General features: G+C 39.6%; 2 protein-coding genes and 1 long non-coding RNA gene across 6 annotated transcripts; 2 read left to right on the forward strand and 1 right to left on the reverse strand.

The window, feature by feature from the left end:
• The first annotated feature begins 847 nt into the window (after window positions 1-847).
• On the forward strand, window positions 848-2772 carry FIBIN (fin bud initiation factor homolog). The gene has a single exon (XM_084774737.1). It carries the CDS (start codon window positions 1251-1253, stop codon window positions 1902-1904), a length of 654 nt encoding a protein of 217 aa, XP_084630863.1. The 5' UTR covers window positions 848-1250; the 3' UTR covers window positions 1905-2772.
• A 38978-nt stretch (window positions 2773-41750) lies between these two features.
• On the forward strand, window positions 41751-88593 carry BBOX1 (gamma-butyrobetaine hydroxylase 1). Of its 4 annotated transcripts, none has more exons than XM_084774736.1 (8): window positions 41751-42141; window positions 48715-48971; window positions 50122-50236; window positions 64708-64906; window positions 76612-76717; window positions 81650-81846; window positions 84478-84644; window positions 88060-88593. In XM_084774736.1, the coding sequence occupies exons 2-8, from the start codon at window positions 48753-48755 to the stop codon at window positions 88218-88220; spliced, it is 1164 nt and encodes a 387-aa protein (XP_084630862.1). In that variant the 5' UTR covers window positions 41751-42141; window positions 48715-48752; the 3' UTR covers window positions 88221-88593. The 4 variants fall into 4 exon arrangements, with proteins under 4 accessions (XP_084630862.1, XP_084630861.1, XP_084630859.1 ...); XM_084774735.1 differs by having other exon boundaries at window positions 41752-42141; window positions 48718-48971; XM_084774733.1 differs by lacking the exon at window positions 41751-42141 and adding an exon at window positions 42154-42297 and having other exon boundaries at window positions 48718-48971.
• Window positions 50249-59030, reverse strand: LOC311593451. Its single transcript, XR_014777713.1, has 3 exons — window positions 56381-59030; window positions 52543-52621; window positions 50249-52450 (listed from the first exon to the last, which is right to left on the reverse strand). It is a non-coding gene; the product is annotated as an uncharacterized lncRNA (long non-coding RNA).
• Window positions 88594-144179: the final 55586 nt, after the last annotated feature.

Below are 144179 nucleotides of genomic sequence, written 5' to 3' on the forward strand. Positions count from 1 at the left end.
GCTGCACAAATGCTTGCGTTGCTTTTCAAACCAGCTGTAGTAATGCTATTATTTGTGAATTAATTGTAATAAAAGAATTTTCTTTTTTTAAACTTAGTCTTAAAGTTTACTTTAATTCTCCCTGCACTTAAAAGCTCTAGGAAAGCAATACTTTGTTTCTAAAGTCTTGTTCATTATTGTATTCTCAATACCAAAAACAGAGCCTTAATTGCTCCGTGTACCTTAATTGCTGAATATAATCTAACTATGAGACAGTAACAATTTGTGTAACGTTCTGCCTGTGGATAACTTTGCCAGCCTTGTAAGTATCTGAAAGGAGGCCCCAGCAGTCAAGTGCTAGATAAAAAGACTCAGTAAGGCTCACTGGGACTTTGTCTAATAGACTGCATAGAGGTTTCAGTTGTCCTCTTGTTAATTAAACTGGAAACTTTTAAAATGTTTATTAGCAACTACTTACTATGAATATAGAAAAATCACTTTTCTGTATTCGTGTTGTTTGCAAAGTATTGATTTTTTCCAAGCAAAACTGCTGTTTTCAATACTTCGAATTTTGTGTTAATAAAAGTTTTGAAACTGAGTAAAAATATATCTCACCTGGTATTTAAATGTTTGAAGTGTTATTTGTTCTCCGAAGCAATTATCTCTTGCCTAAATATGTTAATAGCAATTGGATTTTACATTTATATTCATCCTCTAACACCCACATTCAAGCTAAGTCCTATTGTACATGGTCTATTCCAATCTTGGAAAAGATACCCTGTACCTTTAATAAAGGACCTGGTGAGAGCTTTCTTTCCAAACTTGTTCCCTGGCTCCCAAGTGACGAAATGAGCTGTAATTTGAGAGCCCTGCAGTCCTCCGGATATCTTTAGCCAAAGGGAGAGAAAGCTTTCTGTATTCCCACCCAGTCCAGGGGTTGAAATAGTGTCAGAACACAAGAACAGCTTCCCTTAGCTACTAGCTCCATCTCCCTGGAGCCAGAGGGGAACCGCGAAGGTGGCAGTATAGCCAGCGCTCGGAGCAAGTCTGTGGGACGGGCGGTCCTGCTGGAGAGAGGAGCTGGGCAGAGGAGCGTGGTGCACACCGCTGCTGCGCTGAGCCACATGAAGCCTGCAGGGGACCCAAGATCAGAGAGCAGCAAAGGCGCTGCGCCTGAGGAGGGCGCCTTCACCCGGAGCCGCTGACTCCCAAAGGGACACCAATCCTTGTTCCTGGACTAAAAAAAAAAGCGCTTCTTCCGAATATCCAGAATGGTGTTCCAGAAGTTGATCTGGATAGGCTTCCTCTGCCACCTGTGTCGAGGCTACTTTGATGGTCCCCTGTACCCAGAAATGTCTAACGGGACTCTGCATCATTACTTCGTGCCTGATGGAGACTATGAGGAGAATGATGACCCCGAGAAATGTCAGCTGCTCTTCAGGGTGAGTGATCGCCGGCGCTGCTCCCAGGGGGATGGGGGCCAAGCCAGTAGCTTGCTTAGCCTCACCCTTCGAGAGGAGTTCACGGTACTGGGCCGCCAGGTGGAGGATGCTGGGCGCGTCCTGGAGGGCATCAGCAAAAGCATCTCCTACGACCTGGATGGAGAAGAGAGCTATGGCAAGTACCTGAGGCGGGAATCCCACCAGATCGGGGATGCCTACTCCAACTCTGACAAGTCCCTCACTGAGCTGGAAAGCAAGTTCAAGCAAGGCCAGGAACAGGATAGCCGGCAGGAAAGCAGGCTCAATGAGGACTTCCTGGGAATGCTGGTCCACACCAGATCCTTGCTGAAGGAAACGCTGGACATCTCTGTGGGGCTCAGAGACAAATATGAACTGCTGGCACTCACCATCAGAAGCCATGGGACCAGGCTAGGTCGACTGAAAAGCGACTATCTGGAGGGTGGGGGACAGAGGACGGGCTAAAATTTCCATTGTAACTGCTTTATTTCATACAGATTTGCACTTTCAGAACACATCTGAAGTCATCTTTTACAAGGAAAGAAAACTTTTAAAGGTTGAGCTATTCTGATTTTGGTTTAGTTTTTGTGCATTATTTATGTTATTATTAAGGCTTTTCACCTGTAAAAAAAGTAATTTTGAAGTAATCTTAAAGGTATTTTCTAAGGGGCTTTATAGCTAGCTCTACAGAATCACTTCTTTCAGCCCCATCTAAATCCTGTATTTTGTGTGGAAAGACTGATTAAACTTCCTCACCCTGAATATTGTGTGGACATTGGGCGGCGGGGGGTGGGGGTGGGGTGGTCAATGGTGGGGCATGGGCCTCTCATCAGCCTTCTCTTTGGTCTCTGAAGGCTCAGGCGTCTGCTTTTCAGATGAGGTCCCAGGCTTGTTGCATGCCCGCCAGCTAAGGAAGTTGCTTGATTGTTATTTTTGCTCTTATTTATTTACCACATTCGAAGTTGTTTCCGTCTTGTTGTAAGATTGTTGTTAAGAACTGGCACGCAAATCACCAGCGGTACGATGTTCAAGGTTGCCCCGTGGGTCTGTGTAAGTGGAGGATGCAACACATAAGAGGGCAAAACTTTGGTGCAGTTGCCCACTCGTGATGTGGTTTGGTTGTGTCTTCACTGCACCATCAAAGGAACAGATTCCTTCAACACACCCCTCAAATATCTACGATTTAGGTTGCCAGTGTATTCTTTCTTTTTAGGGCCAGGGAGTAGTGCTTTTATTTGCTTACTGGAGACTTGTATTGCAAGAGGAGGGGTCTAATTCTAGTAACGCCTTACCTAAGTTTTATTATTCAGCCAATAAATATGTTTACATATAATACTGGCTTATTTTCTAATTCTCATCCATAACTTTCATATTCCAAAGAAGGACCAGTGCAAAGGAGAGAGAGTTGAAGTCAGTTTACCAGAGTACATGATAAAATAAGAAAGGGATGGTGGTGTATTTTGAGTAATCTTCCCCTCCCTGCTCAAGCACAGCATCCCAGTAAGGGGAGTGGGAGCTAGCCTGTACCAGAATTGTACATTTGATTTATCCTCTTCTGCTGGAAAATCTTAAATTTCTTCAATTATTCATAGACTCTATTGGAAGTGTATAAGAAAGGTCCACAGCTCCCATGCTCTCATCCTAGAGAGGCAGCATTGCATACATTCTGTGTTAGTGATGCTTAACAATTTGAAAGCTACTTCTGTGCTCTTAAAATAAATGAATTAAAATGTGAAAATGTATTTTATTTCAATTCTTCCCTAGGCCAATACCCACCACCACTTAAATATACTTTTTTTTTCCACATACATCTGCACACTGTACATGAGAGTTCAGATTCTTCTTCTGTTCTTGGAGAACCTTTTTGCCCTCTATGCAAGGAAAATGTCAGTATATATCTGCTGAATAGATTTGTATCAGGGAAAAGTTAAATGGTTACTTTAAAGGGCTTCCTTTTTTTATTCTACAAAGAATGAGTAAAAATTGATCAGAACAAGTATGATATTTTGGTACATAAATGTATGCAAAGTCACATGAATTCCTGCCTCAAAATGATATCACTCCAAAGCACTCAGCTACAGCATACAGACAGACAAAGTGGCATTTCCTTGATTTTACCAGTTGTAATAGGATATTGGAATGTGTTCAGGTTGGAAAATTGTTTTCCGTAGGCAGGCCATTTCAATCATTTGGTAATGCCTAAGTACCAGATTATGTTAAAAGGGACTGAGTAGAATTGAGCATGGTGGTGCACACCTTTAGTGTGCACTTTGGAGGCACAGGCAAGTGGATCTCTATGAGTTCGCAGCAACTCTGGTCTACAAGTGAGTTCCTAGTCATAGAGAACCCTGTCTCTCAAAGAAACAAAAGAAACAAGCAAACAAACAAAACAAAACAAAAAAGGACTCTCTAGGCACAGAGGAGTGCTGCATGGCTTTAGAGGAGTTCACATGGGGCAGGAAGAGGCATGGTGACACATCAGCGACAGATCTGAAAAACTGAAATAGTCTATGGACAGGCTTCTTTTTGTGATAATATTCTTTATTCCAATAAACCCAAAATGTTCTATTTATGGCCAGATAAACAGGATAAACAGCCTTTGGTCCCCAGAGTCTTGTGGAGTTGATTCCAGACCGCAAATGGGAATGTCCAGGTAAGAAAAGATGGTTAGAACAGACCTGGACCAATAGTCCAGAAGATGACATCACTTGGCACTGTCTAACCTTCTTATGGCAGGGAGCCAGGCTCATGGAGACCTTTCCTCCCCAATTTGTCATTAGACATTACACTCGGTTACTCACATAATGATGAAATATTCACCGAAAGCAACAAATTTTTATTTCTTAAACAATGAAATGTTTTGAGGATCTGAAATAAATCATATACTCTCGTCCCTGAAAATCTACTTACAAGCACATCCATACAACTTAGGAGTTTTTATTTGTTTGTAATCAGCATTTGTTGACCACTTGTTCTGTGCCAGGTACTGAGCTAGGCTGTAGGTAATTCTTGGAAATTAGAAAACCTTGGGACTTCATCTATGAATCAAACATCTTTTGGAGTGTTATTTAAAACCTCAGCACTCGGGAGGCAGAGGTAGGTGGATCACTGTGAGTTCCAGGCCAGCCTGATCTATAGAGTGAGTTCCAGGACAGCCAATGATACACAGAGAAACCCTGTCTCAAAAAACAAAAACAAAAACAAACAAACAAAAAAAAACCAAATAAAATAAAATGGAAAGCAATCACATTGTTATTGTAGCTAATATTAGACACAGAAAAAAAGTAGCTAACATATTTGAAAAGTCAATATTATTGAGGGCCAACACTAAGAAGTAAGTTATTTCTTTTCATTGTAACAACAAACTAAGTGAGGAATTTTATACAATTAAACAATTAAGTTACAATTAAACATTCATGTTGCAATGTTGTAGCACCTGAGAAAATCCATTTAAAGTGGATGGATTCATTTTGGAAACGGTTTTTAGAAGTGTCATCCTATGAACCTCACGCTCTGTTGATTCTGGGTAGTTAGTGAGGCACAGTGCAATGGCTGGAAGGGCATGGTTAAGCAAGGCTTCTCTCCTCATGGTGGCCACAAACCTGAAAGAAAGAGCACAAGAAAGGGGGATGGGAGCTGTGTATAAAATAAAACCCCATGATCACATACCCAAAGGCCACCTTCCTTTAATTAGACCACATCAAAGTTTTCATCATGATACAAGTTTCCTTCGTGCTCTGAGTCCTCACAATATATAAAGCTATCAAACACTTACTCTATTAGTGAAGGCAGATTCCTTAGGGTCCAGGCACTTCCACAGTCTACCCTGATGACTCTTACGTTACAGATGAATCTTTTAACAAGAGAAGCTTTGGTGGCTAATTCAAATCTAAACCATAACAGGAAAGTCTATACTTTATGAAAAGATGTAATATATTTCAAACACTCAATCAGTACCTGAGGTTGTTAATGTCATTTTAGCTACTATCAACATTTTATGACTGAGGCTTAGAAATCCTAGGTACTTCCCCCAAATTAAAACTGTGTAATTTTATATAATTGGGTATGTTGTTGCCTTTCATTGATGATTATGCAATTGGATATGTGATCAAGTACATGATCTTCTAAACATCTGCTCCAAATGCTGTCCTTAACAGTGCAAATAGCTGAGGCTATTGGGATGTCACAAGATGCTTGGCTGCTCTGTGTACAGAATCACTCATTGATAGTTTTACTGTGAGATATTCTGTCCAATACCAAGTCTCGCTCTCCCAGTCTGACCACTTCAACAGTCCCATATACTATTTTGAAGCATTTTGTAGCTATTTATGTATCTGTGCTCTCATAATGAAAGAAAATAGCTCTTTAGCTTCTGCCATGACAAAACCATGCAGACAGAAGTAATCCTGACCATGAGAAGCCATAGGGCACTCTGTGTGGCAGTACCAAGAAACTGTCCAACAACCTACAGGCTGCACACTGTCTTTTAAACTCTTTTTTACAACCCACTAAGGAAACAGGCACAACACTTTATGATAGATGCTTCAAAACTCAGATTTTAAACTATTTCAATGCTATGAAGACATCCATAAAATCCATTAGCAATATGAAATCACTCTACATGAATAAATGGACAAATTTCCTTGGGAAATTTTCAGAAACTAAGTATTAAAACCATCATTATATGAAATGCTACTTTGGTAAAATATAGAAACTATAAATATGCTTTACAGATGTTTTAATATAATATAGAAAACAAATAGAGGAGTTAAAGTCTTCATTCTAAATAGCATACAGAAATGTATGAGACTAATTCACAAAAAACAGAGAACTGGATTCTGTAAATTATTTTAGTAGTTTTGACATTGGCCTAATCTTTGGGAAATACTATGTCTAAAATCAGACTGTTGGCCTGGAGAGATGGCTCAGAGGTTGAGCTCACTGTCTCCTCCTCCAAAGGTCCTGAGTTCAATTCCCAGCAACCACATGGTGGCTCACAACCATCTGTAATGAGATCTTGTGCCCTCTTCTGGCCGTAGTTGTACATTAAGGCAGAGCACTGTATACATAATAAATAAATAAATCTTTTTTTAAAAGACAAGAAACATATTTTAAAAAATAAAATCAGATTTTTAAAAATATTATCAAGTATTCTTTGTGTACCACAGTGGAAAGTAACCAAGTTACAAATAGCATAGACACATGAGGAAAATGATCTTTAAAGATTTACCATGTAACAACATAGGGATTGATAAGGGCACCAGAGCATAAATCAGAATTATTTGTAAATATAAAGCACAGTGAATAAAACAAGGATTTGTTATAACTACATATTCAAGTGGTGTGTGGCTTTTATTATTGTGGTGAATGTTTCTTTCATCTTTTATTATTTTTCTGATTACAAAAAATCACATATTTTCAAGTTAAAAAACAAACAAACATTAAGATGACAAAACCATTCATGCATACATTATTTGCACTTTGCTTCATGTCTTTTCAGTGCTTTTGGTACACAGGTACGAAGCTTCAACTCTACTGACTAATGTTGCTGTAAGGTACTCTGCACAATAGTAAAGAAGAAAAGTAATCATCAATATACCTTAGCTACATATGACACACAGCAGTGACCTGTCTGAAGATACACTGGTACACAGTGGCACAAATGTCGTGAGAGGAGCCAACAACTTTTTATTGGTGAGTGACTATAGGGGGAGTGAAGCAAGCCAGCAACTGAGTCCATGTTACAGACAGCACCCGCTCTACCCAGCAGTGGTTAGAAACAGATGCTGAGAGTCACAGCCAAACATTGGGCGATGTGTGGGGAGTCCTATGGAAAAATGGAGGGAAGGAGAAAAGACCCTGGAGGTGACAAGAGCTCCACAAGAAGACCAACAAAACCAACTAGCCAGGGCCCAGAGGGGCTTGCTGAAACTGAAGCACCAACCAAGGACCATGCATGGACTGAACCTAAGTCCTCTACACAGACGTAGCCAATGGGCACCTCAGGCTTCATGTGGGTCCTCTAGTAAGGGGATCAGGGGCTGTCTCTGACATGGACTCTGATGCCAGCTTTTTGATTACTCCCTCTGGTGTGACTGCCTTGCCAGGCCACAGGGGAAGAGGACAGGCACAGTCCTGTTGTGACCTGATGAGCTGAGGTAGATGGTAATGGGGGGTGTCCCCTTTTCTGAGAAATAAGGGGAGAGGAGAGGGGGGATAGAGTGAGAAAAGGTGGTACTGGGAGGAGAGGAGGGATGGAGCTATGACCAGGATGTGAAGTGAATAAAAAAACAGAAAAATTTTAAAAAAGAAAGCAAAAGGAAGTCAAGAGTGGAGGCAACCTGTCTGTCACCACAAAACTAGAGTAGGAGGAGAGTAGTTATGCGATCCCTCTGGCCTCATTGACTAGCCCGTCAGCCAAAATGGGGATCTCCAGGTTAGATGAGAGACCTTAATTAAAAAATAAGGTGGAGAGCAACTGGGAAAGATAGCCAATCTCAACTTCTGACCTCCCTCGGCATACACACTCATGCATGCGTGTGCACATGCACAGGCACACATACAAACATGCATATACCATACACATACATAAAATAATTAGATACATAAATTAACATTTAAATAAATATATGAGAAAAACTCAAACCCAAATTTTATCAAATATGTTTTTATTGCTTTTTGTTGTTGTTATTGGTTTTCCTGTTTGTTGTTTGTTTGTTTGCTTGTTTGTTTTATAGTGAGTGAGATGTAAATTTCTTGCTTCTGGAAGAGTCACTGTGATTCTTTGCTTAGAAGCAGGTTAGACTGTATTAAATATTACATTCTTCAAGCACTTGCACATGTATTCCCACATTGTGATCATAGCATATTTTCATAATTGTGTGACTGGTGAGGACACTTTATGGGTTTCCCTTACTGGTAGCTGGGATCCCAACATGACTTTTAACGTTGCATTGCTTTGGACTCAGCACAGGCATGGAGTACTCTGTTTTGACTACATTTCACATTTGCTTTGATGGCTTACATCTCTTACCATCAGCTTTTTTGAAATATTTCTTTGAAAAATGAAAGCTATTTTGTATGTCAACAGTCTACTGTTTATGGAAAGGAAGCTGACGGCTATGAATAACAAGGTGAAGTCTCCTTGCTCCAGGGCTGGCAGTTGGCTTGCATTTCCCAGTTGTGAAAATCTCATCCCGAAAGCAGTTAAAGAAATGTTTGTCCATGTGTCTTTTCTCACTTTAACATTTTCCCAGTGTTCCCCCCAAGATCAAGCAACTTTCAAAAATGTAGGCTTTGCTCTCCACCAATGGCAGCCACTGAGATTTTCCTTAAGATTCTATGACAGTTTCCATCAGGACGAGCATAAACTACAAGTTGTCCTCCCCCAAAATTGTATTTTTCCTAACCAACAAATGTCACTTTGGCCCTGCCTCAGTTCATTCTCCCCTTATCCCTCCCAGGTTTTTTTGTATTTGTTTCCTCCAACCTTGTGTTAGTGATTCAATCACCCTTAGAATCACAGGAAGTAAGGGCAGAGTTCACATTGCACCTTTATGACATGTTAGCTGGGAAATCTAAGCAAACTAAGAAACTGCTGGGAGCCTCTTCTTCTTCCACTACTGACTGCACACTTTTTTTAGGTTCATGTGAGGATTTGATAAGGCTGTTTATGGGAAGCATTTACAATAATACCAAGCAAAGTTGACACTATTTTCATGCAGTGTTACAATGTGTATAGATCACCAAGAGAAACCTGTTTAAAGCACAGTCACACTGTGTGTTCTTTGATTAAAATGAAAACATTTTCTAATCATTTCAGACATTCTATGTGTTTCCTGTGAATCTGTCTTTAACTTCTCATTTTAAGAAAGCTTCTCAGAAGCCAACGCTATTTTTATGCCCAAACACATGACAGAAGTTCTCATACATGTGTTTATACCACAAACATTCCCACTGCACTTGGCTCCAGAGAATTAATATACAATAGGACATAATAGTTGAAATGCTTGCTTGCCCTCCACTTCCAGATGCCTTTGCTTTATGCCTTGAGCAAGGTGACACACATAGAAGAAGTTCAGCACACCAGAAAATGAACAGTTAAAAGAAGGAAATCCACAAGCTTGGCAATAATGAAAACAAAGAGGCAAGAATAAGAATCAGAATTTCCTGGCTCATCCTAGAAAAGATCAGTTTTTAACCCCTCAAACCTGAAGGCCAGATTTCAACTGAGGTGACAGTCTCCAACTGCTGCCAGTATGGAAAGCATTATGGTGACAACATGGACCCCCTTATGCAACTTCAGACTATAATGGTTGAATTTGCTGTACCTCACAGTGTGACAGGCTCTGTGACCTGCAGGCCTGACTTGTCCAGGAGTTGAGTGAACCAGTGCTGCTTTATTTCGGCTCTAATGACAGTGGTCTTCGCTGAGAAGACCTGGACCAGTGAATCCCTGTTTCAGCTCTGATGTCAGTGGTTTCCAGTAAGAGCCTGGAGGCACTAGCAGGAAGTTTTGCAGACTTCTTGCGTTAGAAGGCAGCCCAGCAGTTCTGTAAACTGGTTGCTTCTATTTGCACACCTTTTATCTGGGCTACGAGGAAAGAGGCCATGGTCTAGCTAAACCAGGGCTAGGGACAAACATGGTCTCTCTAACATAAGCCCAGAACATGTTTGATCTAGTATTTTGCTTAATACAAGGGCATGCAATCTGGCCCAGTGAAAGATGATATGTGTGTATATTTAACTACAAATACAAGGAATGGAGAAGTATATTTCTTCTCTAAATTAAAGGCATCTTGGTCACTTGAAACACTTTCAAAGTAGCACAATTTTTAACTGTTTGGCTGAAACAAAAACTCATTCAGACTTAGAAATTGGCAAAGGCTATACTATTATAAATGCTTATTCCATAATCACATTTTCCACAAACCCTCTAATTTCCAAGAGTTTCACCACAGAAAAAGAATCACAGTACCAAATCTGAACAGACAGCCCACAGTAGTGACACAACATTAACAGGCTGCCAGCATTTAGAGGGTTTTCCCATTTCCTCTGCAAAAAAAAAAAAATCCTACCGTTACAAAAACACTCAATACCACTTTTGCCTTTAAATTGTTGAGAAGATATTATTTATGAAAGAAGCTACTAATCCATTTCCATAGTCTCTCAACAAACATTTAGTAGTCACCCAGTACTATTAAATCATTTTGCTACATTCATATGATGATCACAATTAATAAGGATAAAATAGCCATTTTATGCTGCTTACTATTTGCCAGGAGTGCGATTCTAAGCATGCCACCCACGTTACACACAAGCAATCCACAAAGCAGTTCTTTCCAAGAGTTGCTTATATACCGTTCTGCTAGCCATGTAGATGACCAAAGCCTGGCCAACCCTTTCATACTCTCTGATCTGCAGGCAAGCTGCCTCATCACTAGCCAGTAGCCTCTGCTGATCTGGCCTGCCCTGCCTCCTAACAGAAACAGCTTTGCAAAAATGACCAGTACATCTTCCAATTAGAATTCAGCAGTAGTACATGGTTTTCCTCAGTAGTCCCAGAGGCTAAATAAAACAAATGTTGGATTAAAATGACAATGAAATAAGAAAGAGTTTTCAGTACTGAGTCAGTCAACCTAGGGGTGGAACGGAACATGAGCATGTGTTTATCCGTCAGAGGCCAAAATAGTAATACAAGCATATGTCTGAAGATAGAAGAGAGGTTGAGGAGGGAGAAGAAAGAAAGAAAAAAATGTGTTATTTACATTCCTTACTAGGAAGTCAGAAATAATAACAAATAGAGAATCTGAGGCCTAAGGGGTGAAGAAACTCGCCCTATAAAAATTACTCCTAGTAGGAAGAAGAATGACACACAGTCACAGAGTCAGACAGCAAGCACACCCTGACTGGGTAGCACATCTTGCCAGCCAACTACACCACAGTAGTTCCTCAGCTTAGAAAACAATTTTCTCTGGGCTAGTAGACTCACTCACTCATTAGAAAGTTCAGCTCATAAGGGGATGTTTTACACTTTTACTATAAAAGTGTTTTCATTGACACATGCAAATACAAAAATTAAATCTATCTATGAGATATGGCATGATTTTTATACACATGTACATAATTTAACTTTTAAATCATATGAAACATATCTAAATCCTTGAATATATATTCTTTCGCATGGTAAAAAAAAAACCATTTAGAATACTACTTCTAGCTTTTTGAAGTGTGCACCATCTGATTCTTTTCTCTACACACCTGCCTGTGCCCGCAGAACTTCTCACCCCTGTGGAACTCTCACTCAGCAATCACTGGTCAGCCTTGGCCCATCCATCATTCCATCTCTACTCATAACCACCACTAATTCCTATGGAATCAGTTTTCTCTGAGTGTGAGTGAACCACGTGGAACTAGTCATTCTGTTTTCGGCTTCTTTTACTTTATGCATTGGTCTTCTCTTTCTTCTGTGCCGAGGCAAATAATAAGACAGGTCTAACTCTTGTATTACTGAGTAATATTCTATGATGTGTGTTGCCCACTTCATCTTTACCATTTCTTAATGATGAACACTTAAAAAAATGTCCCCATTTCTTATCTATTGTGAACAATGTTGCAAAAAGCATTTAAACTGAGATGACTTTCCAATATTTGGAATTCACTTTCTTTGGGTTCATGGCAGTAGTGAAGTTGCCAGATCACAGGGGACTTCTGTGTTTTTAAAGAGGTGCCATTCTTGGCTAAGATCAAAAATTCAAGTGACACCACATGCTGGCAAGGATGTGGAGAGAAAGGAACACTCCTTCATTGCTGGTGGGAATGCAAACTAGTACAGCCACTTTGGAAATCTATCTGGCACTATATCAGAAAATTGGGAATAGGGCTTCCTCAAGACTCAGCTATTCCACTCCATGGAATAGACCCAGAAGATGCTCCAGCACACAACAAGAAGTTTTGCTCAACCTTGATCATAGCAGCCTTATTCATAATAGCCAGACCCTGGAAACAGCCTAAGTGTCCCTCAGTAGAAGAATGGACTAAGAAACTGTGGTACATTTACACTATGGAATACTGCTCAGCTATTAAAAACAAGGAATTCCCAAAATTTGTGGACAAATAGATTGAGCTAGAAATGATCGGAATGAGTGAGTTAACCCAGAAGCAGAAAGACTCAAATGGTATATACTCACTTATATCTGGATACTAGCCCAAGGGGCACGTCCCTAGAAAGTCTTCGCTTACCAGGAAAGTGGGACAGAGGGGAAGACTTCCTTTTGGTACTCTAGGTGAGAGAAGCAAGGGAGAATGGGGAAATAGAAGGATCCAGAGGGTCCTAGAAACCTACAAGTAGATCATTATGATGGGCAGATCTGGGGCCAGGAGTCCTGCTCAAACTATGGCACTAGTCAAGGACAATATGTGCAGTAAACTTCAAACCCCTACCCAGATCTACCCAATGGACAGGACATTCTTCACGGGTGAGTCGAGAATGGGATCTGACTTTCACACAAACTCTGGTGCCCCATATTTGACCATGTCCCCTGGATGGGGAGGCCCAATGACACTCAGAGGAAGGATAGCAGGCTACCAAGAAGAGACTTGATACCCTATGAGCAGGGGGAAGAGGTCCCCCTCAGTCACAGTCATAGGGGAAGGGAGTAAGGGGGAAATGGGAGGGAGGGAAGAATGGGAAGCTGCAAGGGATGGGATAACAATTAAGATGTAATATGAATAAATTAATAAACTATATTAAAAAAAGAAAAAATCTAAAAAAAAGAGGTGTCATTCTTTTTTCCATGTGACCATATACATTTAAATTATGACAATCAGTGTGCCAGAATTTCCCTTTCCCACATCTTGTTGCTAACCTTTTGATACTAGGCATTCCTCCTGGGATGAGGTAATATCCAATAGCAACTATGATTAGCACATCACATATCATTGGTGATCTTAGGTGTGTCTCTGGTTTTGTCATTTGAGTATCTTCTTATGAAAAATATCTTTTTAAGCCTACTGGTTACTCATCAGGCTATATGTGTTTCTTTCCATTTGAGTTTTCTGTTGTTGTCCCTTATGTATTTTGGCTATAAATCCATTTTCAGATACACAATACGTAACTGCTTTCTCCCACGATGTGGCTGTCATCTTCATTCTGTTGCATGGTGGATATAAACATGTTTTTGTTTTTATCCCAAGAGTAAGATGTGAAATTGCCTTGTGTGAAGGCCTGTGATGTTTATCTGCTGGAAACAGACTTGTGTGAGGGTGCATGATGTTTGTCCACTAGAGTGGGAACTGCTTCATGGTCTTTGCTAGTTGAAAAACATCCTGGTATGAACTCTGAGAGCAGATAAGTAGGAGCCCCCAAATCAGAGTCTTCACTTTGAATACTGTGCATCTCTTTGCATCCCTTTATGTTGCTGGGCTGATCATCACTCCCACTTGGAGACTCTCCTCTTAGAAAGAACTATGCTCCAAAGAATGCTTTGAGATTCTGGATGCTGCAGTTGCTGTTTCCTGAGTTGGTAGTTTGACAGGTCTGCTAGAATCCTGACAGTGAAGAGTGGAATCTCCCCCAAGGAACTGGGTCTAAAAAAGTATATTTCCACTGTCCCAGTTAACCATCTTTCTCTCCTATCTAGGGTGAGTGGGTTGCAAGGCAGGTAGAGTCACTAAAGAACCCCAAATAAATAGGTTTTGAATAGATCAAAGCATATACTGTTGTTTCTTTGTTCTTTATTTTTATGAAACCTCACTTATTTTCATTTTTTCCCCAAGATTTGGATGTCTTGCCAAAAAGAAAGTAAAAGCAAACATATAAAAATATATTTACACATTCCAATGTCTGTAAACATTTGTCTTTGTTTGTTTCTAGTAATTTCCTAGTTTTGTGTCTTATATAAGAAGCCTTTAATTCATTTTGAAAGCTTTTTAATTTTATTTTTATACAACTTTGGAAAAAAACAGGATCTGTCTGTATTATTTGGACATAAGTATTTAATGTTCACAGAAGCATTTACTGAAAAGACAGTCCTGTCCCCAGGGACTCTGTTTAAGCCATTGTGAAAAGCTACTTGGCTGTAGGTGCATGGGTTTCCATCTATACTCTGTATTCTATTATATTGGTGAGTATGCTGATTCTGTTTCTGTTTTAATTTCCTCAGTGTTCACTCACTTGAGATTTCTTTGCCTGTTTCATGGTTTTATATTAATTTTAGGATGGCTATTTTCCCAATACTGCGAACAATATCATTGGTTCTTAAAGGTCATAAAGTTACCTTTTTTGGAACCTGTGAATTGCTTTGAGCAACACAGCCATTTCAACAACATTAATTTCTCAAAGCTATAACTATAGGATGTCATTGTGTGTGTGTGTCCTTAACTTTTCCTTTGTTTAATTGTTAACTGTAATCCTTCTTTATATATCTCTCACCACTCAGGGACCCTCAGCTCTCATATATTCCTTTCCCATAGGAACTTGATCAAATACATGGTCTCTCCTTCCCTGGGTATGAAAAGCCTGCTTATTCCAGGTTTGTTGTTGTTGTTGTTGTTTAAACAATAAGTCAGCTCTCCAACCTTAGCTTATTGTCAGGAAGACAGGCCTTGCAGATAGGCTAATTCCTGAGAGCAGCATCTGTTCTGTGCTTACACCAATGTCCAGTATCCTTAGAGGGCCATATTTTGGGTTCCTTTACATAAGTCAGCAATGATGGCCCCCACTCTGCAGGGTCTATGGTAAAATAAATATAATAGTGTATGTAACATCCATACCATCCTGTTTTGAGCCATTTGAACGTATATATGGATGAACTAACTCATAGTTGGGCAATTTGTCTAAAGCCAATAATAAGTAAATTTTGTAGTATGGATAGAAAACCCAGAAAAGACCCTGTGTGTCAGATGGATAAAGAAACACTGAATGGGAAAGACCCAAATAAGAACCCAATGCTGTCACCACTGGTGAGCTTTGCTTTGTAAATAGTTTACCACCCACCTAATGATCTCTGAGATTTAAACCCAGTGTTCTACTTGGAAAGGAGTTCTGACCATGTGTAAATTTGAAAGCCCAAATACTGCTTTATTTTGGGAAAGGAAGAAGTGGTACTATGTATCGTTTTTTCCTTCTACAAAAACAGCTGAATAGACTTTCCTAATTTACTCCCTAAAGCTTCATGTTTGAGTTGAACTCAGTCCTGGAAGCTCTGCCTGGTGAGGAGGGTCTGAGAAACTCATTAAAGGCAAGTGAGAGCTCTGGAATGGAAATGCACAGAGACCATGGAAATTCCATTGGCTTTTTGTCCCAGGTGATCCATCTTTCAATAACACGAAGATGAGAGCAAGTGAACTGCCCCAAGGTTGACAGCTAAATTATTACAGCTTTAACTCGGGAGGCAGAGGCAGGCGGATCGCTGTGAGTTCGAGGCCAGCCTGGTCTACAAACTGAGTCCAGGACAGCCAAGGCTACACAGAGAGACCCTGTCTCAAAAAACCAAAAAAAACAAAACAAAACAAAACATAGTGGAGAGCAGGGATGGGGACTCAGACTGCTTGCCTTGAATCATGATTCCTCTCTTGACTTTCTGGTTTGTGTCCTGGGAGCAAAGCTGCCAAGGCCTCAGTTTCCTACTCTATATAATCATCAGTGCATATGATCTTGAGGACCAAATGATAAAATCTAGCTTTATATGTGACACAATGTGTAACAAACATATCTACCACATTAATACATCATTAATAAATGATAAACACCTAAAGTCCCCAGTTCCTTCCCTCTCCTTTCCTTGCTTAGTCTCTACTTCTCTTCCTCTCTTCCTCCTGGGCACTTAGAAGAAAAGGGGAAACCATATTATTTACCCACTTCCTAAAGGTGGAAATGATTATTCAAGAGGAAGAAGCACATGATGAAAAAAGGATAGAGCAAAACATGAAAGACAATGGTAAGCAACCTGAGAAATTGCCAAGCATCCTGAATTGCATTGGTAAATCACCAATAACAAGAATTTTCTATCCCAAATTGTGAGTAGTCCAAATCTGTGAAAAACCTGGTCTCAAATATATAAAAGACAAGAGTAGGTCTATTGAGAATCTTAAAATGAGGATAAAATTTCTTCCCAAAGATAATAAACATATATCAAGAATGAAGAAAATAAAATCTATGGAAGATTGATATTATGAGGTGTTGATTAACATGCTGAAACATACGAAGGGCCAGGCATCTTTGTAAAAATTCAAATATCTAATATAGTTAACAGATCTAGTGCACCACCATCTAGATTAAAACTGACAACTTCTATAAATGAGTTGATCTCATCTCTTTGGCATCAACAAATAAACAAAAAACCCTTGTCTTCCCATTGATTAGGACTTTCTGTACATTTTAGTAAGACAATTAAAGGGATGTACGTAGTCAATTTAGACTAAATGGTAGTTTCTCATGATGCAGACAAAACAAGTGGTCGACTGGTACTTTCATTTTTCACTTGGTGGTTTTGACATGAACAAACATAATCATTACTGTGTGCTGACTAGTCACCACTGTAAACCCAGCTGATGGCATAGGAAATTTAACTGGTATTAAAATAAAAATGTTGTAGACACATATGTTCATCACAAAAGACAATTGCTTCATAAAAAAGAGCTCTAAATTATAAATTATCAATTTTAGCATATATTTCCGTTATGTCTCATTATAATTCAGGTTCAGCTATCCTATCAAAGCTGCCTATCATCCTTAAAACCTCGTGTGCTCAATACATCATAGCATGGGGTCAAATTATGTCACCAGACTAGGACTACATCATTTTAAGGAAAGAGAAGTTCTGCATAGTCACAAATCCAGCCATGTTCAAGAGATTGCATTGCCCTAAAAGGAACTTTATGTTTTGCATTTTAAATTTACCTGGCCAAAGTGTATACCACTTTGTTAACATGTTTTAAAGGAGCAATACTGGACAATGAAAGTTTAAGTTTCTGACTTTGCAAACCCTACATGCTTCCAAGCGTATTCTATCTCACCTTCCCAAGGATACTGCCCACAATGATATAGTACATGACAACGTTAGCAAAAGATATTTGATTATACCAAACAGAATCTTAAGCTCTTAATCATAGCAGCATGAGAAAGAGCTCTAAAAAGTATTAACACTACTTTCCAGGAGTCTGGGTGAACAAAGTATTTGTTTTCTTCATGTATTCTTTTTTATCAAAACATGTCAGCTATGAATGCACTTTTTAAAAAGATTTATTTATTTATTATTATGTATACAGTGCTCTGCCTGCATGCACACCTGCAGACCAGAAAAGAACACCAGATCACAGTATAGATGGTTGTGAGGCACCATGTGGTTGCTGGGAATTGAACTCAGGACCTCTGGAAGAGAAGTCAGTACTCTTAACCTCTGAGCCATCTCTCCAGACCCACTTCATGCATTCTTGATCTTTACTGCTATTGTCAGTCTTTAAAAGAAGTCATTTTATATGTTTATTGTATGCAATGCTATGTCACATAACATTTTCATATAAATATATATGGTACACTGAGCATGTCCCTACAATACCCCTGCCATCGTTTCTCTTATCCCTTCTCTGTAATTTTGTTCCCCTAGATAGATTTTTTTACTATTATGTCATATATTTATACATTATTTGTACATAAAACATAGGGGAAACATATGGAAGAAAATGTACTACGTTTCTCTTCCTAAGACTGTATAAAATTTCCTAATATGACTGTCTACAGTTGCATCTATTTTCTGTAAACCACATAACTGCATCATTCTTCATAGCTGAAAACTCTTATGTGGATATATGCCACATTTACTTATCTCCCCCTTTGCTGGAGATCTAGGTTTCATACATTGAGTGAAATTTTCTCTGTGATGTGTCAACTTGAAATCCTTTTGCTAGCCAGGAGTGATACAGCTTAGTCACATGGTAGAGCTATCTTGAGGGTTTTTACTTTCTTAATCACTGTCAATCTTACTGGACAAGAGAAAAACCTCACTGTCATTTTATTTGACAGTTCTCTGATGGCTAGGAAGTTTGAATATTTGTTTTACTTGCTTATTGGTCATTTGTGTTTTATCTTTTGAGATTTGTCTGTTCATTTCATTAGCTCAATTATTGAATAGGTTATTTAATTTTTTGTATATGTGTATGGGTATTATTCATGTTTATTTATTAATTCTCTCTCAGATATATTGCTAAGAAAATTTTTCCCATTCTATAAGCTGTCACTACATTCATTCAGCTTTTCCTTCTGCTCTGCAGATGCTTTCTGCTTTCTTGTCACATTTGTCAACTGTTGTTATTATTTCCTGAGTAACTGAAGTCTTATTCAGAAAACCCCTTTCGATAACCTCATCTTGATATATTTTTCTTATTTTTGCTCTAATCTATGATGAACTAAATACAGGCACTAATTGCTTCATCCATAAAAAGATGTCATGCAATTTCTTTCCTAGAATCTATAGTATCTGTGACTTGTTCAACCAATGGGAAAGTGATACTGGGTCGATTCTGAGTGCTACTTTAAAAGGCCAAAAAATTTCTGCTTTTACTTCATGGATGCTTCCAGTAAGGTGTGAGGCATGTTGGTTTGGACTACTATATAGAAAAGCTCACACACAGATAGACTCTGGAAAGGTAGAAGCCATGGTGGACATGCCAGAGCTGACACATCTACCCAAACATTGGCATGTGAGTGACCTTAGTCCTCACAATGAAGAGTAGGCAGATCGGCCAGCCCAAAGAGCTGGAAGAACTTTAAGTCATAACTGTTTTAAGATGCAAAGTACAGTTGTTCCTATTATGTGGCCGACCTCCCATGATCTTTCTCTCATATAATCCTGCTCTATCTTCCTTATAGTTTTCATGGTCTGAAATTCCTTAGTTTTTTTCCTATGTTGCTCAATAGGATAAAAACTTTTGACAGCAGGGATCTTACTGATGCTATTTCCTGCTGGCATGCCTTGCCTGGAGTAATGTCTGACACAAATAATCAGAAGGGCTGAGTGGAACAGAGATAGCAAGTCAAAAGCAGATGTTGCTATACTGCTTGTCATGAATAAGTTCTCCAAGAGAGTTTAGGGATGATCCTGCTTCTGTGGGTAAATGCTGCCTGTGCCATGTCTAGGGAAGATGGGAAGAAAGTGTGCCTTCTAATTCCTAATCCACTGACTCTTCTTGTACAAATGACATCATCATTTTATATTTTATGTAGATAGAAAGTATAATTTGTTTCAAAACAAAATTACTTACTTACTTAAATAGTTACCTGAATGCAGCATCTCCCAAATTTCTCAAAAAAAAAAAAATTCTTAGGAAAGGAGAAATAGAAGCAAATCAATGCTCCTGCCAAAGCCCTATACCAGAGAGATAATTCTTCATCTCAATCCGAAGAAGTAACACTTGTAAAATAGAAAAGTTTTGATATAGTATTTTGTATTTCCTATGCACCGAAACCATTAAAGTTACTACAGGAATAAGCCACTTAGGGAGAAACAGGGTGGGGTAGGGAATTATTTTCCTGCCTCAGGCAAATGTTTTCTTACTGGAAAATAGTAAAGTAGATTATCACTAGGCACTAGGCACATTGTATAGGATCATGGGAGTCACTCGTTGAGCAATTGAGCCTCTCTTCAAGCCAAGGTGTGGTGATGAGAAAACGAAGACCAGGAAGAGGAAAGAGTGAAAATGGGAACAGCGGCTCATAGAGACAATGGCCCTTGTGTATGTGGTGTGCAATGTGGTGTGTGTGTGTGTGTGTGTGTGTGTGTGTGTGTGTGTGTGTCTGTGTGTGTGTATTTATGTGTGTGTGAATGCATATGTGACATATGTGTGACTGTCAAAGAATAAATTAATTTTAAGAAAGAAAATGTTCCTTCTACTAATTTAAGAAATATTCAAGAAGCATTCTTTTTGCTGTGCTGTGGCACCACAGCACAGGGGGTGATGCCTAGCCCTATTCCTCACAGAGCTTATGGTTCATCTAGAGAAGGAGATACCTATAAAGTACATTGTAAATGACCTGAAAGCCCTCTACAAACGCCCTGACTCACAAAGCTTCCTTTTAGCATGGTTAAAGTGAGCTCTTAAAACAATGCATATAAAATCTTAGTACCTATTCTTTGCACACTATATGTCTAATAGGTTAAAATTTCCCAATCCCTTGGCATTGTAGCTAAGAGAAAAAATAACACCCAATATGTCCTGGATTTCAAAGGATGGCAGGGCACGTACTATCTGCTTACCCTCTTACATTTCTTGTGCCCACATAAACAAACTCAATGCCCAAGTTGATGCCTCTTCAAGCTTGGTTACCAAATAAGAGCACAGCTTTCTAACACAGACTTCTCTTGAGTGGCCAGGACAATGACTCATCCTTTGCCACCCCATGGAGAGTAACACAATGCTTAATAAAATATCAAAAAGTGCCAAACAATCTTAAAACTCTAGACTGGCGTGAGGACACTGCCCACACACTTTTCACGTGTAAAACACAAGATCTCCATATTCAAGTGTCCCTGCCATTAAATGGATTCTGAAACACTTGCTTCCTTCAGAAAATGCTCACACAAGAGAGTAAAAATAAATGGAAATACTCAAAAGAGAACAAAATGTAAGACAGACATGCCCATGTTGTAAGGCCCCGAAATCCAGTTTTCTTTACAAGACTCTTCTCTGAGATTCCTCTCAGGAGTTACATCTTAAATAGATTTTGAACAACGCAGGCAATGAATGTCAAAGCAGACTTTGCTGCTAAAGAAAATCTGCCAGGTAAATATTAAGAAGGCTGCCAGTTTTCTGTTTTCTTTGGTGGCCCCAATAAAGTTCCAAGTTCTGACCCTCAGTGTAGCAGCCCCCGGAAACTAGACAATAGCAGTTTTAGAGATAGATTAAACTTGAGGTGAGGATATATGCTACGAAGAGTGTGTTATGTTTACCAAAAAAAGGATGAGGCTATTAATTGTTCATTTTCTCCTAATAAAAAGTGATGTTGAAAGAGGAAGGTACCTTGGTTGGCAGACCCATGACAGGTAAAGACCTGTATCTTTGCAACTTAACTCTTAGGGCTGGGATACTCAGTACTATTCACACCCTCCTCTGTGGGATAAGGACTATGCTTCTGCTGGGGTGGGGGTAGGGGTAGTATGTGCTGACCTGTACGTTAGTGCACTCCCTCTCCTAGTTTGTGTCTTACTTGTTATGATGACCAACATCCCTTTTACGTCGTTTATTTTTTCTTTAGTTAAGATAATACCTTCCCCCATCTTACTAACCAGGAAAACATTCTGTTTTTCTTGAAATTTTGTCTCTTTCTGATCTCTCTAATCTGAAGTGATCACTAATAGTTAAATTATTGACCTTTTCAAATTTTTATTTTTTTTATATAATTTAAAGTTTTATAAATAGTATAAGTGTAATAGATGTTAGATGTAAGATGTGTAGATAGCTTAGTTTCCTCTATTTCAAGCCTTGCCATCCTTGCCTTAGTTACCACCATATTTTCCCTGACAAAACCAAAAGCTAGTCAAAGGAAGAAAGACTTATTTGGCTAATGGTATAACAGAGTCAGACCATTGCTGTAAGGAGGTCATGGCAGACTGACTATCCAAGGAGACCTGGAAGCAGAGAGAAAACTATGCTGCAACCAATATTCTCCTTTCCTTGTTTACAACAGGATCCCAGCCCATTGAATATTGCCTCACAAATTCAAAGTGGGCCTTCAGCCCACAGTTAATTCTCTCTGGAAACTCCACTACAGACATCCCAGAGATGTGTCGTTTAGGTGGTTCCAAGTCCAGGCAAGTTGTCAGTGAAGGTTGTATTCATTATTTTCCCAGTCCTGTGATACAGCCGCATTACCAGAAGTGACTTATGGAAAAGGGAGATATCCATAATGATAACATAAGCATAGCTGCAGATGTCGGGGACAGGAAGCTAAGAGATCATATTTGCAAATAGAAGTGTAGCAGAATATGAACTAGTTCTCATGAGAAGTTATGATTTCTCAAAGCAAATCCTAACTGTATATAACCTGTATAGACTTTGGGCCTGGCTAATTATAGTGGGTGATGTTTTTATTTATTTGCCAAGGTTTTTTAATTTAAAAAATCTATTTTAATTAAAAAAAAGTTTTCAATGCACACCTACAGTGACATACTTGCTTCAACAAGGTTGTGCTTTCCTGTAACCTCCCCAGATAGTACCACCAGCAAGTGACCTTGTGTTCATGTATGGAAGGCTATGCGGGACAGTCTCATCCAGAGCATCCCAAATATTATACCGTGACACATCACTACTACCTTTTGATCCACTTTTAGCCCCTGAAGTCCCACCATTAAAGCAAATTATGCAGCACAGTCAAGAGAGTGCTTACTGTTTACTGAGATTTCCATATCTAAGTAGATTGTAAGCAGCTAGAATAGATTTCATCATCTCTCCCCAACTAGTATTTTATATATAAAGATGCTTGAAAACTGTGTAACTGAACTACGAGGCACTAAACATTTAGCATCTATACTTGGGTTGAATTTAATTCACCTACATTTTTAAAAAAGATTTATTTATTTATTTATTTATTTATTTATTTACCATATATACAGTGTTCTGCTGCATGCTGGAAGAGGACACCAGATCACATTATAGATGGTTGTGAACCACCATGTGGTTGCTGGGACTTGAACTCAGGACCTTTGGAAGAGCAGCCACTGCTCTTAACCATTGAGCCACCTCTCCAGCCCCTCTAATTCACCTAAATTAACCAGAACTTTCTTCTATTCACATAAATCTACAAAATTTTACCACCATTCAGAGAATTGCACTCTCAAAATAAAATTCTGGATTATTGACAAGTAAGATTTCAACAACTCGTTATTTAAATACATCCTAGCAAAACCATGTGTCACATCGTATTACTAGACTTCTTGGCAGGTTTCTTCTGCAAGTGAAATACTCAAAACCAAGTGCTTGGGTTTGTAGGTGGTAAGTCATCAGGAAGGGGCTGGAACAGGACTGTGGTTTTGTTTCCAGCCACTGTGCTAACCACAGCCAGCCAATCAGGAGCCCCATTAGTTTCCAGAGTAAAATGGAGGAATACTTGCTACATAACAACTGCAGACAACGCTGTGAGGTAGCATCGCTTCTTCTGGGGATCAAGGGGGAAAATTGTTTTGTTTTTCTTGCTTTGTCTCTGGGTTCTACTGTACCCCTTTAATCCTACAATAGGTGAATTCTGTTTGCCAGGTGTTGCAGACTGTTAAACAGAACTAGACACTACAACCTGTGCTTCTGGGCAATTCTTCCTCTTGCTGAAGCTACCAAGTAAGGTGATCCTTAAATATGTAAGGTGGACTCTGATTTTAAACAGTAGCCGATATTTATGTGGCTTAAAAGGTTAACAAAATAAGACTACAGGCTTTGTCAAGCAGTAAACCTATTGGGGAGACACAGCACTGAAACCAGGAGTTAGTGCTAAAGCATAGTAAGTCTGAATTTAATCGCCATGGCCCCAAACATCTACGGACCTAACCTCCATCACAAAGACAAGGCCATCTCAGAAGCTTTGTTTGGTTTTTCTTTGTTTTTATATATAGACAAAGTTTGTCCCACTCTGCCTCTGGGGAACACTCAAACCTGGATCAGGTAGTGCTTCCGATGGTGTTGCCATTCGGAGAAATGGGCTGTCCATCATTGTACAAATATCAGAGTGTACTCTAGCACAGACTAAAGCACTGCAGCAAAGGCCAGTGTCGGGCAGCACCCACTTCCTGAATTACAGACAGCACTTTTCTGCCTCCTCGCATGGTAAAGTGCAGAAGAGATGTTTTGTTTTCATTTTTTAAGGGCAATGCGTACCCCCAAACAGTCCCACTTCCTAAGACCATTACACTGATGGCCAAGTTTCATCACATGAATTGTGGGCAATACAAATACAAGAGTGTACTGGTAGCAATAGAACAAGAATCTCAGAAAAGAAATGACGTGGTGTGTGCTGAGCCATGCTAGAACCTTATCCAGGCCAAATACCACTTTACATGCCAGAAATCATGTGATATACTAAAAAAAAGGCACTAGAAATTAATGATCTACACAGAACAAGGTAAAATTAGACTTCCAGATGTTCTAAAAATAAATTAATTTGATACAAACTGGATGCCTGATGAAGATTCTAGTGGAGAAATCAGGTAACTTTATTCTGACCTTAGGGCAAAAATGGATTGTTTTTAACTTTATAGTGATTTAATATAGTTTGTCTCATTTCAGGAGAAAAAATGGCTTTGCTATATATACATATATATATGCATATACATAATATTGTCATAAATACGTTATAAGGCTATAATTTTTAGTATATTGTACATTTTGGCTATAAGAACATTAAAAATTGCCAAAAAGCTATTCAATGTGAAATTTACTCATGTCTTCATCATCCAGTAATACATGCTTATGAAATATATGGATTTTAAAAAAGCAGGGTTATATTTGTTGTTTATTTTTGGGATTGTATTTAACTACATTTCTCCCTTCCATTTTCTCCTTCCAAATCCTCCCATATACCCATTTCCACTCTCCTTCAAATCCATGGCCTCCTTTTTCATCAGCTGCAATGGACAAAAAGTGCTGCTGCACCCAGAGAAGCGCTGGAGAATTAAAACTCACAGGCATCCATCAAAGGAAAGACAGTGAACCTCTCCTCCTCCCCCTGGGATGCTGGGAATGGATGTAGCTTACCTCCTGGTGACTCTTTTGCTGTCTAATGATCCAGGTTCCACCCGCATATTGCAGAATTTATGTTTTACTGGCCCCAGACCCCTTTTCCCTAAAACCTTGAATATTGTTTCCAGGCCACAAAACCTCATCCTTTTAAGAGATGTCATTTGTGCTTTACACACATGACCTTTCGTGTTATCTTAGGCCCAGGATAACTCCCAACTCCCGCTGGAATTATGTTTACCTCAGTCATTCCTCCAAGACCCTTATCTTGAGCATGGCTCCAAAGTCAACATAAACCCATCTTAGGCATGAGGTCACATGCACTTAGTAAGAGCTTCAGTGCAAACATACCTTAATCTTTGTTGTACTCATGGGGGTGAGTTACTTGGTATCTGAAAAACTTTTTTTTAGAACTGTGCTATGTTTAAGTATGGCAAAAAATATATGAGCTGATGCCAAACTCCAAGAAGGCGTAGCCCAGCACAAGTTACCTAAATCAGGCTGAACTGTTTTTCATCCTTCCCTCACTGGGATAATTTTTCCCTGCTGGCTGTATAGCCTGCAGAGACCTCCCACAATCAACTGGTATCTCAAAAGTTTACCAAAATCTTCCAGAAGAATGCCACCAACTTGAGACTAAGAGTTCCAACACAGGACCCCATTGGGGTATTTCACCGTCAGATCATAATATCCCAAGCAAATCAGTGTGAAGTTCCTCCTGATTATGTTGACATCCATGGTTGCCCATCAAACACATGCATCATCCACACGAAGGTAACTATTCTTCGACTGGGAACCATAGAAAACGGACATGTGATTGTGCTCTATATGTATTCATTAGGATGAAGAAAAGGAAACAACAAATTGTAGGAGCATTACAAATCAGTGAGTTTTAGATGTTACCCAACATCGTTTCTGGGCTTTACTTCCCAAAATAGAGCACTTTTATTTAATTTCTATTTTGATTTGACAGTTATAAAAAGCAAAGGTTATTCAAACAAAGGAGTTTCTGAAACAGAGTGTCGTTAGGTTATTAGAGAACTGTGGCAAATACTCCATAGCCAAGCATGTTTATACTATAATGGCTCCATAGACTTATATAGATGTGGTCTTGTGGGGGAAGTGTGTTACTGGGGTGGCCTTTGAGGTTTCATTAGCCTGTGGCAGGCCCAGGCTCTCTCCCTCTCTCTCTCTCTCTCTGTCTCTGTCGCTGTCTCTGTCTCTGTCTCTGTCTCTCTCTCTCTTTCTGTCTCTCTCTCTCTCTCTCTCTCTCTCTCTCTCTCTCTCTCTCTCTCTCTCTCTCTCTCTCTCTCTCTCTCCTCTCTCCCTCCCTCTTCTTACCCCCTTTCCTTTTTCCTCACCCTCACTCCCCACCCCTACTTGCAGATTAGGGTGTATCACTCAGCTACTGCTTTAGCACCACAGCTGTCTACAGCATCATGCTCTCCACCATGATGATGATAGACTAGGCCTCTGAAACTGTAGGCAACTCTGTAAGCAAGACTCTAGTTAAATGCTTTCTTTTATGAGAATATTCTTGGTCATGGTGTCTTTTCACAGCAGTATAACAGTTAGAACAGTGACAAAGACAAATAGCTATTGAATATCTGCTTGAAGTGTTACAGAAAAACACTTATTTATTCACAATAAGAATAGATGATAGTTATTGAGATTTTCAATTCTAAGAAGAATATATGGAAACTGGAACATTTAAACTGCCTAGGAAAAAAACTAAAAAAATAAACTGCCTAGGAAGCAACAAAACATGAATTACTCTTTTATGAACAGTTTTCTTCTCTATTATGGTAACTTTATCTCAGAGTCAATACTACTATTTCCAATGCCAACCAAAATGGAGATGTCCTGGGTTAAGTGGAAAATTTGCACTGGGAAGTCTACAATCCTGATATCTAACCCAATTTTGGCTCACCACAGCACAAATGGCAGACAGATGAATTAATGATACAAAAGATTAAGACTGCCTTGGTTTAATCTTTGTAGATTTAAACTTATTCCTGGGTTCCCACCTGTTTAAAACAATTTAAGGGTACCCATTTTTTGACCAAAGGTAGGCCACTCACATTACTCCCTTCAGACACAAGTTTATTAGTACTATGACTGGTCTTTACTAGAAAATTCCAGCTGGCTACATACTACATAATACTGATCTAATCTGAAACTTTTCTTATCTACTTCAAGTTCACTCTTGTTATCTAGTGCTAATATGGTTTGTTGTTATTGTTGTTTTTAAGGCAGAACAACAGTGGGCCAGAACATGTCTGAAGCTCATTTAAAAGTAGATCTGGCATTTCTAATTACACATCAGTAAGCTTTTATACACCCCACAACTATAATTTTCAATATCTATAAACAGGAAGTTAGGGTACCAGAAGGGCCTGGGAGTAGTGTGTTCAGTCATCTGGAAGATGCTGTGACTTTTCCCCTGCTTCCAGTGAGATGGAGGAAGATACCTTTAACTCAAACACAGCAAAGACTCCCAGTGACCACTTGCAGGCCTCTGAGTAGTCTGTACTAGCATGACACCTCCATGTTATTCCATAGTCCTACCCATACTTAGGGAGTCTAGGTGCTCATCTCCCTTCTGTGACTACTAAAGCCAGAGAGAGCAAGCAGCAATGGTGAAGCTAGGCAAAGATGTTAGATTGTCCCACGTAAAGTGAAAATGAAAAGGATAGTTAAACAGGAAATACCTTGTTCTAGAAACATCCAGACATATGAACATCAAGACACTGTGAGACAGATAAGCAAGACTACAAGCTGAAAGGATACAAGAACATAAGCAAGGAAGAATTTCATATTAGAGAATCTGGAAATAACAAAATATGACAGAGTCCCATTGCATCCCCCAACAGGAATAGCCTGTGAATGTTAGTCATAGCGTGACATTGGCAAGTCAGTCTTAGTCTTTATGCAGAGGTTACCAAAAGCCATGTGTAGAATGGCTATGATCTGCTAAGTTAAAGATGATGTCCTAACATGTCTACTTTCATAATAGGAAAAAAAAAAACAAGGAAAGGATAAGAACGAGCCATGTCTCTCTATGTTCCAAAGCCCTGCGTCAAACCTAAAGATAGATGTAGGAGAATGGGATGTGAGCGGTAAACTCAGAACATGACTTTGAAACATGAAAGTACATGGCTTGAACTCTGTGCCCGACTTTATGGATATGTCTAATATTTCTAAGTTGGTGGCTAAATGCCAATATATTGTTGATAAATACGTTATCCCTTCCCTTCAACCTTGAGTTCCTCCATCAAGAAAAGAAAGCTTCTTGCCTATTCATCTTGGGCCTGGCCGTATGATTATTTTGACACGTTGGATGTCAGGCCTAATGTCGTCAAGGGCTTAAAAGTACTTGTCGGGTTGTCTAGCCCTCTGGCAGTCCTGCTTTTTACCGTGAGAGAGATATGATTCTTCCAACAGCACAAGGAAGTTGGAAGTTATGTGGAGTGAACGTAAACCCAATACACAAACTTCAGCCATGCCCAACTGGATTCTAACCAACTGCTTCACTTGTAACAAAGGCATAGGCAGATACAAACTCATACAGTCATTCTGTCCTACTTGTAAGCATTAGACTATTTACCTTTATTTATCTTTTCATTTTTGTAACTTAAAGAGTGCTACAATGAGCATATTTTCATATGCCATTAAGTACATAAGACATTATTTCTATAAGCTTAAAAGTAGAATTTCTGGACCAATGTCACTGCCCACTAAAACATTGCCATATACTACTTGGACAGTTAATGACTTTTGTCAGCTAGGGATTCTCAGAAAATAGATTAAACATTTTTGAGTGTATCTCTTCTGAAAGAGATTAATATTTGAACCAGTACAGCTAGGAAAGCTTCACCCTTGCCAGTGTATACTGGCATCCTCCAATGTGTTGGGAGCTCAATAGAGGAAAATGTAAGACAGGAGTGAGTCATATTTTACTTCTTGAGCTGGGCATCTGCTATCTCCCACAATCAGACATTAAAGCTTCTGTTGCTTGGAATTTGAGCCTCCAGACAGAGTAGCTACCTCACCTTAAAGCACCACCAATGTCCCAGAACTGTCATCTTTGACTATAGACTGAACTATACTACAAGTTTTCCCTGGCTATGCAGTTACAAACATTGATTGTAAGACTGCTCAGCCACTATGTTTTAGAACCAGTTCCCATGACAAATTCCTCAAGCATCATCTCTGCATCCTATTGGCTCTCTTGTGGAACAGTGACTAATACACAGCCTAGGTTCCCTGGGAATACCTTAGAGCTGCTTATATCATGGCTATTTGCATTCCTTAACTTCTCCACAAAGAGCTCATTTCTCTTTGTCCTTTGAGATATAACCCTAACAAACTTAAAGTTTGCCAAATGGGTATAAAAGAGAAGTTCATTGTTTTAATATCAACAGTTAAAAAATAGTAAAGTAACAAACTGTAGTCAGATAGGAGAAATATGCTCTAATGCTTGAAAACATAGTAAGATGACTGTAGTTTACATGATATATTTTATGTATGACCATGTATATGTGTTCCTTGTGCTTCTTTGGCTCTTCTTAATTTGTTTGCTCATACCTACTCGAATTTGTTTGTTTTTTATCTTGTTTTCCTTCAGTACTATTCTTTAGATTCCCATATGTCTTCTAAGGAGAGAGAAAAAGGGTATGGTTCCAAGTGGAAAGTAAGGTTAAGAAGTTATCAGAGGAGCAGGGAAGGTGAAATCAGAATATATTATATGAAAAGAATTCAATAGAAGAAAAATAGAAAGAAAAAAGAACTATAAAAGACAAATCAAATGCCACCTTTACAAAACAATTACAAAAGTTTGCTGAGAAACACTCACACACACACACAGAGACACACACACACACATATGTATATTGTGTCAAATTTTTAAATGGGAAGGAATGCCTCACTATTGAAATACACTGGAATTGTAAATGCAAGAATGCATATAGTGGTCTAATTTCTTACATACAAACCTGTAGAAGGATGTGTGTATCTGCATGGGAGAACATCTTTATATAGCTCCTTTCCACATTAAAAGTCTGGAAATACATCTCCTAAGCTATTACAATGATTTTTCTCTGAAAAATTAAAGCCATAATGAGGAGGAGAACTTTATTTACTTTTTACTTCTGTTATTTAAATTTTTATGATCGTGTAATAGATTCATATTAGAAGACGTGAAACAGATACAAAGCGTTTAGGTATAAAACAAAGATGTTCACTATCCCAAATTATGCAACCACATATCCCTCTTAATGTCTTTCACTTTGTTTCATCAAAAATAATAAATAGATGTGATGTTTTTATTTTTGTGCATGAACAGCACTTTCCACCACTGCTATCTAGTTTAGTAATATCAAATACTGTAAGTTAAAATTTTTTTTAAAATTCAATATCATTTTAATAAGGCAGATGGTGATGGTGCCTCTTACTTATTAAAGAGAAAATAAATGAAAGAAAATTTACCACCAAGTATATCTATCACTGGGTTCATAAAAGTAGCCATGCAATGTCAGTGTTCATTAAAACAAATGCTTTCCAGGTTTCCATTGGCATTTCATGAGGTTCGGTTCTTAGTCTCAATATCTATCGCTATCAATTTGTCAGAGACATTAATAGGCCAATGTAAGTCCACTTAAGTAAGTTATTTTAGAGAACAAACAATCTTCCCATTGGGATACTTTCTTATCTCCAGTTTCTCCCCAATGAAAGTCACTATTAAACTTAACTCTACTTTTGCAAGGCAAGTATAGATCTGGATGAAACATCTGTGAGTGGCTTTTCATTATCCATACAGAATGATTGCCCAAATTTGAAAAAAAAATGAAGACTATTTTTTTAGAAACTTAGATGTGGCTAGACAAATAATGAGCTCACAAATCAGCCTTTTTCAGACTCTTTATATAAAGTGTGCCAGTATTTGTTCCCATTGCTTATGTCATGAGGTAAGGAGTGAGTTACTCCATTTGTGCCAAAAGTTCTGGGCACTTACTAGAAAGACGATCATGAGAGAAAAAGGAGAAGGTTATGAAGCCCTTTAAAACTAAGAGCAAATAAAAAAGAATTGTAAATCTATCTGGAAATGGAAAGAATGTGAGATTTAGGATCTAGCTCCAAATTAGCAAAAGGCATTAGTATGCTTTCACGAAGACACTGTGTGTAATGGGCCTTGTTTGCAGGATTCCACTGGAGGACACATTTTGTTGTTGTCATAGTCTACAACTTATCATTAAATCCTAACTATAAGCTAAGTCCAATTTTTGTTGACCTATTGAACCTTTGAACCTTTGGTTAAAGGTACTCATGAAACCCGTGAATTGTGAGATGATCCTATAGAACCCAGGCCAATGTTCCAGAGCAGACTAAGAAACTCCTTAGAAGATCACAAGATGTGCCATGTCCTATAATTCACAAATTGCTTTTTTTTTCTGCCCTCATTTTAGCACTCTTAGTTCCCAGGGCCAGCAAATGTTTATTGCATGTCTTCCTGATAGTCCAAATTCTGCACACTGACTTCTAAAAATGCTGGGACTGCTGAGGTCAGCTGCTGGGGAGAAGGCATGTCTGCCACAACTGCAGTCAATTTTACAGAGAACAGCTAGTTTTGTGGTCAGCAGGTGCTAAAAAGAATGCGGTAGTTTTCATATCTAAAATTAAACCTGTATGTCACCAGATCTTGGAGAGAGTAAAGGGAAGAATAAAGAGGTGGTATGAGACAACTCATGGAAAGAAGAGTTAATAAGAAAAGCTTCTGTCATTCAAGAATGTTTCATCCCCCACCCCATATATTTCTTGAATTCGTGGGTAGACGTTGGTGTCTCCTTTTTGTGTTCTACTAGATCTTAAATGATGTGATTTTTGTCCACCTTAATCTCTCCCCTTTCGCCTGCTTGTCAGGCTGGCCTCTGCCCATTTTTTGTGTTGTTCTACTCTGGAACATTCTCACTCTCTCTCTAACCCTGATGTTCTTTCTGTCTGGAATGTTTCTCGGCTTCCAAAGACAAAGTCCTTCTCCTTACTTATTTAGGTTAGCGTTTTCTTCATATAGATTAATTTTAAAAACCAGCTTGTTCCATTCTAGTGCTTTATTATTTATATAGCTTCTTCTAATAGAAACTATTCACCTATATGTTTACTTTTTTCTCATTGTTAATGATTATCTTTATATATTTATTTGTTGATTGGTGCCTAGGCTAGTTCCACCGGTTTGTCTCTTTTGTATACCACTGCAATGTACATGAGTACACAGTGTCTCTGTAGTATGCTGGTGTGGATTCCTGATAGACTCCTTCAGGCAGGTGCCCAAAGGTGTCATAGTTGGATCAAACAGTAGTAGGTTTTTGTTTGTTTTGTGTTGTGTTGTGTTGTTGTTTTGAACATCAATATTTGTTTCCATAGTAGCCACACTATTCTACCTTCTCAATAGCAGTATATAAAGATTTTTCTTTCTCTACATACTCACCAGCATTTGCTTTCTTGATTATAGTCATTGGAACCAGGATAATATGGACTATCAATGCAGTTTTAATTTTCATTTTTCTGATGCGTATGGTTATCAAAGAGTTTTCTTGTCTTTATTGTATACTTGCATTTCTTCTTTTGAAAACTGATCTTACTCACATATTAATTTGATTATCCAAGTTTTCAACGTATATTTTTCGAACTCTCTATATATTCAATGACTCATTAAGAGTGAATTTAACTAGCAGTTATCATTCTGATTTTTGAAGGTAACTTCGCCAATAGAGAGGGTAAGTAACAAAAGATCTTTGGCAGGGTGAGAGAGGTCAAAGGTTACCAAGAGAAAGTCCCTAAGCTCATGAATGAAACAACTTGTTCAGTAATGTTTCCTTGGTAAGTTTACCAAAATCAAGTTCTGTCTATGTGAAAAAACAGAAAAATGTCAGTCTCCTAGAGTTGATGACATTTACTCAGACAGTCTTACAATATATAATTCGAAATACATAAAGTAGAGAGTAGTTTATTACATTGCAATAAGAATTCTAATACACAAATGACAATTACTCAGAGTAAAATGGTGAGTTCATTCTTTTCCCTAAAAAAAAGTTATGAAGTCAGATTTGGATTCAATAATAGTTCATCCAAAGCAACTGCCATGTGGGTATGTGCCGTAAGAATAATATGTCCACCTGTACTGCCAGGTTCCTGCACGAGTGCAGGAGAAACGCTGTCATATTCCTTCAACTCCTTTTTTGTTGCCAATGTTTTTTCATATCCGAACTGAGCCTTTCCTTAGATATATTAATATTCCATGACAAAGTGGTTCTTACTAATTCAGCCAGGTAACAGTGGCCTCTAGAGTAGGAGAAACTTTTTTGGCTACTCAGCCATTATTCCATTTTTTTCTATAATTAAATTATCTAATAAATTATCGGTACATTTTAAAATAATATGTGATTTTTATTAATTGTTTGATACTTTCATATGGGGTGTATTGATTATATTTAACCACCAAACTCCTCCCACGTCCACCTTCTCCTCCCTACCAACCCCTACTTTATGTTCTCTTGTTATTAGAAGAGACTGCCTCATAGCACACAACCTTTTACAACCTTTCTGACCCCTCTTCCATGATGCTGTTTGAGCCTTAGATGTAGGAGTTGTGCTAGAGATGTATTAATTGAGGTGGGCACTCCATGGTAAGTTGGTGACTTCACTTTGACCAGTCATACTTTCAAATTATCAAAGCATCTTATTTTTAGGGTAAATCTTACTATATATCACTGTATCCTATGTTTACTATTGCTATCTATGACTTAACACCTTTTAAATCTGTCCACAGATATGTGATTAGTAAGAGTTCTCAGACACTTGACCATTTAAAAATATTTCAGTTTTCCTCTTTCTAAAAACACAAGGAAGAGAGAGTCTTAATCTCCTTGGAGAAAAAAGAAAAGCATGCTTAACTAAGGATGGATCTGTGACAGGTCCCTTGAAAGTATGACTTTGTAAATTTTGAGCATAATTGTCCATGCTTGCTTCCTAGGCACTGCAACGAATGCTGAGGATTTTGTTGATCTTGGGTATCACACAGGTTCCCCAGGCTTCCGGTGATGGGAATGAGGCTTCTATGAGCAACGCCCTTACTGTGGTAATGCCCTGAGCTGTTTCAGTTTAATGCTATCACCACACCCCAACCTACTCTAACTAATATTAAAAATAGAAATGTCTGGATTGTCCCCTGATGACATCTGCTTTTATGCTAGCTTTCAAGGCTCTCATGCTCATCATTTATAAGATCAGATCACTGAATCAGAAAGTGTCTTAAGTTTCTCCAAGTCACAAATTATGCTTGGGAACTTGCTGACGATTTTCCCCTGACTCTGTCTTCAAAATGATGTTCATATTTACAGATCTGCTTTTCCATTCAAGCATCTACACAAATGAGTTTTCAATACATTTATTTTCTCATCATAGTCTGTGCTTTTTCAAAGCTCCCTGGGAGAAATGACCAGCTTTTGCTAACAAAGTGAGGCTCACAGAGCAGCTCCCCCTGGGTGTCAGGTAAAATATCAAGGATGAAGAAGCTGCTCATATAGGCTGTAAAAGCAGCAATGAAACACATAGTTCAGGAGGGCAAGCAGCCTTTGAGAGCTAGATACCTGACCCTGTAAACTACTGAGAAAACAGAAATGCTTAGATAACGTGGATAAATCACCAAATGGTGGGATATGTTCGAGAGATGCGGAAACTACACTTGGAAACTGTTCCTCACCAAGGAAGTCCAGTGGAACTGGACAAATTTCTGAGAGCACTAGTGAATCTTTTGCACCTCCAAGTTTTGTACATGCTCATATTCAAAACTCAAGACATTTCTCACTGAGGACAACATATGGAATAACTAAATCTCAAGTTTTAATTCAGAGCCATTTTTCTGTTACTATCCTGGGATACAAAATACAGCTGAGAACAAAGACAGAGCATAAAAACAAACTTTCCTTCTCTGGGCTCAGATAACAGTCACATAGCCAGATGGAATTTTACCAGGCCTTCTAAAATGAGTAACATGGTGTGAGTGCTATTCCCTTGGGGACTTCATGAAAATGACATGTCTACCCCTAGAGTTCGCTAAGAAAAAGCCCTGGTTTAAAGACTAATGCAGAAAATTGCAGACATCTAAGAACAGTGTAAACTGAAAAACGTGAATCTTCCCCAAAGATGATAATAAAAAATGAAATTAAAATTTACTGAATGCCTATGATTCATCCTTTCAGCAACATTTATTGGTTGTAAACAAAATGCCAAGAATTGTGTTAGATGCTTTCCGACGAACTGTCTCCTCTATTCAAGCATGATGTGAAGTACAGATCCATTTGTAGGTTGAAAATGAGCCTAGAGTCAGACAATTAACAGAGCCTTTACTACAAGAGGTACTTAAGAGTGTGCTGTGTGCTAGTACTTTCTATACACTGGGGCAGGCCATTAGATGCCCAGGATTGGAGTACTGATTAGCGTCATTATACCACATGGACAAAAGCTTACAACTGTAAGCATTAATGTTCTGGAGTCAATTTTTACATGCTTGAGAAAGCTGATTCTATGCCAATCTTCCCAGAGTCCCATTTAGTAACACTGCATTAGGAGACTGAAATAGGTCAGCCTAGCTTCATTTTGACCTTTGACCACAATCAACACTGAACACTACAGTCAAAGGGATGTTTTCTTTTGTGTCTGTTTTCCAAGAGACTCTAGTTAAGCATTTATTAGCATGGCATTGCTTATAAAACTTGACTACGTAATAAGTTCTGCCCTCTAAACTTGAAAAGTACCTTCATTATAACCTAGAAGGCAGAGCTTCAATTTATTTTCAGATTCCTTTTTCTTCCGGGCCAAAATGTTTCAGGGTAGTGAAGGAACAATTCTCTAGGTTCCAGTCCCCAAGGTGCAGCTCAAAGCCCTAGATTCTTCCACATTTTCACACATTCCAATTTTCTTTTTTTTCTTTTTTTTTATAATTGAGAATACTTTTTATTTTTTTTTTGAGTTATTGAATTTTATTTTATTTTATTAATTTATTCTTGTTACATCTCAATGGTTATCCCATCCCTTGTATCCTCCCATTCTTCCCTCCCTCCCATTTTCCCCTTATTCCCCTCCCCTATGACTGTTCCTGAGGGGGATTGCCTCCCTCTGTATATGCTCATAGGGTATCAAGTCTCATTATACACTAGGAAGTTCAGGGGAGCCCTTAAGATTACCTAGACTAGAGGAGTGGTGTATACTCTGGTTCAAGTCCTTTGGTCCCATAGATAAACCAGCCTTTGGGTCATGGTATGATGAAGACCTGCTGAAGCATAAGGCCCAGGGTGCTGGTCACTAGTGCCTGACATAAGAACGGTGCCAGACGTAGGACTTCCAAGGCCCCTGGTCCACTGGCAGCTGATACAGACAAACATTATTTTAAGCATCAAATTGTCTATGTTAACCATAGTGTTAATACATTTCATTTATTAGCAGCTTGCTGGGTTGTTTTAGCTTTGTTTTGGTTTATTTGTTTTTGTTTTTTACTAAATTCTTGAAGTTTAAAGGACTAAAATTTCAGAACTTGCTTATTAATTTTAATTCTCAAGATAACTGCTAGTAGTTATTTTGCACAATGTAATTATTATTAGAAAGGCTCCAGGGTGATGACAGTAAGGGTTACATCTCTGAGGGGAAAGGTTTCCCCAGTGCAAGGCCAAGAGCTCTGCTCTAGACCAGGAGGGGAAGGTTTCCCCCAAAGTATTACAGCCCTGGCTGGCAGTCAGGAGTCAAGGAATACCACAAAGTCACACTACACAAACTTCACACAAGAAATTTATGTGGAGGGAATAATCTAGGAAGGTGGCCTCCTCTCCCCTGGCTAGAGGAAGCAGAGAATATGAAGAAGGTAAGGTTTATATAGGGGTTTCCTTGGGGTGGGGGGGGCAGTTAGGGGAGGGAGGGAAGGAGTCAGTGACTTCCAGGGTGGAGATTCCCATGGTGGTGATTGGTGGGATTTCAAAGCTTGGGCTTGGGCTTTCTACTTTGTAGTGTGGGGTCTGGGTCTAGCCATTAGGGCAGTATTCTGTGAGTGGAACCTGGAGCCTGGAGGTTTTTAGGAGTATGAGAGGCTTACACTTGTCATTTGTTAGAAGTGCCCCTTCCATTGTCTCAGCAGAATCCTGTGGCAAATTCTGGATGGGCCTTGTTCTTTGCTCATGTCACCATGGCTACTGAGAGCATCCCCTGTATTTTCCTGGTAGACGCCTGTGGACAACGTGGCAACAGTATCACTCTGGCGCAATGGCTGCTTTTATATGTTTGTGTTCATCCTTTAGATCGTGACCATTGGGCTCAGTTTCTCTTTCTGAACTTCACAGCACGAATAAAAGGCATACATGAAATAGAGCTAGATACTTAAATGAGTTAATGCAGAAAGAACCAAGCCCTAGTAACATATATGCTTTTTATTCCCCCAAAGTACTAAATTATTTGTTTTAGTTAAGGTGTTGGTTAGAATACAAATAGTATGTGGGTGGGTGGGTGGTGGTGGTGGTGGTGGTGTTTTGTATGTATTGTTTTCATATATATATATATATATATATATATATATATATATATAGTGAAATTGTTAAGTTAAACTATCCACTACCTCCCATGTTTAATTTTTATTTACTTTTTATTTGAGAACACTTTTTTCGTAATTGATTTTTATTATAATTTATTCACATTACATCCCGATTGCTATCCCCTGTTCTCTTATCTTCCTGTTCCCACTGTCCTTCCCCCTTCTGCCCCATTCCCCTCCCCAGACCGCCAACAGGGGGCCTTCCTCCCTCACCTTCTGTCCACAGTCCATGAGGTCTCATCAACTGATGCACCAACCAAGGACAATGCAAGCAGAGAACCTAGACCCCCCCCCCCCCGTTGAGATGTAGATAATGGGCAGCTAAATCTCCTTGTGGAGAGGATTAGGGAGGGGAACTGCCTTGGACCCTCTGACATGCACTCCAGTGCCCACAATTTGATCACTATCCCTTGGCAGGGCAGCCTTGCAGACACAGAGGAAGAAGATGCAGGCTATCCCAATGAGAAAACTTTAAATAACAAAAACAAACAAACAAACAAACAGAATACTTTTTGTTTTTACTTATGAGACCACTTAAGATCTACTCAGATTTAACTAAAAATGATCATAATGAATGAGTTCACCCAGGAGCAGAAAGAGTCAAATGGCATATACTCACTTATAACTGGACAATAGCCCAAGGGGCATGTCCCATGAAAGTCTTCACTTACCAGGAAAGTGGGTCAGAGGGGATGACATCCTATTGGTACTCTAGGTAAGAGAAGCATGGGAGAATGGGGAAATAAAAGGATCCAGAGGGTCCTAGATACCTACAAGAGGAACATTATGATGGGCAGATCTGGGCCCAGGGGTCCTGCTCAAACTATGGCACCAACCAAAGACAATATGTGCAGTAAACTTTGACCCCCTACCCAGATCTACCCAATGGACAGGACAGTCTCCACAGTTGAGTGGAGAGTGGGGACTGACTTTCACACGAACTCTGGTGTCCCATATTTGACCATATCTCCTTGATGGGGAGGCTTGGTGGCACTCAGAGGAAGGATAGCAGGCTACCAAGAAGAGACTTGATACCCTATGAGCATATACAGGGGGAGAAGGTCTACCTCAGTCACAGACATAGGGGAAAGGCATAGGTGGAAAGCGGGAGGGAGGGAGGAATGGGAGGATACAAGGGATGGGATAACAATTGAGATGTAATATAAATACATTAATAAAATATTTTTTAAAATATCTACTCTCTTAGCTATCTTCAAGTAGATAGCACTTTATTAACTATTACCTACGAGATAGATCTCCTGCATTCACTTGTGTCTCCTACATATAACTGCCTCTGGTAGAGTCCGTACTACAAACTCCATCTACTGGCAACCATCATTCTTTGATCTTGGTTCTGATAGTGGCTATTTTAGGCCCCATATATAGTGAGATTATGCACATTTTCTGGGCCTGGCTGACAACATTTAACACAAAGTTCTACAAACTCATTCACACAGATCTCCTTTTATAGTATTCTATGGTGCGTGTGGCACATTTTCTTAATGCAGGCATCTGTTGGTGGACATTTAGATAGATTATTTTAGCCATTGTGAACAGTGCTGCCATGCTATTTGTCCTGATAAATTTTATATATAAACACAGAAAATAGGCAGCAAAAAGCAAGAATATACAATTGGGAGTGTATATCCAACTAAAAAATTTCTGCACAGTCAAAGAAACAATTTTTTTTAAATCAAGAGATGACAAATGGAATAGGATAAAATATTTGTAAGACAGTTCTGGATAGGTTTTATTGTCAACTTGACACAACCTAAAGTCACTTGAGAAGAGAGTCTCAGCTGAATAACTGCTTTATTGTGTTGGCCTCTTTCTTAATTGTCCCTGTAACTTTTCTGTCAACTTCACACAAGCTAGTCATCTGGAGAGAATAATCTCAATTGAGAAAGTGCTCTCATCAGATTAGTCTCTAGACAAGTCTGAGTTTTCTTAACTGATATTGATATGGGAGTATTCAGCCACTCTGTGAGGTGCGACCTCTGGCCAGGTCACCCTGGGTTGTATAAGACAGCAGGCTGCACAAGTCATAAAAGCAAGCTAATAAAACAGTGTTCTCTAGTGCTCTCTGTTCAGTGTCTGCCTGCAGGTGCCTGCCTACTTGACTTCTGGCTTTGGTTTCCTTCAGTAACTAACTGTTGTTACCTGTAAGTATAAGGTGAAATAAACCTTTTCCTCTCCAAGTTGCTTTCAATTTGTTTTACCACAATAATAGAAAGCAAACTAGGATACCATGCGTTTAAAAGATTGCCCTGATGGGTGAGTGACATGCAAAGGCCCAGCCCAACATGGCTTGGTGCCATCTCAAAGCATCTGGGCCTGGGCTATGTAAAAGTTAGTTAACCCTGAGCTAAAAAATGAGCCAGTAGGCAGCATTCCTCAGTGGTTTCTACCTGAGTTCTTGTTTTCACTTCCCTCAGTGATGAGCTTCTCCTGGAAGTATACACTGAAATAAACCAAGTTGCCTTTGGTCATGGTATTTATCACCACCACCACCACCACCACCACCACCACCACCACCACCACAACAACAACAACAAAAACACTAGGCCAATATACATCTAATTAAGTGTTAATTTTCAAATTGTATATGAACCTCAATTCAACAGCAAGTAAACAAATAGCCTGATTAAGTACAGAGAGGAAAGACTTGAACAAAAGTCTGTCAAAAGAGGACAGCAGGCAGGTGAACGCTGCTCCAAAAATGTCAGATATTTAAAGATGTAGCAACTAAGCCGCAATGATACGTCACTTTTTGCTATTAAAGGGGCTTGTCCAGAAGCTTTAAAGATAAGTGTTTGAGAGGGTGTAGGTAAAAGGGGTTTGCTGTACAATTTTAGGGAAGATGTGTATAAGTTCAACTATTATGGAAAACAGGATAGAGATGATTTTAAAATTACAGAGCTGCTACATGACTCAGCAACAACAGTACTAAATGTAGAGCCAGATAATATGAAATCAATAAGTCTAAATGTTTGTGTTCTGTGTTTTATTTGCCTGTTTGCTTTGCTTATCTGCATATCTGCTTGTGGGAATTAATTCTTTACCTAATTTTTTTTAACTTTCCCTGTTGACATATTTGTTGTTTCTTCTGTTTATCCATACCATTAAAAACAATGGTCATGTAACTTACTTGTGTTCAAAAACTTTTTCACATATAAGTATTTTTATTGCTATCACATTTTTAAAGTTATTTATGCTTTGAGATTAATATAATTATGTCACCCTCTTTTCCTTTTCTCTCTCAAAATCCTCTTATGTATCCCTTCCTGCTCTTATTTAAATTCATGGCCTCTTTTTGCATTAGCAACCTTTTTGTTCCAGCTGGAGCTGAATTTACCTAATGTATTCCAAAAATAATTACACAGCACAAAAGATGAAGGAAAAGTCACGTATGCTTGTTTCACTTGTGCCGCGAATTATTAAGGCCAAGTTAATTGATTATTCCTGCCATCTTTATAACTTCCGTTCCCATGGGTTTTCAATGCTGAGAGCACTAAGGGTTGCACCCCATGTCAACACGCTCCTTCTGTATGTGAAAACCAAACCTGTTGTTATTTTCCTGGACACTGGGTGTCAGTACTTTAACTTGTAGACTTGAGGAAGAAAGTCAAAAGGGGGTGGGGGGTGGGGGAGGGGGTAGGTTATACAAGGCCACAGCAGATGTTTCACTTTAAAATCAGCTGACTATGCATCACTGCGGGAAGGGGGGGCTGGTATTGCAGTTCTGGAGGTCACCTGGGAGCTGGGGGACATGACCTCTCTTTTTGATTAAGGCTTATGTTTATTTTTTTTTTTTTTTGTCTCCCAGCACTGAGTCCTTGAGGCAAGAAGCAACAAGTTGCAGGCTGGATTGTGAAGTATCTTCTTGGGAAGGGTGGTGTTGGTGGGAGGAGGCCAAACAGACTCCTGATCACTTTCTAGATTTCGGTTGCCACTCAAAGACTCTATTTTAACATAATGGCTACACTGTAAGGAACAGGGTCTTGGGAGCTACCCAACCGATCCTCTGTCTACTAGGCTCTCCCGCAAGTAAAAAGCTTGTCAGCCAAGTTCTGGATCCCTGGCAAATGGCCCATCCTGGCCTCTCCCTTTTGTTGCCTTAAGGGCTGTGTGTTGTGAGTCAAATCACGGGGCAACCGAATGTCTTCAAAAGAGCCCGAGGCTCTCCAGCAGCTACTGTTTACTCCAGACACAACTGGGAAAAAAGAGTATTCTAGCTAAGGGAGGGCAATCCCAGCCTTCTGAGCCGACTCCTACAACTAATCAAGATCTCTCTAAAGACGTTTCTGTTGGAATAGTCAATGACCAAGTAGACGCCACTGCGCCTGTGCTCAGGTGAGAGTCAACAGCTCCTCCCTGCAGAATGCTTAGGCTTCTTCTCCAAGTGTGTTTTGCAATAGAAGAGCTGTCACTGGGAACAGGTGGGAAAGAAAAGCTCTTGTCTACTTGTTCCTATTGCAGCCGCTGGCTCGGGCACAGGAAACAAGACAGGTGAGAAATGCTTTTCCTCCTCTTCTCTTCTGATTCGGAACTAGGGCAAAGCTTTGCTTGAGCTATTGGGGTTTATGGTTTCCGGAAAACTGTTAAGAGTACTTTCTCTTGCTAACTCCTTCCTCTGTGGACAATGCAAGCTCTTTGCTTTATTTTAGTGTTGCTGTTATTATTGTTGTTAAATGTCCAAAAAAATGGCTACACATTCATTTCAAGCTACTCTTCCTTGATTTCCAACCTCAACTGTGTGTAGGGGCAGGGCCAAACAAGAGCTGCAAGGAGCATAGTGGCTTCTAAGGAAAGGCACCAGCAGACTGAGAACCGGAGGCAGATCAGTCCTGGGATCTGTCTGGAGCAAGAAGATTTCTGCTACAAAGGATATCCAGGACCAAAGAAAGCTGTGGCTTCCTCTAGTTGATATGCTTTGTGTAGTTTGGTCCCCAGAGAGGAATGACTGAACTCAACTCTCTTACCTGAATGGGCCCTGGATTAAGCTCTGTGTACAGGAGAAAGAAAGAGCATCCACATCCAACTCCAGGCACATGTCATTCACAATCCTGGGCTGCAATAGAATGAACCATCAAGCATCTGGAATAGACTTGATTTCTGGAATGTAGTGGATCTGATTGCTTCTTGGCAGCTGGTCTTTTCCAATTATGTTTGGCTTAGTCTGATTGTCAAATTACTTTGCAATCCCCACACTGATCCAGGATGTCTGTAGAGGGGACAGAGACAGCTCTGTCTACAAAGCTGATTGCCTATGATGGAAGGAAAATTCTAATGAGATTTTTTTTAAATGTTCTCTGAATAATCTACAAACCAGCCAAAAAGAAGGCAGTGCATATTATTCCTTGGCCCTTTGTTGACCCAAAAGAGCCAAAAGTAGCACACTTCTCTGAAATACTGGTCAATTAAGGCCAGCCTGAACAGTTTTATTTTGTTCCCTTGAAGCAGCTCAAGAAAAAATATTGCAGTAGTTTATTGTATATATGTTTAATAATATAAATGTATATGTAAAAATATTATTTAGTAGAAATTTTGATATAAAAAAGATACTGCATGTAGTTTGAATAGATTTTATTAAAAACATAAAATTTTTCATTAATGTATGGTGTGGTTCAAAGAATTTAGAATCATTTTTGTACTCTCAGTAAGCAAGCGGCTTCGTAATTTCAGTTCTTACCGAAATGTACTGAAGTTCAAATTTCCTTTTTACAAAGTGTGAAGGAAGTTTTGAATGAGATCTGGTAATTTTAACAAGATAGCAGGCAGAACAGTGGGTTGTTTGTTTGTTTGTTTTGTTTGTTTGTTTGTTTCCAATGATTCCACAGATTTATTATTTATGTAAAAAATAAATGTAACAATTTTGAAGCCCTTAAGTTAAAAGTCTATAGGTAGCAGGTATCATGAGCTATAGAGCATGCATTTCAGTACTGTTAAGCTTTACTACTATTTAGGCACCATGAGCACAAGACAGTCAATGGCAGCCTGTATGGCTTAAAGTTTGAACTATAAGTGGATAATATTCTTTAAGACTCAATAATATAAAGTTTACAAAACCTTCTTCTTTCTACCCTTTTCTCCAAAGATAAAATGTCAGACAGTGGGGTTAATTAACCAAAAACCTCACGAGTGAGCTGCTGTCTTAAGAGTATCATGTTAATAGATTGAATTTGTTGCCTGGAAGATGATATGAACATAAATTTTCCATGATGCAATTGTTATGTCAAAACTACCCTGAGGATAAGCAGATGGAACTTCACAGACCTTCACATCTGTGTCCATGATGTTCTTCTCTGATTCTACTGTAAGATCCTGTGGGTATAATGATCAGTGCTACTACCCTGCAGTTCTAATTCTGTATATAGTTACTATAAAGTTCCTACACCATCTTATCAATCCTATTTAAAAACTGGCAATCAAATTAGTTATTATACTCTTAAATTCTCTTTTATTAGAATAAACATTTTCACCTAATATGTGGACACCAGGCTAATGACCAGATGTTTGAGGGCATCTGGACTATTAACAGAGTGGGTGTCGGTCACATAGATGATCTCTTCGTTTCCATTTTCCTGTCTGGCTGTATATCCAACGATGGCATGGAACTCAGAAACATCAGATTGTTTCTTCTTGGTTCTAAGAGTCCTAGTTCTAGCCTTTATTTTATTTTTAAGGCCAGTACTCAAACTAAGTGCCACAACTGTTTTCTTTTCTTTTTTCCAAAGAGAGTGGGAGAAATTAATGATAAATCCCAACCAAAAAATTAAGAAACAGAAAAATTATGAAACCTACACCCATTTCTTAAGTAGAATCATATCAAGAACAATTTAATTGTGCCAAACAGAATTCCCAGGTAACATCTCTAACTCTGAGGAGGGAAACTTAGGCAGATAATTAAGAAGGGAACATACACTGGGGAGTAGAAAGAAAGCCCCATCAGATAAGAGGCTGCCAAAACCCAAGAGCTGTTTTACAGGCCAGGCAAAACGCCTCTTTCCCACCACACCCAAAGTAATGTTTCCTGAGATAATAATTATTTTTTTAAAAAACCAAAATAATAATAAGCATAAAATAAATATTTTAATTTAACAAGTGGAGTGTCTACTACTTATTTTTTTCTTCAGGAAAACATAATGTGTGTCACTGACCAAATTCCAAAGATGCTTTACTCAGTTCTGTTGGAAGTTGGGTGAGTTAGAAACAGAGGTCAGCAAAGCCAAAGTGAGTAACAAGCCTGTGACTCTTCAGGAAGTTTTCTTTTAAATATTTATGATCCTTCATGGCCTTTTCCTTGAACAACATCTTATGTACCCTAGTAAAAACTTGAAGTTAGCAAAAAAAAAATAACCAAAATGGGGAATGACTTGCCCGTTGCACCATGCTTTGGTTTGAATTATCATTTACATTCATCCAGAAGCTAAGAAAGAGACTATGAAGAGGAGAAATGCCTCACCAAATTCCTACATAGACATCCACATTACTTTGATGCAGTAAAACCTCAGTCTTAGTACTTCTCCCATGCACTCCCCAGTGCCCCCTTCGCCCCCCCCCCATTCTGCACAGTAGGGATGACTGCAGCTCTTCTCTTCCTAGGTTATGTACATTTAAGCATATGAGTTCTGAGCAACTCATGTTTCTTTAACGACTAGAAACACACTTTTACCTCTTCAGTCCAAATGCTCTAATTAGAGGAGAAGGAAAAAGAAATTTGAAAGAGATAAGTGGAAATCCCAGAATAAGCTAGAATGAGATGACTGTGTGTTAGGCCAGAGGTCTGCAGTTCGGAGCATTTCACCGGTGGGTTTTCTCGGGTTTTGTAGAAGTTGACAGCAGGGCACAATGTTATCTTAAGTACAGAAACCATGCCCATCATGCTGGAAGACTCTGTCCTATATGAGAATTCACTAAGTAACAACGTTTGAAGTGCCAAGTGGAATAACTGTCCTTCCAATCAGAACATTTTAAACAAGAGCTCCAGACATGGCTTGGCTTACTGCTCTGTCTGAGGGCAGAAGTTGCATCCCAGGACATCAGACAACTCAGAAATACCTGTAGCTCCAGCTCCGAGGTATTTTACACCCTGTTCTGGCCTCCATGGCATCCGTACATACACATTACTAAAAATAAGCCTTTTAAAATAAATATGGTGATGAACATATAATGGAGATGACCTGAGTTTTGGACACATGTCAACACATAAAACCTGGATGATGAAACACATGGAAAACTTTTTGTTTTATTCTTAAATAGACTCTACTACCATGCAAGAGTATCCAACCTTTTGACATTGTAACATGACATTACAATTTTTTGGTTAGTTGTTTGCCAACTGAGTACAAGCTAGAATCACCTGGGAAAATGAAAACTTCAATTGAGAAAATGCCTGTGGGCAAGTCAGCAGAGCATTTTCTTGATTACTGACTACTGTGGAGGGGCTCAGCCTAACTAGGCAGGAAGTCCTGAATTATATTTTTAAAAATCAAGCTGAGAAAGCCATGGAGAACAAGGCACTAAGCAGTGTTCCTCCATTGCCTCTGCCTTGGTTCCTGCCCTCAAGTTCCTGACTTGAGTTCCTGCCCTGATTTCCCTTTATGATGGCCAATAAGATGAAATGCGCATTCCTCTTCAAGTCAGTGTTGTTCATGGGTTTTTTCACAGCAATAGAGAGCAGACTATGTATAGACACTGTCTGTAAATGTGCTGCGGTCACAGTTATCCTGGAATGAATGTATATTGGACATGCCTATACTTTCTACCGTTGGATGTAGGAATGCAGCAGGTGGATTAAATGAAGCAGTGAGATATTTTATATGAGGCTCAGAGCTCTTAGTGGCAAAAGGATTCACTAAACACAAACTATTTGTGACCTGTAGTAGCAATTCTGCTGCTTAAGCACTCCTTCCTACTACTATTGTAACTTTGCTGTCAACATAATTAAAACTTAATCTTTTTATTTGATTTGATTTTTCTGAAATATTTAGTTATAATTGACATAATTCTATTTTAAGGCAGTTAATGGTATCTTTTAATGTATATATAAATTTTCAAATAATTGCCACAATCTAATTAATAATTATCTAATATTTAGCATAGCACTCTCCACTGTGCTCTCTCTCTCTCTCTCTCTCTCTCTCTCTCTCTCTCTCTCTCTCTCTCTCTCTCTGTGTGTGTGTGTGTGTGTGTGTGTGTGTGTGTTTGTGTGTGTGTGTGTGTGTGTGTGTGTGTGTGTGTGTGTGTGTGTGTGTCCTGAGAACACTTCAAATCTATTCTCTTATGATGTTTCCATTTTCTGGTAGTTTTACACATACTCACCATGCTTAGATATCTAGAAGTTACTCATCCTACATAACTAAAATGTATGTATTTGACTAGTAGCTCCTGTTTCCCCACCTCCAAGACTCCATTCTCCTCTTAGTAAGTGTTCAATATATTTAGAGTGAGAGTCAACAGTACTTGTGTCCGTATGTACAGCTTACCTAATTTTAGCCCTTTATCCACGTTATCACAAATGACTGAGTGTCCTTTTACATTGTGCATGGGTAGATAATATACCTGTGTGTTTATCCATTTGTGGGCATTTCAGTTGAGTCAATACTATGACGATTGCAACTGATGCTCCACAGAAGGTGGAAGTGTGAAGATCTGTTCAGCACACTGATTTCATTTCATTTAGCCATGGAAGAACTGACTCATAAGCAGTTAAATTCTCATTTTTTTCATTATTTTTTTCATTTTTTTTGCTTTTATTTTATTTTATTAATTTATTCTTGTTACATCTCAATGGTTATCCCATCCCTTGTATCCTCCCATTCTTTCCTCCCTCCCATTTTTCCCCTTCCTCCCTCCCCTATGACTGTGCCTGAGGGGGACTTCCTCCCCCTTTAAATTCTCATTTTTTGAAAAGCAGATTTCTATACTATTTTGCTTAATAGCTGTACTGATTTATACCCCTAAATATTCTTCATTCTCCTTATCTTTGTTAACACTTGAAGACAATCTGTAATAGTTATTGTAACAGGACAAGGATGTTTCCCTTGGTGGTTTGGATTTGTATTCTTTGAAAATAATTGACCATTTTGTTTCTACAGACATGCTGGCCATTTTTACATCTTCTTTTGAGAAATGTCTGTGCAGGTCCTCTTTTATCTTTAAGAAAACTTGCTTCTTCTCGCTGCGTTGTGTGCGTTCTTCACACGTTTCTGTTGGGAGGTCCTCGTCTGAAGTATGGTTTGCAAATACTTTCTGCCTTTTAGTAGCTTTACAGTTCTGAATCTTATGTTTCAGTCTATTTTTTTTTTTACAGCAAGTAGAAAATTATTATTCCCTAGTTCTTCTGGCTTCAGTCTCTTATCCATTTTAAGATGAACTTTGTCTGTATTCTGGAACCCCTCTCCCCCAAACCCACAGCTTTGCCCACCTTCCATCTGAAACACTAAGCATGCTCTCTATTCTACAGAGGAGCTGGTTTCAGATTTGCTACAGCTCTCTTCAAACTCACAAGCCAAAACTCTCCAAGTTCAAGCTAAATTATAATTTTAATGAATAGTCTGCATAGTAATTCTCTCCTGTCATTAGCGTTTAAGAGAAGCATAGAAGTGAGTTCCCAAGCAAGCATGCCCACTTGAGGCCCAGTGTGTGTCACTGGTTCTCATTTTATCATCTAAAATTTCTCTTAGAAGAACAAGGAATTCTTTTCATTTGAATTCGATATGGCGTTTTTTATCTTACAGCTAGTCACTCTGTTTCTGTTTACAGCAGAAATACTCTAATCAGAGCAAAGGTCCCAGAATTGGTCGAACTTCAGGCTCACATTGCTGAGTGGAGAGCAGAGGCCAGAGTCCACTTTCATTGTGATAGAGGTCAGGTGCAGGTACGGTCTGCCTTCCTATTACTTTTAACACTGTCTTGTCATAGCAGGTAGCTGATAGAATTTATCACCAAAGACCAGAAACATGGACAGTGCCATCCTAAAGGCAGAAGCAATGGATGGGGCTCATCTGCTGCAAATCTTTTGGCAAGATGGGGCAGAGTCCCTCTACCCGGCAGTGTGGCTGAGAGACAACTGCCAGTGTTCAGACTGCTACCTGCACTCTGCCAAAGCTCGGAAACTTCTTCTGGAAGCTCTTGATGTGAACATCAGAATCAAAGACTTGACATTTGACCGGAAAAAGGTAATTACCTCTAAATGAGCTTTCTCTTCTCTTTTGAGTAAATCAAGGGATTGCCCTATAATGATGTAAATAACTGGTCTTTACCTTACCATATATAGAACAAACTATCACCATGAACATGTTTGTACAGGGTTTGGTACAGAGTAGACATACACTGTGGAAGAATCTGCTGTTTTTATCACTACTGTTGTTTTCTTTTTCTTTTCAATAGGTATACTTTTTATCTTTAACTTACATTTAATCCTATCTCGTGCCTCTTTCTCTTTCCTTCTTTCAACTCCCTCACTCCCTTGTCAGCTGGTAATCTTTTTCTTTAGTATTGCTGCATATACATATACATGTGTAAATATATAAATATAGCCTGCTGATATACTCAAGTTTCTTATCAGAGTTTATAATTTTGATGCCTTTTATCACTACCACTTTAATAAAATATGCAAATTTGCCTTTTTTTTCTTTTAGGGGAAAGTAGCCTTGAAACACAATCATACAATTTATATCATATAAAAAGATTATCAGGCACTCAGTTTACTCTTCTATCCAGCAAAAAAAAAAGTACAGAAGTTGTTCATAGAAATGTCAGGATTCAATGAGATAATCTGGATGGAAATGTTTATCATAGTGTCTTGCATAGAGCATTTACGCAAAAATCATACTTAGTAGTATTATTTATGCAAACTAGTGAGTAGGTGCATAAGAAGCCATATTGAAAAACCATCACTCTCAAAATCGACCACATGTGGTGTCAACCACTTTTCTCTCTTTCTTATTTCCAAATTCACTCCAGAAGAAGAAATGTGATCAGGAAGCCTGTCCTTTCCCAGTTTTTCTGTCCTTCTCTCAACCTGAGTCCTCTGTTCCCAATTCTCACTCTTAGTAGCTGTGCTTTCTCATAGGACATCTGAGGATTATATATTTAGAGTATGTAATGCAGAAATGTTGTGTTAGTAAAATTCTATTTCTTACACCTTGTCTCATCAGCCTTGGGCATCAGAAGTAGACCTTTGGCTTGCAAGGGAAAGGGAGAGTAATGTTTAATTGAATTCCTTTATCATTTTAAAAAGCATGCAAAAGAAAGGCAATTACAGAAGACAGAAGAATATAGCTGTGCAGTGTATAAATAAATGATAAATACTTTCTGTGTTATAAGGTTTATATCACATGGCCTAATGAACATTACAGTGAATTCGAAGCTAATTGGCTGAAGAAAAGATGCTTTTCCCAACAGTCCAGAGCAAGACTCCAAGGAGAATTGTTTTTACCAGGTAACATTGCCATGGTCTTCAGTCTATCCTAAAATCATTTAGTAATAATAATTGGAAGAGAAATATCATTATTTGAATTAACTTCATTTATAGGACATAGTTTAATGAGCATATACATGCATATATTAAAAATGATCAAGTCAATGTAATCAATATGTATATATCTTTCTTTCTAAGGATTTGCTCAGAAGCAAATTCAAGTACTTCTTTCTTGGTTGAAATAATATATAATTTATGAAGAATGCCTAAACTGTTATCCACACAGATCATTGGGGCAACACTAAAAAGGAGAACAGAACAGAGGCTGATATTTTAAAACATTATCAGGAAAAGGTACAGCAAGTTTGAGCCATGGTCATCTGAAAGGCTTAGCATTCAAGATGTTCCCTCTGTGCTCCCTGCATCTTCCCTAATGATGCCTACAGTCAGAACTGCACAAAACCAACAAAGCATAAATTCTATGCTGGCATCCATGATGAGATTATGTAAGCAATGAAGCTGTGAAATAATAAGCACAAAACTGAGTTTGCACTTGGGGGGTGGGGGAGTGCAAACCCATTTCTCTGAAGACCATTTATGTGGGCTTTTAGAGGTTCTGTGAGCAGAAAAGATTTAGAGATAACCGAAATGTGGATTCAGTGACAAAGGGAAATGTTGTCTCTCAGATTATTATAGCAAAATCAATGCTAAAAAAAAATGGGTCATTTAAGATAAGAGTTTTAATAAATACACAATAAAACAGGCCAAAGGGAAGCATTGGTTAGTGTGGGAAGGTCTCTGATTTACTTTATATTGTTCTACAGATCATTATATATAGTTACGTATGTCCTACAGATCATTACATATGGTTATATGTGTTCTACAGATCATTACATATGATCGTGTAAGTCAAAGGCAAGCTCTAACACACGTGACTTTTGCCTGCTGGTCAGAACCCTGACTTCCACAAGCACACTACCCAGGCACATTTCCCTGAACCTTCCTGTTTACTGTCAGCCACTACCCCTTTCAGGAAGTGGACACTTGGCTAAATCCCCCGCCACCTCTCTTGAGAACTCTGAGTCTTACAGTAAACGCCGTTCTAGTTTATTCTTTCCACACCTGAAGCTCCCTCATGTGTAATAACTGTCTGGGATTTTAAAACTAATCTTACAGCAGTTCGCTGGAAGTGGAGACGTTGCTTACTAGTCAACTTGCCAGGCGGCTTTCCTTTTTCCAGTGGGTATCGATCACAAGATACCAGAGTGTCCCCTTCTCTTTAAGCACAGGCCAGTCTTGCAAAGAATTCAATTCCTTTAAGTGTTTGGTTTCACCACTGTGACAGCAGATAAGGATTTGTTGTGTCTGATCCAAGAATCCATTCCTCTTTATCAAGCCCTGCTCAGTGGCTGACAATACATGACACTGTAGGGGAAACTACTCTTCCCATAATCCTTCAAAGAGTGTGTCTCTGGAACCGTTGGTGAGGGGATCTACAATAACATAATTTCAGAGCCACTGTCTGAGTCAAATAATAATATTGTGAATTTTTTTATTGTAGATTTCTTCTGGTACTCATTTTTTTTTTCTTTAACTCTGCCTCAGTTTTGCAGTCCATTTGGATTTTGCTTCCGTTGCCTTGAAGTTCTTCCCTGTGTCATTTCAGGAAGCAAAAGCCAACAGTTTTTATTATCACAGCTTAAACTTTTAAATGCTGAGAGGGGAATAGCCACATCTCCTCCATTAATATTTCCTGACAAGTAAAGATTATTTTTGTAGCTTACATTCGTTAAGTACCATCAGGCAATAACAAAATGGAAATGATAGTACACTTCATCAAGTAGTGGAAAAAGCTGGTCACAATGTCAGACAGAGAGCATGAATAACCTGCGAACTGGCTGCTAGGTAGACACTGGAAAATATTTTAGTGCTTTAAAACGAGGTTCATTTTTTTAAAATATATTCCCAAGATGGCTAAAATAAGAAATTGATGGGCATTTTTAGAATATTGGTTGGATGGATTTTTGCCTGAAGATTTTGATATCCTACTCCCGTGAGTTTTCAAACATTAGTACTCCAAAGCATGTAAACAAAGTGAGTTCCCTTGGTGAAAACTCTTTGCTTTTATAGCCCCAGTAGCAATGTTCCTCCTCTGCTGCTTCCTTGGAAAGAGAGCTACAGGGCTTAGAAAATCTGGAGTCCAGATGCACAGCACTTTCCTTCCCTTGGCACAGGCTGCCAAACATAAAATGAAAAGACAAATGACAATCAGTTGTGGACAGGACCAGACTGTCCCTCAGAGCTGAAATGAAAATATGGAAAATAACCTTTGGGTGAATAACCCTGTCCTTCATGGGTGTCCATTCAGCTCCATAGACATTTCACATCCCCTCTGTGCACGGAACTCTGTAAGAAAATAACAAGATGAAAAAGAAGGCCTGGACGTGTAATACATTAAGTACATTAAGACCATGTGCTGGAGGTTAACAATGGCAGAAAGCAAAGAATATGAAGAAATGAGAGGTTGATACTCACACTGAGTTTTGAAGAATAGTTTGTCAGGAAGAGAGAGAAAGAAGAAAATCACCACAGAGAAAAGGACATTCAGACAACCGCAGAAGTGAAAAATTAGGAAAGTACAGTGAGCTAGAGACTGGTGAAGTTAAAGTTGCTAGGCAACTGAAGAGACTCAACAGCCAAAGTAAAAAACAGTTTGCATACACTGCTTGTCCCATGGACTGCAGGCAAGGATGAGCCTTGGTTTTTTTTGTTTGTTTGTTTGTTTGTTTGTTTGTTTGTTTTCCCAACATAGAGTTTAGGTACACCATTTCACTCATGCCTCAGCCAATGCTCTATTGACAAACCAAAGAAATGAGTTCACGACTTTACAAGTTTAAGATGATAGCTATAAGAATTTCCTTTGCGTTGCATATTTCTTATACTGAGGAAAAGGCAATTGATTTAGTGCAGAGAATATATTTACAAAACCTGTTGAAAAGCAAGAATCGTTATGAGTGTGATTTTCTTTTTAATTAGCAAGAAATGCTCATGGTACAGTTGCCTAACTCATGTGATATAAGCAAAAAACATTCTTGATCAGACATGGCATCTATGGTGAAATAGAGATATTTGTACCATTGAATTTACTCAATCATCAAAATAATCCATCACCACATCTTGCCAGCTCTACAGGCAATCCTATGTAGAATCTACTGCCACCATATGCTGTTCTTCCTGAACCCCCGCTCCCACTCTCAGGCCACTCTTTTTTTATTAGTAGTATTAATTCATTCATATTACATCTAAATTGTTATCCCATCCCTTGTATCCTCCCATTCCTCCCTCCCTCCCATTTTCCCTTTATTCCCCCCCTACGACTGTGACTGAGGGGGACCTCCTCCCCCTGTATATGCTCATAGGGTATCAAGTCTCTTCTTGGTAGCCTGCTATCCTTCCTCTGAGTGCCACCAAGCCTCCCCATCCAGAGGACATGGTCAAATATGGTGCACCTGAGTTTGTGTGAAAGTCAGACCCCACTCTCCACTCTCCACTCTCCACTCAACTCTGAAGACTGTCCTCTCCATTGGTTAGACTTTGTTAGGGGTTCGAAGTTTACTGCACGTATTGTCCTTGGCTGGTGTCAGGCCACTCTTTTATCTTCACTTGTTTAGGCATTTACTTTATGAGTCACAGAGATTAATGTTTATTACATATTGACCTATTTTCTCATGCCAATAAATGAGGTCAATAGAAATGTTTGCCAAACATTGACAAAATAGTATCAGCATTAATAAACACTCCTTTCCTCATTCTGCACTCACTGTAATCTGTGTGTGCACCTGCCTGCCACTATATATGTTGTATTGAATGGTCATTATCTGCTTGATAATTAAATCTAGATAATAATCAGTCCAGCCAAAGATTTAGCTGATGAAGTATCAAGCATGCATTGTGCATATTAACATTCATCACCCTGATGGGTGACTTGAATAATAGACTCTATGTACTGGGGTTGAGGTCTCCCTCTGTCACAGAGAGAGGGGAGGGGAATAGAGTTAAAGCAAGAGGGAGGGAGAAATGGGGGATACAAGGGATGGGATAACAATTTAGATGTAATCTGAATAAATTTTTTTAAAGGAGAAAAAAAGAAAATGCAGCATGAAGCAAAACAGGAAAAACATTTAGCCCATAGGAATTAAATTTTTGTGGTGAAAGAATACAAGAAAATGTACAGACTTATCTGTAATTCCTCAAAGAGTGATAAGTACACAGACACACATGGTGTGGTGGTGAGAGTATATGAGATTTCTTTCTGGATTCTTGTGGGGTTTTTTTTAACACTGAAATAAGTAAATTCATCTTCTGACACCAAAATAGAGAAGCAAGTGTGAGAACCTGAGACTAGAGAATGTCTTAAATACCTACAAGAATCTGTGTATTTTTATCCATAAATACATGGCCATGAAGACCAGTCACTCTAGTCTGTTTTCATCGAGACACAGTCAGTACTCACAGCTCAAAGGCAGATGCACCAGGCCACTGTGTTCTTCTTCACTGGCATTATCTCATTCTATTTTCATATCTGTGTTATCTTCATGCCATGTTATCCAGCTGGAGACTGAACATAAGAGTTTCTTGCCTTCCAAAGCCAGATGCAGATGGAAAGCGTTGAACCAAAAATGATCCTTCAAATCTCAAGTCATTTGCTTTGATATGAGGTCCCTGTCACATGGGACCTGCATCCTCATCTCTAGGTGAAACTGTGCGTTTGCAATAAGCCAGTTTCAGAAATGAAGTATGTGAGTAACAGGAGGAAAATACTCAGATCACACTCGGTTCTTATCTTTCTGCTTCCCAGGAGAGCTAAGATGAGCAAATGAAGTTAAAGCTGCCAAAAGAGAAATGCATGTATTAGTGAAAATATAGCAGTGAGCTCACTATGAGGACATGGACCAGACAAGTTACAACGATATTGCATTGAGGAAATCAGGGGACTTTTGCACACTTAAACACAGCATCCAAAGGAAAACACAGAAGGTTGTTGATGGTATCTTATAAATCATGACATACCATGAGGAGAAAGGAGTTAGCCACCTTAGAGAAATAACACAGCAACTGCCATTAAGACATCTCTATGACTCTATACTAGGTGTTTTAAATATACAACTGGAGTTTAAAAAGAAAAAGAAGTGGCAGCACTGTAGAGATGATTTGGCAGATAAATGTACTTACAGCTCTTCCAGAGAACTGGAAGTTCATTTCCCAACTCCCAAGCTGGGTAGCTCACAACTGGAACTCCAGCTCAAAACTGTAACTCCATCCCCAGGAAATTTGACACCCAATTATTTCCACTATAGGAAGCCATACACATGTGGTTCCTGCATACATGCACACACCCACACACATGCACGTGCTCACATGAAAATAAAAATGTGTTTCTCTTCTTCTATGAATCCTAAACTTGCTTAGAAGCCTCCTTTACATAGTCACACACAATTCACTCTCTAGAGACTGGAGTTGGGCTGGAGAAATGGCTCAATGCTTAAGAACTCTGGCTGCTCTTCAAGAGAATCAGGGTTTGAGCAACATGGTGGCTCACAACCATCTCTAACTCCAGTTCTAGGGGATCTGGACCTCTGCAACACTGCACACACATGGCCCACTTACATACATGGAAATAAAAAATTTGTACACATAAAGTAAAAATAAATAAATCTTTAAAGTATAAAACTTAAATAGTCCCAGAGCCAAAGTAAAATAAGGAAAGATTTAAGATATTGAGGACTGTCTGTTCTGTAAAATCCACTTGATCCTCTCCCTGGCATGCCTATCAGAGGAAAGAAGGGGGAAGGCACTACTACTATGATGAAATAAAAACAATTCCCACGGTCTCCATTGTTTGTGAGGTTCTTGATATCTAGTGGGAGAGGCAGAGATAAAGTACTGTGTCTGAACTAGTTCCCTCCACTCCCAGCAACCCCATAAGCACTTGACAACAATAATTTTATTATTATATATTTGTGTTTGTTTCTTTACCTACCTACCCAAATTTCCAAACAGGGAACTCAATCATAAAACCTATCTTTATTCATGAATGTAATCTTTTTCAACAAATAGATGTTGAATAACATGTCAACATGAAGAGATAAGCACAGTGATATGTACCAAGCCTGAGCCAAGAAGAAAGACACCTCATCCTTGATTAGCAACACACTGAACATGTTTCCAGAAGCAGACCATTTCAGAGGCCATTGATACTTTTCAAACCATAAATGCCAGTATCTTCTTACTGTGAAACTACCAGTCTCATGCCACATATGAAAGAATAGTCATATCTGGAAAGAGCCAGATGCAGATGCCAAGAAGAGCAGCCCTCACACATTGAAGAGTGGTGTGATATTTGCTCCATATCCAAGACACTAATAATGTACACAGTGGTGTCCCCATGAGGGCTCACACTGCTGCCAATAGCAATGAGCCATACACTAACAGTCCTTCCAGAGCCTTTCTTCCCTATTAGTCTTCCAAGGTTTCCACCACAAAAACTTCTTGTCTTCAAGTCCTCGTTGCATCTAAATGTTGAGATGACAAGTGACCAGAATCCTGAAAGACATGTACAGCTCACCAGACAAGAAAGAGAAGGGTACAAGATCCATCCACCAAAGGAAAGACACTCAGAGCTCTGTTGTTTTCCCCTGGCTCCTCTCTCCTATACAGAATAGAAATGGGTTTTAGTGTACCTCTTAGAAGTTATTCATAAGAAAAAAACTGAAAAACAATAAAATGATTATTACACATGATAATTATACAAATGAAATATAATGAACATAGTATGAAGATATTCCTGCCTCACAAATATGTCTACCAGATATACTGGGCCAGAAGGCTGAAGATGATGCTCAAATGTTATAGAGAGTTTTGGGTGACAGTTCAGGTAGCAAACTGTCTCTGTCATCTTCTCATTTGGAAAGCTACTAACCTGAACTCCCTGTATACTCAGGTAATCAATTTTATTCCTTCTCAAGTCTCTCGTGGGGCTGAAGACCAGATAGTTTAGTTTTACAATAAAACTCAGTTGTTTAGGAGTTAAAATGTTTTTTAGGTCTAGATAGATATTTTAAGTGGATAATGATGAGATATGATAGATAGTGATTTACATTCAGAATTTTAGACACACCAAGATAGGAAAGATGTTTTTTTCAAGACTGCCAAAGACAAATAGCCAAAACACTAAGAATGTAATATTTATATAATCCCTGATTGTGCCATGGCTCTTCTTGCTGTAGGTAGTTTATTGTATATATGTGCAATAATATAAATGTATATGTAAAAAAATAAAAAAATGTTTTTTAAAAAATACTAAAAATTTAACTGATGCTGTGTATATGAGATAATCCATTCCAGAGCCAACAGCCCAGCGTGGTGCAGGTGGAGAGGAGGCCCAACATTTTTGAAATAACACTTTGAAAACTAGCTCTCTGTGCTCATGAATCTTTAACTAAAGACCTTCTTTGTGTCTTTTCCTTTCTGAAATATAACTCAGGACCCAGGAATGTGATGTTTAGCCCGCCGTAGGAACGCTTACACAAACAGTTCCTTGAAACCCGGCAAGCAGCCCGATCATAAATTTTATGATGTGTGAAGCGCATGTTCAAGGAAGCATTCATTAGTAAGGCCATAAGTTAACTGGGGAGGGGTGGCCCATACCTTAAACATTCCATCATCTCCATTCTGTTTATGCATCCAGATCCAAGTGTGAAACTTCAATTTATTTTTAATGTATTCTCCTGATGAATGTTTTACTCTAGTCAAATGTATTTTCTTTTGCATCCCCTGATGGTTCCCTTCTGTAACTGGAGGAAAATGAGGACATGTTTTTAAATGGCTCTCTGGATGTTGATGTTTAATATTCTGTGCAGACATCACAGACTGCTGTGTGAGGCAGGCTTAGTGAAACACGGTATCACTTCTCAGTGATAATTAGAGTAATCTGTATTCAAGGTCATAGGTTCGATTTGGCAACCAACTACTCATAGCAGCATGTCTACAAATCACATCTTAAACAGTGAAGTCTGTTAGTGGTTTATATTCTATTACCAGGCCTTTGGACTTTGGTCTCTGATTTAGCAAGGCATTTGTAGGTGCTTCAAAATGAGATTATGATTTTAAAATTTTAAACTCTGCATAACTTAAAAGCTCAATGGAGCATTTGTCTGTCCTACAAGAGCTCTGGGCTAAATGAAGAAAGTGAAGAAAATATTGTCATACTATCATAGTAAAATCTTGACATTAGAAACTGTTTCTAGCTTGGACTGTGTTGAGTGTTGTGCTGATAATGGGTTTTTATTGCAGTTTTTGTATAAATGTAGTTAATTTTGCACATATCAAGAACACAGCTTCCTGTACTGTTAAAACAAAAAAGTGTGTGTAGTCCTCAATAGTTCCTGCCTTGCAAATATATCTGTCAGATATATTGGACCAGAAGGCTGAAGGTGATGATCCAATGTTATAGAGAGTTTTGGGTGACTATTCAGGTAGCAAACTGTCTCTGTCATCTTCTCATTTGGAAAGCTATTAACCTGCACTCCCAGCATACTCAGGTAATCAAATTTATTCCTTCTCAAGTCTCTGATGGGGCTGAAGACCAGATAGCTTAGTTCTACAATTAAGCTCAATTGTTTAGGGGTTAAGATTTTTTTTTAGGTCTAGATAGATATTTTAAGTGAATAATGATGAGATATGATAGATATTGATTTACATTCAGAATTTTAGAGGCACCAAGATAGGAAAGATGTTTTTTCAAGATGCCAATACAAATAGCCAAAACACTAAGAATGTAACATTTATATAATTCCTGATTGTGTCATGGCTCTTCTTGCTATAGGTAGTTTATTGTATATATGTGTAATAATATAAATATATATGTAAAAAATAAAAAATATTTAATAAGAAATGTATATACAATGAAAAAGTTTATGTATATACATTGTTTACAATGAAAAAATTGCTCATATAAAAATGAAATTTTATTAAAACATTCTTTAAGTATATACATACATATATATTGTATGTATATATTTAAATATGTATATTTTATATATACTATATGTGTGTATATGTATACATATATATAGTATGTGTCCTAAAAATCCTTCTTGGGTGCATTTTATAGCTTTGAAAATGCTTTTTAAGTATTCATTTATTTATTGAGATTATAATGTAATTATATTATTTTTCTTTTTCTCTTTCCTCTCTCCAAATTCTCTCACATAGCTTTCTTGCTCTCTTTCAAATTCATAACATCTTTTCATTATTAATATGTGTAGTATGTATATACATATGTATTCCTAAATATAACCTCCTCAGTATGTAAAATGTCACTTGTATGTATGTTTTCAGGGCCAACCACTTGGTATTGGATAACAAACTGATGTGCTTTTCCCTGGGGAAGATAATTCCTCCTGATCTCTGCTTCTCTTGGTTGTCTGAAGTTCTGAGGCATCATGGGATTTCTCCCCTTTTACTTTAGCATGTCTATTATTGTCCTTGCTTAGCTTTTGTTGGTGAGATGTTATGTAGCTTCTGACATTACTAGGAGACACAATCTTATAGCAAACTTCCTTATTATCTGGCTCTTATAGTCTTTCCACCTCCTTTTCTGCAATGATTCCTGAGTCTTAGATGTGGGAGATATTTTACAGATGAATATAACAATAAGCAGCACGACACAGTAACCCTAAGAGTGCAGTAGTGGCATGCACACCTTTCAGTAACCAACAGCTCTCTACTTGGGTTTAAGACCACCAATCAAAATGCAGAGTTGTGAAAATGGTTTTAATTTCCGTTTTATTTCCCTTTCACATAGTAACTGAAGTTTTCTGAGTATGAAATTAACTTTTACACTTTTCAAAGCCCTAAATTACTAAAATACATTGGATATATTGGCAGAAATTACAGAAGGAAAACTTTTTAAATATAAAAGCTTCTGTTGGTTTCATGCAAAGTGAAGAGCTTAACTGAGCCCTGCTCCTAATCTTTTCTCTGAATTTAAAATCCTGACTAGTTGCCAAGATTTATCTTTAAACTCCCATGCCTAAACAAGTTCAAACAAAGTTGTTTCTCAGTGTAAATTACCCTGCTTTCCTATCAGATATTTCTATAAAAAAAAAAAACGGGATAATCTCTGGACATTTCAATAGAAGTTATAAAAAATGCTGATGAGGTCTCAACCTTACACACACAAAAAAAATATATAGGCAAATGAGAAAAGCTCGGAGTAGGTGAGGGTATCTTCCTCTAGGAAAAGTATGCCAACTGGTTGTCCAGTGCCAATGTCAGCCCTGAAAATATACGTACATGTAATATTATATGAAACATATGTATGTATATACGTATAAACATGTATGCATGCAATAATAATTACTGAAAAAAAGCACATGAATTTGAAGAAGAGTGGGGAAAGGTGTATGGGAAAGTTTGGAGGGAGGCAAGTGAAGCAAGAAATGTAATTATAAATTCAAAAATGTTCATGATGGTATTATTTCAAAGCATCAAGTTATCTGTTCAAGTAACCATTGGGATCAGTCACTTGTTTTTGACCAATGAGCAATAAATATCGCTAGATGCATGCCTTGGGCTATGGTGCCCTTTAGAATTCATCAGTAGTAAAAGCATCTACCCCACATATTTGTTATGGAGGGTAAAAGAAGTAAAACTGTAAAGCATCAAGCCTTGTGTATGACTCCTAGAAATCACTAGCAAACACTAGTCATTTATAAATTACTGCATTGTCATCATAAATTACTACGTGCCATGTGCTACAATCAATTCTCTGTATAATCTCATGACAGAGTTACAAGTGAGCTGCAGAGAGAGCGGAATAGTCCTTGTGGGACAAAGTAAGCTGCAACTCAGACTCCTGGGAACAAGCTGGGAGCAGGCAGGACAATAAGTCAAAGCCAGGCCATCCTGCCTCCACTTCCATCTCACCATGCTCTGTTCAATACGATACCAGTTGCGTGCGGAGGTTCAAATTTTAGATAAAAGTTAAAAGCAAATAATTGAGAAATAGTTCCCTGTTCTACTGCCACTTGGGTAATAGGTGTCAGTAGGTTGCTAGCAGCTATGGCACTGCACATAGGTAATAAGTTTCAGTAGGTTGCTAGCAGCTACAGCATTGCACATAGGTAATAAGTTTCAGTAGGTTGCTAGCAGCTACAGCATTGCACATAGGTAATAAGTTTCAGTAGGTTGCTAGCAGCTACGGCACTGCACATAGGTAATAGGTGTCAGTAGGTTGCTAGCAGCTACAGCATTGCACATAGGTAATAGGTGTCAGTAGGTTGCTAGCAGCTACAGCATTGCACATAGGTAATAGATGTCAGTAGGTTGCTAGCAGCTACAGCATTGCACATAGTAATAGGTGTCAGTAGGTTGCTAGCAGCTACGGCACTGCACATAGGTAATAGATGTCAGTAGGTTGCTAGCAGCTACAGCATTGCACATAGGTAATAGATGTCAGTAGGTTGCTAGCAGCTACGGCACTGCACCACACAGGTACTTCCATTACTTCTGAAAGCTCTACTGAGCATCACCATGGTATAGCAGCTGCCTCTGCTGCTTCAGTCACAATACAAAGAAAACCCAAAATTATAATAAATGCCCATGTATAAGTTACTGAAGCTCTATGGGGATTTCCGTGGAGCTGGAAACTCAGGGAATCCCCCCTCCCCCTTGTGGTTGAGGCAGCAAGAAGTAGTAGGAAGAGGAATGCCAAAGCCAGTATGAAAATGTTTGTACTTCTCTACTCCCGCCCACGGCTGCTGTTTCTATAGTGCCCTGATTTTCCTCTGAGGCTTAACAACTGATAAAGGGTTTTTCATGTTTGTTCTCAGTTTCTGTATATGGTCCAGGTGGACTTTAGTATCTATGACCACAACACTAATTATTTTGCCTCTGAAAATTGGCTTCTAACTGACAACCAGATAGCCTTTCCATGCAATATTAATGATAGCCTTTCTGGAGACATCTCAGTCACCACAATCTGGAAATTGAAAATGCAATAAACAAATGATAATGGCAAAACAAAGAGCCACATAATTCCAGTATTCAAAACAAAACCAAGTAGATCGTTTATTTGTAAAGTGTCTCTTTCATATAGAGCCAACTTTGGTTTTAGATACCTGAGGCATAAGGAATAGACCTAGGAAACATCACAAATAGGAAAAGAATGGTTAGATATCAAAGAAATCATCAGATGGGAATGAAATCAGTTCCTCTGTATTATCTTGAACATGTTTCAATTATAGTTTCAACCACACTGTGCTACAGTCACCAATGTCCTAAAATATTGGGCTGGAGTGGAAATAAAACAGGTAAGCTAACAAATAACTGTTAGCTATCTAATACACTCAAAAAAATACAGTCAGGATCCTAACCAGGGCAAGACTGCTTAAGCTTGTAATTCCAGATGCTCCAGAGCCTAAGGCTGAAGAACAACAGGTTCAATCTAATAATACCCTGTCTCAAAAAAAAATTTTTTTAAAAATTTAAAGAGCTGTGGGAGGAAAACTAGAGAAATATTTCAGTGGTAGAGTTTAAGACCCTAGATTCAATCCTCTGACAAAACGATCCTTATCTCCACAACACAACTCTAATTGCTCCCCTGAAACGTTCTTGCCCCATTGTCTTTCACTACTTCAAGCAATTTGTCCTGGCTCAGGTTCTGACGTGCTTATCTTTGCCAAGGTGGGGTTGCTTGTTATTTTCATTAGTCCCACAGAGAAAAACAGTATCAAGAGAAGAAATTAGGAGTATCTATCTAGGTATCGATTGGGTTCTAGAGATCTTATAATAAAATATCAGAGGCTGTAGAGTTTTACTTAGTGCCAAATAATATTTCTGGGTTTGCTTCGTTTGTTTTGGGACATGGTCTCTCTATGTAGCCACTATGTGGTTCACTATGGAGACCAGGCTAGCCTTGCATTCACATAATCTAACTGTGCCTGCCCCCTTCCTGTGAGCTGGGATGAAAGGCATATGCCATCGCATTCTGATAATACTAAATAATACTAACATAGCCGAATAGAATTAATACAGTCACTAGGAACACCCAACTCATAGTTTTAATTTAGTTCTTAGAAATTCCAGGTTAATATGTAAGTTGTTACACTTTATATCCCAGAAATTTGGGGACTCTATGCATGAGCAGCCTCATTAGGTCTTCCCGCGTACATATGGAACTCATTCCAGCAACTACTCTGCTGTAACTGCTGGAAGAGCTGCAAGTGGCTCTCTGCATCTGCATATATCTTCTCATTGCTAAAGCTGCTATTTCCTAAAAAGGTTTCTATTACTATAGAAATAGCCATGTTGGCCTAAATGAGGAAGTGGCTCCCACTGACCCATTCGCTATTCTTAAACTAAAGGCTTTGGGACGCCTAACGTATATAACATGTTCCCTAGTTGGAGAAACACATTGCTCGGGATGATGGTGAGACTCTGAGTTCACTCTCATCCTTTGACTTCTTCCGAGAGATTGCCTCACTAAGACTGCTTCCTTCTCAGTAAAGAGAGGGCGTGAGTAGCTCAGTGAGCATTCCCTCTGACTTCCACTTCCTTTAGGAGATTGTGGATTCCAACTCCATAATTTTTCATGTCTGTTTTCTCAAGCAAGCATATTTATGAGCATTTCATCATCATGAATGAGGTAACAAAGGAAAGAAAGGCATCCGGCCTTACTTCCTTTGACACTGGCAACCAAGGATCTGTGCATCCCAAGGACATTCTTTCATCATGCTGACCCCAAAGAACAGCTCGGTTACAGAGATGCCTTCCAAACAGAATAAATGAGAGGAAAAAGAAGCCGTACCCGCAGGGCATGGTGGCACATGCCTTTAATTCCCCAGTCGGGAGGCAGAGGCAGGTGGATTGCTCTGAGTTCGAGGCCAGCCTGGTCTACAAAGGGAGACCAGGACAGCCAAGGCTGCACAGAGAAACCCTGTCTTGAAAAACAAAAAACAAAAAAAAACAAACAAAAAAAAGAAGCCATACCTACCCTCTCACCAGAATGGTCATATTGTTGTTCTGTTTCAGAAACCTGCTTTTATCACTGTTCGGAGTCAAACCATATAACATGTCTTTTCTGCACACGGTAGCTCCCAGTTACTTCTAGGTACTGCCAAGGATGAGAAGTCTTAAGGATACAGGACAGATATCAAGGTCCATCTTGTGTTCAGCTAATCAGCATTCTTTAAATAGGTGGGGCGTATTGAATATTGACTGTAAGCCAGACATATTGTAGGCCAGAGACATAACAGGCACAGCCCCAAAGGAGAAGGACATGGTGACCAACATTCCTGATATGACCAACGTTTAGTAAACTTCATGGTAAATCAAAAATCAACGCCAATGAACTGTGTTGTCCATTAAGGTTAGTGTCATATCTGAAAACAACATAATCTATATTTGTTTTTCATTTTCTTAATCCACAGAATGTCAGTACTGGGGCTCAGAGCTCCAGCTGCCAACTCTGAATTTTGAAGATGTGTTAAAAAATGATGAGTATGCTTACAAATGGCTCTCCAGCCTCAAGAAAGTAGGCATTGTAAGACTCACCGGAGCAGCTGACAGATGTGGGGAGATCACAAAACTGGGGAAAAGAATCGGCTTCCTGTACCTCACATTTTATGGGTGAGTTGTCAGATGGTTGGGCTTTTACCATCACAAGTACAGTTGGATCGGTTTCCAAGGGGGAGCAGGCTTTGAGTGCAAGATAAATGCAATTATTCCTGTGCTTATGTTGTAGAGAGCATTATAAGTGAAAGAGACCGTCGCAAGCCAAAGTTTACACACTAGTAGCACACAGGCACATTTAGATATGTTTGGTTTGGCCCATAAGATGTTGAAAGAAAATGGAATTAGTTGTCAACACTTTAAAACTCAGAGGCTGAAATTTTATGTGGACCTATCTTAAAAAAAAAAAATACTAGATCTAGAAACACTAAGTCTAAATCTAGCACAGCGACAATTTACTGAGCATAAGGAGGCTGCACCTTGCTAAAATCTTCTCCTCAGACCTGCAAGGCTGTGATATCATAAGAGCATGCTGTCCCTAGTGTACAGTAAAATGTACAAAAGATCAGGAACATGAGCTCATCTACTCTCAATGATTTGTGTGATTTTATTCATAGCAAAGATTATGTCATATTTGGTCATATGCAACCAATTCTTGACCATTGGCATATGGATTTACTTACACTATTAGTATGTATGCTTTATATGAAAATTTATATCATCCTTCCATCTGCAAGAATTGATGTTTCTGTAGAGATTACAATAATAGCATACCAATGAATGGGAAGAAAATATTTAAAATTATTAAGAACCTCAAATATATATATACACTTCCTTTAAAGTCTCTAAAACACAGATTATCCTCCAGTTTGTGAGTAGGCAATATGAAACTCTAAGAATCAATTTGTAATCCACTTCAACACGAGTAATGACAAAGAAGACAAACTATAAACCTAGATTGCCTCGCCATGATCCAACTCTACTTCATGGTTCATAACATGAAGAAAACACATACGAAGGTGCCCTTGAGACTGAACTAAACAGAAAACCTCTGGCTGCTCTTTTTGGAGTTTCCAAGCTCCACCCATCTACCTGGCATCAGAATCTTAATCTTGATTTACAGCTTGACATCTGTTTTGTTTTTAATCTACAGGTCCTATAATAAGGCTTAATAATTTGGCCACTGATCTAATATTGTGATTTTTTTGCAAGTCACATTGTCAAAACAAATCATACCTGCCACTCGTCCTGATTCTATGTATCAGCCGGAATGGCTAATCTTATCCCAGCACACGTTCCCTAGATGATCAAGCCTTCCTAGGATCTCTCACACGACACACATGTCAATCTACCCATTTCTTGCCACCTCACCACAACTGTCCCCACATATTACCAGAGTCTTCTCCACATCTTCTGCAATTTTTAATTCTCTAAGCTCTATCATTAGCAGAGGGTTTTGGTGTCATGCTGGTTTGGTTTTGCTTGCCTGTTTTGGACTTGGATATGACTGTTGGTGTTAAGATAATAAAACAAGTTGAATATTATCTTTGAAGTTATTCTATTCTCTTCCTCCTCTCAGTAATGTGGGAAAGAGATACTGAAGTTTGGGTGACATGAGATTTTATAAAAATTTGTGGATTTTCATTAGCATTTGAAGGGGCACCTAAAATAGTATATCTCAGGCAACAACATGCTGGATTAGGCCATTTTAAAACTACAGACATGTCATGCCTATCTTCAGAGATTGTCTTCATCATGAGTGACATTTGACCTCTGCATTGGGATTTTAGAAATTCAGCAGAGGATTCTCCTGTGCAATCAAAAAGGAGAACTTCTGGTTGAGAGGAATGGAACATTCTAGACACACAGCAAAAGGACAATGGGTACTGCTCAACCTCTGAACTCTCACAGCTGTCTGTCATATTCTTAGATAACAAATATCAACCTGTTCTTTTCCATTTAAATATCATTACTAGCTTGGAGAATCTTAATGTTTGAGAAACAAGAATAGCATTTTCAGTTCTTGGCTAGTATCTCAATGGTTGGTTGATTTATAAAATAAAAACAATAGAGTCAGGATTTTCATGCATTCTTCCTACACAGTAGGCAGAGATAAATGCTCAATGTGAAATGTTTTAAAACTTTTTAAAAAGTATATTTACTTATGTAATTTTTTTCTTTAATGTATGAGAGCTCTGTCTGCCACGTATACTTGAATGCCAGAAGAAGGCATCAGATTCCCTTTATGGATGGTCCTGAGCCACTACGTGGTTGGTGGGAATTGAACTCAGGACTTCTGGAAGAGCAGCCAGTGTTCTTAACTGCTGAGCCATCTCACCATCCTACCAAGATGTTTTTTAAAGGTTATCAAATAGCGAAAGAATTCAGTAATTATTGTAGCACTTCATAGTTATTAACTTATATTCAACTAAATCAAAATGGTAGTTAATTTGAACATAAAAGACACTTCAGTCTCCATATCTGCATTTTCTCAGATGTTTGTCAGCATTCTGCCAGCCCATCTATCTGCTAAGCCATCTTCTGGCCATCACTCTTTCACGGAACCATATTCAACACTCAACAGCACTAATTCCCCAGTGATGAAAGCTTCCTGGAATATTGACTAAGAGCCAGTAAACAAACTCCCACTATCAATTTTGTCAGTTACATGTGGATATGGAGAGAAAAATGTAAAAAAAAAATAGTAATATTTCAGGATTTAAATTTTGATTTAGAGCAATATATTTTATAGAGAATGGAGACAAAGACTCTTACTCCAACCATAACAACAAAAATAAAATATTGAACTATAACTTAACCCAGTCATTTTAAGCTACCCTTTTCCTGAATGGTACCATCTTCCATGATTACAAATTAGAGTAAATCCTAAAGAAACAACTTCTAGCAAAGAAACAGTATGTCTTCCTTGGATATCAATGTGGGTAAGGAACTATGTTAGGCGTTTTGTTCTAAACTGGGCTTGAGTTTTTATCTTATAGAAAATGATGTTTGCTGGCTAGTATATACAGGTTAATATAAACATTTCAGTTGGCTTTCTCTAAATAATCTAAACAAATAAAGATTGCCCAAAAAATCAAAGAACAGACTTCAAAGAAGCCAGGGACATTTGACATCGCAAATAAGTTAACATTTCAATTGGCACGTGCCAATAGAAGTTCAAAGAGGATGAATGCTCCTTCGACATAGAGCAAAGTAAGATAAAATAGTCCAGTATCTAGCTAACAAGATGGCCTTTGAAGAAACTAAATTAAAGGACAAAAAGGTGTCTCAATGGCTAAAAGCCTATACTGTTCTTTAACAGAACCAGAAGTCGGTTCCCTCCACCTATGTTGTTGGGCAGTTCACAACTGTCTCTAACTCCAACTCCAGGATACGCAACAGCCACTCCTGCACTCTATGGGCGCCTCTATTCATGTGCGCAAACCCACACACAGGCACACAAATATGCATAATTTTACTTATGCTACCATATATAAGTATGTATGCCATCATAAATACCTATTTAATTGACCATGTTGTGTTGCATGGCATCTCTTACTCGCCCTTATGTTAATCTAGCTCAGGCACACACCATTCCCTCTCATGCATGTCATGGACTGGGGCAACTGAGACATCTGTATCTCATTTCCACTGCCATTCAGAGCTCCTGACTGGTGAAGATGTTGGGTATTCTAGGTTCTGGTTTTAGGAGTAGTGCCTGTAGATTGTAGATTAGTACCTATACTGCAGACCGCATGGAAGAGACTGTTAGACATAGTCCCTCCCTCAGTTCTTTCTTCAGAACTGCTTCACTCCCTTTTGTGTAAATCCTCCTTCACAGGACACACGGTGCTTGCTTTTCCATCCCCTGTCATTTGTTCTCTTGACAGACAACTCATATCAAGCCTGTTTAGGACTGGCTTTGTTTCTGTTTTGTTTTGTTGTGGTTTTTTTTTGTTTGTTTTAGTGAGGGTTTTGGATGGTTGGTTGTTTTTTCCTTTTTTGTATCTCTTAGTCAACTAAGCTTTTTCAACAGCTGCTGGTGCAGGATGCTCCATCTGGAAGCCTCTTTCAGCTGCTGGGGAAGAATCCACCTCAGCTAAGGCCTGCTCTGAGGGATTAGCGCTAGCACTTCCTTCCCAAATCCAGTCATCATGATAGAAAATAATATAGTTACTTCTCACCCAAATAAACAAATTTTATATTCTCAATGGCCATGAATTAATGACCCTCATTAATTTATAATATAATTTCTACTTTTTTGTTGAATAGTCTGATTTTAATTATAGCAAGTTCAGTTAAAAGCAAATAAACACAGTTGTAAATTAGCCCTACTGGTTATTTGCTAACTTGTGCAGTGTTTAAAAACTATAATTTTCTTAAGATAATATTGAAAAATCTGAATGATCTCATTTAGGGAGAAAAAATCAAACCCTCAAGTTCCTTTTCTTGCTAATTGTGTGACAACATAAATTAGTTGGCTATGCCAGGGTATCATTGTTTACATAAATGTACCTGTGTATCACAAATCAAGAGAGGAGGAGAATTGGGAAAAATGTGGTCCGGTTTGAGCATTAGCCAGTCAACCTGCAGTAACCATTGAAACAAATACGTTGTTATCACCGTCCTGTTCATATTGAGCACCTTGCTTGTCAAAGTGGTGACCTGGCCAGCATCACACCATCAGGAACAACTCAGTGTCTGACACGCAAGTCCCTGCTAAGTGAGTTTCAGTTCCAAAGACTTCCATCAAGTCAAAACCAGGGCATGCTGGGAGGGCAGTTTAGTCGTAATCTCCAGACGCCATTTCAAGTCAAGACTTTAAAAACTTCTTTCTTAGCATTATTGGCAACTGTCTGTCTTTATTGCAAAAACTACCCTTATAAGGAACTCACAGTAATTCTTCATCAGAAAGTAGAGCAGAAGAGGCAAAGGCTTGCAACCACAGCTACCTGAACTCCTTTTCCCTCTAGACTAAGGCCAGAACTAAAAGTTTGTAATTTGGGGATTTTTGCTTCTCTGAAAATGCTTTATTAACTGGGGTAAACATATTACACAGGTGCACATAGCAAGGGCCAGATTGTTTGAGCAGTGAACAGAAAATGAAAGCTTCAGGAACTTCAGGAATAAAATTAAGATGAGGCACAGAGAGAAAAGTGGTTTAAAAAACTAAAATAAACAGGATCTTGATATTTATGCAATGTTATCTTATTGCCAAATAACACTTAAAGTGGCCCAGTGATAATAAAAAATATATATAAATAAATACTTTGGAATACTTTTTCCAAAGACTTTAGAAACAAACTAAGGCCTGAAACACTCTAGGGCATCCATATTAAATTAGTTCCCAAAGAGTTGTCCCCAGAACAAACAGAGTTTAGTCATAAATTTGCTCTGGGCTACTTGTAAGTGAGAAGTCCAGCTAAGCCTGTCGAATAATTTCCCACATCTCTGTTTTGCCTCAGCTGAGGCACAGCCTCACCCTTCTGGAGTATTTTAATCCCCACCATGCCTTCTGTTGTCCTAAAATGAAAGTTTGCTGGAACGAGAATAAAACACTGCTAGCACTGCCGGGTTTCACAGCTGCACGAGCGCCTTGCGTGCAGACCTCATCAGATGAATTAAATCAAACAAACAAACAAAAAAAAAATGTTTCTAGTGTGCTGTCTGTCAAGGACACCAGCCAGAGCGGCTAAGAACTAGAGTACTGAAATGGCGTCTGGGGATTATGACTAAACAGCCCTCCCAGCATGCCTTGGACTTGAGCTAGTCCTTAAAGAAGCTGTCTATAAGCGAGCATAGCAACATGTCACGTACTAGGCTGAGGCTGTGTTAGAGATTGTGAATGCATGGGTGAAATAGTCAAAGCCCCTGGCCTCCATCTCTTCAGAAATCATCCCCAACATTAGCACAGCCTCCAGATCTGATTTCGAGCTACTTGTTTTATATTCATGCTACCAGAAAGCATTTCTGAAGTACGTGAAGTGGGAAAAGAAAAAAAAAAAAAAGCTAACCCATTTTGTTGAAATGTCTGGCCAAGAAATAGCTTGGGGCAGGGCGGGGTGGGACTACAAAGCCTGTCTTGAATAAAAATGGTTTGCGGCGGGGTATGGGAAACAACCTAGAAATGATTCAGACTTGAGAGGAAAACAAAGGAAACTTGTCTGAGTTCTGAATTTAGTCGTAACCTTATCCTACTTCTAAAAAAAAAAAAACTAAACCAGTGCCACTTCATAATGGGTTGTTTTAAATGCAGCGCTGACTATAGCGTTTGAGTAGGAGAGCCTTGAAAACGAGGATTCTAGTACGTCCTAGGGTTTCCTGGGCAGGGTAACATCAAGTGCTGTTCCTACAACCATCGTGACCTCCGGGACATGTTATCTGCCAAGAGGCAGTCCCTGGGGTTTCTTTTGTAGCATTAAGTTTCTCAGTAGTTAATGCTGCTGCCAGCCAAACCACTTGACTATGAGGTCATCTCATGAATGGAAGAAAAAAAAATTGCTGCGCCTCATGCTCCCTAAAAATCATTTGAGAAAATGAGTGAGATAGCCTGTTTAGGCAGCCACTTCACAAGTCTTCTGGTGTCCATGGCCTCCTCAGTTACTTTCTATGCAGCCAGGACAAGCTGCTGTTACAGAAACAAGAGATATGATTTTTTTATAAGTATCTTTTATGGCTTAAATATTAAACTTGGTTCTCTGCAATCAGTATTTTGACTCCTCAGAAATCTGATGATAATTAGTATCCCCATGTTACAGGTAAGACTCTGAGGCAAACACAGGCATCCTTACCTCAACAGCCTACCCTTTTTTCTTTACGACGTTCTACCATAGCAGTTTAGGTTATTTCCTTTATGGTTTATAATGCTGGAATTTTTGGCTAACAAATATGGTTTCTTAGGGAGACGGCTCAGTTGGTAAAGTTGTTGAGCAAACATGAAGACCTGAGTTCAGATCCCCCAGAACCCACTTAGAAACCAAGTATAAAAATGTGCACCTGCAATCCTAGTTTGGGGAAGCAGAGACATGAGGATGGCCCGAAGCTTGTTTGCTACTCAGTTCATCTGAGTCTTTGAGCTTGAGGTTTAATGGAAGACCTTTTTTCAATAAAATAGATGGAAAATAATTGAGGATCATGCCTAACACACACACACACATGCACACACACCATTTGCAATGAAGTTATCAGAACATACTTTGTTTTGCAGTGCACTGAAGTCTTAGTCTTTGATAATGAAGGCCTTTGGGAATTCCTTTGGAACAACTTTTTGTAACTCTTGTTTGCAAAGCTATAAACATTTGCAAGTAGTAAGGAACTATCTATTTCTACCTATTAAAAATTTATTAAATTTTATTTTTCAACTTTATTGCAGTATGATTTTAATGAATAGATTTAGCATATACAATGTGATATTATGAAAAATTGATACACTATGAAATGGTTACTACAAAAAACAACTTCACATATTCAACACCTTACAGATAGTTGTGGTGGTGGTGGTGGTGGTGGTGTGTGTGTGTGTGTGTGTGTGTGTGTGTGTGTGTGTGTGTGTGGTGTGTACAAACTGGACACACTTGATAATCTATGCCTCAGCAACTTGCATATACACAATACATGAATAACTATAGTGAAATGTTATGAATCTGTTATAACTGAAAAGTTGTTCTTTATTCTTATATTTATTTGCTTACTTTTATGTGTACACAGTTTTACCTATGTGTATATATGTACACTATATATATGCCTAGAAGACAGAAGAAGATATCAAATCCTCTGAAAGTGGAGTTACAGACAATTATTAGGCACTATGTGAGTGCTAGGAACCAAACCTGGGTCCTTTGCAAAAGCAACCAGTGCTCCTAACTGCTGAGCCATCTCTTAGCAGTTTTCTCCTTTTATCCAATGTTTCCTCCTTCCTTGCATCCTTAGCTTATAGTAACTACCATCTATTCTCCATTACTTAGCTCTCTTGGTGTAATATAACACAGGCATAGAAAATTCACGTAAAATAAATGCATAGCAAAATGAATTATTATCATGGAAATGGTCTTAAACAAGGTCTAGGTCAAAATATAAAACACTGCAGGCACCTCAAATCCCAACCACATGCCCTAAGCAAAACAAACCGTCTGGGAGCGGAATGTTTGCTTCCTTGCTGTCCTGGCTTGGTGTTGTCAACTCTCGTGTGCTTTCCTTGGCATTACTGCTAACTTTCTCTATTTCCTGGGTTTGTTTGTTTTTTATCTTTTTTTAATTTGCTGTCATTAGTTTGAGTAAATATAAATTTTCTGCTTAGCCCAAGTCCTGTATTTATTTTGCCTGTCTGAAACCCAGCCTCTTGTAAATTTCTCAGGAAAGACCCACGGGACCAATATTCTCTGAATTCTTGAATGTTGACAGCGGCTTAAGGCTTTTCTTTCTACTTGAAAATTGGCCTGGCTAAATAAAGAACTCTTGGTTCACATCATGTCTAACAACTGGGAGAGTTTTATTGGTAATCAGATTTTTTTCCCTTATGACTAATGTAATATCTCTACCTGAATGGTGAGATTTTTTTTCTATGAAGTCCAGTCATTTCACATGCCATGTTTTGGTGTGGGTCATTTTGGGGTCAGATCCTCAATGAGCGACTATACGTTTTCCTTTTAAAGCATCAAGGGTTTTTATTTTGTTTTGTTTGTTTCATTTTTCTTGAAGTTTTTCCATTTGTTCTGTTTGTATGTCTTGAGTTTGTCCTTATGGGGCTCTCATCACCTGTGCAAACAGTCTTTCTTACTACCATCCTGCTACTTTCTCTCACCTCACATCATTCTTTGTTTTATTTTTTTTTTAACTTATAGACTGTATGTATGTGTGTGTGTGTGTGTGTGTGTGTGTGCAAGTGTATGCACCTATTTATCTCTATCTACCAAACATGCCCTTGGGGACCTAATAAGCACATCAGATATGGAACTGGAATTGGTAACTTCCAGATACAAGTGTTGGAAGAACCTAGGTCCTCCGCAAGAGCAGCAAGTCCTCTTAATCACTGAGGAGTTATCAGTCTACTCCCTCTTTACTTGATTTTTAAATTCACCTTCTTTTTATTTTCCAGCCACCTAAGCACATTATCTGTTCTGTATCTTTGGTTTGTCATTGTTTCTAGGTTAGTCTTCACTAAAGGGTTTTTCCCCCTAAGTATACCGTTCCATATTTGAGTTTCTATTTCTAATGGGAGTTATTCTTCACATAATCAGCCATTTCACTAGTGACTGCTGGACTCATTAGAAATGGATATAAGTAGGAAAAAATACAAAATAGAAGAATGAGTCTGGAGAGATGGCTCAGTGACTAAGAGTTCTTGTTCCTCTTCCAAAAGACCAGTGTTCAATCCCCGGCAACTATCCCACATGGCTCACAGGTACCTGTAACTCCAGCTCCGGAGGATCTGATGCCCCCTTATGGTCTCTGCCAGCCACTGAACACACATGCACCCACACACGCCTGCACAGAGATAATAAAACTACGTTTTTTGAAAATGGTCTCACTACATAGACCAAGCTGACCTCGAGCTTGGTCCTAAAGCCCTGGGATTAAAGACATGTGCCACCGTGCCTGGCCAAAATCTTTTTTTAAAAATAGGAAAATACGATCCTTTCCATCTTTAGGAAACCACACCCACCCGGAGGGGAATGTCAGTACTCTTTTATCTTACAGTCTGTGCTGTTGTTTTCCTAACAAACCTCTTAATGTTCTGTTGCTAGTTTCATGTGAGGTTAAACTCTAAAAACAAACTATTAAAATGGAGAGGTGTTCCAGAAACCTCATTTCAAGCTCTGTTTCAACACTATAACTCAGCTTTCGAAAGCCATTTGTTCTTTTCCGGAAGTGCGTGTTATCATGTGCAACCATCTTCCCTTTGTTTTGGGTGATGCATTGCTCAATATGGAAACTGTCCTTCAAAAAGAACCTCTGTCGTGGAATGAAGTTTGCTGATTTCATTTTCTAAAATTCATGATTATTCAATCCCGTACCATGCTGTGAGCCTCTTTAAATCAAGTATTCTGGAATAGGGACCCCTTTTCCCATTTCACTGCTTTCCCTCACTTCCTCACTGCACTAGCAGGAGTTTTCATTAATGATATATGCAGACTATAATAAAATGCAAAAAAAAAAAGATAACCACTGAAGTTATGGTTGCAGTTGCATCTGTAATTTCATGAACGTGGTCAACAAAATCATGTTCACTTCAACTCAGTTTCATTTAAATTAAGGAAAAAGCTTTAAATAAGGTGGTTACATTCAAGCCTTAACCTCCTTAGTACCATGCTGCAGATTTCAGCACGTTAGCATATTGCAAGAACGCCCAACTCTCTATTGTCTGACCATGTATCTAGCCACACTGTTGTATGTATGCAGTATGAAGAATAGGATGCAGGCTCTCGGCCCATAGCCTAAGATGGTTAGGCTACCCCTCTGACCCTTCTTCCTCAAAAGATGAATGGCTAACGACTAAAACCAAGGAAGAGTAGGAGTTTTTAGAACTGGCAAATGGAGTCTAAATGATGAATCAAGACAAACAATTACTGAGAATGTGGCAGCTGTGTAACCTGACAAGTCTTTCACCTTGCAGAAACAAAGCATGTAAGGTTTGCTGTAAGATGTTCATGATAAATGGACTAGGTAGCACTATTATTTACAAATTTTATAACAAATACTTCCAGAAGAAAATGGGGGAAAAAATCACTAACTCCCAGAAGACATGAGTTTAATTGCCAGACATTTATAAACATGCACTCACACATAGCCACTCCCACACCACACTTCTGGGTTTTAGATATGTTATTTTCATGGCGTAACTGAGAACACACACATACACACACATACACACTCACAAAAAAAAACTTAAAACAAAAACAAAAACCAATTTACCCTATATATTTATATAAACAAAAAAAAAAAAAACCAACAACTCCTGCTTTGCTTTGACTGGAGGATTTCCAGGATGTCTGTCTGTCTGCTCCTAAACTTTGCCTTAAGCATGCGTGTCCTTTGCTTGCATTTTGTTTTTAAAAAATAAGGAATGGAACCCCTTATTGTTGAGAGAAAAGCTACAAGCAGAGTGAGGCCTTACGCTCTCAGAGTCCACCTCAGTAGCATATTTCCTTCAATGAGTCCATACTTCACTGGGGGCCAAAGTTCCCCAAACAGCACCACCAGCTTGAGACCAAGAATGCTGATGTCTGTGACTATGGGGTGTGTCCCCACTACAAGGATTCTGATGTCTGTGACTATGGGGTGTGTCCCCACTACAAGGATGCTGATGGCTGTGACTATGGGGTGTGTCCCCACTACAAGGATTCTGATGTCTGTGACTATGGGGAGAGGGGGTGTCCCTACCTAAACCACTACAAGGTTTTAGCTCAGAATGATCAAGTGTCTTTAGACTAGCTATACTCAGAGGCTTTGCTACCATTTTGATGCACTAAGTGCCATTAACTAATTCACTTTTAAACTTTTATATCATATGAATTTTGTGTAGTAAATCAAGTGGGCTGGGATTTTTAAATGACTCATATTCCCATATACATATCTCTACCAATCTTATAGGAAAGGCTAGCCTGTGAGTTACTCTTTTGTGTCTTGACAGGACAAATACAGAAATGCCAGTTCTGAAAGTATCACTTAAGAGAATAAACTCCTTTTTCTGGTTCTCAGTCATTTTGTTAATTATTTCATAAAATGGAAAGTTTCCATTTCCCCTCACACAGCAAATGCATTGTAACACATTTCCTCTGGCTTAGTGTCAACCTTTTAAAACACATGTTTCTTGTATTTTGCAGACATACTTGGCAAGTGCAGGACAAGATTGATGCCAACAATGTGGCTTATACAACTGGGAAGCTCAGCTTCCACACTGACTACCCAGCCCTCCACCATCCACCTGGGGTAAGGTGAGCTTCAACACATTTTCCACAAGCCAGGCCAGGGGAAAATGTTCTCCTGTGCTGACTCTAGATTAGATATCTCACCACTGGGTATGTCTTATGTACCTCTTCCCTTCTTTGAAACACAATCTGAACTCGCAAGCCTCTCACACCAAATTCTGAATACCCTCACTCTTCAAGGGGAAAAGGGCGTTTTCACTCGACTTTTTTAAGAATCAGTTCTTTACTTCATCTTGGAAGTAACTGTAGGAGTATTCTGCCTTGCTACGACAGATCCTAAGACAGCAATATATCCTGAGATGTTTCTGTGCATACATCACCCCCCTGAGAGTTAAAACAGAATAGGACGTGGAAATACAGTTTGCAGTCACGTGTCCACCATTTGCTTCAGCAAATGAATTTAAAACTTTCCAAATTAGGGGTTTTGGTACCTGGCTCAGTTGATAAAAGTGTTTGCTGCACAAGGATAAGAACCTGGGCTCGGATGCCTGTCACCCAGGTGTGGTTGTGTGTCTATGTCTGTATTCTAAGCTCGGAGGAGGCAGATAGGAGCTCTCTAGGGCATACTAGCCAGACAGTGCAACCAGTTCGTGAGCTCCAGGTTCAGTGAGAGACCTTGTCCCTAAAATAAGATGGAGTGGAACTGAGGAAGTGTTGACCTGTGGCTTACACACACACACACACACACACACACCTTTTAGTGGCTTAGAAGAACAACGAGTAGAGGAAGACCACTTGGCATCCTGTTCCAGACACTTCATGCACACACATGGACATGTACACACCTTCATGCTCACATGCATGCATCACACATACACACACACACACACACACACCCACCACATGTTTGAACTAAGGGACAATACATGCAAAATTAAAAGCTTAACAAAATACTACTAGAGGATGTTGATCAATAGTAAAAATGTTGAAAAATAGCATATATGGGGCTGATTCAATCCCTGGTAATGACATTATTATTATTATTATTATTATTATTATTATTATTATTATTATTATTATTATTCAGCTAGATGCTCTGCACATGTGTTTCTACTATTCAGCCTGTGCTGAGCTAAGCAGTTATTGTTTTCAATCATCTGGTTCTTGTCAGCTGCTACGTTGGTTAGGAAACAGCTCGCATCAGATGGCGCTGAGATGGTTTGCCTCAGCTTCCCCCTAGCCTATTACCTTCCAACAGGGTAACTTGGGCTTTTTTTTTTCACATGAGAACTGGCTACACTTTCAGTGAGCAAGCCAAGGCATGCATGAATTCTTGGGACATAGGCCAGTAATCAGCATAAGGTCTCTTCAGTGATGTTTTGTCTACACAATTAGTGAGGCTAACCCAGACTGAGGGGATAACAAAGTGGACTGTTCACATGAAACGCTGGGGAAACGCATTACAAAGCAGTGTCAGCATAAAGAGCAGAATAGCCAGGCTTTTATTGGGGGCCCTCTCCTAGCCCACCCACAAGATTCCTTGCCAAAAAATAAAACAACGTGCATAGCAGAGTTACCCAGGAGAATCCTGACTGGACACCTACTATCCTCATCTTTACAAATCATCATCTTTCTAAACCAAATACATTTTTTGCAAAATCATTTTCTTAAACCAAAAAGCAGATGGTTGGGAAACTAAAGAGAGTGTAGCCCTCAAGGTTTTTTTTGTTTTTTTGTTTTTGTTTGTTTGTTTGTTTTTTAGCTAAACTGAATGGAACAAGAACAACCACATACAAATCTATATCTTCAGAGGTAGATAAAAAGTTGGGCAGGTCTTGAATTAATTAAGAATGAATGGGCCAAAATCAAAATGAATTCTTTTTGGCCATTGTCTTAACTGAACGTGTTTTCCTTCTGCCTTGGTTCTTACCCATTGTCCTTGCCAGAATTAGATAGCTAAGCTAGCCTAGTATTTGGCTTCATGTGTTTTGAATTATTATGTTGATTGTAAAAGACCACATGATGTCTCTGAAGCAAATCATGACAGAGAAATAACTGCTCTGATCACCTTTTTGGGTGGGAGCTGGAGAAGGAGAGATACAGCAAGGCTTTTCTGGAATGTGATTCAGGGACGCTAAACCACTCAACGCATTCTGTCTGTTAATGACTGCTTGGAGACATCGAATGCAGAACAACTTAAAGAATAAAAATTGGATAGCTAAAAGTCCTACTTGAACTTTTGAATTATGCTTTTGCTGTTTCTGAATTTAAGTTTGTTTCTAAGTTAAAACTGAAGTCCTAAGGGGGAAAAAATATTAAATGGCTTCCTAAGTATTACCAGGAGTATAATAGAGTGATTGGCATCTTCTTAGTATTTTATGTTTTCTCAGAGTTTTCGGTTTCTTTATGTGATCCCTCTTAGGAATCCTTTAAGGTAGACAAGCTTCATCATGCCTTGCTGTGTTGTACAGGGGCACTAAGCATAATGCTTTTCTAGGACGACCAGTAATGAATGAGGAACCAGGACTTGAACCTTCATCTCTGCCTAAGTGTTTAACACACCATTATGACTCAGAACTGGAGTTACTAACTTCCATAATATGTAATGTAATATTTATAGACATTGTCGTATTTTAAAAATGCTTCAAGGACTGAATATTATACTTCTTTATATGTCAAAACTTAAAACATCTTCTGCATCATGGAGAAACAAAAGATCTGCATCTAAAGAAGCCATGAAGTGCAGCGAAGTATCCAGAGCCAATGGCTTTCTGTAGCTTTTAAATAATGAATTCCTGACATGTTTTCACTCTAGCAGATAAATATATATTCTGTGTTATTCTGAAACTTCCATTTTGAATTATGAAAAAATTTTAATACCAAAGTTCGATCTTTTCTTTAACAAATAGAAAAGGTAAATGTTCTTTTCAGTATATTTGAAATGATCTGGAAAATGAATTTCATAGTGAGGGTTCGGATTGATCAGGGTGAAGAGACATATTTTAAATGACACACAGATGTTGCTTTGTTCACTTTTTTCTTTGGGCCAAAAGTCACATGCTTCCATAAGGAAATATTTAGAAAAGAATTTTTTATTCTGAATGATTTATGTGAAATAAAATTGGGTTTTATACATGACAGGAGTATGTTTAGCTTTTGGATTAGTGGTGAAAATGTTGTCAGACTCCATAATCTATTTTCTTTTATAAGATTGTGTTAAAACACAACTACACAAAAGGAGATATTATTTGGCCTAGTCATATGTAAAAGATATCAACTGGCCTTTTAAAAACTAATATGTGAATCAGTGGGTCCATTATGGCAAAATCCAGAGGAATTTAACTGCTGTGATTCTCCTGAGGACAAAGTTGTGTTCCTATGTCTTTTGGAGCTCTGTAGACTTGCAGCCAACATGGCTGTTTCTCCTTTGTTTCATCATGTTGCCCGATCTTTCCTTGACCTGTTGAGATGAGTTTTCTAAAATGACTTGTTCAGTTTATGCACATGTTTTTCAAGGTTACAATGTGCCTCCATTTAAATATGTAATCGTTACTAATTTGTTTGAGTTATCTTCCAACATTGGGAAAGAGGAATTGACTTGTTGCATATGTATTTACACAAAAACCTAAGGCTGGATTTCTAAGATTGCTAGGAGATTGCTGAAAGGAGAGGGACTTTCTGTGTTTTGGATTTGTGGCATATGGACCAAAGTTTGAACCCCACCTTTATCACATATTAACTGAATTTTATTATGTACTTTGACATCTCTGCCTTTCAATCTATCTATCTGCAAAATGAAGTCAAGTTTATCAAATTCTAAGTACCATTATAAAAAGTAATGTACATGAAATAATTAGCATTTGATAACAATTTATGTATAAAATCTTAAGAATTGGGGAAAAAGCACGATGGCTTTGTGGATAAAACACCTGCCAGGCATGTGTGAAAATCACAGTTTGGATCCCCACATGCAGCCATCCTGTAATTCCAGCATTTATAAAACATACCCAGGAACTTATTGGCGAGCTCCAGATTCAACTGAAAACCCTGCCTCAATAAAGTGGAGAGCAATAAAAGGAACCCCTCTATTCAGGCCTCTACACACATGTGCTCATGTTCACGTACACTCACACACGCGCATGTACTCACATGCATGCAAACATGTATACACACACACAGATGTGCAAAAAAGTCATATGGAATACAATTCTAAATTAAATCATTCAGCCATAATAACTATATTTCCAGTGTGCAATGGCCATGTGGCACTGGTGATGACTATATTACACAACAAAGGAAAACATGTTCATCACTGCAGAAAGTCTTGATGGCCACTGTTCTCTAGACCATCTATGGAGAAAACCAAGCTAAATGAACATTCTTCTCATTAACACTGATATTCACCCTAGTATGGATATTCGGTCACATTTTCTTCTTTCATTCTTCAGTTCAGTCCGTATTGTATCCAGAGCCAATGACACTTATACACAGCATAAAGTGCATGAACCCTTCATCTGACAATGTAGAATGTTGATGGCAAAAGCCAAGTTATCCTTCCAGTCTGGCCTACTTCTCCCACTATAATGCTTTGCTGCAGCCAAAGCTGTTGTTGTTGTCGTTGTTGTTGTTGTTGTTGTTGTTGTTGTTGTGTTGTTAATCCAGTAAACATATATTTTCCAGACCAATAGTCACAGTCATCTGTTTGCATTCTCATTCTACCTCATGCTGTGCTCCCTGTCTACAATTGGTGTGACCTGTGCCTTACTTGGGAACATTATTCTTGTCTGCATGTCCTCAATTGCAGCAGGCTTGAATTATATAGCATTATTGTCAGCAACCTTCCACCTCTAGTACCCCCTCAATCCTGGCATAAGAGGACAGATTTTTTTTTAAAGTCTGTCGATTTTTAATTTTTCTCTTTTGAATATTTAACATACTGACTTTTAAATTTAGGTGCCTTTGTTTTTAATTGTTTCTTCATTTCTCCTTACAGGTTCAGCTTCTGCACTGCATAAAGCAAACAGTCACAGGAGGTGACTCTGAAATTGTAGATGGGTTTCATGTGTGCCAAAAACTCAAGGAAAAGAACCCTCAGGCTTTCCACATTCTGTCCTCCACCTTCGTGGATTTTACAGACATTGGAGTGGATTATTGTGATTTCTCTGTGCAATCTAAGCACAAGATCATAGAGTGAGTGGTCTTACAGATTCCCTGAAGTTGAAACAATTGACCTAATGTTTAAACAGCAGAAATCTTTAATTAAGTCCAAGGTTTTGGTTAAATAAGTTGCTAGAAGAAAAAAGAAAAATATTTTGGCATTTAAAAAGTTGCTAAGTAACATAAAATTTGTTCCCAATCAATATTAAAAATTTTGGTAGCTAAGAATTTATATATACTTCATTTTTAAGTATAAGTTCTGCCTTATCATAGTCAATGTGATTATAGCTGTTAGAACTTTTACAGCTGGAAGTGAAAGAATATACCTGAAGACAGGTCCATCAAGGAATTAAGACCTACCAACCAAAAGTTGTTGCTTTTTCCTTCTTAGTTTTGCCATATTATTTTGGCCTCATTTTCAAAGATAATTGTCACAAACTCCAAGTTTTTCATCATCCTTTATGCTATCAAGGCTAGCATTTGTTTTTCAAAAACCGTGGCACAACTAGACGACGCCCTGCTCAGTCATGTCTAAGTCTGTCCGTTAATTAAATATATAACATCCTAAAAATACAATGCAAGGCAATTCTCAAATGAAAAGTTACATCTGTGTCCTTTTGTGCTCACAAATGAGTCCAGTGCAGCCTAGGCTGCACAGAGAAACCCTATCTCGAAAAACAAACAAGAAAGTTATAATTAAGTAATGTTAAAGAAGTTAGGCAAGGCGGCTCAAGTCTTTAATCCCAGCACTTGACAGGCAGAGGCAGGCACATCTTTGAGGCCAGAGTTCGAGGCCAGTAGGGTCTACAGAGTAAGTTCCAGGATAGCCTGGGCTACACAAAGAAACCCTGTCTCAAAAAAATTATCAGCATTCAAAAATTAGTTATCACCAAGATGTCTGATCCAGAAGGCTGCGGAATGCTCTTTGGCTGTAACCAGATCCCCTATGCATGCCAGAAGTAGGATCTTTCATTTCAGCTGCATGAGCTAAGACTGAAACATGCACAGAAAGCACTAAGTCTGTGGAAATCATACTTATGTCCTAAGTATGTCACACTTTTTTCTTCACTGTGAGTATGTGATGAAGAATTTCTTCCTTTCCTTGGCTGTCTTGGTCCTTCTTAACTAAAATATTTTTTTCTTTTTCTTTTTTAATTTTTAAGATATGTTTATTTTTATTTTTTTGTACATTGGTGTCTTGACTGCATGTATGTCTATGGGAGGGTGTCGGATCCCCTGGAACAGGAGTCACAGACAGTTGTGAGCTGTCATGTGAGTGCTGGGAATTGAACCTGTGTCCTTTGGAAGAGCAGTCAGTGCTCTTAACTGCTGAGCCATCACTCTTTCTTCTTTTTATTTTTTATGTCAATTAACTACTCTCTCTGCCTCTCTGTCTCTCTCACTATGTATGTATGTATGTATGTATGTACGTATGTATGTATGTACCTAGCTGTGTATAGACGTGTATATATGAATGTTCCTGTGAAGGCTGTAGGATCTTCATCAATTATTCTTCATCTCTTTTAGACAGGGTCTGTCATTGAACCTCACACTTACGCAGCAAGCACTCTACCAATTGAGCTATCTCCTCTATCCTATTTTTTTCTCTAACATAATTATTCTCTCTTTGGGGGAGGGGATGAGACATGGTTTCTCTCTGTAGCCCTGGCTGTCCTGAAACTCACTCTGCAGACAGAGGTGAGTTCAGATAACCACCTCCCCAATGCTGGGATTAAAGACATGTGCCACCATGCTTAGCTTATAATTTTTGTGAGCATAAAGGGACACAGATTTAACTTTTCATTTGAGATTGCCTTGCATTGTGTTTTTACTATGTCATGTATTTAATTAAATATCATTAAAAATTAGGAAGACTTAAACTTTAGAATCAATGTGCATTTTTCAGAAGAAATAGCCAAGTAGTACAGAAACAGTGCTGTTTCATTGCTATTAAATCCCTAGGCTGACTTACATATATACACACACTTCATTCCTTCAGTCAGCATCTGTTCACTGGCATCAAAGCACTGCTTAGTGTTTGGGATACATCAATGGGACCCTCTAGAGCTTAGATTTAATACAGGGGGGATGCGTAAATTTCTCGGCATAAATATAATGAATATTTAAAAAGAACATTGCATACTCTAAAGACAAAGGAAAGCAGAGTCGAGGGTGAAGTGGACCCCGGATCCACACACTTGACGAGGATGAAGCCTGTACTGCCAACCTCCCTGCAAGCTGCTGAACATACATAATATACGAACAGAAATAAATGGTGTTCTGGAGAAGATGGATGGGAAAGGTGTAGACAAGATAGGTTTCAGGAATAAATTTTAGATTAAAAGCACACCTAAGTTGCTCATGTTGTGTTTGCCCCCTGAGATCCCCAGGCCTCGCCCTCTGAGAAGCATGTAACACTGCAGCTAGCAGCCCGAGTCTTAGTTATCACGTGACAGTTAAATTCAAGCATTACGTTGTAAAAATGCTAGTTGGGCTTTTAGTTCGATATAAACAGGCATGATATGCATAATGGGTACATGAATCTAAACCACATCACCCCATCATGTTTAATTTGTACATTGTTATGTATGCTGCATTTCAGACATAGCTTCCCAGAGAAACTGGCTCTTACTAGATGTTAATTTTGCCTCGTAAATAAAACAGGTTGGATGACAAAGGCCAAGTGGTTCGCATCAACTTCAACAATGCAACCAGAGATACTGTCTTTGATGTTCCCATTGAAAGAGTTCAGCCTTTCTACGCTGCCCTGAAAGAGTTTGTTGACCTCATGCACAGCAAAGAGTACAAGTACACCTTCAAGATGAGTCCAGGTGGGTGTAGCAAAACGGCATCCAGACTGCTACTCAGCAGGCTATTAGTGAGCAACGGACTTGCCTAAATAGCAGACTCTGGACACCTCCATTTCTAAGATGTTGACTCCCCAGATTTAAAAATAGTTCTTTTTGCAAGCTTTCATGGAAATCCTAGCACATGAAATGTAGGAGTTTTCCAGCGAAGAATACTTCAAAGAGAGGCCAGATGAAGCCTAAGTCTAACATTGAGACAGATTTTCATTCTTTGTCCTGATAGCTACCTTGCTAATAAGCTTTTTGAAAGTGCTTGTCACCTGTGTGCTTTCCTTATTTTGTTAATGAAAACCACCATGGCTCAAATCTAAGAAGGGATGCTACTTTCCCTTACACCAAATGCTGTATTATATTAAAGTAGCATGAGCACAAGCTAGATTCTAAGAAATAGTATAGAATTTGCAATGTGACGACAGCCCATAGGCCTAAAGAAGCATTACTTCTCTCTCAAGACAGAAAAATATAGATTGCAAATGATGTTTATTTTAAATTCTTCTGTCTAGTTTAACAAAATTATCTTTGTAACTCCTGCTCCATACATGAGCAATGTTCATTGATAAAACTCACTCAAAGATAGGAATACTAAAATAAAGCAGGACTTTGCCTATTCCAGTGGCTTGAAATGAATAAGGAAGTACTGATAATTTGTCTACATAATCTCTGATGATTATAAAGTGTCACCAAACTTGGAACATTTTTTTCTTGTTACTTATTTTTTTCTTTTTTTAATTTGTAATTTATATATTCACTTTACATCCCCATCATACCCCCCTCCATCCTCTCCTCCTGGCCTCTCTCCTATTCTCTTCCCCTTATTTCCCCTCTCCTGTCTTCAGAAAAGGGGAGCCCCAACCACAACAGCAACCCACTCCCACCCCCTATCCCCTACCCCCACGCCTTGCACATCAAGTCGCGTTAGGACTGAGCTCCTCCTCTACGGAGACAGGCAGGCAGCCTGTTCAAAAGCAGACGACAGAGCCCATGTCATAGACAGCACCCGCTCAACTTACTAGAGGGCCTACATGAAGCTCAAAATACCCATCATATTACATATGTGTAGGGGGCCAAGGTCCAGTCCATGCATGCTTTTTCGTTGGTGCTTCCTTGTCTGTAAGCCCCCAAGAGTCTAGGTTAGTTGACTTTGTTGATGTTGCGGCATTCTTGTCTGCTGCCCATCCCCCTACCCAGTCCTTCTATCCCTCCCTCCACTCTTCCACAGGACCCCTCGAGCTCCACCTAATGTTTGACTGTGAGTCTTAGCATCTGATTCTAGCAGCTGCTGAGTGGGGCCTCTTAGAGATGGGTTAAGTTAGGCTCCTGTCTGTAAACATAGCAGAGTGTCAGTGATTGGCTCTCTCCCATGGAGTAGGGCACAGTTTGGGGCCAGGCATTGGTTGGCGTTCCCTCAGTCTCTGTCTTTATCTCTGCACATCTTGTCAGCAGGGTAGCTTTTGGTTTGAAGGTTTTGTAGGTGGATTGGTGTTCTCCTCTTCCCTTTATAAGTCCTGCCTAGTTAGAAGGTGGCCTCCTCAGTCTCTTTATCCCTCAGCTAGAGACATCCCTATATGCTCCCAGTAGCCTTCCTGTCACAGGTTTCCAGCTTTTCTCAGTGATGAGACCACCTTCAGTTTCCCTTTTCTCTCCAAGCCCTCAAACCTCCCCTCCCGCCTCTCCCTACATTGTGAATGTTTATCATGTATATGTTTTGAGATACCTATATATTATGGAATGGCTAAATTGAGTTAATTAATAATGAACATTATTTTACATATCTATCAGTTTTCACAAAGAAAACATGTAATATCTACCTTCCTAGTGACTACAGCACATCCTTATTGATGACAGTCACCATGTTGAACAACCTATCTGAATGCAAAGGTTTGCATGTTATTTGCAATAAAAGGCACAATTTCTCTTTGCTGTTGGTTTAGCCACTTTGAATATTCATTTTATTGTTTTCTTTTTAAAGATTTTATTTACTTCTTTATGTGTCTGAGCGTTTGCCTGAAAGATTTTCTGTCCACTACACAAATAAAATGCTGGCAGAGTCCAGAAAAGAACACCAAACCTCCAGGGAGTAGAGCTACAGACAATTCTGAGGCACAATGTGAGCACTGGGTATTGAGCAAGGATCCTCTGGAAGAGCAATTGTCTCAACTTCTAAGCCATCTCTCCAGTGTCTGGACATCCCTTCCTTCTCGTTCCTCCCCTCCGTTCCCCTTCCCTCCCTGCTATAGGATAAAACCCCATCTTTAATTCCTGAGCTAAGCTTCAACAATATTCCTACCTCATTCTCCTAAGTAAATGCTACTGAAGACACATACATTCCACACCTAGTTGAGTTGTGTTTAGAAATTTTCTTTGACATAGTAAAGCCCATAAATAGAACAAGATAACTCCATAAAGTCTTTGATATGTGGTCAAAGTAGATTTATTTTAGGAGTAACACTACATAAAACAGAAACATCACGAGAAAATACACACAAAAAAAATAATAAAAGTTGTAATCCAAGCTTTACCATTTGGGTGCAGAGTGGCTTTGGGTAAATGCCTTAATCTAAGTTTTCTCATCTGTGAAGAGATGAAATGTGTCTTTCAGTTCAGTATTTCCTTTTTAAACTGTATATAAAATATGAAGAATATACAATTTTACTATAATTATAATTACTTGAAGCTCTTAAACTGGGGAAAACGCCCATTATTGATAAGTTTTTAGAAGTAGAATACAAAGGCCTTACACAGAGAAAAATCTTTTCTGCAACCACGTCCATGAAAACCCATCAAGCTATGAGGTTCAAATGTCATGACGCATATGGGAACCTTTGCTTACAGTTGTGTGCCCACAAATGGACCTAGCAAGTTCCAATGTATAGTTTCAACCCAATAGCCACACAGATGGCCTTGGCAAAACTAAAGGTGTCACAGAGAAAAATCAAGAAAGAATTTAGGAAAGGGACTGGATGTCATAGTGGGAGGCAGTGGTAGGAATGGGGGAGGAGTTAGGAGAGAGTGGAGAGAGAGGCTAATTAAAATGCATTGTCTACATGTAAATTAACAATATAACAAAATTAACAAAATAACAAAATTAATTACATTTTAAAGAAATACGTAGTTTTGTTTATAAAAGAAAACATGCTGTTTTTTAGTGTAAACAGAGTAGTGATAGCATCTTGCATATTGCATTTTCTTGTTATTTGCTTTTTCAGTGAATACAGTTCATTCTTATTAATTATAATCACTATGTTGGACAACAGATATAAACATGGAGATTTTGTTATTTGCAACCAAAGGGATAATTTCTAGCTTGTAAATAACTATTCCTATCTTTGTAAATCATTTAAACACAAATTATTCATGTCAAAAAAATTCTCTTAATTAGGCGATGTGATTACCTTCGACAACTGGCGCTTGCTTCATGGACGTCGCAGCTATGAGGCAAGAACTGAGATATCTCGCCATCTGGAAGGAGCGTATGCTGACTGGGATGTAGTGATGTCAAGGCTTCGTATTCTAAGACAGAGGATCAAGAATGGGAACTGAATCTCCTGGCCTTAAATTTTAGTACAAGTCCGATGACTGGATGTCGTTAACTATAGCCTCATTATTCTCCTATCATGATGAACAATACTTACATATTAATTTCTTTAAAAACTTAACATGCCACTTCTCTCATCAGAGTATTCTTCTATGCAATCGCATTCAATGTCAACTTGTTAGATGTCCTGACAGATGGCTGTCTTAAAGCATCCCTTCTGTGGCTCATGTGCTCTGACTTCTTTTGCTTTCACAAGTGTCACCAGAACACCTACAGATAGTTTTGTATCAAACAAATCTTTCTGACAAATAAAGTGTTTTTGTACATAAAGAAAGCTTGTGTTTCAAATAAAAGGCCTTAAAACATGTTTCTGCCCAATTGCCTACATGGTCTCATTTATCATGACTACATATGTTAACCATGCTTCAAAAGTCTTTGCATTTTCAGAGATCTGGTTTTTTTTCTTTCATATTGCAGAATGTTGTTGCCCACGTTTACAGTGACTTCACTCACTTGATAATCCCAATATTTCTTGTCATGTTTAAATCATAAAAGTAAACCCAAGTATGACAAATTAAAAGAAAACTCTAGTCTCCCTAAATTTGTCTTGGTTAAAGAAATAACCCCATAGACTACCTGCGTTGTTCTTACCTAATGATGGATCGTTTTTCCTCATTACTTGCCTTCAACTCATGAATCTGTAGGCAACCTACTTAAACGGACAAAATATCTGCTTACCTCTGGACGGCTTTGCCTGCTGCTCTCATCCCACTGTATGGACCACTAGTGATGGAATCCAGTTACCGTAACCCATCACAAAGTTGTAGTCTGTTGAGCCTCCCATACAGGTAGGATAAAGGAGCTTTGGGATACCAATCTGATGAGATTCCGGAGCATTTACATATCTCATTTTGTAGACATTTGACTCTACGTAAACGTTCTGTTTCTAGAGATGTTTTTTAATTAACTTTAGTTAGCATACAAAGTAGAGGTTTCCATTGTGGTAACATCATCTTAGTACATATTTATCCACATTTCCATAGTTGTTTCCCTCAGTGGCTTTCCTCATTCCCATCATGAAGGGTAAGGCTCTTAGCACTGTACTGACTAAGAATGGGAAGAGTAAACACCTGACCTCATTTCTAATTTTAGAGAAAAATCTGTCTTTCTCTATTAAGTATGATATTAGCTATAGGTTTGTAATATCTATCCTTTAATATGCAGGGGAATGTTTCTTCTTTTCATAGTTTCTTCTAACCTTTTATCATGAGGGAATATAAAGGCTTTTATTGAATCTATTAAGACCATATGATTTCTGCTATAGCTTATCCATGTGCTATATTAATATTTATCTGTGTGTGTCTGCATGTGCGTGTGCGTGTGCATACACATATCCTTCTATCCCCGCAACAAAACCAATTTTGGCTGCATGTATGATCTTTTTAAAAGTTCTTGAATAGAGTTTACAAGAACTTTACTAGAAAGCTACATCTATGTTTATCATGATAATTAATCTGCACATTTTTGTTTGTTGGTTTATTTGTCTGCTGCTATTGTGTGCTTATCTGGTTATGGCATCTGGATAATGTTCGCTTACCGGGAATTTGTTAGCAGGCCTTCCTTTTCCAATTTGTCTACAGCCTAAGAAAGACTGTGTCCACCTTTTTTGATGGTTTTGTAAAGTTCAGTAGAGATTCCTTCTGGCCCTGAGCTCATCTTCCTAGTGTTACTTGTTATTACTACTCAACCTTTCACTTTCTATGGATCTGTCAGATGTCTTCATAGCCTCTTGATTGAATTTTGGTAAGGCATGTATGTCTCAGAAGTCATCCATTTCTTTGAGATGTTTCAGGTATTTTTGGGATACAAATTATCAAAGTTTTTAACTAGTATCCCATAACTTATTTGGAAGTACAAAAGACCTCAAATGTCTGACACAGTGCCGAAGGTAATAAAATATTTGATTTCACAGAATTCATTGTAACATTTGTAGTAGGGGGCATGGTTTTCTTCCTGGTCTCAAGTTCCCAGATTAATAACTCATGAAACTCAAATTATATTTATGAATACATAGGCCATATAGGTAGGTTCTTGTCTGACTAGCTCATAACTTAACCCATTTATGCTAATATACATTCTGCCACATGGATGGTTACCTCTGCTCAGGTATCATGCATTTATCCTCTTCACAATTTCCCAGATGAATCTCCAATGCCTGGATCTATCTATCCCAGAATCCTTTCTGCCTACTGGATGTCTCACTTTCTATTCTATCCTTTTATATTGGCCATGGGTTGTTTCTTTTTTAATTGACGGACGTTGCATCCATATAATACACAAGATATTCTCTCTGCAAACATTCCTCTTTTCATTCCTAGTTTCATTAATTTCTACCCTGCTTTTTTACTTTCTGTGGTATATATCTGTTTGTGGCTCAGTGCACATATAAGTGCATGTATGTACCCTTGGAGGCCAGAAGAGGGAGACAGATACCTTGAAGCTGTAGTTATAGGCAGCTGTGAGCCATATGACATGGGTGCTGGGAACTGAACTCAGGTACTCTGAAAGAAAGGAAATGATATTAAGTGCTGAGCCATATTACAGCCCACTGTTCACTGATTTGGGAGAGATTGGACTTCTTTTTGTCTCCCTAGAGCCTTAAGGTGCATTATTAGGTTATTTTATTTGAAACACTTTCTGATTTGTTCAATGTCAACACTTATATCTATAAACCTTTCTCTTAGAATGCCTTAGCTATATCTCTGATGTTCTGACAAGTTATACCCTTTTCATTTGCTTCTAGACTTATTTTTTAATTTCTTCAATACCCAACAGACATTCAAAGTGCGTTGTTCAATCCTTGAATATTTGTGTAACTTTTATAGTTTCTTTTATTAATTTCTAGTTATATTTTCCTATGTTCTAATGAATTATAAAGATTACTTAAATTATTTCATATTTATTAATACCTGTCACCTAGACTATATCTGTTTTAGAGGTCTGGATAATGGGTGTACATAAAGAGATAACAGGTGGTCTCTAAAGCAATGGCAAGCCTACAGCGCAATGGCTCTGCTGTCTGAGGCAAGCATGCATTCAGAACAGCCTTAGAGTACTATTATATATGGACGTGTGCAGAGTGGCTGTAAAATCATTATCTGAAACATACGTGGAGTAACCATAGCTATATGGAGCATAAGTGGAGTGGCTGATGGCAGTCCTGGTTATGGGATGTCTCTGTGTGTAGGGGGACCAAAAGCATCTCCCTCTCCAGGGAAGTCTACAGAAATGACTTATGAAAGATCCTGGTACTTCCTGCAGTGTAATCCATGATGTCAACACTGATGAACACTATGAAAAGTATAAGGAATCCATGAAGCTTACAGGACTATTAAGATTCCAGTGACGTCATCTTCTTCTTCCACAGAGTAGGCTACATGTGACCATGAGGGCACTCCACATGGCGTATGCAGACAGCCCCAGGTGTTCTTGTATTTCTATACATCTCCAGACTTCTGCTGAGTGCTTTATTGGTCCTTTGTCTGCAAGTTAGTCTCTTGCTTATGCTCCACTGTGTCACTATAAGTTCTTAATTATATTCCTCATATCCCTCAAGGCTTTCTATGCTTTTGAAAAGAAGTAAAGAGAATTCTGATCTCTCCTACCCCATCTTCTTTGTGGCATGATTGCTACACTGCTTTTTAAAGCTATATAATTAATAGTAACTGATAAGTGAAGCTTATCAGTTTAGAATTTAGAATTGGATAGTGATTCTGTTTCCTTGCTTTTTCAGCCTGTGTTGTTGTTGTTGTTGTTGTTGTTGTTGTTGTTGTTCTAACAATTTTATTTTATTTTTTGGCATATACATTTATATTATTATACATAAATAAAAATTACATCAAGCAAGAAGAACCACAAAGCAATCAGGGATTATATGAATGTTACACTCATGGTGTTTTGGCTAATTGTATTTGGCAACCTTGTAGAAAACATCTTTCCTATCTTAGTGATTCTGAAATTCTGAATGAGAATCAATAGCTATCATATCTCATCCCTGGCAACTGAAAACATCTATCTAGGCTTAAAATATCTTAACCCCTAAACAACTAAGCTTAATTATAAGACTAAACTATCTGGTCTTCCACCTCATCCGAGATTTGAGAAGGAATGAACTTAATTACTTGAATGAATCAGAAGTGCAAGTTAGCAGCTTCCAAAATGAGAAAAAAAAAGTGACAGAGACAGTTTGCTGCCTGAACAGTCACCCAAAACTCTATATAACGTTGGAGCATTATCTTCAGCCTTCTGGCCCAATATATCTGACAGACATATTTGTGAGGCAGGAACTATTGAGGACTTGCTTACCCTGTCTTGGCTGAGTGCGGCCATTGACTCTGCCTTTATCTAAGCTTGCCCTTTTTTAGGCAGAATTCTGTCTGTGGCAGAATCAAGGATGTTTTGTCTAGTGGCCAATTTGCCACATTTGGTTTCTGTTTCTTTAGTAGATAACCCTAATGGGAACTTCTATTATTCTGTGTATGACTTCTTTAATATAGATATCAGGTCTTGCTTTGGTTCTTGGACAGAAGGAATAATGCTCTCTACCATCAAGACTTTTGGTTGTGACCAAGAATAAGGTCAAGACTTTTTTAGACATCATTAACTGATAACTATCACAAGCACTTCGATGTCATTCCAGCACATCCAACATTTTAAACACACAACCTGAAATATGAAGGCAAATTTGCACAGGGGGTGGAAAAGAAATGGGAAAATATGTTTTTTTCATATGCATTTTTAGATTCATTGCATTCTTTTCCTTATCTGTCTTTGCCCCCACCAGTGGACTCAGTGTGAAAGAATCTTTCCATGTATGACGTATTTTAAGGCAACTATGGTGGTAAGAATTGAAGTTTTTATAGGTGTATTAAACAGGGAAACTTATATATCCTAAAATAAAATGATATATTCACGTTTACTGAGTCTTCTGCATTTGTGGCCCACCATCAAACAGATGTGTACCTCTGTGTGACTAACTCAGAGCAACTCTTGCAGGAAAAGCAACAAATCTACATCAACCTATTGAAAGGCAAACCTTGTAATTTCCATCTGTAGATAAATACAAATCCTCTGCAGCTGGACCAGCACGCTGACATTTCTTGGGAAAAACCACAATGATAATTGGGTTCAGCCTGTGACAACGTTTATTTTCAGTGTAGCTTCCTGACAATGGAAAGTTTAACTCAGGCTTCCATTCACCAGATACATAAATAAAACCTGAATCTATCGCTGTCCTCACTGCTAATGTCTTCTCATTATACTCATTTCAATGATATGAGAACACTTACAACCAGTATTTTTCTGGTCACATCACAGAATCTACAGTTGGAAGCATCACTTTCTCCAAGAATAAAAAGATAGGAAAACTCATTCTCTTCTTAGCACTTATAAATTTTGGGGAATTTCCAAGTGAAAAATATGTACACCCCAAAATGATGCTTTGCTTGTTTATTTGGCATCTCTTCAGTGAATGTCAGCTGGGTACCATGTATACCATGCATTGTGACTATGATGGTGCAAATGCCCATCTGTTCGCCCAGGAAGGGGAAAAAAACAGGGAATTAATTATGAAGAAAATTTTTGAACACGGTTATGCTCAGTGCTTCCAGGAAAGATTTAGTTTATAAGGAAAACATGTGGTAGGCAAGAGGCTGAGAAAGAAATATGGTTTTGGGGGCTGCTAGGGAGATCTGTTTGCCAAGGCCTGGTTATAGAGAATAAAGGAAGGGGGCCTCTCTGGGTTTTCTCTTCACTACTGGAGGACCACAATAAAGAAAATCTGCTGAATGGAGCAAGAGTGAATACTACATGTGTGTTAGATATCTATGAAGAGTTTCAGGCAGGAGGAGAGTTTGGACCAGGATATCAGAGCACAGTGTGGCTCATGGACCACCTATAAGCAAAACCTGAATTTCCATTAGTGGAAAATTAACACCACTTACCAAAATAAGTTACAAACATAAGCTACATAACATTTTAAAAGTCTATCTCAGAAGCTCTAAAATAATCTCATCTGCCATAATAACATTGTTATTTACACTTTAGGAAATAGTGGATTGAATGTTAAGAAACTAAGAAAAAAATAAGTCAGAGTGTTTCTTGGAGTGCTGCTTCATTATTTTTTGAAAAAGCAAAAAAAAAAAGTCTAGACTTATAAAGCAGTTTCTGATTATCAGGCAAAAGTCCCATCATAACAGTTACATAAAAAATAATAATAAAAGTGGTTCCTTCCAAAAGTTAGCCTTTAATGGTATTCAACAATTTAGTCAAATGCTTCTATTAAGTGTACAGTTTAAAGCAATAGACATCTTTCTCCTTTAATTGTATCTGACAGTCCCATCTGTTCCTTTTTTCAAACTTTTAAAGCTAAACTTGAATTAGGCAAAAATATTAAATTTTAGCACAAGTGAAATTCCCTGTCAGTTTATATTACAAACATGTGCATTGGCTGCTGGGCCGTTGGTGTGGGGAAAATGTTGGGAGTGGGTGTTGTGGTGAGTAATTCCACAACAGTACGTTCTAGAGGAGCTTTCTAGTTTGGGACTGCTGTGTGGGTGTCAGGCTGTTCTGGGCACACTGCTTACCTTTGGGGGGGAAATGTAAGAATAGTTTCTGCCAACAAGACCAGCCACAGTGATTATCAGTAATGGAATATGCTGTGCTTCTGTGCAGAAAATAAGAAAATAATTGGTTCATTCACAGTGAGGGTATAAAAACTAGCTACCGTAAAGAACAACTCCTCCTGTGTAAATGATTTGGTTCCTTGTTTACCAGGAGCTGCCTGATGTGTGTTGGGAGGCAAGTGTATGCCCTAGCAACAGTAGAATGTGCTCATAAGGCTGAGCCATCTCTCCAGTCCCCACACTCAGTACTTTGACAGATGCTTGCATGAGATTACTTTCCCAGCATTTCTTTTCATCTTTTGTTTATGTGTTGTTGTTTACCAGGAGTATTGCAAGTTAATAAAAGTCCTCTCACACTGAGAAGCAGTGCTCTACAAACAGGATGAAAATAGGGTCTCTTCTACTGAGTTGGTTGAACAAGGCTTTACTCTTCCAGACATCCATTCTGAAAATAAGAAACAACTTAGTAATGGACTTTGGCAGTTTTAGTTTGAGGGAGAGTGTTTGGTGCTGTTTGTTTTTACTTTGAAATAGGTGTTTTACTGCATATCCCTGGCTGTCCTGGCATATTCTTTGCAAACAAACGTGGCCTTGAACTTACAGAGATGTCCCTGACTCTGCCTCCCAAATGTTGAGGTTAAAGGCTTATGCCACAACACCCAGAGACTGGAAGATTTTTGGGTTTTTGTTTTTGTTTTGGGGGTTTTTGTTGTTGTTGTTTAAGCTGTAAGAAGGAGAAATACATGAAAAGTCATAGTTTTAAGTTTTTTGTTTGTTTGTTTTCATTTTGTTTTGTTTTGTTTCCTCAGAGCTTATGAAGATCTTTGGGGAAAGAATTGCCAATCTTTTCAAAGTTCATCTGATTTCAGTTACCTATGAAAATCTGGTACACCATGATCTCCTGAGAATGCACAGTACACAAATTCAATGAGATATATTTTTACATACCATTCCCCCAGTTTTTATTTGTCTGAAAAAAGGGTCTAATTCTCTCTCACATTTGAAAAATTATATTTAGAGTAGGAAATTCTAGATTGGTAGGGATTTTAATGAATTAATTTATATATTCATTCTCTTTACATTCCAATCATAGTCCCTCCCTCCTCTTCTGCTGCTCCCACACTCCCTCTCTCTTCATCCCTAGCCCCTCTCCTCTTCCTCAGAAAAGGAAACACCCTCCCCAGCCCTCTGCAGCTCATCAAGTTGCATCAGGAGCACATCTTCTTCCTCTGTGACTTGGTGATGCAGTTCCACTAGGGGGAAGTGATCAAAAAGCAGGCAACAGAGTCCATATCAGAGACAGCCCCTGTTCCTCTTACTAGTGGACCCACATGAAGCCTGAGCTGTCCATTGCTACATCTGTGTAGGGGGCCTAAGTCCAGTCCATGCATGGTCCTTGGTGCTTCAGTCTCGGCAAGCCCCTCTGGGCCCAGGTTAGTCGACTCTGTTGGTCTTCTTGTGGAGCTTCTGTCACCTCCTGATCTTTCTTTCCACCATCCTGCAACACACACACACACACACACACACACACACACACACACACACACACTTTTCTATAAGACTCCCTATACTTTAAAACCAATGTTTGGCTCTGAGTCTCAGCATCTATTTAGATCCACTGCTTGGTCAAGTCTCTCAGGAGACATCTATGCTAGGCTCCCATCTCTAAGTATAACAGAGTACCACTAATAGTGTCAGGGGTTGGCTCTTATGGGGTGGGTCTTAGGTTGAGCTAGACATTGGTTGGACATTCCCTCAATCTCTGCTCCATCTTTATCCTTGAAGTTCTCGTGGGTGGGTTGGTGTTCTCCTCCTTCCACCAGAAGTCCTGCCTACTTAGATGGTGTCCTCTTCGGTCTCCCTGACCCCTGCTACTAGGAATCTCAGTTAGAGTCACCCTATATCCTCGTGTAAGCCTGCCCTATCTTGGCTTTCCAGCTTGTCACAGAGATGCCTCTGCCCATGGTTTTCTCTCTCTCTGCAGACCCTCTGTCTGCCTCCCCCCACCCAGGTCTGCTCTCCACCCTTGTATCTTTCTGAGCTCCCTCTCCTACCTTGTTTTATCTCCTCAACCACTACCACTGTCTATGCTCTTGCCTCTTCTGAGTGAGATTTAAGCATCCTCCCTTGGGTCCTCCTTGTTACTTGTCTTCTTTGGGTCTGTGAATTGTTGTATGTTTATTCTGTACTATATGGCTAAAATCTGCTTATGAGTGAGTACATACCATGTGTGTCTTTCTTGGTTACCTCACTCAGGGTGATGTTTTCTAGTTCCATCCATTTGCTTGCAAGTTTCATGATTTTCTTGCTTTTAATAGCTGAGTACTATTCCTTAGTCATGAGGGAAATGCAAATCAAAACAACTCTGAGATAAGATCAAAAACTCAAATGATAGTACATGCTAGCAAGGATATGGACGAAGAGGAAAACTCCTCCATTGCTGGTGGGAGTGCAAACTTGTATAACCATTATGGAAATCAATCTGGTGCTTTCTTAGAAAATTCGGAATAATTCTACCTCAAGAACCAGCTATACACTCCACACATATCCCCAAAAGATGCTCTGCCATACCCTAAGGACACTTGCTCAACTATGTTCATAGCTGCTTTACTAGGAATAGCCAGAATCTGGCTATTATGTCCCACAACCAAACAAAGGATAAAGAAACTGTGCTACATTTACACAATGAATTGGGGGGGGTTTGTTTAAATGCTTTAAGTATTTTACTCTACTTATTTTTCAGAATATGAAACTCTAGATTGATGATTTTTATTTCAATGTTTAAATAATTTACTAGAGTAGAATATTACTCTTTTTATTTGCTTGCATAGTTTCCTAAATCTGATGGAACTCATATCCTTATTTCTCTAGTGAAGGTATTTTATATCACTGTGTTTTTTATGTAATTACTTTTTTTCTGAAGCTTGGATATCCTATGTCTATATTTCTGCTTGGACCTAGTTTTTCTATCTATCCTACTTTGTGTTCTCTGAGCATATTGCATCTATGGCCTAATATCTGACATAAATATGAAAACAATTGGTAATTATTACTTCAAGCATTGATTCAGTTTTTCTGTTGTGTGCACTCTTATTTGAAGGATATAGAACTTTAATCCAGCAACACGGCTGCTCTGGCGAGGGATCACATCTAAAGATCTTATAGGTATAATTTCATTCTGGGTATAATTTTATTCTTCTGTATATAGACATCAAGTTTTCTCAGTACAATTTGTTGAAGATGTTTTCTTTTTTATTAATTGATTTATTTTATGTATACGAGTGCTCTGTTTTCTTGCACACCTGAAGAGGAAATCTGATTCAATTACAGATTGTTGTGAGTCACCATGTGATTGCTGGGAATTGAACTCAGAACCTCTGGAAGAGCATTCAGTACTCTTAACCACTGAGCCATGTCTCCCGCCCTGAAGATATTTGCTTTTATCATCTTTGCTGAATATCAGATGGCCATGGTTACATATATTCCTGACTGGGTCTTCTATTTTGTTTCATTGGTCTACATTTCTGACTTTGTAACAACATTACCACACTGGCTTTATCACTGTAGCTTCATGATATATCATGAAATCTGGGATGCTAACCCTATCAGTATCATCCATTTTGACAGTTGTTTCAGCTATACAGGGTCTTCTCTGGTTCCATATGAATTTTAGGGGTTTTTTTTTCTATTTCTGTGAAGAATTTTGGCTATTTTTATTGGAATTGCATTGAATATGTAATTTTCTTCTGTTGGATGGTCATTTTCACAATATTAGTTTTATTGATCCATCAACATCGGGGGTAGGGGGATGGTAGTTCCATGTTCTAGGGTCTTCCTCAACCTCTTTCTTCAAGGAAATGAAGTTTTTATTATAGAGGCCTTTTGCCTTGTTGGTTAGGTTTATTCCAAGATATTTCATTATCTTTGAGGTTACTGTGTATAAGGGTGTGCCCACAACCTCTCTCCATGAGTTTGATGTTGGTATATAAAAAGGCTACTGATTTTTTTTTTTTAGTTGATTTTGTATCCCGCCACTTTGCTGAAATGATTGATGATTGTTTCTTCACTGGTAGGGCTAAGTAAGAAAATTGTTTCGGAGCCAAATAGGGGACTGAGGTGAATATGTCTATATGTAAAAGCATGGCAAATGTGTCTCCTGTCAGGTCATTGCTTGGACAAAAATGCCCCTGGACTGTAGCTGAAAGTGGTTGATGTTATACCTGAAGCCATTTCAGAATCTTTTTGGGAGTTCAAGTTTGAAGAGTCAGGCAGAGGATGGAGGGGAACAAAATATTCTGGATTCAGTAGTAAATGATACTCATGGAAAGATGTAGGTCATAAACGTTCATATTTGAGTCCACAAGGTGAAGGGATTTTCTGAGTCTGTAACTAAAGGCACAGTTGGTGTTATCTAGCTTAGATATGTCTTCAAAATTAGTTCTGTTTTTATCCTTGAACGTCACAGCAACTTTGGACTCTTATGCATGGTTCCTAAAGTGTAGAGGAATTTGAATCCACCTTAAAGGCCTTCTATGTCTATGTGATCCAACTAAACTATAGACACACTAGATTACAATTTGATCTGGCTGGAATACAGACACACTCTTAGTACAAATCTTTAATCCCAAACAATGAAGGAGGTAAGGTTAGTTTGTAGAAGGAAGAAGCTATGTTTAAAAATGACATCTAGTTGAGGGGCAAAGTACCAAATGAGAGAAGTATTTGATGGAATGAGTCACAGGTAGTATACACCCAACTGTTAGGAGAACAGGACAGAAAAGAGAGGCTACTTAGGAACAGTGCAAGGAGAGAAAATAGAGTTTTTGACCAAGAGTATTTTACAGGGACAATTTTACAGAGGCAGGTTGCAGCGAGAAAAAGTTAGACACAGATGAAGACAGAGTCAACCAGAGAATGAGCAGACAGAAGATTTAAACATATTGGAAGATTTAGTTTGAGGCCAGACAGAGCAATTCAGTCAGAAGTCAAGAGAAGCCAGTTTGATTCAGTCAGCTTGGAGAGGAGTTTGGGCCAGAACAGCTTAGTTGAACTATCCAATGAGAGTTTGGAAAGAACTAGAAGATGTTTGGGAATGGCTCTCATTATATCCCCTCATCTGAGGAAATAAAAGCAACATTAACACTAAAGTTCTTAGAAAGGCACTTTGGTCTGTGATGATCATCAAAGTATTGAACTTTGATGGAAAAGAATCGAGACTTTGTTCCCCATCTCATTGACCAATCTTGAACTGAATTTTGGAGGGAGAACAGGAATTTATAAACATAAAAATTAATATAAAAGGGTGTTTCAGTTAGCTGAAAAATGTGCAGAGACTCAGAGGTACACATTAATCTATAAAGTTCAACCACATAATATTTTAATTGCAAGAATGTTTCATTCAAATCTTCCCCCCAATTGATAATTAACATAAGAAGTATTTCAATTTATAACTATATCTTCTGTTTCATAGTTTTCCTGTCAGTGATGCTTAGCTTTGTATATAATTTCTTTCTCTTAAATTTCCACTACTGTTATCCATTTTATTCACCTTTTAGTGGTTGGCTGGAAGAAGAAACAGAGATGGATGAGGGAACAATGTTATGTCACTTTGATGACCTGTGGCATCATTCCAATTAACTAGCCAAGCAATTAATATTCTACAAATTAGAGCAGAGACATGGAATATAGTGAGCATCTCTATTGACAATAGAGGTTAAGTCTAATCCGAGTTACATCAAATCTGTTAAGAGTTTGGAGGAAAGTCTATTCTTTTAATGATTATATCCAGGAAACCCAATCATCTTTACTCAGATCCAGCTGCTATAGCCCATAATATGTCACATTGCATATGGCTTGCAACTGCATCCAACTACTTCTTTCCAGAGCAGGGATAGTTTGCCAGGAGAAAAGCATGCAGCTATGGAGTGTGAGTTCAGAGAAATCTTCTAGAGACACAATATATTATGTAAGATGTTTACCTGTCTTTGTAAGATGAGCCCACACTAAATATTTTCTTCTTTTGACTGATTCCATAAGCTAGGCCAATAGATCAGTTTATTATGAAATCATTAAGTTTGTGACTTAGATCATTCCACTACATGTCACAAGGAAAAGTGATTATTTCAACTACCATCTAATCTACATGTTTTTTGTGTGTAGATCTCCAATCCAATCCTCTGTACCAAGTTCCATGTGTTTAATCTCCTACTGCCAAACGGACTCAGTCAGGAATGACTCAGGCCCAATTCATTCAAAATTTAATTATTTCTTGTTGGACAACTGTAATTCTGCTATTGTGGATTCTTTCCTTTTGCACAACCTGACCTGAGGGAGAGCCTCAGTGGGCCAAGTCTCCGTTTGGACTTTAAGTATTGCTCCACTCCATTTCCCAGTATTTGATTCAATCGTTGATATTTCATTTGGCATCCTGAAGCAACCGTGTAAGTAGATTTATAGCTCTTAGACTCGCTCACTTACAATTCCCTCTTCAACAAAGACAGATGGATCTTTTAAAAATGAGTGTCAGGTCAAGGCACTTTACTGCGTTCTCCCGACTTTTAAGATAAAATACTAATTCCATAATGCAGAATGCATTTGGTCTTTTCATGGCCTGGCCCGGTCTCCATCTCTACTTTCATATGCCCTCCTCACCTCATGCATTACCTTCCTTTACAACTCCTAGCTTTCTAAGTGTCCTGAGTACTTACCCTGAGCCTGGAACTATGCTGATGTCATGCATCAGCACTTTCCAGACTTTACCAATGATGCGTATCACCTGGGGTTCTTGCTGAAATTACAAAGTCTAGTCCTCATCTCAGACTTGTTGAATCATAATCTCCATGGAGTTGCCTAAAAAGCTGTGGGGTTTGTTTTTCTCTAAGCTTCATGGATGTGCCTTATTGTATGGGAAATTTGGGGAAGCACTACTGTTTGTTTACACTTTCTTTCATTTAGTCCTCATGAAGTTGGCTGAAATAAAAACTATTGTGGCTCTCACTTGTAGGGGGTCAATTAGAAAAACATGGAACTTACATGTCCAAATACAAAAGAAGAATATAGTGATTCAAAAACAATGTCCAATCCCAGATGGGCTACCACAGCCACAGTCTGCTCTCCTCACGCGCATGGCAGCACCTGCCTTGGTGTCTGTGCATCTGCTGCTCTTTCACTTGAATAGGGTTATTTTTTGTCCATTTTTTTTCTCAGAAATTACTCTTAGCCTGGTAACCTAACTTGGACTTAAGCTTCCTAAGCCTCTTCAGTCAGGCTTTGTTGCCTTCCTGTGAACAATTGTTAGCATGGCACAGAATATCCACACTCTTCTCTGCCCCCCTAAGAGTTTATCAGGAGGCATGCATTTCAAGTTCTTAGGAACCTTTACTCAAGCAGAATGCCTCAATTACACTAACTATATGATACATTTCTGCTAAATAAATAAAAATACAATATCACTTTTGCCTGGAAGTTACCTGGACTTTAGATTATATTATCTAGGGTCACTCCAGCCACAACAAAATATTTTGATATAATGAAAGTTGTTTCATTAAAGATAGGCTATGTGCTTGTCAAACTGACCTACTTTTATTCCCGCAACACTTTAGAAGAGTAAGCAATCACCTGTTCCTTTCTATAGTTCAAGTAACCGTAGCTGCTCACCCCGATATAAAATAAAGGTACGTCAGATCCAAACTCTCAGGAACATAGACATGTTATGGAAATCAAAGTGGGAAATAGAGAGGAGTCGTTACAGTTTGGCATGTAAGTTACATTGTGGAGATGTGGTTCCAGCTTCTTCCTGGCCTTGCCATTATGTGGGTGTGCTTGATCATCCCCGGGGTGCCCACTGTGTACATCTACAAGTTCACCAACGAGAGCAAGGAAAAAAGAGTTTGCCAACTTCAGTACCAATGGTATTTGATGGAGCAAGATAGACACGTCTCTGGAGTCAATCACTATTATGTGTCCAGGGTCCTGGAGAACACTGACTAAGGAAGTATTTCCCTGGCTGCTGAAAAAAATGACTCAGCTGTGGATCATCTGTTCCTGTTAAAAGGCTGTGCAGCATATTTTATACTATGTACATGTTATGTGATGCTTAATAAAAAAAAAGTTCTAAAATGTGGGAAATAGATAAAACATGAATAGATGTCATACTTGAATGTCATCTTAAAGCAGGAGGCAGAGTTCTGCAATGTTGGCAGCAATTCATGTTGAACTTGTAAAGATGAGGGACAGGACAGGAAGTTGTCCTCGTGTAACCCAGTGAAGAATATTTAGAATAAGGAAAAAAAAACAGACTATTCAGAGCACTAAACAAAGTCACAGGAGCAAGAGAAAGGAATTTTACCAATGCAGGAGGGTTGTGACAGAGTGCCTGAAAATGACAGATAAAAAGACAGGGACACAGAAAACAAGCAAATCAAGGCAAACAACAGCTCCAGCGAAAGGACGCCTGAGCAGAAGGAAGGACAGAAAAGCTTCATTCAAAACATAAGCTGTGCAGTCCTGGTTGTTGAAAAACACACTGCTGTCTATCCCTCACAATGACACACAAGCTTCTCACACTTCAAATCTATTTGTGAGTCTTGAGGAAACAATAATTCCTCCAGCAAGAGGCAACTGTAGAAAAGAATCTGCTTTGTCAATGTGTATGACATGAAGAACAGTGGCTGTGGAGCCATTGGAAGAGGAAATCATGAAGAACAACCACAGCCAGAGAGGCTGAATTTAACCTGTTATGGCCCAGGGCTCCAGTAGAGGCCAGTTGGAAGGCAGGAAGCTAAGAAACTAAAAACCAGAGGCAGGAGTCTCCCACGCTGTGAAGAACACAGGAAAAAGCAGCCTCGTCTGAATGATAATCTCCCAGAAGTTCTACAGTGCTGGGTCTGAGGTTAGCAACTGGGTCAACCTCTGAAACCACCTATCTTCAGTCATGGTTGCAGAATCCCAGAACCCTGCTGCTCCAGTGGAATATTTGACATCCACAGTTGCATCTGCCAGGCAATCTGAGCAATACTTATAGGGTCTGGAAAGCACGGCAGTGTGAGGAAGTCTTGAGAAGGTGTGCAACTCCTTCCAGATAGACTACTGCCCTGCCCCAATGCCACACCAGGGAACTGCACATTGTGAGAAAGTCTTAAAAGGGTGATAGAGAGCTGGGCCTGGTGGAGCATGCCTTTAATCCCAGCCCTCGGGAAGCAGAGGCAGGAGGATCACTGTGAGTTCAAGGCCAGGCTGGTCTACAAAGGGAGTCCATGACAACCAAGATAATATAGAGAAACCCTGTCTCAAAAAACCAAAACCCTGTTTAGGCCATAGACTGCAAAGCTAAGGATGGCCAGCAGTGACTTCTGTGTACACAAAGGGAAGCTCCTAAAGGGGAAACAGTTATGAGATATGTCTAACATTTGTCCAGTACAGGCTTGATAGCAGCATAATCCATAGGCAAGATGAGAGTCCCCAATGCAGTCGGCCTCTCTCTTGCCCCAAGCTCGTAATCCCCCTCCCAAAGATTTCCGAGGACCCAAAAAACATAGTCCAACGATTCCTTCTTTATTCTTCTGTTATCTTTTTTCCATTTTTATCTCACATCCCCCTTGAATTTTATATACTTTTAGCAATATCTTTACATTTCATATTTAGATTTTTTTTATTTGCTTTTATACATTCTGTGTGCAATTTTTTCATTAACAGATTCTTTTCTTTTGGGTTTTCTTTCTCTTCCTTTTTGTCCCATGTGTTCCTGCCTTTTCCCTTTATTGTTATTATTGTTCTTGTTATTATTACTATTATTAGTAGTAATAGTAGTAGTATTTTAATATTACTTTAACATAATTTTATTGTGTTATTGCCTCATCCAGCCTTAATACAAGGGGAGGTGCCTAGTCTTACCGAAACCTGATAGGCCATGTGTGGTTGATATCCCTGCTTAGCCTGTCCTTTTCTGAAGGGAAACAGAAGGAGTGGATCTCAGTGAGACGGGAGGTGGCAGAAGAGAGGGAGTATAGGGGGAACAAGGAGGGGAGACTGCAGCTGGGATGCACCATATGAGAAAAGAATAAACAAATAAGCTCTCCTTTGTGAGTAGATGACAGAATAAGAGACAAAAATAACTCTCCTTTATATCACCAAAAATCTGAAAGAAAACATTTGCTCTTTAAATCCAAACAGAGTAGAGAAACATAGAAAACCAAAGGGCAGTCATCAACACACTATGGGAAATTAGAGAATACATAAATACTGAATGCTCTACTTGGGAGCAAAACAACAGACTATCCCCAGAGCACTAAACGAAGTCACAGGAGACTGGGAGAATCTCTCCTCTACCTGCTCGGAGTTTCTAAACAAAAGAGAGATGTAAACTCCAGAAGCAAAGACAGCGGGAAAAAAATAAGTAATTAATTAAATAAAAAACAATCCTGAGAGAGTCACAAAGTGTGTGGATGCCAGGAAATTACCCAGCGGCAGCCATCTTGTGTCATTCCTGAACCTGGTGTGGTTAGAAGGGAGCAAAACTCAAGACAAACTGCTGGGAAGAAGGTTGGGAGGAGAGAAACTGTACAACCACATTCCAAAGCCATCAGCTCACCCTCCACCCACAGGAACATACTGCGGTTCCCTTGGGAGAGCCACAGAACTGTGTGACCTGACCTCCATGGAACAGACCCACATGAAAGCAAATTGGCAACCTGAGCACAGGTACACTGTACCTAGCAAAAAAAGGTACATAAGAGAGTGGGCATGGCCATGTGACAGTCTTCAAGACTGACATTCATGAAGAAGAAAGGAGACCACCCCAGCAGGCAAACAGGGGAACAATTTAAACACTGGTAAACTCTGTAAAGGTTCTCACTCCTGCGGATACCTGACCGACTGGGAACTCAGCCTAGCCAACGGCCTGATGGAATTCCACGGAGACTCTACACATTTACAGATCTGTTTAATGTATTTGATCTGGAGAACAAATGGAAGATCAGCACAGTTTGCTCCTTAAGACGTTTCAGGAAGGGGAAGAATCCAACAGGACCCCAGCAGGGGAGAAGTAAAGGTTGACATAGTAATACTTTTTATTTTGATTTTCCTTTGGGTTACTTCAACTTTCAATTTTTAAAAAAAGCACTCAAACACAAATATTTCTAGCTTTTGTTTTTTATTGCTTGTTTCTATTTAAAGACTCTTCTCCCAGTTTCTGAACCCATTCTATTCTGCTCTGTCCACTAGTTTTCTTACTACAGCACACAAAAATATTTTATTTCTACCTCACTTTGTCTTTGTCTCATGCCCTGCTCTTTCTTGTAGCTACTTCTTAACTATACATTCTTTAATAAGTAATCTTTTTCTATTTATTTAAAATTTTAAGAATTTCATCTGAGAGATATACATACATCATTTCCACCCCACTCTCTCCTCTGACTAGGTCTTCACATGTTCCCCAACTCCCTCCCAATTCATGACCTCTTTTTCTTAATTATTATTGTTACACACACATGTATAAGTACAGCCTGCTGAGCTGGCTGAGAACATTCACTGTGGCTCTTATGAGTATATGTTTAGGACTGACCACTTGGGATTGAGTAACCTTCCAAGGGCCTAGTCCAGGGAGAAAAGTGATATTCATTTTCTCACACACTTCCCCTCCAGCCATTAACTGCCTACAGCTCTTTATCGGAGTGGAGTCTTATGAGATTTTCCATATCTGTGTTCATATGTCAGCTGGCACTGTCATCATGCAGGTCTTATTTAGACAGCCATGTTGTTAAGATATGGCTCCCTGAGATATATAAAGGACGCTATCTCTCAGGAGACTTCCTGGTCTTTGAGTCTTCAAATCTTTTTGTTCCATTTTCTGTGATGATCCCTGAGCCTTAGATGTAGGAGTTGTGTTGTAAATATATAAATTGCAGATATGTATCCTACGGTCAACTGATCTCTGCATTTTGACCAGTTGTAGGTTTCTGTAATGAAGTCTGTCTACTGTAAAAAGAGGCTTCTTTGATGAATGGGGAGAGCTCTGCTTTATTGGTGGATATAAAGATCTGTGTTTAGACTGAAGCTGGGAATTATTCTGGCTTAGTAAAGAAGCAACATCAGGTTCTTCTCTAGGCTCCATGGCATCACCAGTCACAGACAGGTGGCTAGGTTTACAGTACCAGCCATGAATTGCCTCCTATTGATTGGGCCTTGCCTCCAATCTGACATCTGTTGATTGCCCCCAAGATGCTAAGGGCACCCTTGGGGATATCTTGGTCTGCTGGTCATTTCTGTGGTTCACAGGCTTCAGAAGTGGGTAGGGCTACTAATAGGTTGCTCTTCTCTCTTGGTGAGCAACAGTCCTCAGGCCTCCATATCGTATTTGGTTCAGTTCCACTAAATCCTCTGTCCAAAGTGTGTGATGTCTTCATTAGGGTTTCTATTGCTGTTATATACCATGATGATCAAAAGTGACTTGCTGGGAAAAGGTTTGTTCCAGCTTGCATCTCTCAGGCCACTCCATCACTGAGGGAAGTCTAGGGAAGGAAGTCAGGGCAGACACCTGGAGACAGGAGCTGAAGCAGAAGGCATAGGTGAGTGCCGCTTACTGGTTTGCTCTTCGTGGTTTTTCAGCCTGTTTTCTCATAAGATTCAGGACTGCCTGCTCTGCAGTGGCATCACCCTCCTGTGTGCTAGGACCACCCAAATCAAGTCATAATCTAAGAAAATGTATTACAGGGTAGACTGTAGACAATATGATCAAGAAATTTCCTCAACTAAGGTTTTTCCTTGAAAATAACTCTAGTTTATGGTAAATTGACAAAAACAAAAACCCCTAAGTAACACAAAATAGAGGTGTGAAAATATTGTTACTTACCTCAGAAAAATGGGAATAGGGCTTCCTCAAGACCCAGCTATTCCACTCCTAGGAGTATACCCAGAAGATGCTCCAGCACACAACAAGAAAATTTGCTCAACCATGTTCATAGCAGCCTTATTCATAATCGCCAGAACATGGAAACAGCCTAAGTGCCCCACAGTAGAAGAATGGATAAAGAAACTGTGGTACATATACACTATGGAATACTACTCAGCTATTAAAAACAAGGATTTCCCAAAATTTGTGGACAAATGGATTGAACTAGAAATGATCATAATGAGTGAGCTAACCCAGAAGCAGAAAGACTCAAATGGTTTATACTCACTTATTACTGGACACTAGACCAAGGGACAGGTCCCATGAAAGTCTGCACCTACCAGGAAATGGGGATAGAGGTGAGGACATCCTATTGAGACTCTAGATGAGGAAAATATAGGGGATAGGCAAGTAGGGGGACCCAGAGGGTCCTAGAAACCTACAAGAAGAACAATATGATGGGTAGATCTGAGCCCAGGGGTTCCACTTGATCTAAGGCACCAACCATGGACAAAACGTGCAGTCATCATCAAACCCCTACCCAGATCTAGCCAAGGGACAGAACATTCTCCACAGTTAAGTGGAGACTGGGGACTGACTTTCACAGGATCTCTGGTGCCCCATATTTGGCCATGTCCCTTTGTTGGGGAGGCCCAATGGCACTCGGAGGAAGGATAGTGGACTACCAAGAAAAGACTTGATACCCTAGCACCATATTCAGGGGGAGGAGGTCCCCCTCAGTCACAGTCATAGGGAAGGGGGATTGGAGTGAAAGTGGGAGGGAGGGAGGAATGGGAGGATGCATGGGATGGGACAGAAAAAGAGATGTAATAGGAATTATTTTTAATTTTCAATAAAAATGTGTTATTATTTAAAAAAAAGTGGAGAATGAAAAGAGACAAGAAATATAAGCAGTATCTGGGAAGAGCAAGAAATAGAGCTCCTGTGGTCCTACAGGAGGAACTTGGGTTCTATGGATACCTTGATTTGGGCCCCACAACACTCATTTAAGTCTTCTGGTAGCCAAATCAATAAGACAATAAATCTGAGTGGCTTAAAGCCATTACACTTACACTTGTCACAGCAGCAGTAGGAACTTAATATAGTCCCTCGTTCAGACCTGGCCCAGCTGAAGAGGTCTTCAGAGTTTTACAGAGTCTCACCAAAGATGCTGTGACTCAGGTCACAAGCTTAGTGCCTGTGTCTTCTTCCAAAGGAGAGCCATAAAAAGATCCCTAGGCACCACCCAGAAACCAGCAAGAAACAGGACCAACCCAAGACTGTGGTCCAATTTGCTCTTCTCTTCCTCCTTTTGGGATTTCCTGGCTGTTCTCCAAAATCAACAGGGTTCTGCAAGAGTACCAACTCCCTACCCATCCCTAGGCATCCACCTTGATTCACCCCAGGTCAGCATAATGAGAAGCCATTCATCTGATCTCAGCTGTGAAGCTTGAATCATTCAACCAGGGACTAGGGCCGGTTGGGTCTAGGTCGGTTAAGTCCTTGCCGTGTAAGCATGAGGACGTGAGTTTGATGTCGTGCATAAAAGTTGGGCACAGTGGTAAGTGTCTGCCATCTTACCAATAGGCAGGAAGATACCAGAGGATCCCTGGGGTTTGCTGTCCAACCAGTCTAATCAAATCAGAGGACCCCAGGTTCAGTGAGAAACCCTGTCTCAGAAAGTAAGGTGAAGGGCTAGAAAGATGGCTCAGCAGTTAAAAGCTTGCAATATTCTTGCAGAGGACTGAGGTTGGATTCTGGGACCTGTGCCAGGAAAGTCGTAGCCGATGGCAGCTCCAGCCCCAGGGAGGGTCAATAGCTCTAGCCTCCATGGACACCTACATCCATGTCCACTGAGATACAAAAGAACATAAATAACTAAAGAATGAAGTAAATATCGAAAAAGTATTGTGGAGAGAGAGTGATTGAGGAACAGAATGTTGACCTCTGGCCTCCATACTTATATGCAAGCACACAATATGGACAGACACATGACTGCACATGGCCCTAGAAACACAAAGAAACTAAGGAATAATAGTTCCAAGGGAGACAAATGACCTTCCAGGACAGATTAAATATACCTGTGTCAATTCTTAAGCTACAGATTCGAGAAAGAGACTTAAGTAATTAGAGGGTGAGATCTTCAGTTGGACAAACCTCCTCATCAGGATGTACTGCCAAGAAAGAACTCCCATAACTCCAGCTCTCTCTACTACATCATTAAAATTCCAACTTTTCTTTAAAAATCTATCTAACTTTACAGATCTATAAAAAGGTTTTTCTAAGGGAGCATCTACTCTATGGTGATCTGTGCCTTAAACACTCATGCTTTAAGACTTTAAGAAAAATGTATTTAAGCTGGTTCCCACCATTTGTCTAACAGCACAGAGACCTGCCCTGGAGTTCTTTCTATGGATTTTCCTGGGGACTTTAGAGTTTACAAGTCTAGCTTGGCAAGTAAGGCCAAGATTGTTTTCACATCGAGGAGTGAGGCATAAAGCTCCTCCTACTGACAAGATCACATTCTTTATAATTTGGTTTAATTTTGTAAACCTAAATTCATACTTACTTTAGAATCATTTCATCTAGTTACACTCCATCTCTTTTAACCCTTTCGTTGTGTAATTGTCCATTTATTTCAATTCTTTATTTATTATTTATACTACTTCATAAATCAATTTTCTTGGCATAATTCTGTTGCACTATCTTCTCATGTTTTTATTTTAACTGCTTTAGAATTTTTCTCTGGTTATGTTTTGCTGTTAATGTTGTTGTTTTTGTTATTATTACTCTGTTAATTTAAGTTACACAATGGAAAATCATAGAGAGTCTACAGCCACACTGCAGAATGGAAACGATGGACTGGAACAAACAATCTCACCCCCCTGAGTAATTTTTAAATATTGTAAACATTGCTAGTGGTGTGGCCAGGGATAGTGCTTGGTAGTAGAGCACATACATAGTTGCCACGGACCACTAGCTCAGTCGGGGATAGGTCCTTGGGATCAGAGGTTCTTCAAGTGTCAGTGAACAGAGATAAGGCAAAGTGACAAACAGACAAAACTCAAGATCGACTCTATCTAAGTGTATTTTGTAGCCGAGCAGTCTAGCATTATATACATTTTTTGAAAGCAGCGAGGGGGGTTGGGGGTTCTGGTTACATTTTTCCACAGCATTTTCCTACAGAGTAGATTCGCGGAAGTCAGTGAGCAATCAAGCATACACAGTACAGAAACAGAATGTGAAGTTACTGTGTTGTCATTTTTGGAATTATGACTTTGAATGAAACAATACAGGGTACAGAACATACAGCAAAGACGTTATCACTTTTAAGTTATTGGTTTAGTGTCAATACCGATGTACTCTCTTTGTCCAGGGCAAACGTCCTCTCCCTAAGGAAACTTTTCCCATAATGAAACTTGTACCCAGCACCTGTGTGTCAGGACGTTTTTTTCCTATTTTATTCTTTTTGTTCTTGCTACCTAAAATCTTTTTGAAATACTCTGGGATTTTTTTGTAGGTCATAGTATAACTTATTAACTAATGATTAATTTTTAGTCATATTTCTTTTAATAAGTGGAAACAAAGCAGAACTACTTCAGCCATGGCCAGTCCCTGGCTGCAGTCCCAGGCCAGGGTCTCATAGCAACCGTGGCTACGCTAGAGGAGTCCCCACCTCGGGAGGGAAATGCTGTTAGAAATAGAGAGAATAGGAAATAGCTCTCAGAAAAGAGAGTTTTGAAATTGCAGTTTTTGTTGGCAGGAATATCGACCCCAGTTCAGGAGACTCTCCCCTTTTCGGGGGTCTTAGTTTTCGGATATGTGTAATAATTGTCACACAGACTCCACTGGAGACAGGTGACAAATAGTACTAGACTTGGTTCATAGAAACTGGTCTTAGAACTATAACAGGTCCAAAAATAGTCTCTGTGGATACTAGAGAACTTAGGTGCTGGAGACACAAACATATACTCATGGTTATGAAAAAGAGAGCATCGGGTAAGAACTCTGTGCCCATCACCCCTGGGTGTTCTTAAGGAGTAAGAAATTGGCCAAAAACCAAAAACAAACAAGGAAAACAATACCTCTGAGCCTAACAGTCACGAAAGCCTTCTTGAGAGGTGTGGTTCTCATTAATATTCTTCCTAAACTTTCTAACCAACAAATTCTGAAGAATCTTATTATAACAAAATCCTCTTTTATTGTGTTAACCTATAAAAGCAGGTCAGTTCTTTTTTTTCCACTTAAGAGGTTTAATAAGGAGATACAGAAACTGTCTCTGGAGACACAAGTCGAGAGAGAGAGAGAGAGAGAGAGAGAGAGAGAGAGAGAGAGAGAGAGAGAGAGGTAAAGGGGTAGAGAGGTAGAGAGATAGAAAGATAGAGCAAACAGGTCAGTTCTTAAAGTTACTTTTTAGTTCTATTGTTTTTAACATATGTATGTCACAAAAGAAACCATGCAACACCACAAACATTACCATGACCAAACATTTTGTTTACTAGCATTCTCGAATATTTGTAATATCTTCCCTTAACAGAAGATACCTTGACATGAAACATGTAAAGATAATGTTTTTGAGCAGGTATTTTTTTTAGTTTTTTGTCATTATTATAATAACTTATTATACTGTCATAATGATGTGATATATACGTATAAAACTGTACCTTGCTCATTTTCACTCTTCCATTTACCCTCTTGAACTAATTTAATGTTGTCCATTCATTATATTTTCATTAGCATACTGGAAGCATTACAAAGTCAGTAGGACTCAGAGACAACTGGCTTAGGAGGCATCCTGTTATGGGTAAACAGGCCCATATAAAGGAATGAAATTATTTCATTTGCATGTAAATAGATGGAATTGGAAACCATCTGTTAGGCAAAAGAAGCCAGACTCTGATAGCTATTATAGGTTTTCTCTCACCTATGAATCTAAGTTGTATATGCATACATACATATATACACACACGTATATATATATATATCATATATATATATATGATAGAAAGTGGGAATAAAGTGTTCTAAAGGGAATGACAAAGAAGGACCAAAAGAAGGTAAATTAACCTTCACATTATGAAGGTTAATATTAGCTGTCAACTTTATTGGATTAAGGAATTCCTCGGGAATCGGTGGAATATATCTTTAGATATGTGCATGGGGTTGTTTCCAGAGAAGATTAATTGTGGCAGAAAGAACCACCCTGAATTTGGTTAGCAGCACCCCAGTGTCTGGGATGCTGAATTGGAAAAAAATGACAATAAGAGAAAGCTAGTACAAACATTGCCCTCTCCTTTTCTTGATCTGCACAGACATGAGCAATCAATGCCTGCAGGCTCCTTAGGGCCACCCACCACCATACCTTCTCTGCCATAGTGGACTCTATTCTCTCAAGCTATGAATCAAGACAGGCTCTCCTCCATCATGTTGCTTCTTCCCAGGTATTTGGCCCCAGAAACAATAATGCAGCACATTTTCTCTATATGTAGAATCCAGATTTGAATATATATAGTATATAACACAGTGTGTGTGTGTGTGTGTGTGTGTGTGTGTGTGTGTGTGTGTGTGCATATTGCATGAAAGGAGGAGGATAACTCTCTGGGTAGAAAAAAAACAACTTTGTGTGTGTGCATATTGCATGAAAGGAGGAGGATAACTCTCTGGGTAGAAAAAAAACAACTTCCAGAGGGAATAGGAGGACAAGAGATGGTGAAGAGGCATTAAGGATGAACAAGCACAATGACATAGATTTATGAAGTGGTCATAACGAAACCCACTGCTTTGTAAATTAACTTTAAAAGTTAATAAGTGAAAGAAAAGGATTTGTGCCTAGGGTAATATGGTTGGTGAGTGGTAAACTTGAACTGTAATTCTGGATCCTCAGACTCCAAACACTGCACTATTCTTTGCTTTGTACCTAGTGCAGTCCCTGTAGGAAGTATTTCCTGAGTTTCCATCAGCTACTTCTTGGTGACTGCAACAGATAAAAACATTGGATGACTGGAAAGCCAATGCATCAGAAAGCAAAATGTTCTCCCTCCTGCTCTGCCTTGAGCATCTCAGCTAGAAAAATCTTTTCCCAGGTTGCTGAAGCCAGGCCTTCCAGTGTGCCATTCTCTGTTAGCTCCTGAGCTCAAATAGCATCACCTATTCCCTTGGTCCTTTATGACCTAGGGAGAATAATGACCTCTAATTCCTGTAGATGTCTGGTTTGCATGCTTGCCCTAGAAATTTCACAGTTCTGCTATTCCTTGGGTTCTAATAACCAGTATTAAATTCCCAGTGCTTTAAATATAAATTTGTATGAGAACCTGTGTATACTGAGATAACTAACCAGGGGCCAGTCAACCAGATGGTAGCATTGTGTCCCCCTTCCAGTCTTTGACAGTATCAACAAAATTTCCCAGAAACAAAATGCACCTCACATTGAGCCTTCTACAAGGCTGATTGACTATTAGAAACTCAGTGATTATGGTGGTTAGAATGTTACAAGTCCAGAGCCAAATTACGTTTATCTTGGGCTATCTTTAACCTCCTTAGTAGCCATTCCTTCCCCAATTCTGTGTCTGGCCTAGCATCCTTGTGAATATTAGGTGGAACTCTTTGAAATTTATTAACTTCACAGATCACTGGCTCTCACCAAAAGTCCAAGAATATAGTCAGATGGCCTTTACAGCCTATAACAGAGATTTTGTAGTCTTACTGTAATCCAGCTACCTGATTGTCAATGCCGCCTCCGACCAGCAGGAAAGACACCAACACCAGGAACTCTTCTCGCAGCAGTTTATTCAGGAACCTTGACTACCGGAGTGACCGCGGGAAAAGCACCCACAGAACCTTTATAGTGTGCCTGGTCCTATCAGAGACTGCCACGCTGTCGCTCTTGGTTGGTGCGTTCGGATCACGCCACCTCACGCTATGCCTTGTTCAGATCACGCCACCTCACGCTATGCCTTGTTTGAATCACGCCACCTCACGCTATGCCTTCAGGCATGCGCATAAGGGGGGCTTGTTCACTGTGCATGCACAAAAAGGGGCACACTGCGCATGTGCAAAAGGGGGCACACTGCGCATGCACATAAGGGGCGCATTGCGCCAGGGAAGCAGCAGGGGGCGCTGCTATCTGTGGCTCTCCACACCTGATGTTTTTGTTAATGCATTTAAAATGTGTCTCATTTCATATTTGTTGTCGTTGTTGTATTGACTATCAAACTTCACAATCAACTTCAAAATAAATTAAATCTGTGTTTCTAGGCTGTGGCCGTTCCTATTTGGTTATAGATTACACTATCTCTTACTCTTTGAGGTAAGAGTGTGATTTGGGATGTAGAACAGGAAGCATACGGTCAAGATGGAAGACTCCTGCTCCTTTGTTCCAGAGGCAACTGCAGAGGCAAAGGTAACCTAAGCATTGCTGAGGGCACTGTGGAGGAACTTTTTTATTGGCTTTTCTTCAGCCCCCTTGCCAGTCCAGAAAGGAGAGCACCAGAGGCAGTTCAGTGTCTCATTTTCCCAAGGCTAGCAATAAGTTGGCTCAATGTTCCATCTAGCTGAGCTGGAAAACAAATCATTCTTTGTCAAATGTAAATCTGCTGCTTTTCTACAAACAAAAAAAAGCAAGCCAAGCAAAGCCTGTGAAGCAGCCTTATATATCTCAAGTTTGAGGCTGAATTTGATGCGAATGAGTATGTGTGTTTATAGTTAAGTTGATCTACATTAGGTTTAATAAATAGTCTTTTAGTTGCATAGTAAATGAACACTGATGTCCAGTAATTCTCAGAATAAATATAGGACCTGATCCACTATGGAAAAATCAGCCAGAAAAGCAACTCTGTCTCCAGAGAGAGAGGCTAGCTAGATTCAGACATGTCTTAATGTGTTTGCTGTCTGTTTATGTTCAAAATGCCATACCACCAGCATTACGTGTATTTGTGAGATTCTCTTGCATATTTAATTCATAGTAGCCTAGGACACATTATTAGGACAGAGACGTATTCTAAATTACAAACCATAGCATTAAATTTTTGGAATTTCAAAAGTATTTGTTTATAGTTTACAGTAAATTGTTGAAACAAAAAGAAAAATAATCAAGGAGCAAACAACTCTTCAAAGAGCAGACAACACCTAAAGCAGCAGAAATGGAAGATAATGAGGAAGCAGGCAGTTAGCAGCAAAGTGTATTGAAAACATAGTGTGTGTGTGTGTGTGTGTGTGTGTGTGTGTTTGGTGTTGTTGTTGTTGTTGTTTTCCTATAGCTATTTAATGGAAGGGGCTGAAGGACATAAAAAGACCCATTGTAGAGGCAGTCCCTGGGTAAAAAGATGGAAATTACTGAAGCTGTGTGTCCCCACCAAAACGAGTTTACAGCAGTTTTTTGTACAGACTTGGGTGGAGGAGTTTGCCTGGAATGCAAGTGATCTTTGGCAGAGGAAGGGACTGACTGGAGCGTGCGAGCCTCTCAGTGTGTTCTTTAGGCAGCGTTGCCATCTAGTGGCTCACATAGAAAATTAACCCACAGCCTTTAGAAGCATGGCTCTGCTTCATTTGACAAACTCAGACACCTAAAGAACAAAGCCAATTGGTGTTCTTTCTTTCTCTCTGTGAGAGGTGTGTGTGTGTGTGTGTGTGTGTGTGTGTGTGTGTGTGTGTGTGTGTGTGTCTGTGTGTGTGTCTGTGTGTCTGTGTGTGTCTGTGTGTGTGTGTGTGTGTGTGTGTATACACTGAGGAAGCTCAGAGGTAAAATACAGATGACACTGGAAAACGTTAAGGATAAGGGCACAAGAAAAAGAAGGGGGGGCGAATGAATGCTAGTGGGACAACTTTATAAAAAAGGAACCACATAAGTGCTCACAAGACCAGGAACAAGAGCGTAGACAGAAAGACACAAACATCAAGTCTAGTGCATGTAAAATATAGTCCTGAATGAGTGGTGATTGCCAAAGCCTTGCTTGCTTACACCAGCATGAAGGCTCCTTGGCTTCCCACGTCTGGGAGGGGAGTTTTTAGTCACATGACCCACTACAGGCCTGACAAGTGCTATGGACCCCCCCCCATATGGACATGCAGTGGTTTAGGGATACTCCTGAAGGCCATCCCCACCTCTAGATTCTATGACAACTGTTCTACATCCCTGTTCTATGACAGCTCTCACAATGGTGACACTCCTCAATCTTCTCTTTCCTCATATCCCCCCCCTTAAATACTCTCCAGTCTCCTCTGTATTTCTCATACACTCAAGTGTCCCTGGCTGTTTTTCCCATCACTGTCCATTTGTCCTGTGCTGTCAGCTACTGACTTGTATCTTTTTTTTTTTCTCCCTCTTATTCTTTCTTTACTTGGAATGCTTTAACCATACTAAGTGCAAACAGTACTTTTATTTTTTTTTTTTTATCTTGTGTGTTTTGTTTTGAGACAGGCTCTTACTATGTAGCCGCAGACACCCTGGAACTTGATATGTAGACCAGGCTTGCCTAGAGCACATAAAGATCCCTGTGCCTCTGCCTTCCATGTGCTGAGATTAAAGGAGTATGCCAAAATCTGTATGCGAATCAATAGAAAACAAAAACATGACAAAGAAGGAAAAGAATGCTATAGATAGAAAAGGAATTGAGAGTGAAAATAGAGAAAGGGCATACAGAAGGATGGCATATAGCAATTGTTTGCTTTTAGGGCTGTAGCTTTCAGCTTTTATGAGTCTAAGAAACACTTGGAAACACTGTAAGTTTTTGAAGTGTGGGAGAACTTGGGGCAGAATTTTTCACCCAAAAAACAAGATTTTTCCGTACACGTAAGATAACAGTTAAGCAACTGATAGATAAATGTGTGGCCTCTCTCCTTGAAATGCAATCATCCGTGGCTCACTTACAGCGAACAGACAAGAACATTTCAAACTAGGTCAAAAAAGGTGGGAGTTCCCTTGCTTTGCCCAATAGGAAACCAGTGCTGAGTCCTTGAGATACTAGTAAACATACCTAATGTTCTGAGGCTGCCATGTGATGAGGAAACCAAAGTAACCTTCACAAAGGAAATGCACACAGAAACCCTCAGACTATCAGAAGGAAGGAAATGAGGGGAAAGGTGTCTATCTGGGCCTTTCCACACTCACTAATGCCTAAAACTTCATGAAAGATGCTAGAACCTTCTAGTAGAGCCTTTCCCCCACATCATTAACCCACTCTAAACAAAAGAGTGATAAATAATTATGATCCTTATAAACTACTCAGTTCTGGGACAATTTGTTTCATAGCGGTAAGTATCTAAAAAAAACACAGTGAAAGACTTTAAACATGTCTAAACAAGCCAGAAATCACTTGTTTGTTACTCACTATAAAAGTCTTTGTCTCACACTATCTGTAAAATACCCTTCATCATTACACTGATTCTGCTCTCCAAGGCCTCCTGTGGGCTACACTCAAGCTCCAATCAGTGCATGTATTTTGTTTGGCTCTAGCTTGATGCCAGCTCAAGGGTTCATTTAGCAAATGCTGATGTAATAGCAGAAGTCTCTGAAACACAGTACAGTGGTTCATCCAGAACTTATGCCTTGATCTCTAACCTCATTCTCCCTTGAAGGAATAAAACATCTTCGAAACAAACTATGGCAGGGAAAATATAAAGTGAGCCTAAAGCTAAGCTTGATGCACAGAGTAAGGAGAGCACCAAAAAACAAAACAAAAACAAAAACAAAAAACAACAACAACAAAAAAAAAAAACCAACACTCTTAAAAAGACCCAGCAGTTACTCTGGAGCAGCCAAAGCTGAGGTGAGCTGAACTACAAATAACATAGTATTGGGTTATTATCCAGAATACAATACCCATTAATTCCCCATTATAGATACAAGTTACATCCAAACAGTAGCTGATAACCATAGTTGCTTACATAGATTACTGTGTGGTATGTTCTGTTATGAACACTTTGTATATGCAAATTATTTCTATTCTCATAGCACACTGTGATATACTATTGTCTTCATCATTCTGTAGATGCAGAGCACAAGATTTAGGTCAAGCTGCAAGTAGAAAAGTGTATCATTAGGTACATATTGCCGTTAGTAGCAGAGGAAACCATGTGAGAAGGGGTTACTTCCTATTGCAAGCACTGTCCAGACACTCAAAAGTTGAGGGCATTGGTGATCTATTTTCAGATGTATTAAAACTTCTGATAAAATTTGCTCAATTTTGCACAGTTTAGTATTCAAATGTTCATTTGTTGGTCACCAAAATTCAACCTTTTGGGGTTTCTGTGCCAAATAATAAACATCGGCACTATAATAAATTATTATGCTGTAATTGACGCAACCATACCACAGTCCCATTTAGAGTCTTGGAAGTTATATAAAGTCTTTCAGCACCCTGGGAGAATGTATTCGTTAACCTATTAAGGATAAGTTAAGTATCTACCCATGCGGGAAACCTGGCATGAACCTGCTCAATGGAGAGATACAGCTCAGCCTCTCAAGCAGAACATTGTTAAGCCGAACAGCCTGTTCCAAGAATTTGAGCTGCGTCGGCTTCTGAGAAAATAAACACTTGAAGGAACAAGGTGAATTTATTTTCCTTGACAAAGACGGAAACAACAACATCCAGGGGGATGTTCTGGGGCCAGAACAAACTCCAAGTGCTACCTCCACCCCCTACCACCACCTCTCATGCTAGGAGAACAAAGAAAAAAGGCAGCCTTGACCTTGGCAGAGAAGACAATAAAACTTGCTGCCATACACTGTTATGATCTGAGTGTAGTGCTGGGCATCGTCCAGCGTCACCTGGTTTTCAAGCCTTTGGAAGACAGAATTAAGAACCCCCCCCCCACACACACACACACACACACACCTTTCATTATGTGAACGCAAGATTCACAGTGGCAAAATTATTTACTTAGGGTCAAGCCCAATAAATGGTTAAGACAACATTTGATTCCATCTACGCCTGACACTAAGGACCAGATCAGTTCTTCGTAAAGGCACAGCCAAGGTGTGGTCATTAAGGCAGACCCCTAAGGTCAAGTGGAGGCCAGGCTGTAAAGCCAGAGATGTAGGAAGATCTCCATGATCCTACAAAAACACAAATCCCAAACTCTGTGTTTGTAAGTAGAGGGCAATCCACAAGTGAAAAAATGATTATGCATACTTCTAATTAAAGATGACTAAGCGGCAGGAAATAGACATCAAAGAATCCGCCCTAAAGAGCTGGGTTACAAAGGCAGGCCTCCTGCCCCCCGGGGAAGACAAGTCGCTTCGCTGACATCCTCCCCAGTTCTCTCCAACTGAAAACTGCCACCTGTGGAGTGCTGCTATGCTCCAAACGTTTGCCCCAAAAGTATTTGAAACTTATCTCCTAAAGCGATGGTGTTGGGAAGTTGGGATCTTTGGAGACGTTCTGCAATGAGGACTCTGATTAATTTTGCTACAAGGATTTGTGGGAATGGGCCCTTTCTCCTGCCATGTGAAAGGCATGGCAACCAGAGGCCAGCCCCAGCAGTTCCTTGACTTTGAACTTTTCAGGCGCTACAACTGTGAGAAACAAACTTCTAGTCTTTATAAAAAAAAAAAACTGTGCTATAGAAACATTAAATGGACCAGGATAAGTATATTATATTACTCTGTGCACTATACTTTCTTGTATTTTCTTGTGTAATTTTCATAACAGTCTTACAAGGTAGATACCACTATTGTCAAGTGGTTTAAATAAGAATAACCACCCATAGACTCATAAATTTGAATGCTTGATCACCAGGGAGTGGCACTATTAGAAGGTGTAGACTTGGAGTAAGTATAGCTTTGTTGCACGTTATTTAGTGCTAGAGTTTATGGTGCTTTTTATTACTACTATAGTTTTATCACTATTTTGTCAGTATATAAGCAATTGGTTTTAAGTTTTGGGAAGAAATTGAAAAGAAAAGTGATCATTATGTAATGAAATTAACGCCATGTGTTAAATGAAGAAAGGACAATGTAGCCACCACCGCCACAAATTGATTTACCCACTATCTGTTCTAATATCCATCTCAGCCTAGGGCTGTGGCTTAGCAATAGAGTACTTGCCTACAACTGTGAGGCCTGGATTCTATTCCCAATATTGAAATACAAATAAATAAAAGATAGATGATAGATAGGTAGATGGATGGATGGATAGATAGATAGATAGATAGATAGATAGATAGAAAAGAAAATAGAGGAAAAGGAAGAAAGAAAAAAAGAAACTAACTTTCTGATATGCTGTAATGGCCTCAGAAACGGAGGGAGTACTTCATTTCCCAGAATTTCTTGCAGATAACATCCTCAGTCTTACAGTATCAAGAGATACAGTCACTCAAATTAGAAAGGATACAAGGTAGTGTGGCACAGTGTAGAAGCCATATTCTTGAGACAAGAACCAGGCTACTGTTTCTTCTGGGCAGCTAGAATTAAGGCTCGGGCAACAGGAGAGGTAAAAGATGGGCATGACTAGCAGTGGGATTCCCTGTAACTGGTCCATACCATCGTTGGAAGTTCTCCTGACTATGTGGCTCCATCACTTCATCAAAACAAGTTCTCTGGCTGGTCTTCCAGGACCAGAGAGAGGCAGTAGCTTGCTCTCTTAAATGCTTTTCAATACATCCTTTTCCTACAATAGATTCTGCTATTTATAGCTAAGGATCTTGACTGATATGCATCTGTTCACTGGTTAACAGACTTTACCAGACCTTTTCATTTGTAGAGGACCTGTAAACATTGTTGCTACTGCCACTGACAGACTTCTCTTGGTTGGTGCCGCCTTAATGAATGGCCTGAATGATGGGTATTGAGATAAGCTAAGCCAGTGAAGATGCTGTTTGGAAACCAAAAGTCTTTTGACCACATCAAATCACAGAAAAAAAAAAATGCAGCAGTTTTCAACTGTTGAGATGAGTCATGTTTTCCAGAAGCCCCAATCCAAGGAGGAAAAATCCCTATGGATCATCTGAGCTGCCATTGCTGTTCCCCTGCTTCTCCATCTCTGTGCGGTGGCAAAACAAAACATCCTTCAACCTGCACCCTGTCAACCATAAACATGATTCCGAGTGGCTCTGCAACCTAGGATTCAGGTGAGGCTCAACTGAGGGGCCCACACTGCATAGGATGGAGTCACTCGTTGGCTATAGAAGGCTAGATTATTTTAAAAGGCTTCCCTCATCCATGCGGCACCTCCCGTGGTCCATGTCTCTAAGGCTTTCTCTCTAAGCCTAATTTAGGCTACTTTTTAGTGATTCTCTGTGATTTTCAAACCATTCACCCCAGTCCCACTCATCTCCGCATCCCTTTGTATGCACCTCCACCCTTGCACCCTCCCCCCCCCACACACACACACACAAAAAGAAAATAAGTTAGATTTAAAAAATACAATAAAAAATCTTGTGGAAGCTGTAGTGTGTCACACTATCTATACTGGATCCTCGTGGGGACTCCTCTCAGATATTCTGTCTTTGACCCGTGTCATGGAGATCCTGCAGCTTTCTATCTGCAGGATTAGCCTTTTCACACACTCTAGGAGATCATAGATGAGGCAGATGCTGGAGTGGCCCAACTGAAAGCCTTGGATCTGGGCCTAGGGCATAGCTGAATTAGTCAGCCTGCCAGCTCTTCTGCCCCTGGACAACCAGGGCGCGCTCTCCAGCACTGCCCTGGCTAACTTACCAGATGCTGTAGCCAAGGTCAGCTCTCCCACGCTCATGGCCTTGGGGCCAACTCACCAGAGCCTTCACCACCAGGGCCACTTCTACTCTGCTGCCAATGTGAGGTGCAGGGCCTGTTCTCCTGAATGCTGCAGCCAGTGAGGGTCAGGGGCCAGCTCTCTCGTTCTCATGATCTCAGTCCCATCTCTTCCTCCTGCAGCAGGCTGTGAGGGACAGGGGAGAGTGGCATCTCTCGTTCACCTAAGCCACCCCATGGCAAACTAGTGGAGGGGCCAGGTCTCCTGTAGTGGCCAGTGAGAAGGAGGGCCAGTTTGGCACAGTGCCTCAGGCAGCAGTCCAGACCAAGGACATCTACATGGCCTTTAGTGGTAACACAGGCCTGGGACATCAACACAGATTCCAGCTGCCATATGACCATGTACCCATACACGGCTCCAGGAGCAGCCTGGGCTTAGATGCCCCCAGGGCCCAGGTGGCATCACAGACCACTCAGATCAGCATGGCTCCCCCTTGGCAACATAGTCTTCAGATATCCACATGGTCTCTGGTGGCAGCCCAGACCAGGAACATCACTTTCGCCTTTGGTGGTAACTTGAGCCATACACATCAACTCAGACTGGAACTGAAGCAGGACCAAGGACCCAGACATAGGCCTTGGCACTAGCCCAGGCCAGGACCTTCCTATGATCTCCTCGTATCTGCCTGTTCATCACTATCATCAAGTCTACAGTTCCGCCTTCCTCCACAGTGTATGAACCCCTCCACTTTGCTTTCTCCCATCTCTCCACCACATACTCTGTCTTTCTCATCTCTCCATCACAAATTCGTCCATTGTAGTGACACCTAGTGTAGGCACTTGAGTGTCTTTCTTCCAACCTCCCAGGTTGGCCAGGGTGGGTGCTTGGGTCTTAATTTTTTATTTTCAACTTTTTGTTTTGAGCTAATTTTAGAATTAGATAAAAATTACAAAAATAAAATCTTGAGAGAGAGCCCAGCAGTTAAAAGCACATATGGTTCTTGCAGTGAACCTGAGTTTGGTTCGCAGTAACCAAATTAAGTGGCTAACAAGTACCCATAACTCCAGCCCCAGGTGATCTGGCTCCCTCTTCTGGACGCAATGGATCCTATACTCACACATGGACATTCCTTTTGTAGATGTACAGGCATATCTATTGTTTTTAATGAACTTTTAAAAAACAAAAGAGCTACAAAAAATAGTATCACCTTTCTATACACACACCATTTGAAATTCACTAATATTAATACTTTCATACTTCAATACCTCATCAAGGACTGTAGGATGGTACAATTCTGTTAACTAAATTACAGATGTTGTTACATTTCACTGATTAATCTACTAGTGTTCATTTTTTTCTCTCAAAGTACCATTCAAGGGCACATATTGGATTTAATAACTATTCTCCTTTATTTTCTACAATTTCCAGTAGTTATTCAAAATTGTCTTTTGTGGTTTTAAAACTGACAAATAACAGTCAGTTATTTTATAGAATGTTCCTGTCTTACCAACTATTACTGTGATAAACCACCATAACCAAAGCAACTTACGAAAGAGTTTATTTGGGCTTACAGTTTCTGAAGTTTAGTTAGATTCTATGATCCTTATGTCAGGGAGCATTGCAGCAGGCAGAGAGGCATCGTGCTACAGTAGAGGGCCCACAGGCATGAGACAGAGAGGCCATCCTGGAAATGCCATGTCCTTCAGATACCTGAAAGCCCATCCCCGGGGCACAATTCCTAATCCTTCCCCACATTTTCACCATCTAGGGACCAAGTATTCAAATATACGGGGACCTATGGGGACCTATGGGGACTTATGGGGACCTATGGGGACCATTCTCACTCAAACCACCACAGCTTCTAAACTTGATTCTGTCTGGTGATTTCTCATAATTAAGATGTCAGAGGGAATGATGGAAGTTGCCTAAACTCTGAAAGCCAGTAGGATGGTACTTCAGCTGGTCCATAGTGGTCCAAGTAAAGCATGAAGTGATCTTTGTTCCAGAAGAGGATCAACAGATTGTACCTCTAGATCAGAGAACCAGATTGACCCAAAGCAAAGGAAGACAGAGATGGTGTCCACCTTTAAATCACTATCACCAGCGGTTTTTCAAAAACACCTCAAGTACTATATTAAAAGACAAGTAAATCTGGGTATGGTAGTGCACACCTTTAATACCTGCACTTGGGAGAAAGAGGTTGTCTGATCTCTGTGAGTTCAAGGCAAGCTTGGTCTACACAGTAAGTCCAGGCTAGACAGACTTCACACAAAGAATTGTCTGAATGAAAGAAAGAAAGAAAGAAAGAAAGAAAGAAAGAAAGAAAGAAGATAGTTAAGAAAACTAAAATATGTCACTGTAGCCTAAAGAAACTAAAATATATCACATACTAGTGCTTTCTCTGTGACACAGTGTGTGATGGCTGAGAACAACTGTGGATAAAAAAAAAATCTCCTTTAGAAAGAAAATATCTCCCAGGAGAAGCAGAGGTTTCCTTCACATGCCACTTTTTTTTTTTCGGAAGTTATTTATTTGCTGTGTGGAGTGTGTGTGTGTGTGTGTGTGTGTGTGTAGTCCTATTGTCTGAGCTTACTTTCTGTCCTTGTCATATAACACTGAACAAATGCACCTTAGGGAAGGAAAGGACTTATTTCCGCTTATAGTTTACATCCCCCAGGGAAGCCAACACAGGAAACAGGAGGCAAAACCTGACATAGAGAGAATGGGGCAACACTGCTGACTGGCTTGCTCAACTTGCTTTCTTTTTTATTTTTTTTCCTTTTTTTTTTAAATTAATTTATTCTTGTTACATCTCAATTGTTATCCCATCCCTTGTATCCTCCCATTCTTCCTTCCCTCTCATTTTCCCCTTACTCTCCTCCCCTATGACTGTGCCTGAGGGGGACTTCCTCCCCCTTTATCTTCTCATAGGATATCAAGTCTCTTCTTGGGAAAGGAGGAAGTCAAATTATCAACCTGCTTTCTTATACCTCCCAGGACCACCTGGCCAGAAGTGGCACTGCCCGTAGTGATCTGCTGATTCCCGTAATTATTCATCAAGACAAAGCTCCATAGACTTGCCTGCAGGCAAATTCAATGGAGGTAAACCTTCAGTTAAGATTAGCTGATGGACAGCTCGTTCTCTATGTGTAGGGAAGGGGAGGGAGGGGACTACCTGTGACATGAACTCTAGTGCCTGCATTTTGATCACAGCCCCTTGGCAGGCTGGCCTCTCTGGAGCACACAGAGCAGGCTACCCTAATGAGACCTGAGAGACTGTGATCAGAAGGTGGGGGAGGAGCTCCCCTTCCCTCCCATCCCTGTCAGAGGTCTAGGGGAGCGGAATAGGGCAGAAGAGCAAAGAGAAGAGCGAGGGAGGGTGGCAACTGGATGATAAGAGTGAGGGGGATAACAACGGGGATGTAATGTAAATAAATTAAAATAAATAAATAAATTTTAAAAAGATTTCTTCCCAGATGGCATAAATAAATAAACCCTTACTTAGCACATTAATCATCTTTTATGTTGTTGTCCAATCATGACTATTGTGCATAGCGTAGAGATCCCTTCAACATGCCAGCTTCAATTCTGTTGGTGAGAAAACTAGATCATATAGTAATTCTAAAGGTTTTGAAGAATCTTTATATTGTTTTCTTAAAATGACTGTACCTATATACAACTCAACAGAAGTATTGCATGGCTTTCTTTTCTCCAGATCCACACCTTTGTTTTTGAACATGTGTTCACATGCATGTGAAGGTCAAAGGTCAACCCCAGGTGTCCTTCCTCAGGTGCCATCTACCTGATTTATTGAGACAGTGATTCTCATCAGGAACTAGGACTCACAGATGGGGCTGGCTGGCTGACACTATTTCCCAGATGCTAGAATTACACAAGTACAATTGTGAGCCACCACACCTGGCTTCTGATGCAGGTTACGTGGATTGAACTTGGATCCTAATTGTTGCTGACTGAGCCATCACTTCAACCTGAATCTCATCTTTTTGAGAGAAGACACCCAAAAAGGTGAGAGGAGGTATTTTATTGTGACTTTAATTGCCTTTTTTGGTGAATAGAAATGTTGATGATATTTGGGGGGTTGGAGGTGGGCACAGATTTGGGACATGGTTTTTCTTTGTGTAGCTCTGGCTGTCCTAGAACTTACTCTATAGACCAGGCTGGCCTTGAACTCACAGGGATCCACCTGCCTCTGCCTCCCAAGTGCTGGGATTAAAGGTGTGTTCCACCACCACCGCACTGTAGATGATATTTTTAATACATCTACCTCTTAGCTACTGACAACTGATGCCTTCTAGAGGGAGAAGATTGGTTATCTTAAGTGTGTAGCCCCTGACAGTCTAACATCTTCAGTGCATGGCTCCACTCACAGGAAATACAAACAGCGCAAAATGGAGTGTGCGGGTTATTTTTAAAAAGTACAGTGTACAAAGTTGAGAGCTAAAAGTATATCTGAAAAAAGACCTTTATATGTATGTGTGTGAGTGTGTGTGTGTGTGTACACTGACATTATGCACAAGGATGCTGTAAAAAATACTGTGAAATCATCAAATATCCTTTGAAAGTCAGAGAATGACAACATAAAAACAGATACTCTTAACTTAATAGAAGAGAAACTGCAGAAGAGCCTTGAATGTATTGGCACAGGAAACAACTTCCGGACCAGAACACCAAGAGCTTAAGCACTAAGATCAACAATTAATAAATGGTACCTCATGAAACTGAAAGGCAAAGGACAGTGTCAATTGGACAAAATGGCAGTCTATAAACTGGGGGAAAAAGTTTACCAAGTCTACATCTAACAGAGGATTGACATCCACAATATATAAAGAACTGAAGAATCGAGACATCAACAAGCCAGATAATCCAATTAAAATATGAGATACAGATTTCCAGGTAAATGGATGGAATCAGAAGCAATCATCCTGACTGAGGTAGCCCAGACCTAGAAAGACACACATGGTATATACTCACTTATAAGCCACATAATGCAAGATAACCACACTATGATATACAGACCTAAAGAAGCTAAATAATAAGGAGGACCCTGGGGAGAATGCTTAATTCTCATTCAGAAGGGCAAATAGAATGGACACTGGAAGGAGTTGAAGAGAAGGAACAGGATGGAAGCCTACAATTGAGAGCCTCTGAGAGACTCCACCCAGCAGGGGATCGAAGCAGATGCAGTCTTAGCAGGCCACAGAGGAAGAGGATACAGGCAGTTCAGATGAGATTTGATAGGCTGAGGTCAGAGTTAGGGGAGGAGGGCTGGGGTGGGGACGTTCTGAGGACTAGGGGAGAGGGGAAGAGAATGAGGAAGGGAGGGAGGGTGATACTGGGAGGCAACTAGGGAGCGGAGGCTACAATTGGGAAGTAAAGTGAACAAAAGTTTTTAAAATGGGGTACAGATCTGAACAGAGAATTCACAACAGAACAATCTTTAATGGCAGGGAAGAATTTAAAGAAATATTCGACGTCCTTAGTCATCAGGGAAATGCAAATCAAAATGACTTTGAGATTCCATCGTGCACACATCAGGAATGGTTAAGATCATAACCTCAAGTGACAGCATATGATGGCAAGGATGTCGTGCAAGGAGAACACTTCTCCATTGCTGGCAGGAGTGCAAACTTGGACAACCATATTGGAAATCAATCTGGTGCTTTCTCAGAAAATAGAGAATAGTTCTACCTTAATATCCAGCTATACCACTCGAGGGCATATACCCAAAAGATGTTCCACCATACCATAAGGACACCTGCTCAACTGTGTTCGTAGCAGCTTTATTCACAATAGCTAAAAAGTAGAAACAATCCAGATGTCCCTCAACTGAAGAACAGATAAAGAAAATGTGGTACATTTACACAAAGGAGTATTACTCACCCATTAAAAGCAATGCCATCATAAAATATGCAGGCAAATGGATGGAACTAGGAACTATCATCCTGAGTGAGGTAACCCAGAATGAGTAAGACAAACATGGTATGTACTCACTAATAAGTGGATATTGATCATAAAGTACAGAATAACTATGTTACAAACCACAGACCCAAAGAAGCTAAGTAACAGGAAGGGCCCAAGTTGGGAGGCTTGGATCTCACTCAGAGGAAGAAATAGATTAGATGTTGGGGATGGATGGAAGAAGGGGACTGGATGGGGAAGTGGTTAGGATGAGAGCAAGAGGGATGAAGTTGAGGAGGACATAGGGAGAGAGCATTAGGAGAGACAACTGGATTCGGGGGGGGGGGCACCTCTGGAACAAGCTAGAAACCAAAGACAAGGAAAATTCCCATGAATCTATGATGGTGATCTTACCTAAGACTCCAAGCAAAGGAGGATATGGAACCAATCATCTCCTATAACCAGTCAAGACTTCCAATGGAGGGATTGGAACACCAACCTAGCCACAAAACCTTAGACCCACAATTTGTCCTGCCCGCAAGATGTGCAGGGGTAAATATGGAGCAAAATTTTAGGGATGGGACAACCAATGACTGGCCCAGCTTGAGACACGTGTCATGAGAAGGAGCCCGCCGCTGACATTATTAATGATATCTGCTATACTTGCAGACAGGAGCTTAACATAAATGTCTTCAGAGGCTTCCCCCAGCATCTGGTAGAAACCAATGCAGAGACCCACAGCCAAACATTACGTGGAGCTTGGGAAATCCTGTGGAAGAGTGGGAGGAAGGATTGATGGAGCCATAGTGGAGAAGGACACCACAAGAAAACCTACATAATCAATTCACCTGGGCCCATAGCAGCTTACAGAGACTGAACTGCCAACCAGAGACCATGCATGGCATGGACCTAGACCGTTTACACATATGTAACAGTTGTGCAGCTGGGTCTTCATGTAAGACTCCAAAAACCAGAGCAGGGGCCGTCTAACTTCCTTGCATGCCTTGGATCCCTTTCCCCTAACTAGGTTGCCCTATCTAATATGAATAGATGAAGATTCACCTAATCTTACTGCAAATTGATATGCCAAGGCGGGTTGACATCCATCAGAGCCCTCCCCCTTTCTGAGGAGAATGGGAGAAGAGGTAGAAGGAGTAAGAGGGAGGGACTGAGAGGAGAGGAAGGAAGGGAAAATGCAATCTGAATGTAAAGTAAATAGGTAACTTAATTAAAAAATAATAAGTAATAAAAGAAAATCAGAGAATGGGAGATGCATATTAAGTTTTATCTTTCCAGAGGGGCTGGTGAAGTCTGAAGCACCAACCAAGCACTGTGCATGGCTGGACCTAGGTCATCTACATAGATGTAGCTGATGGGAAACTCAGGGTTCACATGAGTCCTCTAGTAAGGGCAGAGGGCTGCTATCTCTTACATGGACTCTGTTGCCTGCTTTTTGATCACTTCTCCCTGGCGGGACTGCCTTGCCATGCCACAGGGGAAGAAGATGAGGTCAGCCCCCATAACACTTGGTGAGCTGGGGTGGGTGGATAGGGTGTCTCCTTTTTTCTGAGGAAATGGGGGGGGAGAGGGTGGGACTGGGGACTGGGGAAAGAGGAGGATGTAAAGTGAATAAATAAATAAATAAATAAATAAATAAATAAATAAATTTTAAGCAATTCAATAATAACTTTATGAAATTTATCACATCACTACCCAGTTCTTTGGTTAAATCTAATAGTGTTAGCTGCATTCCTCAACTTAAAGAAACATTGTATTTAACAGCCTTCCATGTAAGAAGGTATGTACACTTGTATGAAGTTGAAATATGTTATCATCAGAAAAATCCAGTTATTCAATGAATAAGTCTCAGTTATATGAAATATTTTTTCAAGGTAAAAAGCTGGAAGTTTGTGTTCAATAATCTCCTGGGGAATCATGTTTTCCTAGACACCAGGACAGAGCTAGCTGCCCAAGATTGCAATCTTTACGGAAAATCTATCTGTAAAGTAACAATCCTCCCTGACCTATCTCTTATTTGAACCCCTACACCTCAACTAGCTCCCATCCAAGCCTTTCCTTCTTACTGTGGAGGGTCACCCTAGCAGCAAAAGCTAAGCTTCCTCTGACTAGCATCCTTACTAGCTTAATTAACACCTTAAAGGTAAAGAAAAGAGGACTTAAGATGTTTCATCTGACAATGGGCAGCCAGTTGTTCACCCAGCCTTGCCCCTGTGCATACACACACACACACACACACACACACACACACACACACACACACACATACACACACGACACAGCCATGTTTTATCATTATTGAAGATGCACATTTTGTTTTGTTTGCTTTGCTTTCTGAAATAGGATCTTGTTTTGTAACTGAGACTGGCTTCAGATTTACAGCAATCCTCCTGCCTAAATTTCTACCAAGTGCTGGGATTACAAGCATGTGGCAATGTGAGTGGCTGATGCACATTTTGTTTTTAACCTCACGGTGCCTCTGAGATCGTAACTCATCTGACAGCCACTGTACAGTAGGCAAAGGTGTCACCTCATTGCTGTGACTTTAGGTATATGAAGAGAGCAAGGAATATCTTCCAAACTAGCAGAATAGGCATCATCTGGGAACACATTCCAAGTACCATTAGTCTTTGTGCAGAGCATAGGGGAAGGCCTTTAACATCACTCAGATGAGACTTGAAAGTAAGCTAGTTGCACGTACTCACAAGCCAGGCTCAATAACTCAATCCCAATCTTTCCCATTCGTCTGTGAGTAATTTTAGGAGATGCTTTTTCTTCAATGCTCACACATCATGCGTGTGAAGATGCATCGTGTCTATACCACTGAATCAAAAAACAAAAGCCTTTGGGGAGAATTCACCTCAAAGTAGAACAAATAGAGCAGAACCGCTTTATTCCCTGGCTCGGTAACACTTGAACTTCCGTGTGCTGTATTCTCCCCTCACAGGACGCTTTTCTCTGTCTTCTTTGCCTCGTTAATGCTTACCCATCCTCTGGGTTTTAGCTTAATTATCACTGCTAAGAAGTGCTTTTTAACCTTTACACTCTCAAACCGTGTGATCTACCCGTGCTTTGTGCTTCCACAGCACCTTGTACTTCATTATCTTAACAATTACCATTTACTGTAACTGTTTAATTTTCTGTCTCCCTCACATGCTGTAAACTCCCTGACAAGAATAACCTACTGAGTAACTTAACACTCAATGAATACTCACTCACCTATCAATATATTAAGTGACTGTCTCCTGTGGACAGCACATAAACAAGCTCATATGATTTGGAAGGGCAAAACAGTAAGAATGTTTTCTCACAGATGAGTAAACTGAGGCACAAAACAATAGGAAGCTGGTTAGTTGTAGAGCCAAACCTAAAATTCCTCAGGGTCTCCATGTCACAGTAATGATGCCTGACACACATTCAGGAGTTGCTAACCATGGTCCATAGACAGTCTTTTTAGGATACCCATTTTATAAAGAAGTGGTGCAGCTGGCATGCAAACCCAGGAAATTGCAGAGTTTACACCCTAACAGATATTGGTGTATCGAGCCCAAATATTTAGTGATAGTGAACACTATTTGTTATTAGTGGGTCACTTCCTAAGTTGTATTTGCAAGCTAATCCAAAACAAACAGCTCAGTTTGCTAGATACGGATATGAATAAAAACAGAATTGTGATCAATATGGTTGAATCACTACAACAGAGGCTACATGAATCCTAGGCAACCATTTCACTTCCCTGGGTCTGCTTCTTTACTAGTTAAAAAAAAAAAAAGAGGCATGGCAATACAAATGAACTCGTAAAACACTTTGATTGTGTCTCTCACTTCATCTTGAAGCAATTAACAGGTACATCAAGTGGGAGAAATCACCTTTGCCAAATATTGAATGTGAGGATGTAACTTAAACTCCAGTGTTTGTTCTACAAAATTCAAATAATGTTTGGCAAAGTGAAGGGCTCTTGATCCTCTACCTAAAAGCAGAGGTTTTCAAATCTCATCTATCAACTTTTTTTTTTCTTTTCCTTCTATTGACAGTATTTGCATTAGTGGGGAGAGGGAGGCCCAGACTTGTATTGAGAGTTTGACTGTTGGAAAAAAAGTACACACCTGGGGGAATGGTGTTTAACCAGACACAAGGCTTCAGTGTCTGCCTGCCTCCTTCCAAGCTAGGCCCCTCCCCCACTGTTGCTTTGTTCCAACACTAGATCAGAGGCTCGTGTGGAAACTTGCTTAAGTCAAATACTATCACAAAACTCCAGCCTAGCTATTCTGGGAGGAAAACAAGATTCTTGCCAGATCAACGTTGGAGCCAAAGGTTCTAGAAGAGCTAGAAACTCACACCAGGGCTCCCATGGCAGGAGCAGCCTCTAGCATTGACCTAAAAGTATCCCCTATTCCTCTGTTATCAGGAGTGCTGAAATTATTCTTACCTGCCCAACCCTTTTGAGATTGCTTTTCTAACGGGCAGCAGTGAACACTTTCTTTCCTTGGTGTCATGAGAAGGGAAAGGCTGATTCTTTGCTGAGCCTCCAAAGCTCTAAACCTACTCTAACCATGCCAGGGGGCATGCCTGCATTTAGATCTACCTTTGCATGAAAGACTTAACCATTAAAGGTTAAGTTCCCTCCACTATAAAATTGGAGTAATTATGCCCCCACTTAAGGATTCAATATGGTACACCTGTCACACACCACATGCTTAATAAAAGGGAATGATAATTATTATTATTCTATTCATGGGGGTCATCGAAGGCCATTCTTTTTAGATCTTCTAAAGCCAATGAAATGTTTAGAGAAAGTTCTTTAAGTATTTTCTAGAGATTTTTAATGGCTTATAACTATTTGCTACAAGATTATGTGAGGGGGAGGCTTTAGCTCAGTGGGTAGCATGCTTCCCTAAAATTTAGGGAGCCCTGCATCTAATCACCATGCAATAAATGCTGGACACCAAGGCACATGCCTGTAATGCCAGCACTTAGGAAGTGGAGGCAAGAGAATCAAAAGTTCAAGTTCATCCTAGGCTGTACAGTGATTTTGAGTGACAACTGCCTATTATATACCCATTGTGGAAAACTAAGCAGTGTCTTATAAGATATATATGTATACATAAGATATATACATATACATATATAACATTCAATTTAACAAATTATTACTGGTAACTATTAGGATTATTCAAATAGTTACTATCACTGAAATTCATATAGCTAGACTTGACATTAAACCTCATGTTTGTTGGTTTCAATACAGAATTTTTATTTCCATACAACAAATTTTCAAAGGACTAGAAAATTGGCTCAGTGGTTAAGAACATTTACTGTTCATTCAGAGGACCCATTTTCAGTTCTCGGCACCGAGATGGCAACTCAGACCCATCTGTGACTCCAAGTCTGGGGGATCCAACTCAATGCACATGAACTCAATGGAGCACACACACACATAATACATACACACAAAAATAAATAATAAATAAATAAAAAGATTTCCAACAGTTTGAAGGATTAAAACCCTTCTTTAAAGGGCATAATCCACCTATAAGCTACATATCTGCCTATCTGTCTGTCTGTCTATCCATTTATCTATATGTGGCAGTCCAGGCTGAATTACAAGTGTATGCTACCATGCATGTCAAATAAACAATACAACAAAAGATGACAAAACACTCTTGTTACTAGTAAGAACTGGAAGGAAAGAAACCTGTAGGTCCTCTTCCCACAGCTGTAAATATATCTTTCCTCAAACTCCCATTCCGTTTACTACCAGATCTGTCGTATTCAAGTGTTATTGCCTAAGATTCACCAAGGGCTACATCTCAAGAGAGCGCTCTAAAAGCCATGCTTGCATTTGCTTCACTCGTTCCAAGGGCTCCTTGTCCTATCTGTCTTGATCTTGATTTCCCACTAACTTTTTGACCCTGTAACCTGTTACCATTTCCTGCCTCACAAAACCTACTAACCTCTTCAGCCCCTTGCTTGACACCCCTTGTGGTTACTCAAATTCCTGGACTGTTTTTCATGCCACATTTTCTTTGGTGTTAGATCTCTCTGTTAAAGGTACATGTGTTTCTGTTCCTTTAACTTCTCCACACAGCTAGAAACATAAATCTATATCATATCTCCATATGCATGCCTGAGTATCCTGTTCTTTGCCTATGTATGGACTGAGCTAATCAAAAAGATTAAGATTCAAAGACTATTGTATAACCTAAAACCCAGCTTGCTCTTCAATGTTGTCAGCATTTATCACAGAACTCTGCTGAGGCATCCTAGGAACTCAGACATCAATTAATTTTCTAATTTGCTTCTACACTCTATTCCCATCAAGAATTCAGTGAGGAGAACTGAGTAATAGATCTGAGCCGAGCCTTCTCATGTTCCTGAACACAAACCCGTGAGAGTCACCTCTCCGTTGTTCTTCTTTGTGCCTGGCCCTCTCTCGGCTCCAGCTCATCACAACTTGCTCAAACCAACCACAGCCCCCCTAATAAACTACAAATAGGAAATATGCCTGTGCTCTCTAGGCCTCACGCCCAGAATTTTCCCCCTGATTTCTTCCAGCTAAATTCCACTGTCCTTCGAGGCCGGTAATAAATCTCTTCCCCACCTGAAGCTTCCATTATCCCTGTTGGAAAGAGTTCTCTAGCTGCTGGCTCACGCAGCTCTTACTTTTTCACTCAGCTGTGGCACTTACTTCATTCTGCCTCATGCTCCAAGAAGTTGTTTACAACAGATCAGTCTTTCCCATGAGACCAGGAACAACTCAAAAGCAGAGAGCCTACTACATTCCTTTCTGGTTCTGTCCCCTCTAGTGCCTCTCTAACCCAGTGCTTTGCATACTACAATCCACAATCTGCTGCCTTGTTCAAAGAACCCGCTGCTGGAGCATCCAGAAGCATTAGACATCTTGAGGGCCTTCTGCAGCATGAATGCCAGCTACTTTGACAAGAGCAGGAAAGAACTCACTCAAGCAACACCATATTTGGCCCACCTGCGAGACCATTTATTTTTTTGTTTTCTACTCACTCTTAAATACAGTTGAGCTGCCTCATGTACAGTTTCTTTTTGCTGCTACTGGAACACACTATCAGTTTGCTTTCTGTGTCAATTCAGTATTGATGCAGGAAGTTCCAGCCAGCAGGTTTCTTTCTGGTTTCCAGACATGCTAAAGGATTCCAACACCCATGGTCAAAAGTCAGACTTCATTAGAGTTCCTGCTTCTCTCAGATGACCTAGGCTGGGTAGAGAGGGAAAAGCTGGACTAGACACTGAAGATTGCTCAAGCTTTAACCCCGCCACCTGCTTCTTATAACTTGGTTTCTTCATCTGTGAAATGAGACAAGTAAGGATTGAGGGAAACGGTAAGCTTGAGTGTTTTTCTAGATTCTGGACATAATGCAAATAAAGTGCAAGGTCATGTAGTAGAGAAGTTTATCCACTAAATGGATGATCATATCCATCCCAGGAATGAGAATGGCACAGCCTAGTTTGGGTGATTAAATACTAGCAAATGATTTCTGGGGAAAAAATAATCTGTCATTTTGTCATCACAGACAGGCAGGCTTGGGAGATTGTGAACTGGCTGCCACTTTCTTCCCATTCATCTTCAAGACTCATGTCATCAAGTTGGCTTTATGAACACAGACTCCAGGAAAATAGGTCCTGCCTCTCATATCATTAAGAATACTGCCATGCTGCTATTGGCTCCCCTACCGAGGGTATTCTGCCAAGTTCACTTAAGGAAGCTCCAGACAATGTACTCACCCTGAATAAGCCTCTGAGGCACAGGATGGCTACAAGTTATGCCTCCAAGGTCACGACACCAAGACACTATCTTGACTAGAGGCAATATAGACCACAAACCAGAAATGTTCAAAAGGTTGACCAGTGGACTATAAGGCACTAATTGTTCACAAGGATAACCATTGTCTTTGCTAACTCTGTAGGGCTTAGATGAGTTTAAAACCCTTTTCATTGCCAGTGTCCATGGCTTTGACTATATTGGTCCCAAATTACTAGCAAGCCACATCTCAGATACAAAACCATACTGTGTCCCTGAGAAGGTGAACTAAAATCACAACCACATCCACTGAAATATAACATATTTCATGATTTGTAAAATGCCCAACAAACATGATCAAAAGGTACAAAAGTAGATACCAGAAGCCGTTGAAATGCCAAGAAAGCAGAGGTTGTCCCGTGTTCTAAGAATCATACCTCATAACAGATTCTGTCCTTGAAAAGCCTCAAAATAGGAAACAGGACATGGTCTTGGCCCCTACAGTTATACTCTCTATTTGTCTAGTGGCAGATGAATTACATCATCAAACCAGGATGCTCTGTATAAGTGGAGTAAAAGAGAGTCATTGACAAAGTGTTCCTGAGAGCTTTAAATTTTATTCTGACCTTAAACGTCTTTGTTTCCATAAGAGATTAGCCCTACCTTTTGGAAACTATTGAGTCTAATAATCAGAAAATCTTTCTGACCATGGAATGTTAAAATAATTTTACAATATTAGGTGTCTAATGACCATAATGTAACTCAAAGTTTGATGACATCACCAACAAACTGTGTAACACTGACTGTTACTTCCCTTCTATTCCTGAATTTTCTCATCTACAGAGTAATATCAAAATGAATAGCCGGGCTCTCTCATGACACATGGCTGTTGATTTTACATTGTTGATGGGACGTTGGCTTACAAAAGTAAAGATTAATATGCTTTTGAAGATATATAGTTTTTAAGGTTTCGTTATTTCCCTTTATATGAGGGACACACACACACACACACACACACACCTGAGTCTGGTGGCATAGGCTTATACTACCAGACACCCAGGAGGTTGAAGCAGGAGAATCACAAATTCAAGGCCTGCCTAGGTTACAGAGAAAGTTCAAGGCCAGGCTGGGCAACCTAGTGAAATCCTGCCTCAAAGTAAAATGCACAAGCTAGGAGGTAGACCAGTTGTTGAACTGTTTGTTTTGCACATATGAGGATATGAGTTGGAGCTCCAGAATCCAGGTGGGGGAGAAAAAGCCAAGTATAGTCATACATATTTGTAACCTCAGGGCTGGGGAAGCAGAGGCAGGCTGGGTACTGGGACTTGCAGGGAAGTCAGACCCTCCAACATGGTGAGTCACAGGCCATGGAGAGACCTTGCTTCAAAAGAAATGGATCGCAGCTAAGAAATGGCCCTTGGATAAGGAACAGCCTTGAAAGCGGTCTTGTACTCTCTAAAAACAAGTGGACGACATGTGCACCCAAATACACATAAACATGCAGCATATGCATGCATATACAAAAATAAAAAGGTTGAGACAGGTTAAGGATGTGGTGTCCCATGCGTATAATCCAAGCACTTGAGAGGTGGAAGCAGGGGATCTGGCGTTCAATGTCATCCTCAGCTGTATAGTGAGTCCCAAGCCAGCCTAGGTTTCATGAGACCCTGCCTCTAAGAATTTCCCCCCCCCCCAAAAAAAATTCTGTAGTGCAGAGAGGCGGGAAGATCACTGTAAGTTGTAGGCTAGCCTGGTCTACACAGTAAGGTCCTGTCTCAAAGAGAAAGAGAAGAGCGGGACTAGGATTACAGATTTGTGGTACAGCACTTGAACAACCTGTGTGTGGCCATAGCTTCTCTCAACCCCCTGTGACAGTGGGACACATTTCATGAGTACCCATACATGACTCTTTGTTTGAAGAGATAGTGTTTAAATACATATATTTAATTTTGTTCCACTATGTGTTTGATATAGTAGAGCAAGTCTAATCTCAATTGTGAATTACAAAGCTAAGGAAAAGTCCTCCTGTAAGACAGTTGCCTAAAGAATGAAAAGGACAGGCTCAGAGTGTATATGAATCAGTGTTTAATGAAGTAGAGCCAATACCAAATGACAGTTCAACAGCTCATTGGGTTGGATCCCTGTTAAACCACTCTGTTCCCAGCTCACTACAATGGAGCACCGACATCTGCCGCAGTGCACGGGCCTGCTCTTAGAAGAACTTTGACTCAATCTTTATGCGTAAAACCTCCATCTTTCTACTGAGTTACAGAATTTTGGCCGTATATTGTTTCTTCACAAATAGGAAACAATAAACAGTATATTAAAAGCCAGTTGTGAGCAGCATTGTGCTGAGTGAAAGACCACAATAGCACGAGGTTGTCCACTGATAGTTCAGATGTCCAAACATAAGACGAAACAAGAAAGGCAAGCTACAGGATGGACTGGAGTGAGGAACTGAAGTTGAAGGTCGCAGCATCAGCTCACTGAATTCTCTTATCTTTGTAATTACAATTTTTCAATTTGATAAATTATTTTACAATTCTCAGCTTGGAGAGATTTATAGACTGGTAACATGGCATAAAACTCCTGAGTAGCATTTCAACATTTGAAACGTATTTGAAAAACAATCCCATTACCAAACAAAAGAAAAAAGAAAAAGCCTCGTAACTTCGGGGTTACTAAGTAATAACTCCCTAGTTACTAGTGTGCCGCCACCAGAGGGCGCGTGGTGCTTGCCTGTAAAAAAAAAAAATACCCTACTGAGTTTTTTCCGACCTTGCTCGTAAATTTCAAACAAATGACTTGGAATCGTAGAATAAGCAACGGCCCTTAGCTCATTTAGCAAAGTTAACCACCATGAAGCTGTAGCAATGAGAAAGAACTTGACCGGACATTCTCCCGAAGCTGTCGCCTGCCGTTTCTGTTGCCTTTTATCCACCCTTAATACTGTTGTACTCAGACCTTGGGGCTGCATCCTCTTGCAACCCTGTACCCACCTTCCTCCATTTCACTTCTTCAAGAAGCTTCTCTGAGTTCTCTTGTTTTTCCACAAGCTTCCAGCACAACGTAGGGCCCAGTCTTTGCCTATACGGGTCTAGCATGCTGAATGTGCTTAGTATGTAACACGTTGGATCTACTGAATCCTAAATCTGAGATACTGTTGGCATAAAGGAAATAGAAACCTTTCCGCCAGTTTTTACTCAAAGTCTAGTGTCCGTTGGCTGATAGACATGGCCATGAGTGAGTGCTCAGTGTGAATGAGACTTTCCCGTCTTTTAGAGACCTCCCAAAATAACTGAAGTAGCTTTGAATATAATATGAACAGGAAAGGACAGAAAGGGTGAATAATTTTTGAAGGAACGTTAAAGGCAGATAAAGCATTAAGGACACAGACTTATTGTCTCTTGTTCTCTTTAATCCATTGCCAAAGTCTATGTTCAAAACATTTAGATCTCTTAATTTACAGAGAATACGTAGATGATTGATTACTCATGTCTGCTGTGAGCACAGAGTTGCGGTTCAGCCACCCTTGTCTTTTTCCTTTTGCGTTGGCAAAACTAAAGCCCACAGAAGGGAAATAACCTGGTCAAGGTCACTTAGCGTAGGGAAGAGGGGGAGAGGGGGAGAATTTTCAGAGCATTATAACCCTGAGGCAGGTCAGTGCCCTGTTAAACATAGAACCATATGTTTCCTGTTCTGAAGGTCACAGTGACTCCCACATCAGGCAACTGGAACCGACAACAATCCAGGACAACTGGAATGCCTTGTAAATTTTTCTTCTTTTAAAAATACTTCATGGTTTCTTTTCCTTTCCTATTTTTTTTCTTGGGAGGTCACTGCATACTTTAAAGTGTGTATTCATAAAATATAAGGCATAGCAATAGAAGAGACATAAATAGGTTCCTCCACCTGCCAAAGGATACCCAGTATTTGAAACGTGACAGTCTTCCCTCATTCTCTTGGTTTCTCTTTTGAGCTTCCCTGTGTATGTTCACATCCTCGGACATTGCATTTCCTCTGCTTTGTGGATATTATAAAACACCGGAGCGCGCAGGTTGTGTTCCGCTGCAATTTGAATTCTTTGATAAAATCGCATTTCAAACATTTGCAAAATCCAAGTTTGAGATGGAAAGAATGTTATAGTAATTTCATGGTCTGGAGTGGAGACCTCCCTGCCACTTCCTAAGGCGGTTGACAATTGCTGAACTACTTGCTAGCTGCCTGGGGCCTGGGACACAGAGTTCTCTTCAGCTGAGGCGATGTACAGGTTAAAGCTAGAGCTGGACTGTTTAAGACAATGAAGGAGAGAGACTCAGCTTTGTGTCCTAGGCTCCCTTCCCTTAAAGGTGTGGCTCTCTCGTCTCTGAGCAGGTAACGAGTAAAGGCTTTTTCTTTCAAACAACGTGACTTTATGAGCCTGCCCAGGAGACTCAGACTTTCATCCAGCCCAGGATGATTAGAGAAAAGTGAGCTACAGGCCCTGTTGCTATGACCTGCAACAGCGTGCTGCCCCTGGGCCCTCGTGCTTCTCCGCCCACGCTGAAACCTGGCCTTCTTCCAGCTAGGGTTCTATTGGCGCTCCCTACTTGCCTAAGCCACCCTGGTTTCTCTCTTGCTGGGATCCCTGCTGCTCCAGCGTCTGTTCTTTCCGTCCTGTCATTCCCCATGTTCTCAGCGTTCCCAACTGCCCTTCGTTCAGACTCTTCAAGGGCTTCCAAGTTGCGCTTAGAACAAAATCCAAGAGCCTTTGGAAAATGGCTGCCGAGCCTGTAATGGCTCTCCTCTCGTCGGCTTCTCCATTCATCTACTTTCCTGTCCTCCTTCCATGACAAGAGCTTGGCTATCTTTTCCCAGGCTTGGAGTGTCTTGGGGTAGCAGCTTTGTGAGGCAGGTGCATTCCCTCCCCCAGCGCTGAATGTGTCTGTTGGCTTCTTATCTAGGTACAAAAGTCAGCTTCCCAGAACTGCTTCCTGGTTTACTCACCGTTTATCACTGACTGACTTTGTTGTTGTTGTTCAACTGTTCCTTGATATTTGCTCTGAGATCTCATTGTCGGGAACTCTGACTTTGCCTCCTCTGTTCTAATCTGTCTCTGAAGCATTTGGTGCAATGCTTATCACACACTGGGAAGTCACTGTATAGTTCGCACAAGTGAACGCACTTAATAGTGTTTGGTGCAGTGTCTTGACATTTACTAGCAGCAACAAGGCCCAGACACGGCTGGCAGGGATGCTCACACAATCTATGATTTCTTATTATCCTTGTCTTATTATTCTTGAGAAGGATTTTCTTTCCACTTCCAGCCTGGCTTCATACTTGCAAAGCAACTCAATTACCTTGTACTTTAAATAAAGCTATCAACATGCTTAACTCTTCCCTCCCATGTATATTACTGTCCATTGTCTAGGAACTGGAAAGAGTCCGAGGCCTAATCAGAGAGGCTGTACACATGCCACTGGTCTTCCCAATGCATTAACTACATGAAGCAACCAAGAAGGATGATCTTAAAACCACGATCAAATTCTGTCATTCTCTGGTCTTAAATTCCTTAAGGGCTGTCTTTTGCCTTGTCAAAAAAAAAAAAAATCCCAGATCCTTTATAGGACCCCAAAAGCAAGCTATGGCCTGGTCCTGCCACTGCCCCAACCCCATGTCCCCTCGCTTTCCTGACTCCCGCTGTGCCCATGGCAGATTTTCCCTCCTTTCCTTTGAAATACTCCAAATTGAGAGAGACAAACCGGAACGTTCTTGCTAACTGAGAAACAAGCAAAGCAAATGTTTGTTTCCACATACACTTGGAAAGTCTTTCCAGAGTTTTTAGTGCTGAATCTCTGGAGGTCAAAATCAACAAAGAAGTTAATAATGTTCTTTATGAACCAAAAGCCTGACGGAGCCTTGGCAGCATGTGCTGGCTAATAACATCACCAAGTGTCAGTGTTCAAGGTAATGGGTGAAGATGAAAGAATCCTACTATTGGATCTTTCCCGTATCCACAAAATTCAGTAAAATCAACTGGTTTTGTCGTGTGTGTGTGTGTGTGTGTGTGTGTGTGTGTGTGTGTGTGTGTATTTCAAGACAGGGTTTCTCTTGCAGTCTTGGATGTCCTGGACTCACTTTGTAGACCGGGCTGGCCTTGAACTCACAATGATTCACCTGCTTCTGCCTCCCAAGTGCTGGGATTAAAGGCACCACCACCATGCCCATGCACTGCCTTGTTTTTGCCTTTTTAGGGAAAAGTGTGCTATATACGTGTGTGTGTGTGTGTGTGTGTGTGTGTGTGTGTGTGTGTGTGTGTGTTGCTCCAACTGTGGAAAATGGAGAGAGATTCTCATTGGCACATGTACACAGTATATTGATCTGGCTAGTGAAGCTAGTCTGATGTATGCTTATGTGTGTTTGTATGTGCAGTTCCATGCTATAGACAAGTTGTTTACGTTATCTAGCCCTTGAGTGGTCTCACACAGCTAAGTCTTTGGAACACATTTTATGATTGTAAATCCTTATGTTGCTACTGCATATAAGAAAGGAAGTTTCTTAAGTAAATTTTCCTCTTTATTTGTATTTGCCTACTTTTTCCACACTTTGCTGCTCCAGTTGTTAAGACTTAAGTTCAAAAATACTTACAGAGATCTTCTTTTCCCAGTCAAATTCTTGTCCCCTCCAAGTCTAACATTTGAGGTCAGGTGGTGGCTGACAAGACCCCACTCATGTCACAGTGGTCATGCTTTGCCTTCTCGCTAAATTCTTCTTTGTGGATGAAAGGAATTTTTTTTAATGTTTGTTTTTAATCTAGATGTCTAGACCCTGGACTTTAAATAAGCAGGGGCTTTCCAGAAACTTCCATTTTGCTCATGGTAAACATCAACTCTCTCAGAACATGTTCTATCTCTCTTAAAAGGGTCCACAGAAATTGGATTTTCAAACAGAAAGCCTCTGATTTTTTCCATTAAGAAGGATGGCTTGAAGTGGGGGTGGGGCGAGTGATTAGAATCCCCATATTTCACTGACTTTGAAATGAAGGGTCAGTTTGGGCAATTTAAGTCCTCCATCAACGGCGGCATCTGGGACAGGATCATCAATTCACTTCTTCTGAACTAAGCCCTGTGTGACCATAATACTAAGGCGGAGCCAGTGGCCTTGGATGAGCTGAAGTCCCTTACTACTTATCCTCACATGAGATATCACCAGTATGTTTGGGGGCAGAAAATTTTAAGACAAGTTGGGGGAGTTTCCAGTTGCACAATTGCACATAGGGAGGAATACCCTTTTTTTTTTTTTTAAACAGTATGAGAGATAAAAATACAGGGAAAGGTGAGTCTCATGGAGAATTTGTCAGCATTTTTAATGAGTGACAGTTGAGAGGTTGAAATACCTTAAGCAGACCCCCAAGGGACAAAAATCACCTGAATATGTCTTCATAGTCTCTAATTAACTTATGCTGCAGAAAGCAATGGATGAATCATTAATAGAAGCAGAATATGAAGAATGGCCCATTTTTAACTAAATGAACTACCACAACAGAAAGTTTGCTTATTAGAAATTCTTGTACGTAAGTTTAGGTGACTTCAGTTTTTATTGTTATTTACATGTAATAAAAGAGATGATGAGGTTCTTGGTCAATATATAAGATACTATAAGAATAATGAGTAAAAATCATCTACAACAAAAGACTTCTGGGTAAACCTAGTTTTTTAGAGGCAGTTGATGCACAAATACGAATTTATTTATGACTATGCCTGTGTGAACATGTGAAGGCTTGTCACATGTGTATGTGTGTCCAGACAGGTGAGACAAGGGTGTAGGGTCCTCTGTGAGCTTTTTTATTTGGGTACTAGGAATAGAACTCAGGTCATCTGTAAGAGGAGGACACATACTGCCTGCTTAACCATATCTCCAGCCCCAGGACCAAACATATACTTGGGACTGGTTTTGTGTTAGTAACAATGTGGAAGGCAAGAGGTCTGTTACCAGGAAACTTCTCTTCTGACAAGTTCATGAGGTCTCATGTGCAT

The sequence above is a fragment of the Acomys minous genome (assembly GCF_964271855.1).
Source record: "Acomys minous genome assembly, chromosome: 3".
Lineage (NCBI taxonomy): Eukaryota > Metazoa > Chordata > Mammalia > Rodentia > Muridae > Acomys > Acomys minous.

Bases quoted from the DNA above. Each gene is read 5' to 3' on its own strand.
- FIBIN (XM_084774737.1), top strand. From the start codon at position 1,251: ATGGTGTTCCAGAAGTTGATCTGGATAGGCTTCCTCTGCCACCTGTGT.
- BBOX1 (XM_084774736.1), top strand. From the start codon at position 48,753: ATGGACAGTGCCATCCTAAAGGCAGAAGCAATGGATGGGGCTCATCTG. The intron at 48,972-50,121 runs GTAATTACCTCT...CTGTGTTATAAG, and splicing joins TGACATTTGACCGGAAAAAG to GTTTATATCACATGGCCTAA. The intron at 84,645-88,059 runs GTGGGTGTAGCA...TCTCTTAATTAG, and splicing joins CACCTTCAAGATGAGTCCAG to GCGATGTGATTACCTTCGAC.